Source organism: Eleutherodactylus coqui, chromosome 4, assembly GCF_035609145.1.
Source record: "Eleutherodactylus coqui strain aEleCoq1 chromosome 4, aEleCoq1.hap1, whole genome shotgun sequence".
NCBI classification, from domain to species: Eukaryota; Metazoa; Chordata; class Amphibia; order Anura; family Eleutherodactylidae; genus Eleutherodactylus; species Eleutherodactylus coqui.
Window position 1 is genome coordinate 5,333,342 of NC_089840.1, and position 114,861 is coordinate 5,448,202.

The window sequence follows — 114,861 nt, forward strand, 5'->3', positions numbered from 1 at the left end:
TTTGAAAAGCGGAGGCCGCCTCTCGGCCCCTTTGAAAAGCGGAGGCCGCCTCTCGGCCCCTTTCACGTGCGGAGGCCGCCTCTCGGCCCCTTTCACGTGCGGAGGCCGCCTCTCGGCCCCTTTCACGTGCGGAGGCCGCCTCTCGGCCCCTTTCACGTGCGGAGGCCGCCTCTCGGCCCCTTTCACGTGCGGAGGCCGCCTCTCGGCCCCTTTCACGTGCGGAGGCCGCCTCTCGGCCCCTTTCACGTGCGGAGGCCGCCTCTCGGCCCCTTTCACGTGCGGAGGCCGCCTCTCGGCCCCTTTCACGTGCGGAGGCCGCCTCTCGGCCCCTTTGAAAAGCGGAGGCCGCCTCTCGGCCCCTTTGAAAAGCGGAGGCCGCCTCTCGGCCCCTTTGAAAAGCGGAGGCCGCCTCTCGGCCCCTTTGAAAAGCGGAGGCCGCCTCTCGGCCCCTTTCACGTGCGGAGGCCGCCTCTCGGCCCCTTTCACGTGCGGAGGCCGCCTCTCGGCCCCTTTCACGTGCGGAGGCCGCCTCTCGGCCCCTTTCACGTGCGGAGGCCGCCTCTCGGCCCCTTTCACGTGCGGAGGCCGCCTCTCGGCCCCTTTCACGTGCGGAGGCCGCCTCTCGGCCCCTTTCACGTGCGGAGGCCGCCTCTCGGCCCCTTTCACGTGCGGAGGCCGCCTCTCGGCCCCTTTCACGTGCGGAGGCCGCCTCTCGGCCCCTTTCACGTGCGGAGGCCGCCTCTCGGCCCCTTTCACGTGCGGAGGCCGCCTCTCGGCCCCTTTCACGTGCGGAGGCCGCCTCTCGGCCCCTTTGAAAAGCGGAGGCCGCCTCTCGGCCCCTTTGAAAAGCGGAGGCCGCCTCTCGGCCCCTTTCACGTGCGGAGGCCGCCTCTCGGCCCCTTTCACGTGCGGAGGCCGCCTCTCGGCCCCTTTCACGTGCGGAGGCCGCCTCTCGGCCCCTTTCACGTGCGGAGGCCGCCTCTCGGCCCCTTTCACGTGCGGAGGCCGCCTCTCGGCCCCTTTCACGTGCGGAGGCCGCCTCTCGGCCCCTTTCACGTGCGGAGGCCGCCTCTCGGCCCCTTTCACGTGCGGAGGCCGCCTCTCGGCCCCTTTGGAAAGCGGAGGCCGCCTCTCGGCCCCTTTCACGTGCGGAGGCCGCCTCTCGGCCCCTTTCACGTGCGGAGGCCGCCTCTCGGCCCCTTTCACGTGCGGAGGCCGCCTCTCGGCCCCTTTCACGTGCGGAGGCCGCCTCTCGGCCCCTTTCACGTGCGGAGGCCGCCTCTCGGCCCCTTTCACGTGCGGAGGCCGCCTCTCGGCCCCTTTCACGTGCGGAGGCCGCCTCTCGGCCCCTTTCACGTGCGGAGGCCGCCTCTCGGCCCCTTTCACGTGCGGAGGCCGCCTCTCGGCCCCTTTGAAAAGCGGAGGCCGCCTCTCGGCCCCTTTGAAAGGCGGAGGCCGCCTCTCGGCCCCTTTGAAAGGCGGAGGCCGCCTCTCGGCCCCTTTGAAAAGCGGAGGCCGCCTCTCGGCCCCTTTCACGTGCGGAGGCCGCCTCTCGGCCCCTTTCACGTGCGGAGGCCGCCTCTCGGCCCCTTTCACGTGCGGAGGCCGCCTCTCGGCCCCTTTCACGTGCGGAGGCCGCCTCTCGGCCCCTTTCACGTGCGGATGCCGCCTCTCGGCCCCTTTCACGTGCGGAGGCCGCCTCTCGGCCCCTTTCACGTGCGGAGGCCGCCTCTCGGCCCCTTTGAAAAGCGGAGGCCGCCTCTCGGCCCCTTTGAAAAGCGGAGGCCGCCTCTCGGCCCCTTTGAAAAGCGGAGGCCGCCTCTCGGCCCCTTTCACGTGCGGAGGCCGCCTCTCGGCCCCTTTCACGTGCGGAGGCCGCCTCTCGGCCCCTTTCACGTGCGGAGGCCGCCTCTCGGCCCCTTTCACGTGCGGAGGCCGCCTCTCGGCCCCTTTGAAAAGCGGAGGCCGCCTCTCGGCCCCTTTGAAAAGCGGAGGCCGCCTCTCGGCCCCTTTCACGTGCGGAGGCCGCCTCTCGGCCCCTTTCACGTGCGGAGGCCGCCTCTCGGCCCCTTTCACGTGCGGAGGCCGCCTCTCGGCCCCTTTCACGTGCGGAGGCCGCCTCTCGGCCCCTTTCACGTGCGGAGGCCGCCTCTCGGCCCCTTTGAAAAGCGGAGGCCGCCTCTCGGCCCCTTTGAAAAGCGAAGGCCGCCTCTCGGCCCCTTTGAAAAGCGGAGGCCGCCTCTCGGCCCCTTTCACGTGCGGAGGCCGCCTCTCGGCCCCTTTCACGTGCGGAGGCCGCCTCTCGGCCCCTTTCACGTGCGGAGGCCGCCTCTCGGCCCCTTTCACGTGCGGAGGCCGCCTCTCGGCCCCTTTCACGTGCGGAGGCCGCCTCTCGGCCCCTTTCACGTGCGGAGGCCGCCTCTCGGCCCCTTTCACGTGCGGAGGCCGCCTCTCGGCCCCTTTCACGTGCGGAGGCCGCCTCTCGGCCCCTTTCACGTGCGGAGGCCGCCTCTCGGCCCCTTTCACGTGCGGAGGCCGCCTCTCGGCCCCTTTCACGTGCGGAGGCCGCCTCTCGGCCCCTTTCACGTGCGGAGGCCGCCTCTCGGCCCCTTTCACGTGCGGAGGCCGCCTCTCGGCCCCTTTCACGTGCGGAGGCCGCCTCTCGGCCCCTTTCACGTGCGGAGGCCGCCTCTCGGCCCCTTTGAAAAGCGGAGGCCGCCTCTCGGCCCCTTTGAAAAGCGGAGGCCGCCTCTCGGCCCCTTTGAAAAGCGGAGGCCGCCTCTCGGCCCCTTTCACGTGCGGAGGCCGCCTCTCGGCCCCTTTCACGTGCGGAGGCCGCCTCTCGGCCCCTTTCACGTGCGGAGGCCGCCTCTCGGCCCCTTTCACGTGCGGAGGCCGCCTCTCGGCCCCTTTCACGTGCGGAGGCCGCCTCTCGGCCCCTTTCACGTGCGGAGGCCGCCTCTCGGCCCCTTTCACGTGCGGAGGCCGCCTCTCGGCCCCTTTGGAAAGCGGAGGCCGCCTCTCGGCCCCTTTGGAAAGCGGAGGCCGCCTCTCGGCCCCTTTCACGTGCGGAGGCCGCCTCTCGGCCCCTTTCACGTGCGGAGGCCGCCTCTCGGCCCCTTTCACGTGCGGAGGCCGCCTCTCGGCCCCTTTCACGTGCGGAGGCCGCCTCTCGGCCCCTTTCACGTGCGGAGGCCGCCTCTCGGCCCCTTTCACGTGCGGAGGCCGCCTCTCGGCCCCTTTCACGTGCGGAGGCCGCCTCTCGGCCCCTTTCACGTGCGGAGGCCGCCTCTCGGCCCCTTTCACGTGCGGAGGCCGCCTCTCGGCCCCTTTCACGTGCGGAGGCCGCCTCTCGGCCCCTTTGAAAAGCGGAGGCCGCCTCTCGGCCCCTTTGAAAGGCGGAGGCCGCCTCTCGGCCCCTTTGAAAGGCGGAGGCCGCCTCTCGGCCCCTTTGAAAAGCGGAGGCCGCCTCTCGGCCCCTTTCACGTGCGGAGGCCGCCTCTCGGCCCCTTTCACGTGCGGGAGGCCGCCTCTCGGCCCCTTTCACGTGCGGAGGCCGCCTCTCGGCCCCTTTCACGTGCGGAGGCCGCCTCTCGGCCCCTTTCACGTGCGGATGCCGCCTCTCGGCCCCTTTCACGTGCGGAGGCCGCCTCTCGGCCCCTTTCACGTGCGGAGGCCGCCTCTCGGCCCCTTTGAAAAGCGGAGGCCGCCTCTCGGCCCCTTTGAAAAGCGGAGGCCGCCTCTCGGCCCCTTTGAAAAGCGGAGGCCGCCTCTCGGCCCCTTTCACGTGCGGAGGCCGCCTCTCGGCCCCTTTCACGTGCGGAGGCCGCCTCTCGGCCCCTTTCACGTGCGGAGGCCGCCTCTCGGCCCCTTTCACGTGCGGAGGCCGCCTCTCGGCCCCTTTGAAAAGCGGAGGCCGCCTCTCGGCCCCTTTGAAAAGCGGAGGCCGCCTCTCGGCCCCTTTCACGTGCGGAGGCCGCCTCTCGGCCCCTTTCACGTGCGGAGGCCGCCTCTCGGCCCCTTTCACGTGCGGAGGCCGCCTCTCGGCCCCTTTCACGTGCGGAGGCCGCCTCTCGGCCCCTTTCACGTGCGGAGGCCGCCTCTCGGCCCCTTTCACGTGCGGAGGCCGCCTCTCGGCCCCTTTGAAAAGCGGAGGCCGCCTCTCGGCCCCTTTGAAAAGCGAAGGCCGCCTCTCGGCCCCTTTGAAAAGCGGAGGCCGCCTCTCGGCCCCTTTCACGTGCGGAGGCCGCCTCTCGGCCCCTTTCACGTGCGGAGGCCGCGTCTCGGCCCCTTTCACGTGCGGAGGCCGCCTCTCGGCCCCTTTCACGTGCGGAGGCCGCCTCTCGGCCCCTTTCACGTGCGGAGGCCGCCTCTCGGCCCCTTTGAAAAGCGGAGGCCGCCTCTCGGCCCCCTTTGAAAAGCGGAGGCCGCCTCTCGGCCCCTTTGAAAAGCGGAGGCCGCCTCTCGGCCCCTTTGAAAAGCGGAGGCCGCCTCTCGGCCCCTTTCACGTGCGGAGGCCGCCTCTCGGCCCCTTTCACGTGCGGAGGCCGCCTCTCGGCCCCTTTCACGTGCGGAGGCCGCCTCTCGGCCCCTTTCACGTGCGGAGGCCGCCTCTCGGCCCCTTTCACGTGCGGAGGCCGCCTCTCGGCCCCTTTCACGTGCGGAGGCCGCCTCTCGGCCCCTTTGAAAAGCGGAGGCCGCCTCTCGGCCCCTTTGAAAAGCGGAGGCCGCCTCTCGGCCCCTTTGAAAAGCGGAGGCCGCCTCTCGGCCCCTTTGAAAAGCGGAGGCCGCCTCTCGGCCCCTTTGAAAAGCGGAGGCCGCCTCTCGGCCCCTTTGAAAAGCGGAGGCCGCCTCTCGGCCCCTTTGAAAAGCGGAGGCCGCCTCTCGGCCCCTTTGAAAAGCGGAGGCCGCCTCTCGGCCCCTTTCACGTGCGGAGGCCGCCTCTCGGCCCCTTTCACGTGCGGAGGCCGCCTCTCGGCCCCTTTCACGTGCGGAGGCCGCCTCTCGGCCCCTTTCACGTGCGGAGGCCGCCTCTCGGCCCCTTTCACGTGCGGAGGCCGCCTCTCGGCCCCTTTCACGTGCGGAGGCCGCCTCTCGGCCCCTTTCACGTGCGGAGGCCGCCTCTCGGCCCCTTTCACGTGCGGAGGCCGCCTCTCGGCCCCTTTGAAAAGCGGAGGCCGCCTCTCGGCCCCTTTGAAAAGCGGAGGCCGCCTCTCGGCCCCTTTGAAAAGCGGAGGCCGCCTCTCGGCCCCTTTCACGTGCGGAGGCCGCCTCTCGGCCCCTTTCACGTGCGGAGGCCGCCTCTCGGCCCCTTTCACGTGCGGAGGCCGCCTCTCGGCCCCTTTCACGTGCGGAGGCCGCCTCTCGGCCCCTTTCACGTGCGGAGGCCGCCTCTCGGCCCCTTTCACGTGCGGAGGCCGCCTCTCGGCCCCTTTCACGTGCGGAGGCCGCCTCTCGGCCCCTTTCACGTGCGGAGGCCGCCTCTCGGCCCCTTTCACGTGCGGAGGCCGCCTCTCGGCCCCTTTCACGTGCGGAGGCCGCCTCTCGGCCCCTTTCACGTGCGGAGGCCGCCTCTCGGCCCCTTTCACGTGCGGAGGCCGCCTCTCGGCCCCTTTGAAAAGCGGAGGCCGCCTCTCGGCCCCTTTGAAAAGCGGAGGCCGCCTCTCGGCCCCTTTGAAAAGCGGAGGCCGCCTCTTGGCCCCTTTGAAAAGCGGAGGCCGCCTCTCGGCCCCTTTCACGTGCGGAGGCCGCCTCTCGGCCCCTTTCACGTGCGGAGGCCGCCTCTCGGCCCCTTTCACGTGCGGAGGCCGCCTCTCGGCCCCTTTCACGTGCGGAGGCCGCCTCTCGGCCCCTTTCACGTGCGGAGGCCGCCTCTCGGCCCCTTTCACGTGCGGAGGCCGCCTCTCGGCCCCTTTGGAAAGCGGAGGCCGCCTCTCGGCCCCTTTGGAAAGCGGAGGCCGCCTCTCGGCCCCTTTCACGTGCGGAGGCCGCCTCTCGGCCCCTTTCACGTGCGGAGGCCGCCTCTCGGCCCCTTTCACGTGCGGAGGCCGCCTCTCGGCCCCTTTCACGTGCGGAGGCCGCCTCTCGGCCCCTTTCACGTGCGGAGGCCGCCTCTCGGCCCCTTTCACGTGCGGAGGCCGCCTCTCGGCCCCTTTCACGTGCGGAGGCCGCCTCTCGGCCCCTTTCACGTGCGGAGGCCGCCTCTCGGCCCCTTTCACGTGCGGAGGCCGCCTCTCGGCCCCTTTCACGTGCGGAGGCCGCCTCTCGGCCCCTTTCACGTGCGGAGGCCGCCTCTCGGCCCCTTTGAAAAGCGGAGGCCGCCTCTCGGCCCCTTTGAAAAGCGGAGGCCGCCTCTCGGCCCCTTTGAAAAGCGGAGGCCGCCTCTCGGCCCCTTTGAAAAGCGGAGGCCGCCTCTCGGCCTTTTTCACGTGCGGAGGCCGCCTCTCGGCCTTTTTCACGTGCGGAGGCCGCCTCTCGGCCCCTTTCACGTGCGGAGGCCGCCTCTCGGCCCCTTTCACGTGCGGAGGCCGCCTCTCGGCCCCTTTCACGTGCGGAGGCCGCCTCTCGGCCCCTTTGAAAAGCGGAGGCCGCCTCTCGGCCCCTTTGAAAAGCGGAGGCCGCCTCTCGGCCCCCTTTGAAAAGCGGAGGCCGCCTCTCGGCCCCTTTGAAAAGCGGAGGCCGCCTCTCGGCCCCTTTGAAAAGCGGAGGCCGCCTCTCGGCCCCTTTGAAAAGCGGAGGCCGCCTCTCGGCCCCTTTGAAAAGCGGAGGCCGCCTCTCGGCCCCTTTGAAAAGCGGAGGCCGCCTCTCGGCCCCTTTGAAAAGCGGAGGCCGCCTCTCGGCCCCTTTCACGTGCGGAGGCCGCCTCTCGGCCCCTTTCACGTGCGGAGGCCGCCTCTCGGCCCCTTTCACGTGCGGAGGCCGCCTCTCGGCCCCTTTCACGTGCGGAGGCAGCCTCTCGGCCCCTTTCACGTGCGGAGGCCGCCTCTCGGCCCCTTTCACGTGCGGAGGCCGCCTCTCGGCCCCTTTCACGTGCGGAGGCCGCCTCTCGGCCCCTTTCACGTGCGGAGGCCGCCTCTCGGCCCCTTTCACGTGCGGAGGCCGCCTCTCGGCCCCTTTGAAAAGCGGAGGCCGCCTCTCGGCCCCTTTGAAAAGCGGAGGCCGCCTCTCGGCCCCTTTGAAAAGCGGAGGCCGCCTCTCGGCCCCTTTGAAAAGCGGAGGCCGCCTCTCGGCCCCTTTGAAAAGCGGAGGCCGCCTCTCGGCCCCTTTGAAAAGCGGAGGCCGCCTCTCGGCCCCTTTGAAAAGCGGAGGCCGCCTCTCGGCCCCTTTGAAAAGCGGAGGCCGCCTCTCGGCCCCTTTGAAAAGCGGAGGCCGCCTCTCGGCCCCTTTGAAAAGCGGAGGCCGCCTCTCGGCCCCTTTCACGTGCGGAGGCCGCCTCTCGGCCCCTTTCACGTGCGGAGGCCGCCTCTCGGCCCCTTTCACGTGCGGAGGCCGCCTCTCGGCCCCTTTCACGTGCGGAGGCCGCCTCTCGGCCCCTTTCACGTGCGGAGGCAGCCTCTCGGCCCCTTTCACGTGCGGAGGCCGCCTCTCGGCCCCTTTCACGTGCGGAGGCCGCCTCTCGGCCCCTTTGAAAAGCGGAGGCCGCCTCTCGGCCCCTTTGAAAAGCGGAGGCCGCCTCTCGGCCCCTTTGAAAAGCGGAGGCCGCCTCTCGGCCCCTTTGAAAAGCGGAGGCCGCCTCTCGGCCCCTTTCACGTGCGGAGGCCGCCTCTCGGCCCCTTTCACGTGCGGAGGCCGCCTCTCGGCCCCTTTCACATGCGGAGGCCGCCTCTCGGCCCCTTTGGAAAGCGGAGGCCGCCTCTCGGCCCCTTTGGAAAGCGGAGGCCGCCTCTCGGCCCCTTTGGAAAGCGGAGGCCGCCTCTCGGCCCCTTTGGAAAGCGGAGGCCGCCTCTCGGCCCCTTTCACGTGCGGAGGCCGCCTCTCGGCCCCTTTCACGTGCGGAGGCCGCCTCTCGGCCCCTTTCACGTGCGGAGGCCGCCTCTCGGCCCCTCTCACGTGCGGAGGCCGCCTCTCGGCCCCTCTCACGTGCGGAGGCCGCCTCTCGGCCCCTCTCACGTGCGGAGGCCGCCTCTCGGCCCCTCTCACGTGCGGAGGCCGCCTCTCGGCCCCTCTCACGTGCGGAGGCCGCCTCTCGGCCCCTCTCACGTGCGGAGGCCGCCTCTCGGCCCCTTTGGAAAGCGGAGGCCGCCTCTCGGCCCCTTTGGAAAGCGGAGGCCGCCTCTCGGCCCCTTTGGAAAGCGGAGGCCGCCTCTCGGCCCCTTTGGAAAGCGGAGGCCGCCTCTCGGCCCCTTTGGAAAGCGGAGGCCGCCTCTCGGCCCCTCTCACGTGCGGAGGCCGCCTCTCGGCCCCTCTCACGTGCGGAGGCCGCCTCTCGGCCCCTCTCACGTGCGGAGGCCGCCTCTCGGCCCCTCTCACGTGCGGAGGCCGCCTCTCGGCCCCTCTCACGTGCGGAGGCCGCCTCTCGGCCCCTCTCACGTGCGGAGGCCGCCTCTCGGCCCCTCTCACGTGCGGAGGCCGCCTCTCGGCCCCTCTCACGTGCGGAGGCCGCCTCTCGGCCCCTCTCACGTGCGGAGGCCGCCTCTCGGCCCCTCTCACGTGCGGAGGCCGCCTCTCGGCCCCTCTCACGTGCGGAGGCCGCCTCTCGGCCCCTTTGAAAAGCGGAGGCCGCCTCTCGGCCCCTTTGAAAGGCGGAGGCCGCCTCTCGGCCCCTTTGAAAGGCGGAGGCCGCCTCTCGGCCCCTGTGAAAGGCGGAGGCCGCCTCTCGGCCCCTTTGAAAGGCGGAGGCCGCCTCTCGGCCCCTTTGAAAGGCGGAGGCCGCCTCTCGGCCCCTTTGAAAGGCGGAGGCCGCCTCTCGGCCCCTTTGAAAGGCGGAGGCCGCCTCTCGGCCCCTTTGAAAGGCGGAGGCCGCCTCTCGGCCCCTCTGAAAGGCGGAGGCCGCCTCTCGGCCCCTCTGAAAGGCGGAGGCCGCCTCTCGGCCCCTCTGAAAGGCGGAGGCCGCCTCTCGGCCCCTTTGAAGTGCGGAGGCCGCCTCTCGGCCCCTTTGACGTGCGGAGGCCGCCTCTCGGCCCCTTTGACGTGCGGAGGCCGCCTCTCGGCCCCTTTGACGTGCGGAGGCCGCCTCTCGGCCCCTTTGACGTGCGGAGGCCGCCTCTCGGCCCCTTTGACGTGCGGAGGCCGCCTCTCGGCCCCTTTGACGTGCGGAGGCCGCCTCTCGGCCCCTTTGACGTGCGGAGGCTGCCTCTCGGCCCCTTTGACGTGCGGAGGCCGCCTCTCGGCCCCTTTCACATAAAAATGAAGTAGATAGTGGGTTCTGCTGTCTGACCTCTGAGTTATGCATTCACATGACACACACATGATCGCATAACCCAGATGTCAGTAGGGAACAGCAGCAGGGAGGGCGAGATGTTTTTTATTTTAATAACCCTGTGCAAGAAATTTAAAAAAAATTTCATAAACGAAAGTAATTGATAGGTTGTTGTAAAACTAAATCACGCTGATTACGCTGGTAAAACTGAATAATAGCAGCGCATCTCATGTTTAAATTATTTAACCCCTTAGTGACCAAGCTTTATCTATCGCCGTCACTGTATGAGGGCTTGTTGTTTTTTGCGGGAAGAGTTATATTTTGCAGTGGTGCTATATAATGTACTGAAAAACTGGAGTAAAATTTTAAAAAAATAATAATAATTCGGCCATCTTGTAGTGCGTCTTGTTTCTATGGGCCACAAACTGCAACAAAAATGCCTTGCTAAAGTTATTCTACGGGTCGGTACGATTACCACGATTCCAAATTTTTGTAGTTTTTTTGTTTCTTTTGCTGTACTACTTTTTATTTTTTTTCAAAGGAATTTAATTTTTTTAAATTATTTTCTGCCGTTATCTTCTGCGCACAATAAAGTTTTATTTTTCCTTCTACATAGTTGTCCGAGGGCTCGTTTCTTGGGGGACGTCCTGTAGTTTGCGTTAGTACTATTTAAGAATACATACGACTTTTTGATCACTTTTTATTGCATTTTTTCTTGGAGACAGAATGACCAAAAAAGTGCATTTTGGGCATTTTTTAATTTTGTTTTTCGGACGAGGTTCAGCCTGCGGGGTAAATAATGTTTTCTGATTTTGATTCTTTTACTCAGTCTCACCAAAGACCTGTACACCCAGTTCATTAATTACATCGTACTGCTGGATGATCCGCAGTGTCATCCCCTATATGTGACATAAACCCACCCTTATAGTGTTCAGTCAGCGCGCAGTGTAACAGGGATTGTCAGATAGTCACTTTAGTTCTTTTACTAAGCAGGTTAATGGCGAGCCGACTGGATACATTGTATCGGCAGATTCCCAGAAGATACGATACAACGGGAAGTGGATGACGTAATTCCCCATAACTGGAAAACCTTACGTGGCAGAAAACACGGAGCTCCTATCTGAATTCAGCACTGAGGTTACTATGAGCCGCCGGCTGCTTACCGGTTACAATTATTGTGCTGCGCACTGTAATCAGAATTATTAAAACCAAGGGGTCTGATGGCTGTGCCTGACCCAGGTGCCAGGGCCCCTTTTACTTCTTGGGCACCTGTGCATTATGGGCCCTGGCATCTCCCCTGGTGTGCCAGGTTCTAGCGCCAGCCCTGCTTACATGTGTCCTGCCCTGACTTATCCATGCTGCACTGTGAGAAGATGCAGCTGGGTTCTCGTGTTGATTGGGGACATGCCGGAGTCGGGGATGGGTTTTCCTACTCGCCCGCTCCCATGAACTGATTCTTTCCTGTATGTGGGCTCCCGTAGACTTCTATAGAGACTGCACAGAACTCTGACAAGTGTTGGATTTTTGCGCTGGACAGCACTGGATCGCAAGAATCAGGTTAGTATAAAAAATACCTCCTGCAGTCTCATGAGGACAAAGTTGTTTGATCACAATCTGCGCCACTTCGGGCTGAGGTCGGATTTACACAGACAAGCACAATATCAGAGACTCGGACCGATGTCTCACCTGCCACGTTCCCTGCGATTGCAGCGTGATTTGTGAGAAAAACTCAATGCATAGAAAAACTTCACATCCCATCTACGTGCGAGTGCGATGGCATTGGAAATAATGGATAACATCACCCAAAAAATCAGCCAAACTGCTGATGCGCACAATGAGAGGAGTTGTAGTCCTAGAAAGGACTGTTGGGTTCTTGTAAAAAGGATCCCTGCCTAAACGCAACCTCTACCCTACACTACCACCTTCCCTATAGCAGCAGGTCTGTCCCTCAGCTAATGCAGCCTGCGTGTGAGACGAGCATCAGGTCACCTGAGTTTTTATCCTCGTAGGTCACCTGATCCGACCAGCCAATCACTGCTATGGATGTGCAAAGGGTTGGCACGGCACAGCAGTAGGTGCCAAAGCCTTCCCTGCATGTTTATTGGCTAAAAAATGGCGCTAAACATGCGGGGAGGAGAGGATGAAATTTTAACGAGTACCTTCGAGTATGCTACTGATCGAACGGGCATTAAGCTCGTCTCTAATGATGTTATATGTCAAAAGGGAACAGAGTAGTAGTGATTATAGCTAGAGATGAGCGAACGTGCTCGGCCACGCCCCTTTTTCACCCGAATACCGCGATTTCCGAGTACTTCCGTACTCGGGCGAAAAAATTCGGGGGGCGCCGTGGCGGCACGGGGGGTAGCAGTGGGGAGTGGGGGGGAGAGAGAGAGGGCTCCCCCCTGTTCCCTGCTGCTACCCCCCGCACCGCCATGCCTCTCCCCGCCCCCCGGCGCCCCCCGAATCTTTTCACCCGAGTACTGAAGTACTCGAAAATGGCGGTACTCGGGTGCGTAAGTACTCGAAACGAGTACGTTCGCTCATCTCTAATTATAGCCCATATAATGTAACATGCCCATAAATAGAGCCAGTCACACCGCTACTTCTATATAGATGATCCCTACTGCTCTCCATCCGGGGAAGCGGCGCGGGGATGCATCTTCTTAAGTGATAGATCTGGCAGGAGACTAAGTGCAGAGCATGCAGTGTGATCGCCCCCCACCATGTAGAGCGGTGCGGTGGCCGTGGGTAGTTAAATGGCACTCATAGCGCTGTGTAGAGAGCGCCCTCCTCTATATTGTGAAATAATTGTAGTGATTTTGGTTTTGTGCTCTTTGCGAATATGAGTGTGTGGAAAAAATGGTAGGACTTACCCGGTGCCTGGTGGGGTTCCTGGTTGGGAACACCCTACTAGCACCTCAGAGTCCATGCCGGCTTTGTATTAGTGGAGGTCCTCCAAGCCCGTCTGTATCCTGGGATCAGGAGAGCCGCCGAGAGTTGTATGCCCGCTGGCCTACAGCAAGCTGATGTATGAAGAAACGCTTCCAATGGAAAAAGACCAAATGTGTTGCCGCTCGTTTGGTGTGGGAGTAGAGGCAGCCACGGTGCCGAACAGCAGCATCATCTATTACGAGTATACAGATAGCCCATTCCATATGCAACGCGTTTCAACGTCTACTTGCGTCTTTTTCAAGCGTCTTGAAGTATTGAACCCCCACGTCACACCTTCAAACTGTCACAACTTAATGTCCTTGAATCGCAAAAGAAGGAAATTAAAGCGATTTTCCGATATAAAAGAAATGTCGTAGCAACATGTTAAAAAGCAGCAATTCTGACCTGCTACATCCGCAGCGCTTTGTTTACCTGCAGCAGTGATGAAGTGCCGTATGTACCGGCATCAGTGCCTCGGTGCGGCCATCTGTGATGGAGGGGTGCAGTATTTAACATAGTATAATGAGTTTGGTACCGGGTTAAGGCCCATTTAGACACAATGACTATCGCCCATTTAGATGGCTTTTAAGCGAAATTTGAGCGATAATTGTTGTATCCATTTACAGTGCAAACGTTGAGCGATCACCTTGTACTCCAAACGGGGGATGCAGAAGAGCAAAATGTGATTGTTCCCAGCAAGAGAAACCACATAATACCTTTTAAGGGCTAGCAGAAATACATGATCTTAGTGCGAGCTTCCGAACCAATGCAGGGCTCTTCTCAGGCATAGATGAAATAGATCCGAAGAGGCAGCATATATATATACACTTATGACAAGGCACAGACATGGATGTGAATGATTTGCATTTTAAAGAATACTACCACAGAAGCACAGCCATCTTTAAAAAATCACTGACATCTTTAAAAATGACAAAGTATTGCCCCCCCCCCCCCCCCCCCCAGCAGTCCAGTATGGTCAGGTGATGTGTGAGCGTTAGGTATAAAGGAGAGGATCACACAGGAGATCCCAGTACAGAAACCATCAGATACCACCAGGTGTAGAGCTGACAACAGGGTCTAGTGATGGGATGTCTCCAGGTGTAGAGCAGACAATGGGGTCTGGTGGAGGGGATGTCACCAGGTGTAGAGCTGACAATGGGGTCTGGTGGAGGAATGTCACCAGGTGTAGAGCTGACAACAGGGTCTAGTGGTGGTATGTCACCAGTTCTAGAGCTGACAACGGGGTCTGGTGGTGGAATGTCACCAGGTGTAGAGCTGACAATGGGGTCTGGTGTTGGAATGTCACCAGGTGTAGAGCTGACAGTGGGGTCTGGTGGTGGGATGTCACCAGTTATAGAGCTGACAATGGGGTCTCGTGTTGGGATGTCACCAGTTGTAGAGCTGACAATGGGGTCTGGTGTTGGGATGTCACCAGTTGTAGAGCTGACAACGGGGTCTGGTGTTGGGATGTCACCAGGGGTAGAGCTGACAATGGGGTCTAGAGGAGGGATGTCACCAGGTGTAGAGCTGACAACGGGGTCTGGTGGTGGGATGTCACCAGGTGTAGAGCCGACAACGGGGTCTGGTGGGGGGATGTCACCAGGTTAGAGCTGATAACGGGGTCTGGTGGAGGGATGTCACCAGATGTAGAGCCAACAGCGGGGTCTGGTGGGGGATGTCACCAGGTGTAGAGCTGACACCAGGGTCTGGAGGGGGGATGTCACCAGGTGTAGACCTGACAACGGGGTCTGGTGGTGGGATGTCACCAGGTGTAGAGCCGACAACGGGGTCTGGTGGGGGGATGTCACCAGGTTAGAGCTGATAACGGGGTCTGGTTATGGGATGTCACCAGATGTAGAGCTGACAACGGGGTCTGGTGGGGGGATGTTACCAGGTGTAAAGCCGACAACGGGGTCTGGTGGGGGGATGTCACCAGGTGTAGAGCTGACAACGGGGTCTGGTGGTGGGATATCACCAACTAATCAGTAAAGGACATCGCAGCTTCTGGACCTTCCAGAGTCCACTGTTGGCCATGTTATGGGGAGTTGGAAGCCATCCGGTGTGTGCGGTGCCGCCACATTCAGGAGACCTTGTAAACTGACAGAATGTGGACAATGAAGCCTTGTAGGAGCTATGAAGACATCACACACATCGTCTGCCTTCACTCAGGAGGTCTCACAGGCAATTGGAACATCCATTAGCACAAGAACCCTGCATGTGAAGGGTTACCATGGACAAGCGGCTGCACACAACATCACAGCGGTGCCTGCAATGGGGCTTGGAGCGACAGACTGTAAGTGAGTGGAAGCAAGTATTGTAGATGAATCACAGAACATCATCTTCCAATCCGATGGCCGCACTTGGGTGGGGTGGTTGTCTGGAGAGCTCTTTCTACGTGACTGCATCTTCCCAACAATGAGGTTTAGAGGAGGATCTATTATGGTTTGTGAGCAGGCTCGGACATACCCATAGGGGAACAGGTGAATCTCCTGGGGGGTCCTGAGCAGGAGTGGGGCCCCAGTGTAGAAAGTCTTCCTTGACTCTGTTTATTAGTAGGCGTAAAGCATCTTATACAGCATGATGAGTTAATTGCCCTTTATGGGCTACAGGAAGCAATACGTGGTTGGAAATCAAAGCATAGGATTGGGTGGTCCAAATATGGTCTTTTTACATCCGGTCCTGCGTGAGTTGCTGTCGTCGTGGACGTCCGACATCACATGGTTTCAGGTGCAAATTCAGCGCCGTCTTTCCGTGTTCGATGGAGGGGGCAGAGGCGGGAATGAGCAATGTGTCATCAAATGACGTCTGAGGGTTATGTGCGGGTACAAAATGTGCCCTGAGGTTATGAGCGTGTGTTTCTATCAAGCTGCATATTCTGATAACGGTTAGCAGAACAGGATGTGGTCGGCACATTCCATTCTGCTGGCTCAGATAGTGAAATAGACCTTTTACCTTGGATATATATATATATATATATATATCCTCCACAAACCCCCCTTGAAACTATCTGTCTCACTAACTGTCCCTACACTATCCAGCAGTCCTCACCGGTTGACCCTCCTCGACGTCCCAGATCGAGGCAGGCCCTTCGAGTAAACCAAGGCAAGCTCTCTGGGTCTACCACAGGGTTTTTCACAGCCTTTGCTACTGGACCACAGCTAGCCTGAGTCCCCCATAGCCACTGACTCGTTCCAAGGAGGGTGATCTGGCCCTAAGGCTGGAGTGTGTTGTAGACAGGGGTCAGAGGCTTCAAGGGGGTGTGAGGCTTGTTCACATTCTCTGAGGACATGATCAGCAGGTTCATAGTGGGAGCAGCACTGGTAGCAGCGGTTTCACAGGTCCTCTGGATACAGGGGTTTACACAGCAAGCTACAAGGATAAAGATAATTAATACACACAGGACAGCAATCCCTGCTTGGGCCCCGCTACCATGGGTCCTAGCTGGTCAGCAATTCCCTGTAAGGCATCTCTGGTGTAATTTACAAATCACTGTTGGTTATAAAAAATATAGTTTACCCATTTAGGTTTTTTCTAACAATGATAATGATAAATAACAACTCCCGTCCTGTTTTCTTTTTGTTTTTTGCACGTGGGGGTCAAAGCTACCTCCTGGTGTCTCGAGTGCTCTGTTTGTTCGGTGTGGGGGTTTGTTATCTGCGACATTGTCAGGTAGTATGTGCAGGGGCATTAAGGCCTTCTCAAGGGCACATTCTCCAGTCCAGTCCCCTTCGAGTTTGGTGCGTATCTTCCCATCACCACACACCCAATAGACATCTCCTAGGGACTGGACTTGTCTCCGTGCTGGGGTGCCATCCTTCCGAACAGCACAGTACCCATCTATGAAGTTCCCTAGGAATCTACCATTGCCATAATTGACAAAGCAGGTGTAGTTTCCTGGGTATATCACAATCCCCTCCCCTGGACTCAGTACTTTAGTAATAGTAGGGTAATCATTTTTCCATTTATTTTTCATCTTTCACAGCCTATCCTATTGGTGGTGGTATTAGTGCAGAGGCTGAGAAAACAGAGAAGGACCGTCGTATCTGGGCTCAAAGGGGTGTTTTCTAACAATTTTCTTCACGTAGACCCAATCTCCAGGGAGCTGGTCATGGGTCCCCATGTCAGTCTCTGGATCTGGAAGAAAAGTAAACACTCGAGAATATACATTAGTTAGGTATTTTGTGAGAGCAATAACACAGTTTGTCAAGCTATCATGCTGCATCTGGAGTTATCACGTAAATACAATCCAAACCTTGGGGCCGACCCAAAAAGTACCTCATATGGGCTGAGGCCTATTCTGTCAGGTGTGTACCTTCCGGAAAAGAGTACCAAGGAGAGGCACTCAGTCCATGGTCTACTGAGCTCTGCCATAACCTTCTGGATCGTGGTTTCTAAGGTACCATTTACACTTTCTGCTCTACCACTGCTTTGTGGATGGTATGGAGCATAAAAGGCCAGTTCTACCCCCAACACTTTCATTACTTTCTGCATAACTTCTCCCGTGGAGGGAGTACCTTGGTCACTCTTAGTTGTCTCTGGTATTCTGTACCTGTATACCACCTCAGGTCAGTTTTTGTTGGTGGCGTTTGTGGGCGAGTATGTCAGACTGGCTACCCTGAGAACAGGTCTAGGCAGACCAGACTGACCTCATACCTGCTCACCCTTGGCAGTTGGAAGTAGTCTACTTGAAGACGCTGGAACAGGTAGTCAGGACGAGGGGTGCACTGCATAGGAACCTATACAGACCTACCCATGTTGTTCTGTGCACAGATCAGGCAGCCCTGTGTGTGTGTGGCTGCCGTGACGCTAAATCCTGGTGCAGACTAGTTACTAGCAACCACAGCTGTTTGTGACAAGTGTGTATTTTCATAGGAGGCCGAAGCCATGGCCATGACGGGATAGGGGCCTGTGGAAGACAAGGCTTGTTGGTGTCTCTTTGCCCCTCTTTAGTCGCCTTTTGTAACTGAATCAACAGGTCATAATCCACCGGGGGTGTCATCTGAGGGGCTATCTGTACTGCCCCAACCCCTTAAGGATCAAGTCTGGGCTTCTGTGTGGCTATCTTTACAGCCTGATCAGCCGAAGGATTTACGGTTACCTCAGGTGCCATCCATGGAGTGACTTTTGTTGCATTTTTAGGCCACTCTCTCAGGCAGCAAGAGGGCTTCCGTCGGTGCTGGTACACCTTTTCTAATTGCTTTACATTCAAAAATGACCTCATTCTCCAGATGAGTCCGTAGTCATGAGGAATGCCATAGGCATAGCGGGAGTCTGTGTAGACGTTAGGTTGGAAGAGCTTCAGCTGTGACTACATCATGTAAGGAGAGCATAACATAACTTGTGTAGAACCTGCCTTCTTGACGATACCTCGATCCATCCACAAAGAGTGCAAAATCAGGGTTATCTAATGACTGATCAACATAACTGAATCCCCTGTCCCCTGGGCCATTAGCTAGTGCATAGTCATGTGTATCAAGCGGATAGGAAAAAACTATCAGGTGATTATTCCCACTTCCCTCCTTTTCCAGATGTAGCAAGGTAGCTGGACTGCAGGCGTTGTAACGCTGGCATGGTGAGTGGCATGAGCAGGGTGCACTGTAGGTAAAGGTGAAGCAAAATTTTAGCAAAAACCTATGACAGTGTTCTAAATACACAGTGCTCTAAACTTATTTATTTATTCCTCTGCTACTAGGTATGTACTTAGAAAAAAAGCTAATGGAAGGCACTCAGTCCAAGGTTTGCCCATTTCCTCCATTGCCTTTTGTATCTTAAATTTCAGGGTACCGTTCAACCTTTCTACTTTCCCACTACTCTGTGGATGGTAGGGTATGCGAAAGGCCTGGGATATGCAGAGCAGACATGATGTGTTGCATTATTTCACCTGTGAAGTGTGTACCTTTGTTTGACTCAATCACTTCCGGTACCCCGTATCTGCAGATTACCTCATTCATGAGCTTCTGTGCGGTTACCTGCTCATTCACCTTGGAAACAGGGTAGGCCTCCATCCTGAAAAGACATCAACAACAACAAGCACATATTCATACTTCCCAACAAGTGGGAGCTGAATGTAGTCAATTTGCAATCCCTGAAATGCGTAGAGTGGCCTAGGCAAGTGTTATGTGGCCCCTTTACTTCTGCCCTGGGTTGCCTATGGCACAGATCATGCAAGACTGGACAAATGATGCAGCAGCTACAGAGAACCCAGGAGTTACCCATCCTCGTTCAAGCGCCGACATCATTGCTGCTTTGATAGGTGCTTCTTTCCGTGCATCAGCTGGGCCAGCTGGTAGGCAAGTTCTGTTGACTTCGCCATACGCTGTCCTGTTCTGCTGCTCTCATTTTTAGTCCATTTTTCCTTTTCTTCCTTGCTGGCTTCTAACTGTAAAGTCCTTAGCATATCAATGTGCAAAGTTTTGTCAATGTCCAAAGTTTTGTCTCTGACTTATGCTGTCAGTATCTTCTTTTCTTCCACTGCTTGAGGGCCGCTGCCTTTGCTGTTCTCTCTAATATGGCGTTGCCTCTTGCTTCTCCAGTGTAGGAATTGGTGTGAGGTCTCCACTTTGTCAGGTAGAATTAGGGCCACCATGATACTCTGCACCACTGCACCATTCTTAATTGGCTGTCCTAGTGAGGTAAGAAACTGTCTGGCCTTCCACATTGGGCCGTAATCATGAACTATGCCAAATGCATACTGGGAATCAGTGTAAATGTTTGATGTCTTACTTTCTGCCACTCTACTCACCTCTGTGAGGGCCTTCAGTTCCGCTTCTTGTGCTGTGACACGCGGAGACAGAGCTTCTGCTACTAGGAAATCTTGTTGTGTGACCACTGTATATCCGGTGTGGAGTCGTCAATCCTCACCCTGGTACCATCTACATAAAGCTCAAAATATGCATTGTTAACAAGGGGTCCAGTAACTGTTTTTAAAACCTGAATTTTCTTGTTGCAAAACATTTTTTAAAAATAGCTGATCAGTAATACCTAGATCACCTATGCCTTCCCCTCCCCCATTTGAACCAGGATACTCGATTGGAAGAAGAGTAGCAGAGGTTAAATATTGGTTAACCTGCTATGCAATTGAGCTATTAATAAACTGCCCAGCAACCAATTAATTCTCATTGGTTGCCGACAGATTCAGCTCTGATAGGACAACAGCACAGATGAGCCGAGCAACCTGATAGGCTCTCAAGCCGTGGGGTGACAGGAGCAAGGCCTTCAGTGATTGGTGTGTTGGTTGCTTAGTAGCACCAGAGCCCGCACAGGAGGAGAAATAGGAAGTGTGCGTAGTTTGTTGTCGGAGGAGTCACAGGTCAGTTCAGTTGGGAGTTACAGTGAGAAGCAACTTCATGAGCTCTGATGGAGATAGACAATAAAAAATAACCAAGGCAACGTTCTTACACAGAGCTTTACCGGAGTGAAAGAAAAATTTAATTACGTTTAATCTTAATCCCTGGCTGTGAGATTTCTTCATTTCTTCACACTTCACATCTTGTGCTATTTAGCACTGGCATCACAAATTATTTTAAATTATTAATCAATAATTAATCAAATACATAGCTCTATATAGAGGCTGCTGAGGCCCTGCGGTGGACGTCATGGAGTCACTCAACCACTGCCTCCCCCCCCCCCCCCCCCCGCCCTCTACACTTCAGCCAAGCGCCTGGAAATGCTCCAACAGACACCAGAGTGTAACAGTGGCGCCCCCTGTCTCTGGATGATGGACAACGGAACAGTTGAAGCTGCTGGTGCTTGTCAGACGATCACACGCTCCTCTAAACTGGTGGTCTGTAGGGAGCATCCTGAGCCCGGTCACCTTGTGTGCCCTCACACATCCACTGGTCCCAACACCTCCTAACAGTCTGGTCAAATGCTCCTCTCTACTGGCGGTCTGTAGGGGGCGTCCTGAGCCCAGTCACCTTGTGTGCCCCCATCCACTGGTCGCAACACCTAACAGTCTGATCAGACACTCTTCTCTATTGGTGGTCTGTAGGGGGCGTCCTGAGCCCGGTCACTTTGTGTTCCCCCAACCACCGGTCCCAACATCTCCTAACAGTCTGGTCAGATGCTGCTGTCTACTGGTCGTCTGTAGGGGGCGTCCTGAGCCTGGTCACCTTGTGTGGTCCACTGTTCATAACACCTTCTAAATGTCTGGTCAACCACTACTCTCTACTGGTGGTCTATAGGGGGCGTTCTGAGCCCGGTCTCCTTGTGTGCCCACACATCCAGTTGTCCCAACACCTCCTAACAGTCTGGTCAGACGCTACTCTCTACTGGTGGTCTGCGGGAGGTCCTGAGCCCGGTCACCTTGTGTGCTCCCATGCACCGGTCCCAACACCTCCTAACAGTCTGGTCAGATGCTCCTCTCTACTGGTGGTCTGTAGGGGGCGTCGTGAGCCCGATCACCTTGTGTGCCCCCATCCACTGGTCCCAAAACCTCCTAACAGTCTGGTCAGACACTCCTCTCTACTGGTGGTCTGTAGGGGGCGTCCTGAGCCCGGTCACCTTGTATGCCTGCACACATCCACTGGTCCCAAGACCTCCTAACAGTCTGGTCAGATGCTTTTCTCTACTGGTGGCCTGTAGAGAGCGTCCTGAGCCTGGTCACCTTGTATGCCCTCACACATCCAGTGGTCCCAATACCTCCCAAAAGTCTGATAAGACACTCCTCTCTACTGGTGGTCTGTAGGGGGCGTCCTGAGCCTGGTAGCCTTGTGTGTCCCCATCCACTGGTCCCAACAGCTCCTATCAGTGTGGTCAGATGCTCCTCTCTTCTGGTGGTCTCTAGGGGGCATTCTGAGTCCAGTTGCATTGTGTGCCCCCATCCACTGGTCCCAACAGCTCCTAACAGTTTGGTCAGAAGCCCCTCTCTACTGGTGGTCTGTCGGGGGTCCTGATCCTGGTCACCATGTGTGCCCCCATCCACTGGTCCCAACACCTCCTAACAGTCTGGTCAGATGCTCCTCTCTTCTGGTCGTCTGTAGGGGTCCTGAGCCTGGTCACCATGTGTGCCCCCATCCACTAGTGCCAACACCTCCTAACAGTCTGGTCAGACACTCCTCTCTACTGGTCGACTATAGGAGGCATCCTGAGCCCGTTCACCTTGTATGCCCTCACACATCCAGTGGTCCCAACAACTCCTAACAGTCTGGTCAGACACTCCTCTCTACTGGTGGTCTGTAGGGGGCATCCTAAGCCCAGTCACCTTGTTTGCCCTAACACATCCACTGGTCCCAACACCTCCTATCAGTCTGGTGAGATGCTTTTCTCTACTGGTGGTCTGTAGGGGGCGTCCTGTGCCTGGTCGCTTTGCACGTCCCCATCCACTGATCCAAACAGCTCCTATCAGTCTGGTCAGATGCTCCACTATTCTGGTGGTCTGTAGGGGGCATTCTGAGTCCAGTTGCATTGTGTGCCCCATCCACTGGTCCCAACACGTTCTAACAGTTTGGTCAGAAGCTCCTCTCTACTGGTGGTCTGTCGGGGGATCCTGAGCCTGGTCACCATGTGTGCCCCCATCCACTGGTCCCAACTCCTCCTAACAGTCAGGTCAGATGCTCCTATCTTCTGGTCGTCTGTAGGGGGTCCTGAGCCTGGTCACCATGTGTGCCCCCATCCACTGGTTCCAACACCTCCTAACAGTCTGGTCAGACACTCCTCTCTACTGGTGGACTATAGGAGGCGTCCTGAGCCCGTTCACCTTGTATGCCCTCACACATCCAGTGGTCCCAACAACTCCTAACAGTCTGGTCAGACACTCCTCTCTACTGGTGGTCTGTAGGGGGCATCCTGAGCCCAGTCACCTTGTTTGCCCTCACACATCCACTGGTCCCAACACCTCCTTACAGTCTGGTGAGATACTACTGATGGTCTGTAGGGGGCGTCCTGTGCCTGGTCGCCTTGCATGTCCCCATCCACTGGTCCCAACAGCTCCTATCAGTCTTGTCAGATGCTCCACTGTTCTGGTGGTCTGTAGTCCAGTTGCATTGTATGCCCCATCCACTGGTCCCAACACCTTCTAACAGTTTGGTCAGTAGCTCCTCTCTACTGGTGGTCTGTCAGGGGTCCGGAGCCCGGTCACCTTGTGTGCCCCCATCCACTGGTCCCAACACCTCCTAACAGTCTGGTCAGACGCTCCTCTCTATTGGTGGTCTGTAGGGGGCGTCCTGAGCCCGTTCACCTTGTATGCCCTCATACATCGACTGGTCCCAACACCTCCTAACAGTCTGGTCAGATGCTTTTCTCTACTGGTGGTCTGTAGGGGGCGTCCTGAGCCTTGTCATCTTGTATGCCCTTACACATCCAGTGGTCCCAACACCTCCCAAAAGTCTGATCAGACACTCCTCTCTACTGGTGGTCTGTAAGGGGCGTCCTGAGCCTGGTCGCCTTGCGTGTCCCCATCCACTGTTCAAACAGCTCCGATCAGTTTGGTCAGAAGCTCCTCTCTACTGGTGGTCTGTCGGGGGGTCCTGAGCCTGGTCACCATGTGTGCCCCATCCACTGGTCCCAACTCCTCCTAACAGTCAGGTCAGATGCTCCTCTCTTCTGGTCGTCTGTAGGGGGTCCTGAGCCTGGTCACCATGTGTGCCCCCATCCACTGGTTCCAACACCTCCTAACAGTCTGGTCAGACACTCCTCTCTACTGGTGGACTATAGGAGGCGTCCTGAGCCCGTTCACCTTGTATGCCCTCACACATCCAGTGGTCCCAACAACTCCTAACAGTCTGGTCAGACACTCCTCTCTACTGGTGGTCTGTAGGGGGCATCCTGAGCCCAGTCACCTTGTTTGCCCTCACACATCCACTGGTCCCAACACCTCCTTACAGTCTGGTGAGATGCTACTGATGGTCTGTAGGGGGCGTCCTGTGCCTGGTCGCCTTGCATGTCCCCATCCACTGGTCCCAACAGCTCCTATCAGTCTTGTCAGATGCTCCACTGTTCTGGTGGTCTGTAGTCCAGTTGCATTGTATGCCCCATCCACTGGTCCCAACACCTTCTAACAGTTTGGTCAGTAGCTCCTCTCTACTGGTGGTCTGTCAGGGGTCCGGAGCCCGGTCACCTTGTGTGCCCCCATCCACTGGTCCCAACACCTCCTAACAGTCTGGTCAGACGCTCCTCTCTATTGGTGGTCTGTAGGGGGCGTCCTGAGCCCGTTCACCTTGTATGCCCTCATACATCGACTGGTCCCAACACCTCCTAACAGTCTGGTCAGATGCTTTTCTCTACTGGTGGTCTGTAGGGGGCGTCCTGAGCCTTGTCATCTTGTATGCCCTTACACATCCAGTGGTCCCAACACCTCCCAAAAGTCTGATCAGACACTCCTCTCTACTGGTGGTCTGTAAGGGGCGTCCTGAGCCTGGTCGCCTTGCGTGTCCCCATCCACTGTTCAAACAGCTCCGATCAGTTTGGTCAGAAGCTCCTCTCTACTGGTGGTCTGTCGGGGGGTCCTGAGCCTGGTCACCATGTGTGCCCCCATCCACTGGTCCCAACTCCTCCTAACAGTCAGGTCAGATGCTCCTCTCTTCTGGTCGTCTGTAGGGGGTCCTGAGCCTGGTCACCATGTGTGCCCCCATCCACTGGTTCCAACACCTCCTAACAGTCTGGTCAGACACTCCTCTCTACTGGTGGACTATAGGAGGCGTCCTGAGCCCGTTCACCTTGTATGCCCTCACACATCCAGTGGTCCCAACAACTCCTAACAGTCTGGTCAGACACTCCTCTCTACTGGTGGTCTGTAGGGGGCATCCTGAGCCCAGTCACCTTGTTTGCCCTCACACATCCACTGGTCCCAACACCTCCTTACAGTCTGGTGAGATGCTACTGATGGTCTGTAGGGGGCGTCCTGTGCCTGGTCGCCTTGCATGTCCCCATCCACTGGTCCCAACAGCTCCTATCAGTCTTGTCAGATGCTCCACTGTTCTGGTGGTCTGTAGTCCAGTTGCATTGTATGCCCCATCCACTGGTCCCAACACCTTCTAACAGTTTGGTCAGTAGCTCCTCTCTACTGGTGGTCTGTCAGGGGTCCGGAGCCCGGTCACCTTGTGTGCCCCCATCCACTGGTCCCAACACCTCCTAACAGTCTGGTCAGACGCTCCTCTCTATTGGTGGTCTGTAGGGGGCGTCCTGAGCCCGTTCACCTTGTATGCCCTCATACATCGACTGGTCCCAACACCTCCTAACAGTCTGGTCAGATGCTTTTCTCTACTGGTGGTCTGTAGGGGGCGTCCTGAGCCTTCTCATCTTGTATGCCCTTACACATCCAGTGGTCCCAACACCTCCCAAAAGTCTGATCAGACACTCCTCTCTACTGGTGGTCTGTAAGGGGCGTCCTGAGCCTGGTCGCCTTGCGTGTCCCCATCCACTGGTCAAACAGCTCCTATCAGTTTGGTCAGAAGCTCCTCTCTACTGGTGGTCTGTCGGGGGTCCTGAGCCTGGTCACCTTGTATGCCCTCACACATCCGGTGGTCCCTACACCTCCCAAAAGTCTGATGAGACACTCCTCTCTACTGATGGTCTGCAGGGGTCATCCTGAGCCTGGTGGCCTTGCCTGTCCCCATCCACTGGTCGCAACACATCCTAACTGCCTGGTCAGATGCTCCTCTCTACTGGTCGTCCGTAGGGGGTCCTGAGCCTGGTCACCTAGTGTGCCCGCATCCACTGGTCCCAACACCTCCTAACAGTCTGGTCAGACGCTCCTCTCTACTGGTCGTCCGTAGGGGGTCCTGAGCCTGGTCACCTAGTGTGCCCCCATGCACTGGTCCCAACACCTCCTAACAGCCTGGTCAGACACTCCTCTCTACTGGTGGTCTGTAGGGGGCGTCCTGAGCTCGGTCACCTTGTATGCCCTCACACATCGACTGGTCCTAACACCTCCTAACAGTCTGGTCAGATGCTTTTCTCTACTGGTGGTCTGTAGGGGGCGTCCTGAGCCTGGTCACCTTGTATGCCCTCACACATCCGGTGGTCCCTACACCTCCCAAAAGTCTGATGAGACACTCCTCTCTACTGATGGTCTGCAGGGGTCGTCCTGAGCCTGGTGGCCTTGCCTGTCCCCATCCACTGGTCGCAACACATCCTAACTGCCTGGTCAGATGCTCCTCTCTACTGGTCGTCTGTAGGGGGTCCTGAGCCTGGTCACCTTGTGTGCCTCCATCCACTGGTCCCAACACCTCCTAACAGTCTGGTCAGACGCTCCTCTCTACTGGTAGTCTGTAGGGGGCGTCGTGTGCCCGGTCACCTTGTATGCCCTCACACATCCAGTGGTCCCAACAACTCCTAACAGTCTGGTCAGACACGACTCTCTACTGGTGGTCTGTAGGGGGTCCTGAACCCAGTCACCTTGTATGCCCTCACACATCCACTGGTCCCAACCCCTTCTAACAGTCTGGTGAGATGCTTTTCTCTACTGGTGGTCTGTAGGGGGCGTCTTGAGCCTGGTCGCCTTGCGTGTCCCCATCCACTGGTCCCAACAGCTTCTATCAGTCTGGTCAGATGAGCCTCTCTTCTGGTGGTCTTTAGGGGGCGTCCTGAGTCCAGTTGCATTGTGTGCCCCGATCCACTGGTTCCAACACCTCCAAACATTTTGGTCAGAAGCTCCTCTACTGGTGTTCTGTCGGGGGCGTCCTCAGTCCAGTCGCCTTGTGTGCCCTAACACATCCACTGGTCCCAACACCTCCTAACAGTCTGATCGGACGCTCCTCTTTACTGGTGGTCTGTAGGGGGCGTCCTTAGCCCGGTCACCTTGTGTGTCCACATCCACTGGTCCCAACACCTCCTAACAGTCTGATCTGATGCTCCTCTCTTCTTGTGGTCTGTAGGGGGCGTCCTGAGTCCAGTTGCATTGTGTGCTCCCATCCACTGGTCCCAACACCTCACAACAGTTTGGTCAGAAGCTCCTCTCTACTGGTGGTCTGTAGGGGGAATCCTAAGTCCAGTCACCTTGTGTGCCCTCACACATCTACTGGTCCCAACACCTCCTAACAGTCTGGTCAGATGCTCCTCTCTACTGGTGGTCTGTAGGGGGCGTCCTCAGTCCAGTCGCCTTGTGTGCCCTCACACATCCACTGGTCCCAACACCTCCTAACAGTCTGATCGGACGCTCCTCTTTACTGGTGGTCTGTAGGGGGCGTCCTTAGCCCGGTCACCTTGTGTGTCCACATCCACTGGTCCCAACACCTCCTAACAGTCTGATCAGATGCTCCTCTCTTCTTGTGGTCTGTAGGGGGCGTCCTGAGTCCAGTTGCATTGTGTGCTCCCATCCACTGGTCCCAACACCTCACAACAGTTTGGTCAGAAGCTCCTCTCTACTGGTGGTCTGTAGGGGGAATCCTAAGTCCAGTCACCTTGTGTGCCCTCACACATCTACTGGTCCCAACACCTCCTAACAGTTTGGTCAGAAGCTCCTCTCTACTGGTGGTCTGTAGGGGGCGTCCTGAGTCCAGTCGCCTTGTGTGCCCTCACACATCCACTGGTCCCAACACCTCCTTACAGTCTGGTCAGACGCTCCTCTCTACTGGTGGTGTGTAGGGGGCGTCCTGAGCTCGGTCACCTTGTGTGCCCCTATGCACTGGTCCCAACACCTCCTAACAGTCTGTACAGAACATCCGTTGGGGGACAATTCATCGATACGACCATCCTGCTTCTCACACCCCAGTAATGCGCCCCTCTCAGACTCTGGTAACGGGGTGACATCTCTTCTCTGCATCGTAGAGGCGTCTAGTGGTCAACAAGTTCTACACAAGCAGAAGAAGAGGTCACTACACACAAGGAGCCTCCAAGAGCCTCTTATAGGCCAAGGGGGAACCACTTTTAGGGCCTTATGTGACAAGACCGTCCATCTAATCACCACAACTCTCATCATTTACAGATCTGCCTGAGATGGAACTGCAGGACGGGGTCTGCAACAACACGACAACTTCTGGAGACTTGATGGTTTTTGACAAAGAGTATATATTTAAGAAAACCAATAAAATATTGGTGAAAATGTAATTAATGTTACTTTTGTTAAAGGGGTTGTCCCGCGGCAGCAAGTTGGGTTATACACTTCTGTATGGCCATATTAATGCACTTTGTAATGTACATTGTGCATTAATTATGAGCCATACAGAAGTTATTCACTTACCTGTTCCGTTGCTGGCGTCCCCGTCTCCATGGTGCCGTCTAATTTTCAGCGTCTAATCGCTAGATTAGACGCGCTTGCGCAGTCCGGGTCTTCTTCTTTTCTCAATGGGGCCGCTCGTGCAGGAGAGCGGCTCCGTGTAGCTCCGCCCCGTCACGTGCCGATTCCAGCCAATCAGGAGGCTGGAATCGGCAATGGACCGCACAGAAGCCCTGCGGTCCACCGAGGGAGAAGATCCCGGCGGCCATCTTCAGCCAGTAAGTAAGAAGTCACCGGAGCGCGGGGATTCGGGTAAGCGCTGTGCGGATTTTTTTTTAGGTCCCTGCATCGGGTTTGTCTTGCGCCGAACGGGGGTGCTGTTGAAAAAAAAAAAACCCGTTTCGGCGCGGGACAACCCCTTTAAGTCTCCTACATTTATCCTAAAATGTCTGATAAAATATATCTACTGTATGTATATGATATATTGCAGTTGAAAATCAGAAAGAGTGATAGTTTTATACAATTTTATTCAATTTTTTGCAATTTTAATAAATACAAAAAACTGTATGTGTTTACTTCTACCACCTTAATAAAGTACTACATATGAAGAAAAAACAAGGTCAGAATTACTTCCATGTGCAAAATCTTTACAGTTACTCTCTGATAAAGTAATATATACTAGACTTTCAAAATCTGGTATTGTCATTAAAGGGGTATTCCTGCAATGGGTCATTTTCTTCAGTTTTCACCATCCACTCCATGGCTGAAAACAGCTAGATCATTGGAGGTCCCACCGCTGGGAATCCCACTGTTCCCGAGAATAAGCCCCCCATACTGGAGTACTCCTCCCACTTCTGTAGTGTAGTGGCGAATGGGCTGTTGGTCGCACATACTCAGCAGTGACTCCATTCATCAAACAGATAGCCTAGTGCTGAGCTCAGCTATTTTCGGCAGCCCATTGAATTGAATGAAACGATGCCAGTCCATTAAATCCACAATGGGACTGACAGAAATAGCCCAGTGCTGTGCCCGGCTCTGTCTGCCCTATTGAAATGAATGGAGTCCCCGACGTGCATGCGCCTTGCCTCTCTATTCATTTCAATGGGTCAGACAGATAACCAGGCACAGTGCCTGCTGTCTGCACCACTTAGATGAATGGAGTCGCTGCCACGCAAGTGCGACCAGAGTCCTATTTGCCCCTATACTACAGAAATGGGAGAAGGGATCCTCCCCTTTGCAATAAGGGGAATACAGGTCCCCCATTATCGGGATTGGTGGATGTCTCAGCAGTCAGACCTCCACTCATCTATCAGTTGTCCTAGTGCCGCTAACCCCTTTAAGGCCCAAATAGGTTTGTGATTAGCTGTAGTCAGACAGTTTACAGGGTGTTACAGCTGCTGCAGCCAATCACAGACCTGTTTGGGCTTTAAAGGTTTTTTTTCATGAATATACATTTTTTTTAGCCGCTGGGCCCACCAAAAAAAAAAATAAAATATATAGCAAACTCCCCTCTTCTTGACCCCCTGTCACCAGTGCTCCCATCCTGGGTAAGTGATGCTGTGGATCTGATTTTCCACAGTAGTCACATGACTTCCATCAGGCCGCCTACTTGGAAGCTGGCACCAGGACCGTGGAAGCCACTCGGCCACACTATAGGATGCCAAGGGGAGGTGAGCATGCTCTATTTTTACTAACTGATAGGGAATAACTAGCTAATTGATGGGGGAAGGGGGGTCTGACTGTTATGACCACCACTGATCCCAAGAACAGGAGTCCAGTTGGCCCCCAAATGAACAGAATAGAGGTCACCCAGGCGTGTCGCTGCTCCATTAATTTCAATGAAGACGCCAGAGACTGCTTGAGTGCTTGAGATCAGCAATCTCTAGTGCTTTCGTTGAAATGAATGGAGCGGCGGCATGTCTTTGTGTCCCTTATTCCATTCATTTGTGGATTGACTGGACCTAGGGTTGCCACCAAGCCGGTTATTCACAGACCTGGCTGGTAATTAAGTCCAAAGGCTGGTGCCGTATTTATTTTTTACCAGCCATAAAAAAATGTCAGCTGAGAGGACCTCAGGCCGGGCCGCAACCTAACGCCATCTACTACTTCACTCACTGTCAGGGCTTGAACCCACGACCTCCTGTGCTCTGGTCAGTGGCCCTGTCCCAATACTTTGGTACAGATCTGTGTCTCCACCAACATGACTGAGCACCATGTCATACGGCACGCAGTGTGGAGGGGAAGAACATCTGCAAACTTCATTGGATATTGCAGTCCAGATCTCAATCTCATCGAGCATCTTTGGGACAAACTAGAACGCCGTATCCGTGCGCCCAACACATACATCATCCCCCCCATCACTATCTGAAGCTCCTCCAGGAATGGAGGCAAATCCCTCCACAGATCTATGGGGATCTGGTGGGAAGAAGCTGCGGAGGGGGACTGCAGTCATGGAGGCCGAACGGGCCAACACCGGATGGAAAAATGTGAATAAAACCCAATTTCATCCCCTTCTACGTGCGGCCCAATGCTTCTGTCAGCATAGTGTTTAAGATGACACTGAATGATGAATGCATTATGCCATTCTTGTCTCTTCTGTCCCCATATATAAAGTCAGTTAGATTGGGCATCCTGCACATTCCTGTAATATTAATTGGCGTGAACAGATGTGTTTCTTCCACACGCTATCTCCCTGAAGTCTTGTCTTCTTTGATGACATTTTCCATTGTTTTGGAATTAAATTAAATACGTCGTGGCAGACAGACATGTGGATCCGCCCCGCCACACACCGGTCTGACTTTCGGCTATTTCGGGAGGCAGCATATAGAGAACCCTGGTTTTCACCCTTGACCCCTTCCAGCTGAATATGGTCTTTTCTGCGGGGTCTCCAAGCTGCTATTTGCACAGCTAGTCCTGGTTGTGTGGCTGCTGATGCTGCATAGAGTTGAGGTGTGATACCTGATGGGGGTGAAAGGGAAGGGGGGGACTTTGCTCCATTTTGTGATGGCTTGGTATGCATTGTTATCCATAGTACTGCTATTTGACCCAGAACCAGGTGTATTTCCCAAGCCCGATTACTGGAACTCCATCATCACTCAGACCGGTAACCAGTTACTTCGAAACTGACTTAATACAGTAACTGGACAGTATACGGCCTTCAAGATCTTCTGCAATGTTCTGTTTTGCTATTAAACTATTTATGAGCAGCAACATGAGGCAGAGGCCCTGACCCGAGCATCTGGTGGGCCGCCATGCCAAGAGCCCAATTCTTGGCAGAACGTCACCAGCTAAAGTCAGACCTGACCTGCCCTGAACCTGGTCATGAAAGCCTAATAAGCCTGTTGCCCATTTCCATGGATAAAACCACCATGACACCGATTACAATTCAGGCTCCAGTGCAAACTGAGATTTCCATTCCTGTAGTATTGACAGCCCGTCCTGCATCACTGGCCCAACTCCCCGTGGTGGGAGAAGCTACCCCTAAATCTCCAACTTGGCACTTAGTGGCAGTGTGAACAGATGTGTAACTGGTAAACTATCAGAAGTCAGGCTTGATGGCAGAGTAGCAGTAACAAGGTGCAGGCAGCTAGTCAGGGCAGAGCCGAGGTCAGAGAGCAGAGGTCAGAGAGCACAGAGGTCAGAATAGTCTGGAGTCAAGCAGGAGTCAGAACTGGAAAAAACACAAATGGGGGCTTCATCCAAATGGCTAAATAAGACTGGTGCTTAGGCATCCTCCATGAGGAAAGGATGCCAAACCTAACAAGGGAGGCGGGTGATTGGCATGGGACTGGATTAGGGAGCGCACATGAACATTATGTATAGAGGACTGGGAGCAAGCTGAGGAGGAGGTGTGGCATATGTGTGGCAGACAGTGGCACCCGACTACATCTCCAGGAGCAGGTGTGCGGGACGGGTAGTGACGGCACGCCATGACAAGTTGCGTTAGTGCTGTAGAGCATGTATTGGACATATTCCACCATTTTAGGGTGAACTCATAGACTTCCATTCAATACAAGGAGGAAACTTGTACACTTAATCCACAGGGTATACATTTTATAGCCACGTGATTCCACCAAATCCTGGTTGTGTGATAAAGTACATTTTTCAGCTCACAGTTTTATGTTCAGAATTGTATCCTTCATGGGTCGGATAGTGTCACTCTATAATATGTCAACCTGTGAAAGCCATGCTGTCTATTGTGCCCAAAAGCCCCTCCTGGTGAGTGTTAGTCATCTGCCAAATGTATATATAGATGGGCCTTTCTTTACAAATGGTGACTTTAATGTTCATTGTGTTACCTTCTACATAAAGTCAATTACTCTACACTATGTTGACAAAAGTATTGGAACCCCCCACCAATCCTGTGCTGTCAGGCGAAGAGTATATGCAAATCAGGTGCATGAGCATAAGATATGAAGGACCATAGCACACTGACATATCCCAGTACAGAAACCATCAGAGTCCTCTGTTGGCCATGTTATTGGGAGATGGAAGCCATCCGGTGTGTGCGGTGCCGCGACGTTCAGGGAGACCTCATAAACTGACAGACCGTGGACAATGAAGCCTTGTAGGAGCTGTGAAGACATCACACACATCGTCTGCCCTCACTCAGGGGGTCTCACAGGTCATGGGACATCCATTAGCACCAGAACCATCCGTAGGGAACGGCATGTGAAGGGTTACCATGGACGAGCGGCGGCACACAACATCACAGGAGTGAATGCACAGCAGCGCCTGCGATGGGGCTTTGAGTTACGGTCTGTAAATGAGTGAACGCAAGTCTTGTGGATGAATCACAGGACACCATCTCCCGATCAGATGGCGGCACTTGGGTGTGGCGGTTGTCTGGAGAGCGGTTTCTACGTGACGGCATCGTCCCAACAGCGAAGTTTGGAGGAAGTTCCGTTATGATGCGGGGTGGAGGGTGGGGAGTTCTGCTGGAAAGGACTAGGGCCATTGGTTATAGTGAAGTCCACCCTCAACGCCAATGAATAGAGACATCCCGGACAATGTGGCATCACCTCCCCTGTGGTTATACTCTGGTACAGCTCTGTGTCTCCACCGACATGACCGAGCGCCATGTCATACGGCACACAGTGTGGAGGAGCAGAACGTCTGCAAACTTTATTGGCCGCCCAAAGTCCGGATCTCAAGCAAATAGAGCAGTTTTGGGCCGTAATAGAATGCTGTATTTGTGCACGCCCATCATCCCCCATCACTATCTGAAGCTCCTACAGGAATTGAGGCAAATCCCTCCAGACATCTATGGGGATCTGGTGGGAAGCGGCTGCGGAGGGCGACTGCAGTCACTGAGGCCAAAGGGGCTAACAGCAGATGGAGGAATGTGAATAACATCCAATTTCATCCCCTTCTATGTGCGTCCCAATACTTGTGTCAGCATAGATCACTTCTCACAAACAGCATTTAAAATATACATTACATCACAAAGTTGTGTAAAGAAACTTCTGAAGGGCATCTAAGTTGATGGGGAATTCTTTTCTGTGCCCGTTACTCTGCAGTCACATTGTGCTGCCTCTACTGACTACACCGAGAGGACTGCGCAGGACTCTGCTCAGGACCAGGCCGGGAGGCTCTCAAGGATCAGTACAAGATAAGGAAACCAATATATTTGCACAGATACATTTCTTAAATTACATTTACGTTCAAAAGGTTCATCGGCTCTAGAAACGTAAATCAGCAAAAACTCTAAATTCAAGTGTTGTAAAATAGTGATTTTTTGTGAAGAATTCATAAGAAATTGATGAATGTGAAATGTTCAGCTGACGGCGGATCCGTCTGCGATCCGTCACTAATAGCGATTGCTCAGGTCATTTCATAACAACCAAGTTAGTTACTGCAACCAAATGAGACATACAGAAGCCATGATGTGCAGATCACGCCAAGATGCCGGATCCCGTGTTCAGAATGTCACTAGAAAACACGCAACCGCTCTGCGCTTCAGCAGTAAAATAATTACCGCAGTTATCCAAGTACCGATCATCAACAGCAGAGACCTCAGGCGAACAAGCAATGTACAGGAAACACAAGTCTCAGGGGAAATGGCAAGGTTTGGGATGCTAACTGGAGATGAGCGAGCACGCTCGTTTAAGGTGGTCCGAGCACTATGCGGGGGGGCGGGGGGGGAGAGAGTGAGAGAGACCGCATGGTGCTCAGACGAGTAAGCACTTACTCAAAAAGACCCATGCTCTCTTGAGCATCCACCTTAAACGAGCGTGCTCGCTCATCTCTAATTTTAACCCTTTAGTGACCGACAAAATGATATTACAAGAGCTGCGACTCATTGACAGCCGTATGAGGGCTTGTTATTTGGGGACGAGTTGTATATTTTTTTATGGCCCCGCTCTGGGTTCATTTCATGTGTTGTAGAACTTATTACATTTGTGGGGGAGGGGTTAAGATGGTCCCCTTCCACAAAAAATTCCGTAACTGTTTTTGGGTTTTGTTTTTGCAGCGTTCACCATCCAGTAAGAATGCCCTGATTTCCTATCTGATCGGCACGATTCCCGCGACAACAAGTTTATAGGGATGTGTAATTTTTTTATTACATTTGCACAATAAAATCATGTTTTTAGAGAAAAGTAATAGAATCTTTTTCAGCGCATTCCAAGACGCCGAACGTTGTTATTTCCCGGCAGCGGAGCTCTTTGGGGCTTGGTGTTTGTGGGAGGTGTTGGCGTTTCTCTTGGTACCACGTTGGCGTCCGTGCGACCGCCGGATTGTTTATTATTACGTTTATTTTGAGAGATGAGCAAAAGAAAAATAATTTTACTACTTTTAAGAATCCTTTTTACGGCGTTCACCGTGCGAATTACTAACTAATTATTTTAATTGTTTGGGTCATTACATCACGGTCAGACCCGCTCCGCGCTGCTTTTTTACATTTTATTTGCTATTTTATCCATTTAAAAGGGTGTTTATAGGAAAAAATGTGCATTCTCTAAATTGGATTTTCTTTCCTTTCAATTAAATTTTATTCAACTTTTTGACACCATTTTTCAATTCATGAAGGGGACTTGGAGTTGTGGTTGTTTGATCGCTGGGAAGGTACACCGCATTACTTATGTAGTGCACTCTATGAAGCCTATGATAGCAGCCTATTGGACTACTGGATTGCTGGGGGCAGGGTCTAATAGGCTGATTTACATGCCAGGTATGGAGACCATTGTCAGTCCTCCAAATGTGATGGGAACCTACTGCTAGCTTGCGATTTCGTTACAGGATGCAGGCGGGTGACTAAAAGCCCCCTCCCTGTCATCTACATATATGCTGCAGTTACTATTGATTCTTGCATGTAAGAGGTTAAACTGGCAGGATCTGAGGTCCCCCTCCCCCCCCCATGGCTGTTAGAGCAGGAGCCGGGCTGTCAGTAGTCGCCAAGCACCGCCATAAAAAGATGTCTGTGCAGGTCTAAAGCCCATGAATGAGGTCAGTAGGAGGCGTATTGGTGGTCACTAAGAGGTTAAACATTTTGATCCAACTTAAAGGCAATGCATGTATGTAATAGAGAATGTTTCCAGTGTTGTTTGTACCTTTTACATGGTATTCGGTATGATTTAACATGGAGAGTATATTTGGATTACTAGAAATATAGAATGGAATGTTTATTTGTTTGGCGCGGTTTACAGTCTCGCTAAAAGAAATAACATTTGTGGATGGTTCCAGTTTGTACAGTTACGTCCGGCAGGTCTGAGCAGCGGCTTCCAACACCTGTACAACTGAAGGCATCAATCTTGGGGTGAAGTTTCTTCCAAGCCGAGCAACTCTCGAACAAGTCTGTCGCCAAAGTGAGCGCGGCTGTAACGTTTCACGTGGTAGGCGTCAGACATTTTGTAGAGGATGTAGGCGTTATTTATTGCAATGCTTAAGGAATACCAGAATACTTGCTGCCAAGTCTTGTTTGGTTTGTGTGAAATAAAGCACCTAGAAAGGAATGGAGAATGAATGACATTAGTATATATATATATACTGGTACGACTGCGCCGCGCTTATGTTCTACCTACGCACAGCAGGAACGTGTTGCTCTATATCCGACATTAGATGCTCCAGTCTGGACACACCTCTACATTTGGTCATACAGTAACAGCCTCTAATTCTAATGTTATTCTTCACTTCCATTGGTGTCAAACCGAGGAACAGCTGATAACAGAGACTCCACAACGTGCACAAATCATGTAGCGCATTCAGAGGGACTGCGGCGCCAAACCTGCTCTTGCATTAATTACTCCATTTTCTAATCAGTTATCATTTACTGATTTTGAATTTATATAGAAACATAGTAGCTAAGGCCGAAGAAAGCCGCATGTCCATCCAGTTCAGCCCAATACCAACAATGCTGATCTGTTTAAGGGGAAAAATCCTTCCTGACTCCAATCTGCAATTAGAATAATCCCCAAATCACCGACCCTCCTGAGTAATGAGTGATGTAACGTGTAACATTGTAACACTCAAGAAAGACGTACAGAACATCTTATACTCTTATATCGTATCACCGTCACCACGTCCTCAGGTAGAGTTCGATAGTCTCACTGCTCTTACAGTAAAGACCCCCTTCTATGTTCTATAGAAAACTTTTTTCCTCTAGATGTAGAGAGCGCCCCCTTGTTACAGTCCTGGGTATAATAGATGATGGGAGAGATCTCTCTACTAACCTCTGATATATCTATACATAGTTATTAGAGTGCCCCCTTGTTACAGTCCTGGGTATAATAGATAATGGGAGAGATCTCTGTACTGATCCCTGATATATCTATACATGGTTATTAGAGCGCCCCCTTGTTATAGTCCTGGGTATAGTAGATGATGGGACAGATCTCTGTACTGACCCCCTGATATATCTATACATAGTTCTTAGAGCGCCCCCTTGTTACATTCCTGGGTATAATAGATGATGGGAGAGATCTCTGTACTGACCCCTGATATATTATACATAGTTATTAGAGCGCCGCCTTGTTACAGTCCTGGGTATAATAGATGATGGGAGAGTTCTTTGTACTGACTGCTGATATATCTATACATAGTTACTAGAGCGCCCCCTTGTTACAGTCCTGGGTATAATAGATGATGGGAGAGATGTCTGTACTGACCAATGATATATTATACATAGTAATTAGAGCGCCCCCTTGTTACAGTCCGTGGTATAATAGATGATGGGAGAGATCTCTGTATTGTCCCCTGATATATCTGTACATAGCTATAAGAGCGCCCCCTTGTTACAGTCCTGGGTATAATAGATCATGGGAGAAATCTGTGTACTGACCCATGATATATCTATACATAGATATTAGAGCGCCCCCTTGTTACAGTCCTGGGTATTCTAGATGATGGGAGAGATTTCTGTACTAACCCCTGATATATCTATACATAGTTATTAGAGCGCCCCCTTGTTACCGTCCTGGGTATAATAGATGATGGGAGAGATCTCTGTACTGACCCCTGATATACCATTACATTGTTATTAGAGCGCCTCCTTGTTACAGTACTGGGTGTAATAGATGATAGGAGAGATCTCTGTACTGACCCCCTGATATATTATACATAATTATTAGAGTGCCCCTTGTTACAGTCCTGGGTATAATAGATGATGGGAGAGATCTCTGTACTGACCCCTGATATATCTATACATTGTTATTAGAGCGACCCCTTGTTACAGTCCTGGGTATGCTAGATGATGGGAGAGATTTCTGTACTAACCCCTGATAAATCTATACATAGTAATTAGAGCGCCCCCTTGTGACTGTCCTGGGTATAATAGATGAAAGGAGAGATCTCTGTACTGACCCCTGATATACCAATACATAGTTACTAGAGCGCCTCCTTGTTATAGTCCGGGGTATAATAGATGATGGGAGAGATCTCTGTACTGACCCCTGATATATCTATACATAGTTATTAGAGTGCCCCCTTGTTACAGTCCCGGTATAATAGATGATTGATGGGAGAGATCTCTGTACTGACCCCTGATATATCTATACATAATTATTAGAGTGCCCCCTTTTTACAGTCCTCGGTATAATATATGATGGGAGAGATCTCTGTACTGACCCCTGATATATTATACACAGTTATTAGAGCGCCCCCTTGTTACTGTCCTGGATATAATAGATGATGGGAGGGATTTCTGTACTGACCCCTGATATATCTATACATAGTTATTAGAGTGCCCCCTTGTTACAGTCCCGGTATAATAGATGATTGATGGGAGAGATCTCTGTACTGACCCCTGATATATCTATACATAATTATTAGAGTGCCCCCTTTTTACAGTCCTCGGTATAATATATGATGGGAGAGATCTCTGTACTGACCCCTGATATATTATACACAGTTATTAGAGCGCCCCCTTGTTACTGTCCTGGATATAATAGATGATGGGAGGGATTTCTGTACTGACCCCTGATAAATCTGTACATAGTTATAAGATCGCCCCTTTGTTGCAGTCCTGGGTATAATAGATGATGGGAAAGATCTCTGTACTGACCCCTGATATATCTATACATAGCTATTAGAGCGCCCCCTTGTTACAGTCCTGCGTATAATAGATGGTGGGAGAGATCTCTGTACTGACCCCTGATATATCTGTACATAGTTATTAGGGCACCCCCTTGATACAGTCCTGCGTATAATAGATGGTGGGAAAGATCTCTGTACTGACCCCCGATATATCTATACATAATTTTTAGAGCACCCCTTTGTTACAGTCCTGGGTATAATAGATTGTTGGGGAGATCTCTGTACTGACCCCTGATATATCTATACATAGTTATTAGAGCGCCCCCTTGTTACAGTCCTGGGTACAATAGATGATGGGAGAGATCTCTGTACTGACCCCTGATATATCTATACATAGTTATTAGAGTGCCCCCTTGTTACAGTCCTGCGTATAATAGATGGTGGGAAAGATCTCTGTACTGACCCCTGATATATCTGTACATAGTTATAAGAGCGCCCCCTTATTACAGTCCTGGGTATAATAGATGATGGAAGAGATCTCTGTATTGTCCGCTTATATATCTATACATAGTTATTGGACCGCCCCCTTGTTACAGTCCTGGGTATAGTAGATGATGGGAGGGATCTCTGTACTAACCCCTGATATATTATACATAGTTATTAGAGCGCCCCCTTGTTACTGTCCTGGGTATAATAGATGATGGGAGAGATGTCTGTACTGACCACTGATATATTATACATAGTAATTAGAGTGCCCCCTTGTTACAGTCCTGGGTATTCTAGATGATGGGAGAGATTTCTGTACTAACCCCTGATATATCTATACATAGTTATTAGAGCGCCCCCTTGTTACCGTCCTGGGTATAATAGATGATGGGAGAGATCTCTGCACTGACCCCTGATATACCATTACATTCTTATTAGAGCGCCTCCTTGTTACAGTACTGGGTATAATAGATGATAGGAGAGATCTCTGTACTGACCCCCTGATATATTATACATAGTTATTAGAGTGCCCCTTGTTACAGTCCTGGGTATAATAGATGATGGGAGAGATCTCTGTACTGACCCCTGATATATCTATACATTGTTATTAGAGTGCCCCCTTGTTACAGTCCTGGGTATAATAGATGATGGGAGAGATCTCTGTACTGACCCCTGATATATTATACATAGTTATTAGAGTGCCCCTTGTTACAGTCCTGGGTATGCTAGATGATGGGAGAGATTTCTGTACTAACCCCTGATAAATCTATACATAGTTATTAGAGCGCCCCCTTGTTACTGTCCTGGGTATAATAGATGATGGGTGAGATCTCTGTACTGACCCCTGATATACCAATACATAGTTACTAGAGCGCCTCCTTGTTACAGTCCGGGGTATAATAGATGATGGGAGAGATCTCTATACTAACCTCTGATATAACTATACATAATTATTAGAGTGCCCCCTTTTTACAGTCCTGGGTATAATAGATGATGGGAGAGATCTCTGTACTGACCCCTGATATATTATACACAGTTATTAGAGCGCCCCCTTGTTACTGTCCTGGGTATAATAGATGATGGGAGAGTTCTTTGTACTGACTGCTGATATATCTATACATAGTTACTAGAGCGCCCCCTTGTTACAGTCCTGGGTATAATAGATGATGGGAGAGATGTCTGTACTGACCAATGATATATTATACATAGTAATTAGAGCGCCCCCTTGTTACAGTCCGTGGTATAATAGATGATGGGAGAGATCTCTGTATTGTCCCCTGATATATCTGTACATAGCTATAAGAGCGCCCCCTTGTTACAGTCCTGGGTATAATAGATCATGGGAGAAATCTGTGTACTGACCCATGATATATCTATACATAGATATTAGAGCGCCCCCTTGTTACAGTCCTGGGTATTCTAGATGATGGGAGAGATTTCTGTACTAACCCCTGATATATCTATACATAGCTATTAGAGCGCCCCCTTGTTACCGTCCTGGGTATAATAGATGATGGGAGAGATCTCTGTACTGACCCCTGATATACCATTACATTGTTATTAGAGCGCCTCCTTGTTACAGTACTGGGTGTAATAGATGATAAGAGAGATCTCTGTACTGACCCCTGATAAATCTATACATAGTTATTAGAGCGCCCCCTTGTTACTGTCCTGGGTATAATAGATGAAAGGAGAGATCTCTGTACTGACCCCTGATATACCAATACATAGTTACTAGAGCGCCTCCTTGTTATAGTCCGGGGTATAATAGATGATGGGAGAGATCTCTGTACTGACCCCTGATATATCTATACATAGTTATTAGAGTGCCCCCTTGTTACAGTCCCGGTATAATAGATGATTGATGGGAGAGATCTCTGTACTGACCCCTGATATATCTATACATAATTATTAGAGTGCCCCCTTTTTACAGTCCTCGGTATAATATATGATGGGAGAGATCTCTGTACTGACCCCTGATATATTATACACAGTTATTAGAGCGCCCCCTTGTTACTGTCCTGGATATAATAGATGATGGGAGGGATTTCTGTACTGACCCCTGATAAATCTGTACATAGTTATAAGATCGCCCCTTTGTTGCAGTCCTGGGTATAATAGATGATGGGAAAGATCTCTGTACTGACCCCTGATATATCTATACATAGCTATTAGAGCGCCCCCTTGTTACAGTCCTGCGTATAATAGATGGTGGGAGAGATCTCTGTACTGACCCCTGATATATCTGTACATAGTTATTAGGGCACCCCCTTGTTACAGTCCTGCGTATAATAGATGGTGGGAAAGATCTCTGTACTGACCCCCGATATATCTATACATAATTTTTAGAGCACCCCTTTGTTACAGTCCTGGGTATAATAGATTGTTGGGGAGATCTCTGTACTGACCCCTGATATATCTATACATAGTTATTAGAGCGCCCCCTTGTTACAGTCCTGGGTACAATAGATGATGGGAGAGATCTCTGTACTGACCCCTGATATATCTATACATAGTTATTAGAGTGCCCCCTTGTTACAGTCCTGCGTATAATAGATGGTGGGAAAGATCTCTGTACTGACCCCTGATATATCTGTACATAGTTATAAGAGCGCCCCCTTATTACAGTCCTGGGTATAATAGATGATGGAAGAGATCTCTGTATTGTCCGCTTATATATCTATACATAGTTATTGGACCGCCCCCTTGTTACAGTCCTGGGTATAGTAGATGATGGGAGGGATCTCTGTACTAACCCCTGATATATTATACATAGTTATTAGAGCGCCCCCTTGTTACTGTCCTGGGTATAATAGATGATGGGAGAGATGTCTGTACTGACCACTGATATATTATACATAGTAATTAGAGTGCCCCCTTGTTACAGTCCGTGGTATAATAGATGATGGAAGAGATCTCTGTACTGACCCCTGAAATATCTATACATTGTTATTAGACCGCCCCCTTGTTACAGTCCTGCGTATAATAGATGGTGGGAGAGATCTCTGTACTGACCCCTGATATATCTGTACATAGTTATTAGGGCACCCCCTTGTTACAGTCCTGCGTATAATAGATGGTGGGAAAGATCTCTGTACTGACCCCCGATATATCTATACATAATTTTTAGAGCACCCCTTTGTTACAGTCCTGGGTATAATAGATTGTTGGGGAGATCTCTGTACTGACCCCTGATATATCTATACATAGTTATTAGAGCGCCCCCTTGTTACAGTCCTGGGTACAATAGATGATGGGAGAGATCTCTGTACTGACCCCTGATATATCTATACATAGTTATTAGAGTGCCCCCTTGTTACAGTCCTGCGTATAATAGATGGTGGGAAAGATCTCTGTACTGACCCCTGATATATCTGTACATAGTTATAAGAGCGCCCCCTTATTACAGTCCTGGGTATAATAGATGATGGAAGAGATCTCTGTATTGTCCGCTTATATATCTATACATAGTTATTGGACCGCCCCCTTGTTACAGTCCTGGGTATAGTAGATGATGGGAGGGATCTCTGTACTAACCCCTGATATATTATACATAGTTATTAGAGCGCCCCCTTGTTACTGTCCTGGGTATAATAGATGATGGGAGAGATCTCTGTACTGACCACTGATATATTATACATAGTAATTAGAGTGCCCCCTTGTTACAGTCCGTGGTATAATAGATGATGGAAGAGATCTCTGTACTGACCCCTGAAATATCTATACATTGTTATTAGACCGCCCCCTTGTTACAGTCCTGGGTATAATAGATGATGGGAGAGATCTCTGTACTGACCCATGATATATCTATACATAGATATTAGAGCGCCCCCTTGTTACAGTCCTGGGTATTCTAGATGATGGGAGAGATTTCTGTACTAACCCCTGATATATCTATACATAGTTATTAGAGCGCCCCCTTGTTACCGTCCTGGGTATAATAGATGATGGGAGAGATCTCTGCACTGACCCCTGATATACCATTACATTCTTATTAGAGCGCCTCCTTGTTACAGTACTGGGTATAATAGATGATAGGAGAGATCTCTGTACTGACCCCCTGATATATTATACATAGTTATTAGAGTGCCCCTTGTTACAGTCCTGGGTATAATAGATGATGGGAGAGATCTCTGTACTGACCCCTGATATATCTATACATTGTTATTAGAGTGCCCCCTTGTTACAGTCCTGGGTATAATAGATGATGGGAGAGATCTCTGTACTGACCCCTGATATATTATACATAGTTATTAGAGTGCCCCTTGTTACAGTCCTGGGTATGCTAGATGATGGGAGAGATTTCTGTACTAACCCCTGATAAATCTATACATAGTTATTAGAGCGCCCCCTTGTTACTGTCCTGGGTATAATAGATGATGGGTGAGATCTCTGTACTGACCCCTGATATACCAATACATAGTTACTAGAGCGCCTCCTTGTTACAGTCCGGGGTATAATAGATGATGGGAGAGATCTCTATACTAACCTCTGATATAACTATACATAATTATTAGAGTGCCCCCTTTTTACAGTCCTGGGTATAATAGATGATGGGAGAGATCTCTGTACTGACCCCTGATATATTGTACACAGTTATTAGAGCGCCCCCTTGTTACTGTCCTGGGTATAATAGATGATGGGAGAGTTCTTTGTACTGACTGCTGATATATCTATACATAGTTACTAGAGCGCCCCCTTGTTACAGTCCTGGGTATAATAGATGATGGGAGAGATCTCTGTATTGTCCCCTGATATATCTGTACATAGCTATAAGAGCGCCCCCTTGTTACAGTCCTGGGTATAATAGATCATGGGAGAAATCTGTGTACTGACCCATGATATATCTATACATAGATATTAGAGCGCCCCCTTGTTACAGTCCTGGGTATTCTAGATGATGGGAGAGATTTCTGTACTAACCCCTGATATATCTATACATAGTTATTAGAGCGCCCCCTTGTTACCGTCCTGGGTATAATAGATGATGGGAGAGATCTCTGTACTGACCCCTGATATACCATTACATTGTTATTAGAGCGCCTCCTTGTTACAGTACTGGGTGTAATAGATGATAAGAGAGATCTCTGTACTGACCCCTGATAAATCTATACATAGTTATTAGAGCGCCCCCTTGTTACTGTCCTGGGTATAATAGATGAAAGGAGAGATCTCTGTACTGACCCCTGATATACCAATACATAGTTACTAGAGCGCCTCCTTGTTATAGTCCGGGGTATAATAGATGATGGGAGAGATCTCTGTACTGACCCCTGATATATCTATACATAGTTATTAGAGTGCCCCCTTGTTACAGTCCCGGTATAATAGATGATTGATGGGAGAGATCTCTGTACTGACCCCTGATATATCTATACATAATTATTAGAGTGCCCCCTTTTTACAGTCCTCGGTATAATATATGATGGGAGAGATCTCTGTACTGACCCCTGATATATTATACACAGTTATTAGAGCGCCCCCTTGTTACTGTCCTGGATATAATAGATGATGGGAGGGATTTCTGTACTGACCCCTGATATATCTATACATAGTTATTAGAGTGCTCCCTTGTTACAGTCCCGGTATAATAGATGATTGATGGGAGAGATCTCTGTACTGACCCCTGATATATCTATACATAATTATTAGAGTGCCCCCTTTTTACAGTCCTCGGTATAATATATGATGGGAGAGATCTCTGTACTGACCCCTGATATATTATACACAGTTATTAGAGCGCCCCCTTGTTACTGTCCTGGATATAATAGATGATGGGAGGGATTTCTGTACTGACCCCTGATAAATCTGTACATAGTTATAAGATCGCCCCTTTGTTGCAGTCCTGGGTATAATAGATGATGGGAAAGATCTCTGTACTGACCCCTGATATATCTATACATAGCTATTAGAGCGCCCCCTTGTTACAGTCCTGCGTATAATAGATGGTGGGAGAGATCTCTGTACTGACCCCTGATATATCTGTACATAGTTATTAGGGCACCCCCTTGTTACAGTCCTGCGTATAATAGATGGTGGGAAAGATCTCTGTACTGACCCCCGATATATCTATACATAATTTTTAGAGCACCCCTTTGTTACAGTCCTGGGTATAATAGATTGTTGGGGAGATCTCTGTACTGACCCCTGATATATCTATACATAGTTATTAGAGCGCCCCCTTGTTACAGTCCTGGGTACAATAGATGATGGGAGAGATCTCTGTACTGACCCCTGATATATCTATACATAGTTATTAGAGTGCCCCCTTGTTACAGTCCTGCGTATAATAGATGGTGGGAAAGATCTCTGTACTGACCCCTGATATATCTGTACATAGTTATAAGAGCGCCCCCTTATTACAGTCCTGGGTATAATAGATGATGGAAGAGATCTCTGTATTGTCCGCTTATATATCTATACATAGTTATTGGACCGCCCCCTTGTTACAGTCCTGGGTATAGTAGATGATGGGAGGGATCTCTGTACTAACCCCTGATATATTATACATAGTTATTAGAGCGCCCCCTTGTTACTGTCCTGGGTATAATAGATGATGGGAGAGATGTCTGTACTGACCACTGATATATTATACATAGTAATTAGAGTGCCCCCTTGTTACAGTCCGTGGTATAATAGATGATGGAAGAGATCTCTGTACTGACCCCTGAAATATCTATACATTGTTATTAGACCGCCCCCTTGTTACAGTCCTGGGTATAATAGATGATGGGAGAGATCTCTGTACTGACCCATGATATATCTATACATAGATATTAGAGCGCCCCCTTGTTACAGTCCTGGGTATTCTAGATGATGGGAGAGATTTCTGTACTAACCCCTGATATATCTATACATAGTTATTAGAGCGCCCCCTTGTTACCGTCCTGGGTATAATAGATGATGGGAGAGATCTCTGCACTGACCCCTGATATACCATTACATTCTTATTAGAGCGCCTCCTTGTTACAGTACTGGGTATAATAGATGATAGGAGAGATCTCTGTACTGACCCCCTGATATATTATACATAGTTATTAGAGTGCCCCTTGTTACAGTCCTGGGTATAATAGATGATGGGAGAGATCTCTGTACTGACCCCTGATATATCTATACATTGTTATTAGAGTGCCCCCTTGTTACAGTCCTGGGTATAATAGATGATGGGAGAGATCTCTGTACTGACCCCTGATATATTATACATAGTTATTAGAGTGCCCCTTGTTACAGTCCTGGGTATGCTAGATGATGGGAGAGATTTCTGTACTAACCCCTGATAAATCTATACATAGTTATTAGAGCGCCCCCTTGTTACTGTCCTGGGTATAATAGATGATGGGTGAGATCTCTGTACTGACCCCTGATATACCAATACATAGTTACTAGAGCGCCTCCTTGTTACAGTCCGGGGTATAATAGATGATGGGAGAGATCTCTATACTAACCTCTGATATAACTATACATAATTATTAGAGTGCCCCCTTTTTACAGTCCTGGGTATAATAGATGATGGGAGAGATCTCTGTACTGACCCCTGATATATTATACACAGTTATTAGAGCGCCCCCTTGTTACTGTCCTGGGTATAATAGATGATGGGAGAGTTCTTTGTACTGACTGCTGATATATCTATACATAGTTACTAGAGCGCCCCCTTGTTACAGTCCTGGGTATAATAGATGATGGGAGAGATGTCTGTACTGACCAATGATATATTATACATAGTAATTAGAGCGCCCCCTTGTTACAGTCCGTGGTATAATAGATGATGGGAGAGATCTCTGTATTGTCCCCTGATATATCTGTACATAGCTATAAGAGCGCCCCCTTGTTACAGTCCTGGGTATAATAGATCATGGGAGAAATCTGTGTACTGACCCATGATATATCTATACATAGATATTAGAGCGCCCCCTTGTTACAGTCCTGGGTATTCTAGATGATGGGAGAGATTTCTGTACTAACCCCTGATATATCTATACATAGTTATTAGAGCGCCCCCTTGTTACCGTCCTGGGTATAATAGATGATGGGAGAGATCTCTGTACTGACCCCTGATATACCATTACATTGTTATTAGAGCGCCTCCTTGTTACAGTACTGGGTGTAATAGATGATAAGAGAGATCTCTGTACTGACCCCTGATAAATCTATACATAGTTATTAGAGCGCCCCCTTGTTACTGTCCTGGGTATAATAGATGAAAGGAGAGATCTCTGTACTGACCCCTGATATACCAATACATAGTTACTAGAGCGCCTCCTTGTTATAGTCCGGGGTATAATAGATGATGGGAGAGATCTCTGTACTGACCCCTGATATATCTATACATAGTTATTAGAGTGCCCCCTTGTTACAGTCCCGGTATAATAGATGATTGATGGGAGAGATCTCTGTACTGACCCCTGATATATCTATACATAATTATTAGAGTGCCCCCTTTTTACAGTCCTCGGTATAATATATGATGGGAGAGATCTCTGTACTGACCCCTGATATATTATACACAGTTATTAGAGCGCCCCCTTGTTACTGTCCTGGATATAATAGATGATGGGAGGGATTTCTGTACTGACCCCTGATATATCTATACATAGTTATTAGAGTGCCCCCTTGTTACAGTCCCGGTATAATAGATGATTGATGGGAGAGATCTCTGTACTGACCCCTGATATATCTATACATAATTATTAGAGTGCCCCCTTTTTACAGTCCTCGGTATAATATATGATGGGAGAGATCTCTGTACTGACCCCTTATATATTATACACAGTTATTAGAGCGCCCCCTTGTTACTGTCCTGGATATAATAGATGATGGGAGGGATTTCTGTACTGACCCCTGATAAATCTGTACATAGTTATAAGATCGCCCCTTTGTTGCAGTCCTGGGTATAATAGATGATGGGAAAGATCTCTGTACTGACCCCTGATATATCTATACATAGCTATTAGAGCGCCCCCTTGTTACAGTCCTGCGTATAATAGATGGTGGGAGAGATCTCTGTACTGACCCCTGATATATCTGTACATAGTTATTAGGGCACCCCCTTGTTACAGTCCTGCGTATAATAGATGGTGGGAAAGATCTCTGTACTGACCCCCGATATATCTATACATAATTTTTAGAGCGCCCCTTTGTTACAGTCCTGGGTACAATAGATGATGGGAGAGATCTCTGTACTGACCCCTGATATATCTATACATAGTTATTAGAGTGCCCCCTTGTTACAGTCCTGCGTATAATAGATGGTGGGAAAGATCTCTGTACTGACCCCTGATATATCTGTACATAGTTATAAGAGCTCCCCCTTATTACAGTCCTGGGTATAATAGATGATGGAAGAGATCTCTGTATTGTCCGCTTATATATCTATACATAGTTATTGGACCGCCCCCTTGTTACAGTCCTGGGTATAGTAGATGATGGGAGGGATCTCTGTACTAACCCCTGATATATTATACATAGTTATTAGAGCGCCCCCTTGTTACAGTCCTGGGTATAATAGATGATGGGAGAGATGTCTGTACTGACCACTGATATATTATACATAGTAATTAGAGTGCCCCCTTGTTACAGTCCGTGGTATAATAGATGATGGGGGAGATCTCTGTACTGACCCCTGAAATATCTATACATTGTTATTAGACCGCCCCCTTGTTACAGTCCTGGGTATAATAGATGATAGGAGAGATCTCTGTACTGACCCCCTGATATATTATACATAGTTATTAGAGTGCCCCTTGTTACAGTCCTGGGTATAATAGATGATGGGAGAGATCTCTGTACTGACCCCTGATATATCTATACATTGTTATTAGAGCGCCCCCTTGTTACAGTCCTGGGTATGCTAGATGATGGGAGAGATTTCTGTACTAACCCCTGATAAATCTATACATAGTTATTAGAGCGCCCCCTGGTTACTGTCCTGGGTATAATAGATGATGGGTGAGATCTCTGTACTGACCCCTGATATACCAATACATAGTTACTAGAGCCCCTCCTTGTTACAGTCCGGGGTATAATAGATGATGGGAGAGATCTCTATACTAACCTCTGATATAACTATACATAATTATTAGAGTGCCCCCTTTTTACAGTCCTGGGTATAATAGATGATGGGAGAGATCTCTGTACTGACCCCTGATATATTATACACAGTTATTAGAGCGCCCCCTTGTTACTGTCCTGGATATAATAGATGATGGGAGGGATCGCTGTAATGACCCCTGAAAAATCTGTACATAGTTATAAGATCGCCCCTTTGTTGCAGTCCTGGGTATAATAGATGATGGGAAAGATCTCTGTACTGACCCCTGATATATCTATACATAGCTATTAGAGCGCCCCCTTGTTACAGTCCTGGGTATAATAGATGGTGGGAGAGATCTCTGTACTGACACCTGATATATCTGTACATAGTTATTAGAGCGCCCCCTTGTTACAGTCCTGCGTATAATAGATGGTGGGAGAGATCTCTGTACTGACACCTGATATATCTGTACATAGTTATTAGGGCGCCCCCTTGTTACAGTCCTGCGTATAATAGATGGTGGGAAAGATCTCTGTACTGACCCCCGATATATCTATACATAATTTTTAGAGCGCCCCTTTGTTACAGTCCTGGGTACAATAGATAATGGGAGAGATCTCTGTACTGACCCCTGATATATCTGTACATAGTTATAAGAGCGCCCCCTTATTACAGTCCTGGGTATAATAGATGATGGAAGAGATCTCTGTATTGTCCGCTTATATATCTATACATAGTTATTGGACCGCTCCCTTGTTACAGTCCTGGGTATAATAGATGATGGGAGGGATCTCTGTACTAACCCCTGATATATTATACATAGTAATTAGAGCGCCCCCTTGTTACAGTCCTGGGTATAATAGATAATGGGAGAGATGTCTGTACTGACCACTGATATATTATACATAGTAATTAGAGCGCCCCCTTGTTACAGTCCGTGGTATAATAGATGATGTGAGAGATCTCTGTACTGGCCCCTGAAATATCTATACATTGTTATTAGACCGCCCCCTTGTTACAGTCCTGGGTATAATAGATGATGGGAGAGATCTCTGTACTGACCCATGATATATCTATACATAGATATTAGAGCGCCCCCTTGTTACAGTCCTGGGTATTCTAGATGATGGGAGAGATTTCTGTACTAACCCCTGATATATCTATACATAGTTATTAGAGCGCCCCCTTGTTACCGTCCTGGGTATAATAGATGATGGGAAAGATCTCTGTACTGACCCCTGATATATCTATACATAGTTATTAGAGCGCCCCCTTGTTACAGTCCTGGGTATTCTAGATGATGGGAGAGATTTCTGTACTAACCCCTGATAAATCTTTACATAGTTATTAGAGCGCCCCCTTGTTACCGTCCTGGGTATAATACATGATGGGTGAGATCTCTGTACTGACCCCTGATATACCAATACATAGTTATTAGAGCGCCTCCTTGTTACAGTCCGGGGTATAATAAATGATGGGTGAGATCTCTGTACTGACCCCTGATATATCTATACATAGTTATTAGAGTGCCCCCTTGTTACAGTCCTGGGTATAATAGATGATGGGAGAGAACTCTGTACTGACCCCTGATAAATCTATACATAGTTATTAGAGTGCCCCCTTTTTACAGTCCTGCGTATAATAGATGGTGGGAGAGATCTCTGTACCATCCCCTGATATATCTATACATAATTTTTAGAGCGCCCCTTTGTTACAGTCCTGGGTACAATAGATCATGGGAGAGATCTCTGTACTGACCCCTGATATATGTATACATAGTTATTAGAGCGCCCCCTTGTTACAGTCCTGCGTATAATAGATGATGGGACAGATCTCGTACTGACCCCTGATATATCTATACATAGTTATTAGAGCGCCCCCTTGTTACAGTCCTGGGTATAAAAGATGATGGGAGAGATCTCTGTACTGACCCCTGATATATTATACATAGTTATTAGAGCGCTCCCTTGTTACAGTCCTGGGCATAATAGATGATGGGAGAGATCTCTGTACTGACCCCTGATATATTATACATAGTTATTAGAGCGCTCCCTTGTTACAGTCCTGGGCATAATAGATGATGGGAGAGATCTCTGTACTGACCGCTGATATATCTATACATAGTTATTAGAGCGCCTCCTTGTTACGGTCCTGGGTATAATAGATGATGGGAGAGATCTCTGTACTGACCCCTGATATATCTATGCATAGTTATTAGAGTGCCCCCTTTTTACAGTCCTGGGTATAATAGATGATGGGAGAGATCTCTGTACTGACCCCTGATATATTATACATAGTAATTAGAGCGCCCCCTTGTTACAGTCCGTGGTATAATAGATGATGTGAGAGATCTCTGTACTGGCCCCTGAAATATCTATACATTGTTATTAGACCGCCCCCTTGTTACAGTCCTGGGTATAATAGATGATGGGAGAGATCTCTGTACTGACCCATGATATATCTATACATAGATATTAGAGCGCCCCCTTGTTACAGTCCTGGGTATTCTAGATGATGGGAGAGATTTCTGTACTAACCCCTGATAAATCTATACATAGTTATTAGAGCGCCCCCTTGTTACCGTCCTGGGTATAATACATGATGGGTGAGATCTCTGTACTGACCCCTGATATACCAATACATAGTTATTAGAGCGCCTCCTTGTTACAGTCCGGGGTATAATAAATGATGGGTGAGATCTCTATACTAACCTCTGCTATATCTATACATAGTTATTAGAGTGCCCCCTTGTTACAGTCCTGGGTATAATAGATGATGGGAGAGATCTCTGTACTGACCCCTGATAAATCTATACATAGTTATTAGAGTGCCCCCTTTTTACAGTCCTGCGTATAATAGATGGTGGGAGAGATCTCTGTACCATCCCCTGATATATCTATACATAATTTTTAGAGCGCCCCTTTGTTACAGTCCTGGGTACAATAGATCATGGGAGAGATCTCTGTACTGACCCCTGATATATGTATACATAGTTATTAGAGCGCCCCCTTGTTACAGTCCTGCGTATAATAGATGATGGGACAGATCTCGTACTGACCCCTGATATATCTATACATAGTTATTAGAGCGCCCCCTTGTTACAGTCCTGGGTATAAAAGATGATGGGAGAGATCTCTGTACTGACCCCTGATATATTATACATAGTTATTAGAGCGCTCCCTTGTTACAGTCCTGGGCATAATAGATGATGGGAGAGATCTCTGTACTGACCCCTGATATATTATACATAGTTATTAGAGCGCTCCCTTGTTACAGTCCTGGGCATAATAGATGATGGGAGAGATCTCTGTACTGACCGCTGATATATCTATACATAGTTATTAGAGCGCCTCCTTGTTACGGTCCTGGGTATAATAGATGATGGGAGAGATCTCTGTACTGACCCCTGATATATCTATGCATAGTTATTAGAGTGCCCCCTTTTTACAGTCCTGGGTATAATAGATGATGGGAGAGATCTCTGTACTGACCCCTGATATATCTATTAGGGATGAGCGAGCGTACTCGGAAAAGCACTGCCGGCACGGAGCGGGGAGCTGCAGGGGAGAGCGGGGAGGAACGGAGGTAAGATCTTTCTCTCCCTCTCTCCCCCCCGCTCTCCCCTGCTCCCCGCTGCGAATCACCTGTCAGCCGCAGCGGCACCCGAATCTTCAGGGACGAGCACAGCGATACTCAGATAAAGCAAATTACTCGAGCGAGTAGTGCTTTTCTGACTACGCTCGCTCATCTCTAATATCTATACATAGTTATTAGAGTGCCCCCTTTTTACAGTCCTGGGTATAATAGATGATGGGAGAGATCTCTGTACTAACCTCTGATATATCTATACATAGTTATTAGAGTGCCCCCTTTTTACAGTCCGGGGTATAATAGATGATGGGAGAGATGTCTGTACTGACCAATGATATATTATACATAGTTATTAGAGTGCCCCCTTGTTACAGTCCTGGGTATAATAGATGATGGTAGAGATCTCTGTACTGACCACTGATATATCTATATATAGTTATTAGAGCGCCCCCTTGTTACAGTCCTGGGTATTCTAGATGATGGGAGAGATTTCTGTACTAACCCCTGATAAATCTATACATAGTTAATAGAGCACCCCCTTGTTACCGTCCTGGGTATAGTAGATGATGGGTGAGATCTCTCTACTGACCCCTGATATACCAATACATAGTTATTAGAGCGCCTCCTTGTTACAGTCCGGGGTATAATAGATGATGGGTGAGATCTCTATACTAACCTCTGATATATCTATACATAGTTATTAGAGTGCCCCCTTGTTACAGTCCTGGGTATAATAGATGATGGGAGAGATCTCTGTACTGACCTCTGATATATCTATACATAGTTATTAGAGTGCCCCCTTTTTACAGTCCTGCGTATAATAGATGGTGGGAGAGATCTCTGTACTGACCCCTGATGTATCTATACATAGTTAATAGAGCGCCCCCTTGTTACAGTCCTGGGTATAATAAATGATGGGAGAAATTTCTGTACGGACCCCCGATATATGTATACATAATTTTTAGAGCGCCCCTTTGTTACAGTCCTGGGTACAATAGATGATGGGAGAGATCTCTGTACTGACCCCTGATATATCTATACATAGTTATTAGAGCGCCCCCTTGTTACAGTCCTGCGTATAATAGATGATGGGAAAGATCTCGTACTGACCCCTGATATATCTATACATAGTTATTAGAGCACCACCTTGTTACAGTTCTAGGTTTAATAGATGATGAAAGAGATCTCTGTATTGACCCCTGATATATCTGTACATAGTTATAAGAGCGCCCCCTTATTACAGTCCTGGGTATAATAGATGATGGAAGAGATCTCTGTATTGTCCGCTTATATATCTATACATAGTTATTGGACCGCCCCCTTGTTACAGTCCTGGGTATAATAGATGATGGGAGGGATCTCTGTACTAACCCCTGATATATTATACATAGTTATTAGAGCGCCCCCTTGTTACAGTCCTGGGTATAATAGATGATGGGAGAGATGTCTGTACTGACCACTGATATATTATACATAGTAATTAGAGTGCCCCCTTGTTACAGTCTGTGGTATAATAGATGATGGGAGAGATCTCTCTACTGACCCTTGAAATATCTATACATTGTTATTAGACCGCCCCCTTGTTACAGTCCTGGGTATTCTAGATGATGGGAGAGATTTCTGTACTAACCCCTGATATATCTATACATAGTTATTACAGCACCCCCTTGTTACCGTCCTGGGTATAACAGATGATGGGTGAGATCTCTGTACTGACCCCTGATATATCTATACATAGTTATTAGAGGCCCCTTGTTACAATCCTGGGTATTCTAGATGATGGGAGAGATTTCTGTACTAACCCCTGATATATCTATACATAGTTATTAGAGCGCCCCCTTGTTACCGTCCTGGGTATAATAGATGATGGGAAAGATCTCTGTACTGACCCCTGATATACCATTACATTGTTATTAGAGCGCTTCCTTGTTACAGTACTGGGTATAATAGATGATGGGAGAGATCTCTGTACTGACCCCTGATATATCTATACATTGTTATTAGAGCGCCCCCTTGTTACAGTCCTGGGTATTCTAGATGATGGGAGAGATTTCTGTACTAACCCCTAATAAATCTATACATAGTTATTACAGCACCCCCTTGTTACCGTCCTGGGTATAATAGATGATGGGTGAGATCTCTGTACTGACCCCTGATATATCTATACATAGTTAATCGCGTGCCCCCTTTTTACAGTCCTGGGTATAATAGATGATGGGAGAGATCTCTGTACTGGGCCCTGATATATCTATACATAGTTATTAGAGTGCCCCCTTTTTACAGTCCTGCGTATAATAGATGGTGGGAGAGATCTCTGTACTGACCCCTGATGTATCTATACATAGTTAATAGAGCGCCTTCTTGTTACAGTCCTGGGTATAATAGATGATGGGAGAGATCTCTGTACTGACCCCTGATATATCTATACATAGTTAATAGAGCGCCTCCTTGTTACAGTCCTGGGTATAATAGATGATGGGAGAGATCTCTGTACTGACCCCTGATATATCTATACATAGTTAATAGAGCGCCCCCTTGTTACAGTCCTGGGTATAATAAATGATGGGAGAGATTTCTGTACGGACCCCCGATATTTCTATACATAATTTTTAGAGGGCCCCTTTGTTACAGTCCTGGGTACAATAGATGATGGGAGAGATCTCTGTACTGACCCCTGATATATCTATACATAGTTATTAGAGCGCCCCCTTTTTACAGTCCTGCGTATAATAGATGATGGGAAAGATCTCGTACTGAACCCTGATATATCTATACATAGTTATTAGAGCGCCACCTTGTTACAGTTCTAGGTTTAATAGATGATGAAAGAGATCTCTGTATTGACCCCTGATATATCTGTACATAGTTATAAGAGCGCCCCCTTATTACAGTCCTGGTTATAATAGATGATGGAAGAGATCTCTGTATTGTCTGCTTATATATCTATACATAGTTATTGGACCGCCCCCTTGTTACAGTCCGTGGTATAATAGATGATGGGAGAGATCTCTGTACTGACCCCAGAAATATCTATACATTGTTATTAGAGCGCCCCCTTGTTACAGTCCTGGGTATAATAGATGATGGGAGAGATCTCTGCACTGACCCTTGATATATCTATACATAGTTATTAGAGCGCCCCCTTGTTACAGTCCTGGGTATAATAGATGATGGGAGAGATCTCTGCACTGACCCTTGATATATCTATACATAGTTATTAGAGCGCCCCCTTGTTACAGTCCTGGGTATAATAGATGATGGGAGAGATCTCTGTACTGACCCATGATATATCTATACATAGATATTAGAGCGCCCCCTTGTTACAGTCCTGGGTATTCTAGATGATGGGAGAGATTTCTGTACTAACCCCTGATATATCTATACATAGTTATTAGAGCGCCCCCTTGTTACCGTCCTGGGTATAATAGATGATGGAAAGATCTCTGTACTGACCCCTGATATACCATTACATTGTTATTAGAGCGCTTCCTTGTTACAGTACTGGGTATAATAGATGATGGGAGAGATCTCTGTACTGACCCCTGATATATCTATACATTGTTATTAGAGCGCCCCCTTGTTACAGTCCTGTGTATTCTAGATGATGGGAGAGATTTCTGTACTAAACCCTGATAAATCTATACATAGTTATTAGAGCACCCCCTTGTTACCGTCCTGGGTGTAATAGATGATGGGTGAGATCTCTGTACTGACCCCTGATATACCAATACATAGTTATTAGAGCGCCTCCTTGTTACAGTCCGGGGTATAATAGATGATGGGTGAGATCTCTATACTAACCTCTGATATATCTATACATAGTTATTACAGTGCCCCCTTGTTACAGTTCTGGGTATAATAGATGATGGGAGAGATCTCTGTACTGACCCCTGATATATTATACATAGTTATTAGAGCCCCCCCTTGTTACAGTCCTGGGTATAATAGATGATGGGAGAGATCTCTGTACTGACCCCTGATATATTATACATAGTTATTAGAGCGCTCCCTTGTTACAGTCCTGGGTATAATAGATGATGGGTGAGATCTCTGTACTGACCCCTGATATATTATACATAGGTATTAGAGCGCCCTCTTGTTACAGTCCTGGGTATAATAGATGATGGGAGAGATCTCTGTACTGACCCCTTATATATCTATTAGGGATGAGCGAGTGTACTCGGAAAAGCACTACTCGCTCGAGTAATTTGCTTTATCCGAGCATCGCTGTGCTCGTCCCTGAAGATTCGGGTGCCGGCACGGAGCGGGGAGCTGCAGGGGAGAGCGGGGAGGAACGGAGGTAAGATGTTTCTCTCCCTCTCTCCCCCCCGCTCTCCCCTGCTCCCCGCTGCGACTCACCTGTCAGCCGCAGCGGCACCCGAATCTTCAGGGACCAGGACAGCGATACTCGGATAAAGCAAATTACTCGAGCGAGTAGTGCTTTTCCGAGTACGCTCGCTCATCTCTAATATGTATACATAGTTATTAGAGTGCCCCCTTGTTACCGTCCTGGGTATAATAGATGATGGGAAAGATCTCTGTACTGACCCCTGATATATCTATACATAGTTATTAGAGCGCCCCCTTGTTACAGTCCTGGGTATTCTAGATGATGGGAGAGATTTCTGTACTAACCCCTGATAAATCTATACATAGTTATTAGAGCGCCCCCTTGTTACCGTCCTGGGTATAATACATGATGGGTGAGATCTCTGTACTGACCCCTGATATACCAATACATAGTTATTAGAGCCCCTCCTTGTTACAGTCCGGGGTATAATAAATGATGGGTGAGATCTCTATACTAACCTCTGCTATATCTATACATAGTTATTAGAGTGCCCCCTTGTTACAGTCCTGGGTATAATAGATGATGGGAGAGATCTCTGTACTGACCCCTGATAAATCTATACATAGTTATTAGAGCGCCCCCTTTTTACAGTCCTGCGTATAATAGATGGTGGGAGAGATCTCTGTACCATCCCCTGATATATCTATACATAATTTTTAGAGCGCCCCTTTGTTACAGTCCTGGGTACAATAGATCATGGGAGAGATCTCTGTACTGACCCCTGATATATGTATACATAGTTATTAGAGCGCCCTCTTGTTACAGTCCTGCGTATAATAGATGATGGGACAGATCTCGTACTGACCCCTGATATATCTATACATAGTTATAAGAGCGCCCCCTTGTTACAGTCCTGGGTATAAAAGATGATGGGAGAGATCTCTGTACTGACCCCTGATATATTATACATAGTTATTAGAGCGCTCCCTTGTTACAGTCCTGGGCATAATAGATGATGGGAGAGATCTCTGTACTGACCGCTGATATATCTATACATAGTTATTAGAGCGCCTCCTTGTTACGGTCCTGGGTATAATAGATGATGGGAGAGATCTCTGTACTGACCCCTGATATATCTATGCATAGTTATTAGAGTGCCCCCTTTTTACAGTCCTGGGTATAATAGATGATGGGAGAGATCTCTGTACTGACCCCTGATATATCTATTAGGGATGAGCGAGCGTACTCGGAAAAGCACTGCCGGCACGGAGCGGGGAGCTGCAGGGGAGAGCGGGGAGGAACGGAGGTAAGATCTTTCTCTCCCTCTCTCCCCCCCGCTCTCCCCTGCTCCCCGCTGCGAATCACCTGTCAGCCGCAGCGGCACCCGAATCTTCAGGGACGAGCACAGCGATACTCAGATAAAGCAAATTACTCGAGCGAGTAGTGCTTTTCTGACTACGCTCGCTCATCTCTAATATCTATACATAGTTATTAGAGTGTCCCCTTTTTACAGTCCTGGGTATAATAGATGATGGTAGAGATCTCTGTACTGACCCCTGATATATCTATACATAGTTATTAGAGTGCCCCCTTTTTACAGTCCGGGGTATAATAGATGATGGGAGAGATGTCTGTACTGACCCTTGATATATTATACACAGTTATTAGAGCGCCCCCTTGTTACAGTCCTGGGTATTCTAGATGATGGGAGAGATTTCTGTACTAACCCCTGATATATCTATACATAGTTATTAGAGCACCCCCTTGTTACCATCCTGGGTATAACAGATGGTGGGAGAGATCTCTGTACTGACCCCTGATATATCTATACATAGTTATTAGAGCGCCCCCTGGTTACAGTTCTGGGTATAATAGATGGTGGGAGAGATCTCTCTACTGACCCCTGATATATCTATACATAGTTATTAGAGTGCCTGCTTGTTACAGTCCTGGGTATAATAGATGATGGGAGAGATCTCTGTACTGACCCCTGATATATTATACATAGTTATTAGAGCGCCCCCTTGTTACAGTCCTGGGTATAATAGTTGATGGAAGAGATCTCGGCACTGACCCCTGATATATCTATACATAGGTATTAGAGCGCCCCCTTGTTACAGTCCTGTGTATAGGAGATAGTGTGAGAGATCTCTGTACTGACCCCTGATATATTGTACATAGTTATTAGAGTGCCCCCTTGTTACAGTCCTGGGTATAATAGATGATAAGAGAGATCTCTGCACTGCCCCCTGATATATCTATACATAGTTATTAGAGCGACTCCTTGTTACAGTCCGGGGTATAATAGATGATGGGAGAGATCTCTGTATTGTCCCCTGATATATCTGTACATAGCTATAAGAGCACCCCCTTGTTACAGTCCTGGGTATAATAGATGATGGGAGAGATCTCTGTACTGACCCCTGATATATCTATACATAGTTATTAGAGTGCCCCCTTGTTACAGTCCTGGGTATAATAGATGATGGGGGAGATCTCTGTATTGTCCCCTGATATATCTGTACATAGTTATTAGAGCACCCCCTTGTTACAGCTCTGGGTATAATAGATGATGGGAGAGATCTCTGTACTGATCCCTGATATATCTATACATAGTTATTAGAGCGCCCCCTTGTTACAGTCCTGGGTATAATAGATGGTGGGAGAGATCTCTGTACTGACCCATGATATATCTATACATAGTTATTAGTGCGCCCCCTTGTTACAGTCCTGAGTATAACAGATGATGGGAGAGATCTCTGTACTGACCCCTGATATATTATACATAGTTATTAGAGCGCCCCCTTGTTACAGTCCTGGGTATAATAGATGATGGGAGAGATCTCTGTATTGTCCACTGATATATCTATACATAGTTATTAGAGCGCTTTCTTGTTACAGTCCTGGGTATAATAGATGATGGAGAGATCTCTGTACTGACCCCTGATATATCTATACATAGTTATTAGAGCGCCCCCTTGTTATCGTCCTGGGTATAATAGATGATGGCAGAGATCACTGTACTGACCCCTGATATATATACATAGTTATTAGAGCGCCCCCTTGTTACAGTCCCGGTATAATGGATGATGGGAGAGATCTCTGTACTGACCCTTGATATATCTATACATGGTTATTAGAGCGCCGCCTTGTTACAGTCCTGTGTATAATAGATGATGGGAGAGATCTCGGTACTGACCCCCTGATATATTATACATAGTTATTAGAGCGCCCCCTTGTTACAGTCCTGGGTATAATAGATGATGGGGGAGATCTCTGTACTGCCCCCTGATATATCTACACATAGTTATTAGAGCGCCCCCTTGTTACTGTCCAGGATATAATAGATGATGGGAGAGATCTCTGTACTGACCCATGATATATCTATACATAGTTATTAGAGCGCCCCCTTGTTACAGTCCTAAATATCATAGATGATGGGAGAGATCTCTGTACTGAACCCTGATATATCTATACATAGTTATTAGAGCGACCCCTTGTTACAGTCCTGGGTATAATAGATGATGAGAGAGATCTCTGTAGTAACCCGTAATATATCTGTATTTGGTTATTAGAGTGCCCCCTTGTTACAGTCCTGGGTATAATTGATGATGGGAGAGATCTCTGTACTGACCCCTGATATATCTATACATAGTTATTAGAGCGCCCCCTTGTTACAGTCCTGGGTATAATAGATGATGGGAGAGATCTCTGTACTGACCCCGATATATCTATACATAGTTATTAGAGCGCCCCTTGTTACAGTCCTGGATATAATAGATGATGGAAGAGATCTCTGTATTGTTGCCTGATATATCTGTACATAGTTATTAGAGCGCCCCCTTGTTACAGTCCTGGGTATAATAGATGATAGGAGAGATCTCTGTATTGTTCCCTGATATATCTGTACATAGTTATTAGAGCGCCCCTTTGTTACAGTCCTAGGTATAATAGATGATGGCAGAGATCTCTGTACTGACCCCTGATACATCTATACTTAGTTATTAGGGCGCCTCCTTGTAACAGTCCTTGTAACGCGTGGAAGTCCATACGACTTCCACGCGTGTGAAAAGCACCTGTTCAACGATGCTGTACGACCCGCACAATCATATCACGGAAAGAAACTGTATTCATGTTCAATAGGAACAATTCTAAATGGCTGGGCGTGAAACCTGCATGTAGACGCGGGAGCACGGCCATTTTGTTTATCACCCATTGTAAATAATAGTCGAGATTTCAGCGGGTTCGAAGAAAAAGAGAACATGCTGTAATTTTTCGATCTCGCAACAAGAGGAAAATTGCGTCCAGAGATTCACTCATTGCAAACAGGTTGTATTTCCATGCAATTTATGTGCGGATCGCAATGCACAACATTTGCATGATTTTCCGCTGGTGTGATTACGGCCTGAGTGGTTTATAAGGACTCTATGCTCGTCTTCTGTTTGAGTCCCACTTGTAGCTACTAATATAGTATTGTCTGTGTATTCAGTTCTGAGTGACATTCTGACGATGAGCCACCTGTCTGCGTTCAGAAAATATAAAGGAGCGTTTAGTATAATTCACTTATTACGTAAATTAGCTTATTTGTACTTGTCAAAAGTGTGAAACTAGTCCTGACTACTGGAGGTGGAAGATGGTCAAAACCCCTGGCAGCGAAAGGGTTAATAGAATGCTGATCCATTTCATAAAGAAAATTGATGACATCCGTCAGTAAATAACCTCCCAATCCCAGACTAGCCCTGACCCTAGTCTTGTCAGCACTGCATCTAGCTCCTGCTCACTGTACTCAGACCAATGACAGAGGAAGAAGTCTCCAGACTGCTCTCCTCCGCTCGCCCCACCACCTGCGCTAGCGACCCTCTCCCCTCACACCTCCTCCGATCCCTCCCCCAGTGGTCATCTCCCATCCCACCACTATATTCAACCTCTCTCTGACCTTTGGCATCTTTCCCTCTTCTTTCAAACATGCCATCATATCCCCACTGCTAAAGAAGCCGACTCTGGACGCGACCGATGCTGCCAACTACCGACCCATCTCTAATCTCCTCTTCATCTCCAAACTACTAGAAGGCCTGGTTTACTCCCACCTTGTAAGCTATCTTTTAGAGAACTCTCTCTTAGACCCCCTACAGTCTGGCTTCCGACCTCAACACTCGACAGAAACTGCCCTTACAAGGGTATCAAATGATCTACTGACAGCCAAATCGAGGGGCGATTACTCCCTACTGATCCTCCTCAACCTTTCTGCAGCATTCGACACTGTTGACCACAAACTCCTCCTCAGTATGTTTCGCTCTATTGGCCTTAAGGACACTGCTCTCTCCTGGATCTCCTCCTACCTATCTGACCGCTCTTTCAGCGTCTCCTTTGCTGGCTCTACCTCCCCTCCTCTTCTCCTTGCTGTTGGGGTCCCCCGGGGCTCGGTCCTCGGCCCCCTTCCTTTCTCCAATTACACAGCCCCTGTTGGACAAACCATCAGGAGATTTGGCCTCCAATACCACCTCTATGCTGATGACACCCAGCTATAAACCTCTTCCCGTGACATCTCTGCACCTTTACTCCAAAACATCACTAACTGTCTGTCCGCTGTCTCTAACACCATGTCCTCTCTCTACCTAAAACTAAACCTCTCTAAAACTGACCTACTGGTGTTTCCACCCTCCACTAACCGACCTCATCCTGACATCTCCATCTCAGTGTGTGGCACCACCATAACTCCCAAACAGCATGCACACTGCCTTAGGATCATATTCAACTCCGATCTCTCTTTTACCCCCTACATCCAATCACTCACCTGAACTTGTCAGCTGCACCTCAAGAACATCTCACTATGGACACGTTAAAACGCCCTCATCCACTCCCGGCTTGATTATTGCAACTCATTGCTGATCGGCCTCCCCTGCACCAGACTCTACCCTCTCCAATCCATCCTGAAGGCGGCAGCCAGGCTCATCTTCCTGTCCAGCCGCTACTCGGACGCCTCTGCCCTGTGCCGGTCACTGCACTGGCTGCTTGTTAAATACAGAATTCAATTTAAACTCGCCACCTTCATCCACAAAGCCCTCCACAGTGCAGCGCCCCCTATATCGCCTCCCTCATCTCAATCCATCAACCAGCCCGGGCTCTCCGCTCGACAAACAAAACTAGACTGCAGACTCCTCAAATTCGAACTTCTCACTCCCGCCTCCAAGACTTCTCCAGAGCAGCACCGGTCCTCTGGAACGCACTACCAAAGGCTACCCGGGCAATCCAGGACTCGCAGAACTTCAGGCGTGCTCTAAAAACGCACCTCTTCAGGGAGGCATACCGAATTCCCTAAACAAAGCCCTCTGTACTCCGCCTGATAACATGCTCCCTGACCTACTGACTGCATTCCCTGCTAGCCATCATAAACCGCTCCTGCAGTCATACTGATCCTGCCATCACACGGCTAAATGTCTGACCATTGTCTGTATATATCTAATAAAAATAAAAAAGTTCCTGCGCTCCTTTAGGACCCAATTCCACCAGGGATTGGAATTACCAGTGTATAAGTAAATTAAAAGCCCTTGAAGACGAGAACGTAAACCCAATTGGTCATGGTCCACACACAGATCTAAAACCCAGAAATACAGCAAATCCACCTACCTGTCCATGCCCTGAACTTGATATCTTCGAGGATCTAGTGATCAATGATTTGAAATCGATTAAACCAATCAAAAAATGCTCTAATTTGACACGTCAAGAGAGCAAAGCCCTAGAACAACTGAAAACGAATGATCAGTTGGTGATTAAACCGGCTGATAAAGGCGGTAACGTTGTAATTATGACAAGAGAGCAATACAAAGATATGTGCGAGCAGTTATTAGGTGACACAGCAACGTATAGAACGCTTACATCAGACCCAACTATTCAGTTTCAGCGGGAATTGAGAGAACTCCTCGTTAAAGCACTAGAAGGAGACCTTATTTCTGAGAAAGAATTTGACTTCATATTTCCTTTCCATCCTACAACCGCAACCTTTTATGCACTACCCAAAGTGCATAAAGGTGTTATCCCACTTCGTGGGAGACCTATTGTTTCCGGAGTAAACAATCTGACCCAAAACTTGAGCGTATATGTTGATCACATCCTAAGACCATTCGTTGTATCCCTGAGGTCATATGTACGTGACACTATGGATGTCTTGCGACTTCTGGATGGCACCTCAGTGAGCCCGGATACACTATTGGGCACGTTAGATATCGAATCTCTATATAGTTCGATTCCACATGACGGTGGAATTAAAGCCACAGAATTCTTCCTGAGTCAACGGGGCTCTCACTTCAATTCCCACAACAAGTTTACCCTGGATGCGTTACAATTCATTCTGTCCCATAACTTTTTTCTATTCAACACAAAGTACTTCCACCAGCTCAGGGGCACCGCGATGGGGACATCCTGTGCCCCATCGTATGCCAACCTGTACCTGGGCTGGTGGGAGGAAAAACACATCTACAGCAATGATCAATGGTCTGACAACATCGTCTTATGGTTAAGATACATTGACGATATCCTAATCTTGTGGAAAGGAACGAAAGAAGCGTTCCAAGAATTCGTCAATACCCTCAACATTAATAATCTGAATCTGAGAATTACCTCAGAGATCAATGAAAAGACGGTGGCTTTTCTAGATCTTCTTATCCACAAAAAAGACGATGGATCAATCGTATCAACGCTATACCGAAAAACTACAGCGACAAATAGTCTGCTTAAATGGGACAGTTTTCATCCCCTAGCCCTGAAACAAGGTATCCCGAAAGGGCAATTCCTTAGACTGAAGAGGAATTGCTCTGACACACAGGATTTCCAACTCGAGAGTCGCAAACTTAAACAGCGATTCCTGAGTCGTGACTATCCTGCAGAGGTGATTGATAGAGCATATTTTCATGCAGTGGAACAACAAAGGAATACTCTTCTGGTTCCACGCCAACGAGAAGCATCTAACACTGCTCGAGTCATCGGGACCTATGATACGGGGAGTAAAGACGTAAAAAGCATCCTGGAGCATTATTGGAGTATCTTGACTAATGACCCTGATCTTATAGATGTGATCCCACCAAGACCGGCAATCACTTTTAGACGGGGTCACAACTTACGAGACCACTTGGTGAAAAGCCATTTGGCCCCTGCACCAACGCAACCCAATTGGCTGAATAGCAATAAACCTATGGGAACTTTCAAATGCCATAACTGCGTGGCTTGCCCGTTTATCCTAAAGAGTCACACATTTGTCAGCGCCAGTACCAAAAAATCCTATGTCAACAGATGCTTCATCAACTGTCGATCAAAAAACATTATCTATATGGCTTCGTGTACTTGTCCGAAGAACTATATCGGCAAGACACTACAACAATTTCGCAGACGTATATTAGGTCATGTAGGGAACATCCGTCGAGGGGAATCGACACCACTAGCAGACCACATTAAGACCGTCCATGGAGGAGACGAATATGCCGTGAAATTCCAAGGGATCGAAATGATCCGCACCGACATAGGAAGAGGCCACATCGACAAAAGACTCCTTCAAAAGGAGGCATCATGGATTTTTCGCCTGGACACCTTGGCCCCTAAAGGGCTTAATGCCACCCTAAACTTTAACTGCTTTCTTTAAACAGCTACCTAATGCGTTCAATCTTTCCTACCATTCCTGACGACGGCATTTTACTGTACTTCATATCTCCACCAAACAACCAACTTATTGCTGAGTGCTTGAACATGTATTGATGCTAAAACATAATATCACTTTATCCTCAGTATTTAGCCTGCATCATTTTTGCATCTATATATCTAATACATTGGCAACAAATACTAATGAAACTTCCTCCTTCTAATGATCAAGAAGAGGATTTTAGTATCTATATCATTATAGAAATGAATATATTCCTTCAGCAGTTTTTTGTCTCTCCACAAATACACACGTTGAAATAGGGATGCATATGTCTCCCACAGTAACAAGTATCATCTATTAGGATACTTATTAAACTATCTCCACTGTGGGAACATTAACGGTTTGCACATGTTGAATATATATTCAGATAACACTCGGGTGATGCCAAACTTGGTGTAGAGCTATCTAATTTATGCCAATATGGCAACAACGGGGCCACAACGATCAACCTATTGTACCGCTTGATACATCCTGAAGGCATGCCCCTCCATCACAATGCCCTCATTTATTGTGCAAACGTAGTAGACCTGTAGCTTCGGAGCATTCTACAACAGTGGGCGGGATCTGATAATGTCATCTTCAAGACCGCCCCCTAACTATAGTTGATGTGGTAACCGGGGTTGGGACACGCCCCCAAGTCGCGCCGTCAACATGCCCCTCTGTACTATATGAATATCCCATTATCTCATGCTCATCAGGCAGTAGTAGTGGGCGGGACGTGATGACGCTACTTACAATTATCACGTAGTAACTCCCAGGCCACGTCGCTCTTCTGTTACTGGCAATCGGGATACAGCGCGATGACGTCGTACGCTTGCGTTCCATGCTGGAACGCGGAAGCGTCATGGTGGGGGACGGATGGGACGCCACGTGATGACGCTACAGGCGTGCGTTCCACCGTGGAACGCGGAAGTCCCAATCTCCAGACACTTAGATCGGGTTTAACTAGGAATCGCTATGACCGGCGATCCACTATTTTACCCGATCCATACAGGTTTTGCTCAGGCTCCTTAAGGGGATTTGTTGGCCAGCAATGCTCTGCAGCCCAGCATTATGTTTCCAAACCTGATGGTAATACATGAGAATTGGTTACAACCCCTGTTCCCCGTGATTGGCTACCCAATCAAAACCACACCTAGATGGGAGGAGCTAGCGGGACATTTAAACCTGAGCAATTCAGAGAGACCTCAGATGCCTAAAGCTCACCATCAGAGCCGCAGGCGCTGCTGGAGATTACTCCTAAAATCTCTCTTTGCCTTACTCTACTCTATCTCTCTCGCTCTGCTGACTAGTATAGCTAGCCTAAAATTGCTTTGTGCCATTGTGGCAGTTACTAACAGTAGCTAGGCTAGACTTGGGCATTGTCCCAGATTGAATTAATGAATTTACAATCTGGCAGCCTATTCATGTGAAGCTACTAGTCTTGGCAGACGACTCACTGGTCTAGATTGACCTCTCAGAGACCTTGGGGGCTACCTAAGATAGATTCTACTCTGATAGTGCCTGCATATGTTGTGCGCATATCCCTTTAACCGGCTGGGCCAATAGGTATTTAACCTGGTGGCTGTTCATTTAGTAGCCACCAGCCCTAGCGTATGGTTCATGGTTTTATGCTAAATACCAAAGTAAAACCTGGTTATTCCGTACAGATGCAGGTAGCACTTATACGGATCGTGTGCATTATCCCCACACGATGCACATAGTGCATATTTAAGATTTCTCACTCCAGAGTGACACACCCCCCATGTCTACCTTCAGCTTCTAATTGCGAGCTAACTTAGATCCAGGTGTATTGATCTATAGATGGGTAGAGTACGCTGGTGAACCCGAATATTGTTAGGGTCAAGCAATATATTATAATAAGGCAATTGGGAGCATCTCCCTTTATGAAATATTGACAGACACATTTGAGTTATTCTTCTGTTATACCTTCTCAGTTAGTAAACTCCTCTCTGCTCACTCAAGGGCATATTTTTTTGCCCAGCTCCTGATGAACTATCGGTCATTTCCGATACAGAAACGCGTCGAGCAAAAACAGAAGCTTTCTATACGAGCAAAAACAAACTCTAAAAAAGCTCTTATTGTTGAGCAAAAGCAGAAGTTCTCTAGATGAGCAATAAAATAAAAGCTCTCATCCTTCGAGCAACAACTATATCTACGTAATAACAGAAATTTCTTGTACATGAGCTATACCAATAAAACTCTCACTTTATTGTCTTGGAGAGTTTTCATGTGAGAAATGGTGAAAAAAAGTACAAGAAACGCACCATTTAATAAAGTGTAATACACCAAAAGACATTCATCTAAACTTCTTACACATAAAAGTCTTTTAAATAAAGACTCTTGGTGCTTCTCTGGGAAAGAATATACGGGAGTTGTTGAGATCCTCTCTCCTTCCCCTATATTCCCCGGGACTCCACTGGCGTGGATCTGTCTGTCTTGTGTTATATGTTTTTTGTTTTGTTTTGTTAGTAGGCCCTGACCCTTTTTATATATTAATTCTAAATAAAAGTGAAATTTTAAATTCTATATCTGTGATGGCCTTAGCTTTGGACTAATATAGATATTACATACCACTGTGACTTCGTTACCAGTGTATAAGTAAATTAAAAACTTTCTTTATTCCATATCCAAGTGCAACTCGTTTCATCGCATATAGCGACTTTCTCAAGCACAATCATAAATGAAACGCGTTGCACTTGGATCTGGAATAAAGAAAGTTTTTAATTTACTTATACACTGGTAATTCCAATCCCTGGTGGAATTGGGTCCTAAAGGAGCGCAGGAACTTTTTTATTTTTATTAGATATAGCTTCAGTGGATCACACCTAGAGTGTGATACAGATTCCTGGCAGCTCTCCCGATATAGCCCGTCGGGATTTCGTGGACACACAGGGAGATGACCGGCAGTATGCATTAAAGCGAACCAGGACTTGGAGGTGTAGGTGGGGCTCAGGACCGGGCTCCACTATACACCGGGTGAGTCCCACTTTGTGTGATTTGTTGCCCATATTGAGATTGCTTCCCATTGTTCGTGGTGCGCTGTCCTGATACATACATCATTGTCTGTATATAACATCCCTCACTCTCTACCCCACCATACCGCGAACATCTCCACCCCGCCATACCGTGCCCATCTCCAGCCCCTTTACCTTCTGTATCCCCCCATTACTTGTAGTATGTAAGCTCGTTGGAGCAGGACCCTCACCCCTATTGTCTCCATCAGCTGATTACTATGTAACCGTGGTTCTACAATGTTTGTATTTTGTCTTTCTGTATCCCCCGTCTATGTAAGCGCTGCGGAATATGTTGGCGCTATACAAATAAAGATTATTATTAAGGAGAGAATTCCTGAATGAAATAGGATAGAGGTCATCGGCGCCTCGTACTTACGTGCTATACTTGTCATCATATTTACAGATGTAACTGAGGTGAGCGGCGAACGCCTCCACCGCCAGCGGACACGGGATCTCGCCACTTTTTCTTTTTATAATGACTCCTACATGAAAGAAGAGAAGAAAAATCGGTACGGAAAACAGAATTTCTGTGAAAATGAACTGCATAAAAGGTTGACTATGAAGTATCATGTGACGCGACGCGTCCAGCATCCGCCTTCCACAAGAGCCCCCAACAGTCCCGTTAAAACTGGAAAACCTCCCAAAAAGTCATTTTTTTAACTGTAGATTTTGAATTAATGACTTATGTAAATATATTTGCGCAGAACTCGTCGCCTTTTAACCCCTCAGCGACATAACTAATTTAAGCCTTAAGAGCCAGTAGATATTTTCGTCTTGTGTCGCGGTACGACATCTTGTATTTTGTGGGACGGGTTCTAGTTTTTTCGGGTCCATATAACGTCTTCGCTCTCTTTTTGTGCTTTGGGCAATGGAAGAACGTTATTTCCACCAGTGTTTGGTGTGATGTCTTCTCATGGCGCTGCAGCGTGCTGTAAATGTTGTTACCTTTATTCTATCACCACGTTTATAGAGGTTTTATTATGTTTTGCCCAATATTCCCGGACCGGAGCGTCTTTGTTTTTCCATTGACAGAGCGGTATCAGGCCAGCTTTTCGTTTGGGACAGCGTTTTTTTATGAAGTATTAACAATTTTTAATTCCTGTTTTGGGTAATTTTGCCCTTTTTTTTGTTTTACAGCATTCACTGTGCTGGATAATGATGTAATCTTTTATAGTATGGGTTGTCGTGGATACCAGTTATATTTACGATTTCTTTGATATTTTTATTTTTACAACATTTAAAGCCTTTTATGCGGGGAAAAAAGGTTTTACGTTTTTTATATGTAAAAACATTAATATACTACGTTCAACAATGACTGCGGTGCCTGTTGGGTTAAACAATATAGAGCAGTGATTTCATGAGCAAGTGCTCATCATCATACTCTTTTTCTGAGAAAAACCTCATATGTGACAATCAGAGAGCAAATATACTCTCTGGTTAATGGGCAGTGATAACAAACATTCATAGTAACATAGTATGTAAGGCTGAATGAAGACAATGTCCATCTAGTTCAGCCTGTCTATCCTACTGTGTTGATCCAGAGGAAGGCAAAAAACCCCAAGGCCAGAAGCCAATTAGCCCTTTTGGGGAAAAAATTCCTTCCCGACTCCCTAATGGCAATCAGACTGTTCCCTGGATCAACCCCTAATAGTTCCTACCTGCCTGTATACCCGGATTGACACTTAACCTAAGATTTATATCCTGTAATATCCTTCTTCTCCAGAAAGACATCAAGTCCCCTTTTAAACTCCTCTATGGATTTTGCCATCACCACTTCCTCCGGTAGAGAGTTCCACAGTCTAACTGCTCTTACAGTAAAGAATCCCCTTCTATGTTGGTGATGAAATCTACTTTCCTCTAATCGTAGCGGATGTCCTCTTGTTACCGTCGCAGTCCTGGGTATAAACAGATCCTGGGAGAGATCCTTGTATTGTCCCCTCATGTATTTATACATGGTTATTTGATCACCTCTTAGCCGTCTTTTTTCTAGAGTAAATAGTCCCAGTTTTGGTGCCTCTCTGGGTATTCCAGTCCCTTCATTCCATTTATTAGTTTAGTTGCCCTTCTTTGAACCCCCTCCAGCACTGTGACATCTTTCCTGAGCACCGGTGACCAGAATTGTACGCAGTATTCCATGTGAGGCCTGACAAGTGCCTTATATAATGGAAGGATAATGTTCTCGTCCCTCGCCTCTATGCCTCTTTTAATGCACCCCAAGACTTTATTTGCCTTTGCAGCAGCTGACTGGCATTGGTTACTCCAGTTTAGTCTATTATCCACTAATACCCCCAGATCCTTTTCCATATCACTTTTCCCTAGTGGTACCCCATTAAGTGAATATTGGTGACATCCGTTTCTCCTGCCCATGTGCATAGTCTTACATTTTTCAACATTGAACTTCATTTCCCATTTTCCCCCCGATCCCCCGGCTTATCCAGGTCCGTTTGTAGCCGCACATTGTCCTCCGTTGCATTAATTATATTGTATAATTTTGTGTCATCTGCAAATATTGATATTTTGCTGTGCAGCCCCTCTATCAGGTCATTGATAAATATGTTGAACAGAGTGGGGCCTAATACTGAACCCTGTGGCACCCCGCTAGCGACTGTGGTCCAATCAGAGTACGAACCATTTATTATCACCCTCTGCTTTCTATCATTGAGCCAATTTTTTACCCACTTACACACGTTTTCGCCCAGTCCGAGCTGCCCCATTTTGTATATTAGCCTATTATGCGGCACGGTGTCAAAGGCTTTAGAGAAGTCCAGATATACAAGATCAATAGATTCTCCCTGGTCCAGCTTAGAGCTTACTTCATCGTAGAAACTGATCAGATTTGTCTGACATGAGCGACCCTTCATGAATCCATGCTGGTGAGGAGTTATTCCCTTAATCTCCTTGAGGTACTCATCGATGGCGTCTCTCAGAATCCCCTCGAAAATTTTTCCCGTTACTGAAGTGAGACTTACTGGCCTGTAGTTACCAGGCTCACTTTTGCTGCCTTTTTTGTAAATTGGAACCACGTTGGCAATGCGCCAATCCAATGGTACTACACCGGTCTTGATAGTGTCCAGAAATATTAGATATAGCGGCCTAGCTATCTCGTCACTTAGTTCCTTTAGTATCCTTGGGTGTATTCCATCTGGGCCCGGAGATTTATCAATTTTAGTTTTCTTTAGACACTTCCGCACCTCCTCCTGCGTTAGGTATGAGATATTTAGTGAGGGGTTCGTTTTATTCCCCTGCATCTCGTGTGGCATTTCCTTTTCGTTTGTGAATACACTTGAAAAGAAACTGTTTAGTAGATTTGCTTTCCCTTCGTCATCATCAATGATTTCTCCTGCATTGTTTTTTAAAGGGCCAGCGCTCTCCCTGCAAATCCTTTTGCTGTTGATATAGTTCATGTCACACCTCCTGTGGGACAGGAAGAAGACAGGAGAATCACAAATCTATTTTCCACTGCTGCTTGTCCCCCCCCCCCCTTCCTGTCTGCACATACTAACTGAAATGACAGCTGCAAATTCAATATTCCCGACCCCACTTCAAACTGCTGTAGCTCAGGTTGTGTAAGGGCTACTGAGATATTTTCGATGTAATTTTAAATCCAAGTATTATCTTTAAAATGAGACCAAAAGCATGTCGATAAGGTTTTTATGCGGCTAATAAGCGCCCATGGGAATCAATGCATTACAATCCAACGCTTCACAAGGTCGCAATTTTCGGTCAACATTTTGCTGTGGCACAATACCCACGTACAAACGCTCGCGTGAATAAGGCCTGAGACTGATGTGCCTGCATGATATGCGAACACTGAGTACTTACCCTGTTGTATAGGTGAGTAAGCATTACTCAAAAACCGAAAAAGCCCTTTATTGTACCAGCAAATAAGGGACATCTTTCCCTTCATCTCGATTCTATATTGTCCTCGAGACAGCGCTACTTCTGTGTTACTCATCATCGATAGCGGCAATCCAGTGCAGTCACTCTTCCGGGAGCTCAGCAATCCGCAGCAGTAAATATCTGGAAATGGATGCAAGAAGTTACAATCAATGACGTCCGTCGGTCATTTTGTTTCATTACAACCTTTAACTTGTTACATAGAAGAAAAAGTAACTGAATGATATTTGGCGAAGGGTGCATCAATGAAGAAGATGAGACTGAAAGTGAGAGCTTCACAGGTGCTCTGCCCATCCAGTGAACACATACAAATCATGGTTAGGTCCTGCTCACATCTGTGTCAGGGCTCTGGGTGATTTCTGCTGTTTGGCTCCATCCTTGGAGCTGAATGGACCCCATAGACTATAATTGGGTCCGTTCAGCTTCCAACAGTCCAACATTTCACTGGCCGACATAGCACAGCATGCCGCACCATCTTGTGTGGGATTCTCTGCCAGAGGCTCCGAATGTGTGTGAATGGGCCCTTACTGAAAAATCTCTTCTACTCAAGACAGCCTGGTTAGTATGAACGATGCTTTGCTGCAAACAACTTTCAGCAGAAGTGTTACAGATGCGCACCAAGCAGGAAAGATGCAAAACCAATCTAAAGACCAACATCGATCTTTGGTTGGACAAATTCGAAGACACGGTGAATATTCAGGCCTATTGCTGCTCTCCCTAAGGCTGCCTTCACAATGGTGTGAAATTCGCGCCAGATTTGTGCGTTGCGCAACACACAAATATGAAGCCCATTCTTTTGAATAGGGTCATACACATAAGTGATGTTTCCCTGCATATCACCGCGATGCGATGCTATACAGGAAGCAGATCGCAGCATGATCTACTTAGTTGCGAGATCTTGCAGCACCGGCCCCATTGAAAACAATAGAACTCCGCGATCCTCCGACGCTGCTGCCACATCTCTGCCGGGGGTTCCCCTCGTCCCCGCAGTGATGAGAGGCTATTTTCACATGAAAACATCTCGCATCCACGGGGCTTTTACATGGACGGCGAGGGTGATATGGGGGCGTGATTCACAGCCCGATATCACCAACGCCCATGTGAAGGAGCCCTAAGAGTGTGCATCCAGTTAATACCTTCAGGACCAGAGGTCTGTAATTTTTTTTATTTTTGCTTTTTTGTCCCCGCCTTCCAGGAGCCGTCACTTTTTAATGTTTCCATTGACAGCATTATGAGGGCTTGTAATTTGCAGATGTATTTTTTTTAGAAGTACAAGTTAATGTTCCGGAAGTGGGGAGGAATGAAAAAAATGCAATTGCGCCACATTTCATGGGCTTAGATTGCACAGTGCGATAAAATTGACTTATAAACTTTGTTCTCCGGGTCGGTGCGATGACGATGAGACCAAATCTATATAGTTTAACATTGAATGAATGACAGGCGAGAGCTGCCTGTGATTGGCTGAGTGCCTCAGCCAATCACAAGCAGCTCTTTCAGCAGGCGGGGATTTTAATTCCTCGCCTGCTGAAGGAACTTCAATGCAGAGCTGGGGACAGCGCAAAGAGGACGTAGCTGAGCCCCGGCAGCTGAAGAAATTCAGCTGCGGGTGTGCCGCAGATCCGGACGGCTTCCATAGGCTTCAATAGAAGCCTGCAGGAGCCGTCCCTGCGGGAGACCCGCACTAAAATGGATCATGCTGCAGGTGTTTTCCCGCACACGCAATCCGCACCTCAGGGGAAAATGACATCCGCAGGTATTTAATCGCCTGCGGGTGTCCAATGCCTCCCTATGGGGCGCGGTATTTTAACCGTTGACATGAGGCCTAAGCAGGAATTTAGTCAAAGTTCATTAGCAGAGCGAAGAGCACGGATAGAGCGGTAGATGAGGGAGGAGATAGAGGGTGGTGCAGCGTTGTGGAGAGCCTTATGGCTGAGAGTGAGGAGTATTATTTGCATTCTATATATTTAACAGTTAACCAGTGTAGTGACTGGCACAGGGTGGAGGCATCAGTATAGTGAATGGCACAGTGTGGAGGCATCAGTATTGTAACTGGCAAAGGGTGGACCTCATTGTAGTGACTGGCACAGGGTGGAGGCATTGGTTTAGTGACTGACACAGGGTGGAGGCAGTGGTGTAGTAACTGGCACAAGGGGAAGGTATCAGTGACTGGCACAGGGTGGAGGCATTGGTGTAGTGACTGGTACAGGGTGGAGGCATTGGTTTAGTGAGTGGCACAGGGTGGAGGCATTGGTTTCGTGACTGGCACAAGGTGAAGGTATCGGTGTAGTGACTGGCACAGGGTGGAGGCATCGGTGTAGTGACTGGTACAGGGTGGAAGCATTGTTGTAGTGATTGGTACAGGGTGGAGGCATTGGTTTAGTGACTGGCACAGGGTGGAGGCATTGGATTAGTGACTGGCACAGGGTAGAGGCATTGGTTTAGTGACTGGCACAGGGTGGGGGCATCGGTGTAGTGACTTTAGTGAAAGATGAGCCCGGCTGCTGCATTCATTATGAGAGGACCGATCAGTAGGGAGTGGCAGTAATCAAGCTGAGGTGGATAAGATCGACAATGAGTTTTTGCCGTTTCCGCATTGAGGTACCGGTGACATGAGCAAGCGAGTGACTATGGGGGGGGGGGGGGGGCGAAGGAAAGATCAGAGTCAGATATGACCGTCAGACAGGAGGTACGGTGCTGCCACACACTGAGATGAGGATATCGGGTTTGGGTCGGTCAGTAGACGGTCAAGCAGCTCAGTTTTTGAGGTGACGCAGTGTTAGAGACGGCAGACAGACAATCACCGGCGTCTCGTGGAAGCAGCGGTGTGATGTCACAGGACGCACGTATTTTGAGCTCCATGTGATGACTACGCGGCTACAGTGATACTTACCTTGCTTCTCAAATTCTTCAAACAGGTTCAGGCTGGTGATGCTGGGGCCGGTGAAGATGATGTAGTTTTTCCCATGTGAATTCTGACACAAGTTCTTGGCTACTATGCTGTGCAGTTGTGGCTTGTTCTTCCGAGCGTCGAGGCCGTCCGTTCCGCCTCCTTCCTTCAGATGCACAAAGATCTTTAAAAAAAGAATAAAAATAATCATAAAACATCTAGAAATAAAACGTATTTACTTACGTGTCCAAATCACAAATGATCAAATACTTGTGCAGAGTGTTAAGGCAGCAGAAATGCAGTGCTAAGCTGTCGCTCGCGAAGGTTGCGGGTTCAATCCCTGCCTGGTTCAGGGGGTTGACTCCGCCTTCCATCCTGCCGAGGTCGGTAAAATGATAAATTACCTGAAAGTGCTACGGAATAGATTTAAAGATAAAGGCGTTTTTGGTGTGTGCCACAACTCTGCCTGATCATTAAGGTATATTGACCCAGTAATAGGGTACCAGAAAAGTCACTTCTACACAGTGAACAGCTGACTGACGGGGGCCCCGGCAGCAGAGCCCGCTGATCTACTATTGATTACCTTAAAAAAAAGTCCAGCACAACCCATCACCCCTAATTCACATATTGAAAGCAGCGGGATAGTAGTCAGCTGGGTGAGGGTTACTGCATAGCTTTTATTTAATTCAGTGCGTTTGCCGGATGAAGCCTGTTATCTCAGCAGCTGAGTGAGACTTCGTTTTGGCCGGAGGCGGTTCAGAGAAGTCTCCTGCAAATGGGAAGGTAGGTGATATCCGTGAACTTGCTGTCCGTCTGGCGCCGAACACATAAAACTATATTTTCTCTAAAAGACGGCAGCACTTTGTAGTATAGATCCCAAAGAACCATCACTAGATCTCTTTACAAGTACATTCTGCTCCAATCAGCTGCAAGAGATCCAGCAAGGCCCTTGCCGGCCTTTAGGCCAGTCTCACACAGGCGTTCAACAGCATTTTTAACGCACCCCATCGTTGCAATGGGTGACGAGGTGCGCTACAAACCGCTGCAATGCACTAACATAGACAGACAGCGTTCGATTGGCGCAGTGTTAGAAACGCCACGCTAACAAATACTCGTCTGAGAAGCCCCACGGAAATCAATGGAGGCTCAGGGCAGCATTTTTAGCAGGCGTTTCAAGCAAAGCAAAGTTTGCTCTACAAAAAGAGGATGCTGCAAAGGTCAGAGCGAGTCTGTAAACTAATCATAAAATGCTTAAAGTTACCTGAGTTATCCAGTTTTCTAAAATGCCCCCGGCCCCCGACCCTCATTTACTGCTGTTTGCACCCTGTTTCTTGTCTAAGTTCTGATTTTCAGGTGGTCTTTCCTATTTTTCTGTTGCACTGCAATCCACTATCAGGGAGGGGCATGTAGCAAGCCTAACATTCTGCCAGTAGTTTACTGTCCTGCACTTCCTTACTTCTCATGCTGCATTGCATGATCTAATCAGCATAGAAGCAATATCTTAATACCTGCCTCTCTGCTTTCCCAGGATGATCAAGCATTTAAAGACATTCTAGTCAAATGGTGAATAAACCCAATAAAATGTGTGTGTAATGTGCACTGACAGATACACACCAGCATGCTGTAATAGCAGGAGAGGCAGAAACTGTGGAGATCATTACCACAGTGTCTGCAGATCTGTCAGCCTGCAGCACGGAAGCTCCCTGTTGCTATGGAGTCATCCCTGTGCACTTTTTACTACAGAAGCTCTGTACCTAATGACAGAGAGTGGACTGTAGAGAACTTGGAAGGGAGACCCCTGGTGGCCACCACTTCAAATCTCATTTACAGCAGTAAAGCAACAAAATTATAATGCAAGTATATGACAGCAATGATGGGACAAGTTAGCAGATGAGCAGAAGTTGTTTGTAAACTTACTGCCCTTTTACTCTCCGCTTACCTGAGAAATGAATCCTGTAGAAGAACATTGCCTCACCCATAGAGTGAATTTTCTCTTCTTCCTTTTCCGTAATTCCCGCTCAGTACAAGAAGCAATGAATGCCGGATCCTCATCAATTAAGGGTTCATGAAGGACCTAAACAAACACAATGATGTTGGATATGCTGAGTTAACCATTCATGAAGAGCTTTGTACATAAGTTGGTAAAAAGGGCATCTAATACAAGTTTATCAGCTTTACAAAGGCTTCAAAGTGGATCTGTCATCTATTTACGGGCAGCATCTTAAAGGGATGGGTCACTCCCAGTAATAGCAATGCTGCCGTTCAAGCCAACTCTTAAAGGGAATCTGTCATCTCCTATGAGCCGCATAAACTACAGTGATGAGCTCAGAGGAGGTGATGGGACACTTTCCTTCCGCACCCGTCCCCTACCGCATGCATCCCACGGACTACATAGGTGCAGGCTGCTGACAAGAGGACTAAGAGCATGTAGTCCATGGATGTAGTCATGCCTTTAAGAATGGACAGTGGGAGTATCGCAGGGAGGTATAAGTGTCATAGACTCAACTCCTATTGACCCATAACTGTACTTTAACCCCACCGATGCTCTTTAACCCCTTACTGATGCAGCCTATTTTGTCCAAGGGACGCAACGATTTTGGGGGGATTTTCATTGGTACCGTCTTTGGGTACATATAATGTATTGTAGAACTTTTAGTAATTTTTTGTAGGGCCGGGAGAAAAACACATCAATTGTACCACAGTATTTTTTTACAGTGTAAGGCCCCATTCACACCAGCGTGTGCTGGTGCGTACATAGGTGCGCACAAAACCGGCACACCCACTTACATGCACAAACACGCGTGAATGCAGGTCCGTGCAGCATTGCTTTCAATGGGTGCTTGGTTGCTGCCGGCAACTCCTGTAGGGACTTTGAGGAAAGGGTTTTAAATATAAGCCCTTCCCTGAAAATCATCCCTAGCTGGAGTAAAAAATTTTTTTAAATGGCCGAGCGCTGGCTCTGATTGGCTGAGCGCTGTGACTAATCACAGGCTGCGCTCAGCTGTCATTCAATGAATGGCTGAGCGCTGCCTGTGATTGGCTGAGCGCTCAGCCAATCAGATACAGCCCTTTCAGCAGGTGGGGATTTTAAATCCCCGCCTGCTGAAAGAACTTCATTACACTGCCAGGGACAGAGCGGAGAAGATGCGACAAGCCCCGACAGCGGTGAAGAGGTGAGTATTTTTTTTTTTTTACACCAGTCAGGGATGATTTTCAGGGAAGGGCTTATATTTAAAGCCCTTATCTGAATCCCTGCGGGGGGTGCCGGCATCCTATTGCTTTCAATGGAGCTGACGGTAGCAGCAGCCCCATTGAAAGCAATGGCAGAACATCGCGATCCTCTGCCACAGCTGTGACAGGGGATTCTTTACTCCCCGCAGGAAGTCCCCTTATCACTGAACGCTGTGACAGCTGTGGCAGGGGATTCCTTACAGTGCTGTCACAGTGTTCAGTGACAAGGGGACTCCCAGGGGGAAATATTGACGCGCAGCACGGACCTGCGGTGCACGCATGTCCTATGTTTTGCAGGTGCACGCATTTGCACGCCTGTAAAACATGGACATGTGAACACACCATAGAGAACCAATAATGCTAATATGTACGTGGTTTTGTGCGGACGTATGTACACACACACACGCTCGTCTGACTGAGGCCCAAATGTCGTGACACATTTTTTCTGACCAATCAGGTAACTAATGCTGGAAGTCTTTGCCATAAATGGACTAGTGCTAGAAGTCTGACCAGCAAGGAGATAACTCCAAATGCAGCTGTTAACCTTTTAGATGCCACTGTCCGCTCTAACAGAGGGAGGGAGCTTCATTTGCCAACAACCCCTACCCCTCCTGCTAGGAGATTGTGGGGTGCTGTTTGAGTGTCATGGCAGCCTGGGGTCTTGTGAAGGTTCCCAGGACTATTATGTATTTCTGCCTATTAAGCTATGCCTGTGGCAGGGCTTTATAGAATGCTTGCTGAAATACAATGTACTGTAACGCTAAAGTATTGCAGTATATTGTATAAGTGATTATAGGGCCCCCAAAAAACATAAAAATCTGTGAAATTGTTTTCATTTAATGCGTATAAGAAAAAATAAGAAAAGTGTTTAAATAAAAAAAATTGTCCTGGTTGCAAAAGAAAACAAAGCAAAGCATTGTGGTATCGCCGGATCCGTAACAGTGCGACTTAATAGCGCATTATTCATCCTGCACTGGGAACTCCATGAGAATAAAACACACACAAGGCTTGTATCGGGCTTTTTTGAGCATTATGTCTGTAAGATACAATGTAATAAAAGTCACAGAGATCCCAATATAATCCCAATACAAACTACAGGTCGTCCCTCAACATATGAGCCTCCACACAATCCCACCGACAGAAAGATAAAATGTTCCGGTGGTCATAAGATGGACAGAAATCAATGTTTGTTAGCGGGTTTTTAAAAAAATATTTTTTAGAAGTAGTCCAACCAATAAACCCTAATAGTCTGGTATCGCCTAACTGTACCGAGCCACAGAACAAGTTAGCGTGTCATTGTAACTGCACTGAGTGGCTGTAAAAACGAGACCCCCCCACCAGCCTCAGTTCATTAGATGGTTGTATTGATACATTGTGTCCCACAAGGAGTCCCCGCCCCCTCCCCCCCCCCCTTGCCCCGGTCCGCCAGGTCAGCAGAGAAATAATAAAGAAGTGGGAAGAAGAAAACAAAAATGAAAGGCCAGGTCTTCAAGGGGTTAAAAGATTAAATGACAAATCTCTGAGCTCTAGTTGGATAAATCCCGGTTTCTGAGGGAATTAAACAATGTGACAGACAGACCATTGTTTCTCGTGTTTAACCCCTTAGTGCTGTGGCTTACTCTGAGACGGGACAAGTTTTGGAGGGATTTTCATCTCCACTTTTCTAGAGACAAAACTTTTTATTTTGCCGTCCGCACGGGCGGAGGATGGATTTTTGCATGATGAGTTGTAGTTTTTATTGGAATCGCATAACTTTTATTAATTTTTTTTGTAGGACAGGGAGAAAAAAAACAATTCTGCCATTGTCTTTAGTTTTTTTACAGCATTAATCATACAGCCTAAGGGCTTATTCACACGAGTGTATATTGGCCACCGTTTTCACGGCCAACTGATATACGCTACTATCTGAGCTGTCTCCCTCCCTGCCTCCTCCTCGCCAGCTCTCTGCCTTTCCTCTCCCCTTCGGCTGTTTGCAATGGAAGGGGGCGGAGCTAAGTTCCCACCCGCTGCCCACCCCTTGTCCGTAGGGGGCAGAAAGGGGGTGGCTGTTTAGCAGAGCTAAACTGTCTTCCCCCGCCTGACGTAAATCTGGGCTCAGCGTATATGCACCGGACCCGGGCCATGTGAATGGCGCACAAACGGCCCGAATGGTGAGATTCATGCTTTCAATGATTGCAAGACATTTCCTGAAATACCTGCGTTTGTGAAGGCCTGAAAGACGAATCGAAGCCCTTCTGCAAAGTGGTGAGGAAGGGCTGGATCTTGTAGAGCCCGTGGGCCGTCTGGCTGGAGCGGAATGCCACAATATGGAAGAATTTTAAAATTTTCTCAAACCGCGCCTGCGTCATGACAACGGAGATGCTCTTGTTGCTGTAGAAGCCGCCGCTCCATATGCTGAGCACCGACTCACAATGGTGGGTACTGGTGGAGATCATGTAGCCCAGGAAGGCCTTCATCTCCGCCAGACTCACGTCCGTCCAGGCCTCGTCACACCCGAAGCGTTCTTGGAACTTCTTGGCGTACATGTTGGTCTGAGTGACCATGTTCTTAATCACGTTGTCGGGGACAAACAGCTGGAAAAAATCAATAGCGCTGGAGCTGGCTGGCATCACGCGGGTCGGCCCTGCGGACAAACACAAGGAGGCCGTTACACGGAAGAACACTTCAGATTCCGCGCAGAAAACAAAAGAAAACATTTTGCATATAAAGTCACAGGTGCAAATACCCTCATTGTCCGGGCTGCTATGAGGCGGTTATACCTGCTATCCTCATTGTCCGGGCTGCTATGAGGCGGTTATACCTGCTATCCTCATTGTCCGGGCTGCTATGAGGCGGTTATACCTGCTATCCTCATTGTCCGGGCTGCTATGAGGCGGTTATATCTGCTATCCTCATTGTCCGGGCTGCTATGAGGCGGTTATATCTGCTATCCTCATTGTCCGGGCTGCTATGAGGCGGTTATACCTGCTACCCTCATTGTCCGGGCTGCTATGAGGCGGTTATACCTGCTACCCTCATTGTCCGAGCTGCTATGAGGCGGTTATACCTGCTTTCCTCATTGTCCGGGCTGCTATGAGGCGGTTATACCTGCTACCCTCATTGTCCGGGCTGCTATGAGGCGGTTATATCTGCTACCCTCATTGTCCGGGCTGCTATGAGGCGGTTATATCTGCTATCCTCATTGTCCGGGCTGCTATGAGGCGGTTATACCTGCTATCCTCATTGTCCGGGCTGCTATGAGGCGGTTATACCTGCTATTCTCATTGTCCGGGCTGCTATGAGGCGGTTATACCTGCTACCCTCATTGTTGGGGCTGCTATGAGGCGGTTATACCTGCTACTCTCATTGTCCGGGCTGCTTTGAGGCGGTTATACCTGCTATCTTCATTGTCCGGGCTGCTATGAGGCGGTTATATCTGCTATCCTCATTGTCCAGGCTGCTATGAGGCGGTTATACCTGCTACCCTCATTGTCTTGGCTGCTATGAGGCGGTTATACCTGCTTTCCTCATTGTCCGGGCTGCTATGAGGCGGTTATACCTGCTACCCTCATTGTCCGGGCTGCTATGAGGCGGTTATATCTGCTACCCTCATTGTCCGGGCTGCTATGAGGCGGTTATATCTGCTATTCTCATTGTCCGGGCTGCTATGAGGCGGTTATACCTGCTACCCTCATTGTTGGGGCTGCTATGAGGCGGTTATACCTGCTACTCTCATTGTCCAGGCTGCTTTGAGGCGGTTATACCTGCTATCTTCATTGTCCGGGCTGCTATGAGGCGGTTATATCTGCTATCCTCATTGTCCAGGCTGCTATGAGGCGGTTATACCTGCTACCCTCATTGTCTTGGCTGCTATGAGGCGGTTATACCTGCTTTCCTCATTGTCCGGGCTGCTATGAGGCGGTTATACCTGCTACCCTCATTGTCTGGGCTGCTATGAGGCGGTTAAACCTGCTATCCTCATTGTCCGGGCTGCTATGAGGTGGTTATACCTGCTACCCTCATTGTCCAGGCTGCTATGAGGCGGTTATACCTGCTATCCTCATTGTCCAGGCTTCTATGAGGCGGTTATACCTGCTTTCCTCATTGTCCGGGCTGCTATGAGGCGGTTATACCTGCTATCCTCATTGTCCGGGCTGCTATGAGGCGGTTATACCTGCTATCCTCACTGTCGGGGCTGCTATGAGGCGGTTATACCTGCTACCCTCATTGTCCGGGCTGCTATGAGGCGGTTATACCTGCTATCCTCATTGTCCGGGCTGCTATGAGGCGGTTATACCTGTTTTCCTCATTGTCCGGGCTGCTATGAGGCGGTTATACCTGCTACCCTCATTGTTGGGGCTGCTATGAGGCGGTTATATCTGCTATCCTCATTGTCCGGGCTGCTATGAGGCGGTTATACTTGCTACCCTCATTGTCTGGGCTGCTATGAGGCGGTTAAACCTGCTACCCTCATTGTCCGGGCTGCTATGAGGCGGTTATACCTGCTATCCTCATTTTCCGGGCTGCTATGAGGCGGTTATACCTGCTACCCTCATTGTCCGGGCTGCTATGAGGCGGTTATACCTGCTATCCTCATTGTCCGGGCTGCTATGAGGCGGTTATACCTGCTACCCTCATTGTCCGGGCTGCTATGAGGCGGTTATACCTGCTACCCTCATTGTCCGGACTGCTATGAGGCGGTTATACCTGCTATCCTAATTGTCTGGGCTGCTATGAGGCGGTTATACCTGCTACCCTCATTGTCCGGGCTTCTATGAGGCGGTTATACCTGCTTTCCTCATTGTCCGGGCTGCTATGAGGCGGTTATATCTGCTACCCTCATTGTCCGGGCTGCTATGAGGCGGTTATATCTGCTACCCTCATTGTCCGGGCTGCTATGAGGCGGCTTTACCTGCTACCCTCATTGTCCGGGCTGCTATGAGGCAGTTATACCTGCTATCCTCATTGTCCGGGCTGCTATGAGGCGGTTATATCTGCTACCCTCATTGTCCGGGCTGCTATGAGGCGGTTATATCTGCTACCCTCATTGTCCGGGCTGCTATGAGGCGGTTATACCTGCTACCCTCATTGTCCGGGCTGCTATGAGGCGGTTATACCTGCTATCCACATTGTCTGGGCTGCTATGAGGCGGTTATACCTGCTACCCTCATTGTCTGGGCTGCTATGAGGCGGTTATACCTGCTATCCACATTGTCCGGGCTGCTATGAGGCGGTTATACCTGCTTTCCTCATTGTCCGGGCTGCTATGAGGCGGTTATACCTGCTACCCTCATTGTCTGGGCTGCTATGAGGCGGTTATGCCTGCTATCCTCATTGTCCGGGCTGCTATGAGACGGTTATACCTGCTACCCTCATTGTCCGGGCTGCTATGAGGCGGTTATACCTGCTACCCTCATTGTCTGGGCTGCTATGAGGCGGTTATACCTGCTATCCTCATTGTCCGGGCTGCTATGAGGCGGTTATACCTGCTTTCCTCATTGTCTGGGCTGCTATGAGTCGGTTATACCTGCTACCCTCATTGTCCGGGCTGCTATGAGGCGGTTATACCTGCTATCCTCATTGTCCGGGCTGCTGTGAGGCCGTTATACCTGCTACCATCATTGTCCGGGCTGCTATGAGGCGGTTATACCTGCTATCCTCATTGTCCGGGCTGCTATGAGGCAGTTATACCTCCTACCCTCATTGTCCGGGCTTCTATGAGGCGGTTATACCTGCTATTCTCATTGTCCGGGCTGCTATGAGGCGGTTATACCTGCTACTCTCATTGTCTGGGCTGCTATGAGGCGGTTATACCTGCTATCCTCATTGTCCGGGCTGCTATGAGGCGGTTATACCTGCTACTCTCATTGTCTGGGCTGCTATGAGGCGGTTATATCTGCTATCCTCATTGTCCAGGCTCCTATGAGGTGGTTATACCTGCTACCCTCATTGTTTTGGCTGCTATGAGGCGGTTATACCTGCTATCCTCAATGTCTGGGCTGCTATGAGGCGGTTATACCTGCTACCCTCATTGTCCGGGCTTCAATGAGGCGGTTATACCTGCTACCCTCGTTGTCCGGGCTGCTATGAGGCGGTTATACCTGCTACCCTCATTGTCCGGGCTGCTATGAGGCGGTTATACCTGCTATCCTCATTGTCCGGGCTGCTATGAGGCGGTTATACCTGCTACCCTCATTGTCCGGGCTGCTATGAGGCGGTTATACTTGCTATCCTCATTGTCGGGGCTGCTATGAGGCGGTCATACCTGCTACCCTTATTGTTGGGGCTGCGATAAGGCTTTTATACCTTCTACCCTCATTGTCGGGGCTGCTATGAGGCAGTTATACCTGCTACCCTCATTGTCGGGGCTGCTATGAGGCGGTAATACCTGCTACCCTCATTGTCCGGGCTGCTATGAGGCGGTTATACCTGCTACCCTCATTGTCCGGACTGCTATGAGGCGGTTATACCTGCTACCCTCATTGTACGGGCTGCTGTGAGGCGGTTATACCTGCTATCCTCATTGTCTGGGCTTCTATGAGGTGGTTATACCTGCTACCCTCATTGTCCGGGCTGCTATGAGATGGTTTTACCTGCTACCCTCATTGTCCGGACTGCTATGAGATGGTTATACCTGCTACCCTCATTGTCCGGACTGCTATGAGGCGGTTATATCTGCTATCCTCATTGTCTTGGCTGCTATGAGGCGGTTATACCTGCTATCCTCATTGTCCGGGCTGCTATGAGGCGGTTATACCTGCTACCCTCATTGTCTGGGCTGCTATGAGGCGGTTAAACCTGCTATCCTCATTGTCCGGGCTGCTATGAGGCGGTTATACCTGCTACCCTCATTGTCCGGGCTGCTATGAGGCGGTTATATCTGCTACCCTCATTGTCCAGTCTGCTATGAGGCGGTTATACCTGCTACCCTCATTGTCCGGGCTGCTATGAGGCGGTTATACCTGCTATCCTCATTGTCCGGGCTGCTGTGAGGCCGTTATACCTGCTACCATCATTGTCCGGGCTGCTATGAGGCGGTTATACCTGCTATCCTCATTGTCCGGGCTGCTATGAGGCAGTTATACCTCCTACCCTCATTGTCCGGGCTTCTATGAGGCGGTTATACCTGCTATTCTCATTGTCCGGGCTGCTATGAGGCGGTTATACCTGCTACTCTCATTGTCTGGGCTGCTATGAGGCGGTTATACCTGCTATCCTCATTGTCCGGGCTGCTATGAGGCGGTTATACCTGCTACTCTCATTGTCTGGGCTGCTATGAGGCGGTTATATCTGCTATCCTCATTGTCCAGGCTCCTATGAGGTGGTTATACCTGCTACCCTCATTGTTTTGGCTGCTATGAGGCGGTTATACCTGCTATCCTCAATGTCTGGGCTGCTATGAGGCGGTTATACCTGCTACCCTCATTGTCCGGGCTTCTATGAGGCGGTTATACCTGCTACCCTCGTTGTCCGGGCTGCTATGAGGCGGTTATACCTGCTACCCTCATTGTCCGGGCTGCTATGAGGCGGTTATACCTGCTATCCTCATTGTCCGGGCTGCTATGAGGCGGTTATACCTGCTACCCTCATTGTCCGGGCTGCTATGAGGCGGTTATACTTGCTATCCTCATTGTCGGGGCTGCTATGAGGCGGTCATACCTGCTACCCTTATTGTTGGGGCTGCGATAAGGCTTTTATACCTTCTACCCTCATTGTCGGGGCTGCTATGAGGCAGTTATACCTGCTACCCTCATTGTCGGGGCTGCTATGAGGCGGTAATACCTGCTACCCTCATTGTCCGGGCTGCTATGAGGCGGTTATACCTGCTACCCTCATTGTCCGGACTGCTATGAGGCGGTTATACCTGCTACCCTCATTGTACGGGCTGCTGTGAGGCGGTTATACCTGCTATCCTCATTGTCTGGGCTTCTATGAGGCGGTTATACCTGCTACCCTCATTGTCCGGGCTGCTATGAGATGGTTTTACCTGCTACCCTCATTGTCCGGGCTGCTATGAGGCGGTTATACCTGCTACCCTCATTGTCCGGGCTGCTATGAGGCGGTTATACCTGCTACCCTCATTGTCCGGGCTGCTGTGAGGCGGTTATACCTGCTACCCTCATTGTCTGGGCTGCTATGAGATGGTTATACCTGCTACCCTCATTGTCCGGACTGCTATGAGGCGGTTATATCTGCTATCCTCATTGTCTTGGCTGCTATGAGGCGGTTATATCTGCTATCCTCATTGTCTTGGCTGCTATGAGGCGGTTATACCTGCTATCCTCATTGTCCGGGCTGCTATGAGGCGGTTATACCTGCTACCCTCATTGTCTGGGCTGCTATGAGGCGGTTAAACCTGCTATCCTCATTGTCCGGGCTGCTATGAGGCGGTTATACCTGCTACCCTCATTGTCCGGGCTGCTATGAGGCGGTTATATCTGCTACCCTCATTGTCCAGTCTGCTATGAGGCGGTTATACCTGCTATCCTCATTGTCCGGGCTGCTATGAGGCGGTTATACCTGCTACCCTCATTGTCCGGGCTTCTATGAGGCGGTTATACCTGCTATCCTCATTGTCCGGGCTGCTATAAGGCGGTTATACCTGCTACCCTCATTGTCTGGGCTGCTATGAGGCGGTTATACCTGCTACCCTCATTGTCCGGGCTGCTATGAGGCGGTTATACCTGCTACCCTCTTTGTCCGGACTGCTGTGAGGCGGTTATATCTGCTACCCTCATTGTCTTGGCTGCTATGAGGCGGTTATACCTGCTATCCTCATTGTCCGGGCTGCTATGAGGCGGTTATACCTGCTACCCTCATTGTCTGGGCTGCTATGAGGCGGTTAAACCTGCTATCCTCATTGTCCGGGCTGCTATGAGGCGGTTATACCTGCTACCCTCATTGTCCGGGCTGCTATGAGGCGGTTATATCTGCTACCCTCATTGTCCAGTCTGCTATGAGGCGGTTATACCTGCTATCCTCATTGTCCGGGCTGCTATGAGGCGGTTATATCTGCTATCCTCATTGTCTTGGCTGCTATGAGGCGGTTATACCTGCTATCCTCATTGTCCGGGCTGCTATGAGGCGGTTATACCTGCTACCCTCATTGTCTGGGCTGCTATGAGGCGGTTAAACCTGCTATCCTCATTGTCCGGGCTGCTATGAGGCGGTTATACCTGCTACCCTCATTGTCCGGGCTGCTATGAGGCGGTTATATCTGCTACCCTCATTGTCCAGTCTGCTATGAGGCGGTTATACCTGCTATCCTCATTGTCCGGGCTGCTATGAGGCGGTTATACCTGCTACCCTCATTGTCCGGGCTTCTATGAGGCGGTTATACCTGCTATCCTCATTGTCCGGGCTGCTATAAGGCGGTTATACCTGCTACCCTCATTGTCTGGGCTGCTATGAGGCGGTTATACCTGCTACCCTCATTGTCCGGGCTGCTATGAGGCGGTTATACCTGCTACCCTCTTTGTCCGGACTGCTGTGAGGCGGTTATACCTGCTGCCTGCTGCTTTTTAGAAATGTTTTGGTATTTTATTGGAGGGAAATGTGAATTTTTTAAACTGGATTTTTTTCATTTTAAAATAAAACTTTATTGAGCTTTTTTGACACTATTTTTAATTCCTCAACAGGCCTTGAAGAAGTGATTATTCAATCGCTAGGATACTACACTGCACTACTTATGTAGTGTATTCTACAAAGCATATGATAGCATCCTGTTAGACTCTGTCGGTGGTGGAGTCTGATAGGCTGGATACATGGCAGACATGGAGGCCTTTGTCATGCCTCCGACTGCTATGGGAACTCATCGGTACCTTGTGATTAAATTGCTGGGCGCTGAAGAATGATAGGAGAAGCCCGCTCACCTTATAACCTATATGCCGCAGTTGCTATTGATTGTGTCATGTAAGGGGTTAAACTGCCAGGATCTGAGGGTTCTCCATTCCTGGCAGTTGCAGCAGGAGCCTGGCTGTCAGTAATCAACCAATGTTTTAAAAAGATGGATGTGCAGGTTTAAAGCCCATTAGTGACAGCCATAAAAAGGCATATTGACCGTCACTAAGGGGTTAAAGTCGACATATTATACTAAGGGCTCTTTCACACGGGTGTATTTTTCATCAGTATTTTGTGATCCAAAACCAAAATACGGAAGAAATGCTAATTTTTCCCTTCTACTTCCCCTCCGTACGCTCCACTCCGGGTTTTGGCTCACAAAATACTGAAAAATACGCCCGTGTGAAAGAGCCTAAAAGATTATTCAACAGGAAATCAGACATCACTGTTAATAATCGCTTAGCTGTTTTATTAATGAATGACCTGCCATAGCGGTGACCCAAGGAAGGTCAGCTGTGACCGGCAACCCGCCTCACATGGCAGAAGCCAAGAGCGAAAATAACTGCAAGCTCAGCTGTGTAACTGAGTGACCACAGCATCTACAGACATAAACTCTGAGATCATTCAATAGTTGATACATTGTATCCAGTGGTAACAAATTGGTGGCCTATCTGCAGGATAGTTTACAACTGGACATCTGAGTGATGCAAACAAAGGGAGGGCGGAGCATGTCTCTGCTAATCGCAAAGTGATCACTGGGGATGATTATAAAATATGGCAGCCAGGGGTCAAAGAAAGGGGTCAGAGTGTCCTGTGTAGATGCCTTTGTTAATAAAAGGCAGGTGTTGGGACCAGTGGATGTGTGAGAGCACACAAGGTGACCGGGCTCAGGACCCCCTACAGACCACCAGTAGAGAGGAGCGTCTGACCAAACTGTTAGGAGATGTTGGGACCAGTGGATGGGAACACACAAGGTGACCGGGCTCAGGACGCCCCCTACAGACCACCAGTAGAGAGGAGCGTCTGACCAGACTGTTAGGAGATGTTGGGACCAGTGGATGGGAACACACAAGGTGACCGGGCTCAGGACGCCCCCTACAGACCACCAGTAGAGAGAAGCGTCTGACCAGACTGTTAGGGGGTGTTGGGACCAGTGGATGTGTGAGGGCACACAAGGTGACTGGGCTCAGGACGCCCCCTACAGACCACCACTAGAGAGGAGCGTCTGATCAGACTGTTAGTAGGTGTTGGGACCAGTGGATGGGAGCACACAAAGTGACCAGGCTTAAGATGCCACCGACAGACCACCAGTAGATAGGAGCGTCTAACAAGACTGCTGGGGGGTGTTGGGACCAGTGGATGGGGGCACACATGGGGACCGAGCTCAGGACGCCCCTACCGACCACCAGTAGAGAGGAGCGTCTAACCAGACTGTTAGGACGTGTTGAGACCAGTGGATGTGTGAGGGCACACAAGGTGACTGGGCTTAGGACCCCTACAGACCAGCAGTAGACAGGAGCATCTGACCAGACTGTTAGGAGGTGTTGGGACCAGTGCATGGGGGCACACAAGGTGACCGGGCTCAGGACGCTCCGTACAGACAACCAGTAGAGAGGAGCGTCTGACAAGACTGTTGGGGAGTGCTGGGACCAGTGGATGGGGGCACACAAGGTGACCGGGCTCAGGACGCCCCCTACAGACAACCAGTAGAGAGGAGTGTCTGACCAGACTGTTAGGGAGTGCTGGGACCAGTGCATGGGGGCACACAAGGTGACCGGGCTCAGGACGCTCCGTACAGACAACCAGTAGAGAGGAGCATCTGACAAGACTGTTGGGGAGTGCTGGGACCAGTGGATGGGGGCACACAAGGTGACCGGGCTCAGGACGCCCCCTACAGACCACCAGTAGAGAGGAGTGTCTGACCAGACTGTTAGGGAGTGCTGGGACCAGTGGATGGCGGCACACAAGGTGACCGGGCTCAGAGCCCCCCAACAGACCACCAGTAGAGAGGAACATCTGACCAGACTGTTAGGAAGTGTTTGGACCAGTTAATGGAGGCACACAAGGTGACCGGGCTCAAGACGCCCCCGTTAGACCACTAGTAGAGATGAGCGTCTGACCAGACTGTTAGGAGGTGTTGGAACCAGTGGATGACGGCACACAAGGTGACCGGGCTCAGGGTGCCCCCTACAGACCACCATTAGAGAGGAGCATCTGACAAGACTATTAGGAGGTGTTGGGACCAGAGGATGTTGAGGGCACACAAGGTGACCGGGCTCAGTACCCTCTGACAGACCACCAGAAGAGAGGAGCGTCTGACCAGACTGTTAGTGGGTGTTGGGACCAGTGGATATGTGAGGGCACATAAGGTGACCAGGCTCAGGACCCTCCGACAGACCACCAGTAGAGAGGAGCATCTGACCAGACTGTTAGGGAGTGTTGGGACCAGTGGATGTGGGCACACAAGGTGACTGGGCTCAGGACACCCCCTACAGACCACCAGTAGAGAGGAGCGCCTGACCAGACTGTTAGGTTTAATTTGGGCATCGATGGCCATGTTTGTGTTTACAGACCTTGGGGTGAGCGCCTCCATCCTGCCCCCTGCTGGTGTGCTGGTCTGAGATCAATGGTTTTATTTTGTCCCTTAATGCGGACGTGATTTTCACCTAACATTTATACGTGTTAAACCTCATTTGCCACTTTTCTGCCCCCAACTTATCCAGATCCTCCCGCATTCTGTTCATACTTAGTTTTGTATCATCTGCAATATTAATATTTTACTGCACAATCCTTCTACCAGATCATTAATAAATATATTAAAAAGAAAAGGGCCAAATACCGCCCCCTGTGATACCCCACTAGTAACAGTGACCCCCTCCAATACCGCCCCCTGTGGTACCCCACTAGTAACAGTGACCCCTCCAATACTGCCCCCTGTGGTACCCCACTAGTAACAGTGACTCCTCCAGTACTGCCCCCTGTGGTACCCCACTAGTAACAGTGACTCCTCCAGTACTGCCCCCTGTGGTACCCCACTAGTAACAGTGACCCCTGCAATACTGCCCCCTGTAGTACCCCGCAAGTAACGGTGACCCCTCCAATACTGCCCCCTTGGTACTACACTAGTAACAGTGACCCCTCCAATACTGCCCCCTTGGTACCACACTAGTAACAGCGACCCCTGCAATACTGCCCTTTGGTACCCCACTAGTAACAGTGACCCCTCCAATACTGCCCCCTGTGGTACCCCACTAGTAACAGTGACCCCTCCAATACTGCCCCCTTGGTACCACACTAGTAACAGCGACCCCTGCAATACTGCCCTTTGGTACCCCACTAGTAACAGTGACCCCTCCAATACTGCCCCCTGTGGTACCCCACTAGTAACAGTGACTCCTCCAGTACTACCCCCTGTGGTACCCCACTAGTAACAGTGACCCCTCCAATACTGCCCCCTGTAGTATCCCACTAGTAACAGTGACCCCTCCAGTACTACCCCCTGTGGTACCCCACTAGTAACAGTGACCCCTCCAATACTGCCCCCTGTGGTACCTCACTAGTAACAGTGACCCCTCCAATACTGCCCCCTGTGGTACCCCACTAGTAACAGTGACCCCTCCAGTACTACCCCCTATGGTACCCCACTAGTAACAGTGACCCCTTCAGTACTGCACCCTGTGGTACCCCATTAGTAATGGTGACCTCTCCAATACTACATCTTATGGTACCTCACTAGTAACAGTGACCCATCCAGTACTGCCCCCTGTGGTACCCCACTAGTAACAGTGAACCCTTCAGTACTGCACCCTGTGGTACCCCATTAGTAACAGTGACCCCTGCAATACTGCCCCCTGTCGTACCCCACTAGTAACAGTGACCCCTTCAGTAGTGCCCCCTGTTGTACCCCACTGCTAACGGTGGCCCCTCCAGTACTGCCCCCTGTGGTAGCCCACTTATACCAGTGACCCCTTCAGTACTACCCCCTGTGGTACCCCACTAGTAACAGTGACCCCTCCAGTACTGCCCTCTATGGTACCCCACTAGTAACAGTGTGCCCTTCAGTACTGCACCCTGTAGTATCCCACTAGTAACAGTGACCCCTCCAGTACTACCCCCTGTGGTACCCCACTAGTAACAGTGACCCCTCCAGTACTGCCCCCTATGGTACCCCACTAGTAACAGTGACCCCTTCAGTACTGCACCCTTGGTACCCCATTAGTAATGGTGACCTCTCCAATACTACATCTTATGGTACCCCACTAGTAACAGTGACCCATCCAGTACTGCCCCCTGTGGTACCCCACTAGTAACAGTGAACCCTTCAGTACTGCACCCTGTGGTACCCCATTAGTAACAGTGACCCCCGAATACAGTCCCCTGTGGTACCCCATTAGTACCGATGACCCCCCAATACAGTCCCCTGTGGTACCCCATTAGTAACCTCTCCAATATTGCCCCTTTTCGTACCCTACTAGTAACAGTGACCCCTCTAATACTGCCCCCTTTGATTCTCCTACTGGCAACCCCTTTAATACTGCACGTTTTGGTACCCCACTATTATCGGTGACCCCTCCAATACTGCCCCATGTGGTTCTCCAGTAGTCACACCTCCGCTACTACCCCTTGTGGTACACCACTAGTAATGGTGATCCCGCCAATACTGCCCCCTGCGGTACCCCACTAGTAACCCCTCCAATACTGCCCCCTGTGGTGCTCCATTTGTAACCTCTCTAATATTGCCCCTTGTCATACCCTACTAGTAACAGTGACCCCTCTAATGCTACGCCCTTTGGTACCCGATTGGTAACCCCTCTAATACTGCATGTTTCCGTACCCTGCCATTATCGGTGCCCCCTCCAATACTGCCCCCTGTGGTACTCCAGTAGCAAAACCTCTGATACTACCCCTTGTGGTACCCCACTATTAATGATGATCCCGCCAATACTGCCCCCTGTGTTATCCCATTAGTAACTCTACCACTCCAATACTGCTTCCTGTGGTACCCCTCTAGTAACGGAGACACCTACAATATTGCCCCCTGTGTTATACCATTAGTAACTCTACCACTCCAATACTGCCCCCTGTGGTACCCCACTAGTAACAGTCACCCCTCCAATACTGCCACCTGTGTTACCCCACTAGTAACCACTCCAATACTGCCCCCTGTGGTGCCCCACTAGTAACAGTAACCCCTCCAATACTGCCCCCCGTGGTACCCCACTAGTAACGATGACCCCCCCCCCAATACAGTCCCCTGTGGTACCCCATTAGTAACAATGGCCCCCCAATACAGTCCCCTGTGGTACCCCATTAGTAACCTCTCCAATATTGCCCCTTTTCGTACCCTACTAGTAACAGTGAGCCCTCTAATACTGCCCCCTTTGATTCCCCTACTGGCAACCCCTTTAATACTGCACGTTTTGGTACCCCACTATTATCTGTGACCCCTCCAATACTGCCCCATGTGGTTCTCCAGTAGTCACACCTCCGCTACTACCCCTTGTGGTACACCACTAGTAACAGTGACCACTAATACTGCCCCCTGTGGTACCCCACTAGTAATGGTGACCCCTATAATACTGCCCCCTGTGGTACCCCACTAGTAACAGTGACCACTAATACTGCCGCCTGTGGTACCCCACTAGTAACAGTGACCCAATCAGAGTATGTACCATTTATAACCCCCTCTGCTTTCTAATACGGACCACTTACTTACCCCCTTACACACATTCTCCCCAGACCAGCATTCTCATCTTATATACCAACCTGTTATGTGGCACGGCATCAAACTGTCCAGATACACAAGATCCGGTGACTCCCCGGTCCAGTCTAGAACTTACTTACCTCCTGGTAGAAGCTGATCAGGGTGGTCTGACAGGAGCGATCTCTCATAAACCCGCTGATATGGAGTTATACAGACATTGTCCTTCAGGTCCTCCAGGATGGCATCTCTTAGAAACCCTTCACACATTTTACCCACAATAGAAGTACCGCCCCTTTTACGGTTTTTCATGCGCGTGGCTTACGTACACAAAAAAATAGGACCTGCTCTATTTCGTGTGTATTTGTGCACCAAAGGTCCCCTATGGAAGGTGCGCAAACGTGCGCCAAAGCGCACACAGATATGCGATACACTGCGCAATTCACTGAAAAACGAACATCTAGACCTCATTAGGTCGTATAGGATGTAGATCAGGGTGTGCTCGTCTGCTGCACGCACATGAACGTGGGCGATACCCTTCACATCAACCGCTTTCACCGCGCAAATACACATACGCCCGTGTACACGGACAGAATAGACACCATTGATTCGCATTCTGGTATTCAGACGCGCATTTTTTACGCAGCCCGTCGTATTACGGTTCGTATCAAGAACTAAATGTGCCTATTAGGGCGGCTCCATACAGCCATATGTGCCGACACGCTCGCCTCAGCACCACGTATTTGCGCAGTGAATGAGGTTTGAGGTGGGCTCATTCACACGGGCGTCCATACAGCACATATTGCGCACATAATACGCAGTGAATAAGCCCATTGATTTCAGTGGCGTTATTCACATGTGTGTATGATTCCGCAACTTTCAGTCGTGCGAAAAAGTACGCAGCGTGTCCTATCTTGGTGCGCAGCGTGTCCTATCTTGGTGCGCAGCGGGTCCTATCTTGGTGCACATCACGCACGGTAACAGCTTGCTGAAATAATTGGAAAATGCGCAAATGCACGGTGAATATGTATGATACATGGGTATGTACTGCCTACATCTACATGACATCTATGAGCGCTGTCCGTTTTCTTGTTTTGCACGCGTACTTGTACACAAAAAAAATCGCACAAGCAGCGCTGAAGCGCAGGGAACGAGGGAGCGTTTGTCTGTGAACCCGCCTTGTATTCACAGACCGAATTACGGCTGTGTGAGTGAGCCCTGGATGCAAGCAGTCCGTGAAAACGCTCCATGTTTCACGGACTGGGGGCTACTCACAGGGGCGCGATAATCACGGACGCATAACGGGACGAAGCTAAATTTGAATGGTTTCGTTTTCACTAGCGGTATTCTCCTCCGTTAATATGCCGCTTAGATCTTCCGCTGTTTTTTTGAAGGACCAAATGCCAACCCATTTATGCGCAACTCTGCTTCATCTCGCTGAGCGTACTTGCGCATACGGTTGTGTGTTTTTGCCTTAAAGATGGCGTCACACAAGCATATTTTTGCACGCGGAAAAATCCCACGCGCAAAACTTTTTCTTGCACTCGCGGTTCTCATTGGCGCAAGAAAATAAGACCTGCTCTATACTGTGCACATCAAAGAGGCCCATAGAGGTCTTTGAGAGGTGCGCAAATGTGCACATATGTACGTGCGGGCATGCGCAAAATGCATATTAAGCCAAAGGACACCTCATTTGGGTTAATAGCCATTTAAATCATGTGAACTAGCGGTGCCTGCGCGAATACACACAGCATTACCTACAGAACACTCACGTCTGCGCAAAATACACAATACGTTCATGTGACGGCGCCCTGGTACCGCATACCCCCATTTGAGTAAGCCTTAGGGACCTTTCACGCGGGACGGAATTAGTCCGTGCGGACATCTCTGTGTCACAGTTTTATCTCTAAGGGGCTTGAATTCCGCACTTGTTGAAATCCGCGTCTTTACGGGAAAACCCACAGATTAGATTCGGCAGCGGAGAAGCTTTCTGCAGGAATGAAGGGCGTCTTATCAGACGGGAAGTCTGCATACAGAACACAATACACGTGCAGTAAATCTGCACCAATTCACAAAATCGCCATCTGCGTTGCGTCCCGCGTGAAAGGTCCTTAAGGCACGTTTAGTTTTTACACGGATAGGATACGGCCTCCCTGACCCGAGCGCGGGTGCGTATCATGCGCGTTGTTTTCACGCAGGTGCACTTGTTGCGTACGTTCATATTGCATGCGTGCGTAATATGCGCCAAGATAGGACGTGCCGCTCTTTTTTTTGCGTGCGTATTTCGCGTGCGTGCGACAGTCTATGGAATATTAGTACTGCACAGTTTTATACGCCGTGTGAATACGCTCATGTGGGCGAGCCCCGAGGGCGTGCGGAGATGAGCCCAGACTCATCAGGGGCTGAGATCCTAGTGAGACGGAGGACATTGTGGACGGCTGTGACGGGAGATGCTGCATTCCTTACCAGTAGTCTCGGTAAAGCTAGGGGTGGGCACATGCTGAAGGGCGGAGGACCAACCATCCTCATCACCCAGGTCTTCTGGTCTCCGGCAGGCAGCATTACACACACTCCCCTTCCCACCTTCCTGCACCGGATCACCGGGATGGACCGTGTTTTCGGCTTCGTCTCTCCTCCTCTCCTCCTTTCCGTGGAATGCCATGCGGCTTCTGACTTTGGGCCTGGATTCGGCACAGATGCGACGGTGGACGTCTGCCGGTTGTGCCGGATCCCCGCCATCGCCTCCTTCAGAGCCGGCCAGGTTTTCTGCTGCATCATCCTCGGAGGAGCTGGCTTCGGCAGATAAATCCGGGGATGTGTTGTAGAAAGGATTACCGCTGCTGTCCTCTGATTCCCCCAAAAGGTCATCGGAGATCTGCAGGCTATCGTAGCGGGTGCGGGCCGCTTCCAGCAGAGACGGGGCCACCTTGTTCTCAGAGGTTTCCGAGACCTCAGCAGGCATCATCCTAAGCGAGTCCCTGCTTATCTTGAAGAATATGGAAGTGACTGCTGAAGGATGGGAGATCGCAGCACTTCCTCTCTCCTCCCCAGAAACGCCTCTTCTTCTTTTATCTTTTGGGCGTGACGCTCACCGTGGCTTTGGAGATGTCTAGGCAACGTCCCATTGGGTGGATGGCCTTCCAAGTGCACCTTCTAGGTGCTCTCCTTAAGGAGAACCCTTACCCTTCCTTGTCGCACCTGCTGGGATCGAGCGGAGAAGGCAGAGAATGCGACCGCGTGACAAAACCCATCAGGCGCCGAGTAGGAGGCTTACAGCTCAATTGTAGCAAAGAACAACTGTTGACCCAAAGCCAACCAAATGCCGGAGCTGCTGTGCTGGCGGGACTGAGTCCCTGATGTCACGGCATCTGGGGGATTAGAGTCCTGAGCCGCCCGCCCAGCGCTGCCCAACATGGTTCAGCTTGTGGCTCGTCAACAGATGTTGTATCTTAGTATATATATGTATGTATGTATGTATGTATATATATATATATATATATATATCCTCTCTTGTCTCTCCCTTCTCACGGCACACCGCCATCCTGGTTGGGAGTCACTGGCTTAGACCTTGCCCCAATAGTGGTGACGGGTCCGAACCAGTGAGCGAAGGACCCGTCACGTAAGGTGCCGGCTGTAACCCTTGCACTGCTGGCGGCTGCAGGGAAGCAGGGAGACAATTAGGAGTTTAAGGGTTATTCAGCGTAAGCATCGGAGGACCACTGAGTCCTATGGGGGGGGGGGGCACATTATACACTGACCCCTCTGAGGGATTTCCGACAGACGACCGCTCAGGGCCTTCTGCAGTGACAGGTGGAAGGCAGCACGTTGTCATTCCAATCAGTGGAAAGCCTGCATGTGATTCTTAATTATATTCTCTCCAAATCATAAGCCGTAAAAGAGGATCAAAATCCGGCCGACCCGCGGAAATTCCAGCGAATGAAATTAACCCCTTAGTGACCCGGGGATTTTCATCTCCAATTTTCAAAAGCCATAACTTTTTTATTTTTCCGTCGTCACGGCCGTATGAGGTCTTGATTTTTGCGCGGCGAGATGTAGCTTTTATTGGTAGCACTTTTGAGTACATGTAGTGTATTGTAGAATTTTTATGAATTTTTTTTGGAGGGCAGGGAGGAAAAGGCTTCAATTCCGCCACTTTTTTTTACAATGTTAATCATGCAGCATAAATGACAGGATACATTTTTTCTGCGGATCGGTACAATTACGCCAATGCAAAAATTCAATATTTTTTAGGATTTTTCACTGCTGCACAATAAAAACCTTTTTTGAAAAATATTTTGTTTGGCATCGCTACCGTCATCTCTTTTATTTCTCCGTGGACGGAGCGCTGTCTTGTTTTTTGTGTGATGAGCCGTAGTTTTTATTGGTACCATTTTGGTACGTGGCGTGAATGCCCGACCGATATATGATCCTCTGAATAAGCCCTTATTGTGGTTTTTAGAGACGCAAAATAAATTTAAAGTTTTTAACCTTTTTTCTTTTACAGCCTTCGCTATGCCGGATAAAAAAATGTGTTTTTAATTTATTGTACAAGTCATTACAGATGCGGCAATACCAAACGTGTGGTAAAAGAGGGGGAGGTGCACACAAAAGGTTTTCTATTTTATTTTAATTTTTTATGATCCTGTAGGGGACTTGAACATGTGATGCTGTGATCACTATGATAATACACTGCAGTACTTCTGTACTGCCATGCATTACCACTAATCATAGCAATTACAGGCCATGGCAGACCCAGATGCCATTATCTGGTGTCTGGTTGCCATGGTAACACATTGGCCCTCCACAATTAAATAGCAGAGGGTTGATGACATCACAGAGGGAGCACTGATTGCAGCATGTAAGAAGTTAACCGTGGGGATCAGTGTTCTCACCGATCCTCGCTGTTGTAGCAAGAGGCTGTCAGTCACAGCTGGCTCCTGCTGTGGAAGGTGCAGGCTCAACCTCTGAGCCTACACCATCCATAGTACGCAACTTTACGTCCTGGGGGGAGAAGTGGTTAAGAGAGTTGCCGGTAACAGCTCGTTGACATCAGCATTGGATATTCTATTTGGAACCTTCCTCGCTGAATTCAGTTTGAAAACTTAATGAAATAGCGAAGCATGCGGCACTATTTCATTGGATGGTAGAGTTGGAAGGGACCTCCGGGGTCATCAGGACCTCCAGGGCCGTCGAGTCCAACCCCATGCTAAATCACTCTGTCCAGCCTCTGAAGACTTCCATTGAAGGAGAACTCCCCACCTCCCGTGGCAACCTGTTCCACTCATTGATCCCCCTCACTGTCTAATATCTAATCTGTGTCTCCTCCCTCTCAGCTTCATCCCATTGTTTCTAGTCTTTCCTTGTACAGATGAGAATAGGGCTGATCCCTCTGCACAGTGACAGCCCTTCAGATATTTGTAGACCGCTATTAAGTCTCCTCTCAGCCTCTCTTCTGCTAAACATTCCCAGATAACCGTTCCTCATAGGACATGATTTGCAGACCGCTCACCATCTTGGTAACTCTTCTCTGAACTTGCTCCAGTTTGTCTATGTCTTTTATAAAGTGGGGTGCCCAGAACTGGACACAGTATTCCAGATGAGGTCTGACTAAGGCAGAGTAGAGGGGGATAATGACCTCACATGATCTAGACTCTATGCTTCTCTTAATACATCCCAGAATTGTGTTTGCCTTTTTGGCTGCTGCATCACATTGTTGACTCATGTTCAGTCTGTGGTCTATTAGTATACCCAAGATTTCATCCAGTAAAAAGCCATAAGCCCGGCTGGACACCAAGCGGGCCCAATTGTAGTCAGTGAGGTTTGTTTTGTTCCATCATAAGACAGATCTATTTGGCCAGGGGGTGCTGTTTTTCTTGCTCCACAAATGATGCCCCCGAGTGCTGATGTAAATTAATTCAACACAAAATCTAGTTCACAGAAGAACTATCTTTTGTAACTCGGTGCTCTACTGTCATTAGATGCAGAATAATGTGTTGCCTTCACTAACATGACAGTCCACGGCTCCACCTAAAGTATTTAGTTACAGCGATCTGTGGTGATATCACTGTGCAGTAATGGCCGTGTCTACATGACGGGGGGCAGGATTCCTGCCTGGAGGGTCTCTTTCAGCCCTCAGTAGAGGGGAATGTGCAGCAGAGATGACAGGAGGGCAGAATATCATTTGTATTAGAGTTTTATCGCACAGCATAGAAATTACCATTGATCGTTCCGATGGGCGTGCCGGACCATCCGCGGTGGGTGTGCCTGCCGGACCGTCTTGGGAGGCCCGTGTGCCTCGTCAAACACCACCCCACTCTGTGCTTGTGACGCGGGATGTTCTCACGTCGCAGTGGTCTACATCTTGGGCATGCAGAATGTAATTGGTGCATGCGCACTTCATCCGTCCCCTGTTGAGGGCAGATTCATAAAATCTACTGTGCATGCACTGATCATGTTTGTCGCGGCACTATGCGAGACGTGGACTGCAGTGGCGATGGCGTGAGAATGTCCTGTGTCACCAGCACAGTGGGGCGGTGTTTGGGGAGGCATGCAGGTCTCCTAAGGTGGTCCGACACACCCACTGGACTAATCAAGGATAATTTGCTTGCGGCACGGAGAAACTAAAGCCTTTACTTTAAGAAACGCTCGGCCCGGGATACTCAGCTACTTCACTATGTAAATGCCCATTTTATTACCTTTTATACAATATATGGGGTTTAATAAGTGAAAAATGGGGAGTGGACCCTTTAAATGAAAAGCCGAAAGAGTCGTCTCTTTTTGGTGAGCCGAGCCACACGACTTCCTGGCGGTGTTGGCCGCGCACATTTCCTTCTCCGCTACTTTGCTTTGTACTCCATGTGCAGACTTATTTTTCACTGTTTTGGCGGTTCTGATTGGCTGCCAGAGATGTAGTGCCCTAAATAATATATAGTTTGGCCCAAATACATATAAAAGCTGCGGGGTTAAGCGGTATTCCGGTAATATGAAGTTAAAAGAGTTCTCCGACCAAACAACATTGCCCCAATCAGACCCACTGCGCTAAAATATCGAAAGGAGCTTCTTACCCTCTGCTGCCGCCAACCGGCGCTCCGGTCCTCCCGCTGTTTGTTGTGGCAGATGATGTCACCAGAAGTCACATGATCACTGCAGCCAATCAGAGGCATCGCCATTCCGAACACCTGGTGTCATTGCATCCAGGATGTCAGTGCTGACGCCAGGAGAGCGGGCGGTGGCGTTGCAGTGGTCATGTGACTTCTGGTAACATCATCTGCCACAACAAACACCGTGTCCACGCCGGAGCTGCAGCGCTACATTGTGGCGGCAGCAGAGGAAGGGTGTAATATTAGTACAGTGGGTCCTAGCACAGGGACCCCCAACGATCCCAAGAATGGGGGTCTCATGTACCCCCGAATAGAAAGAGCCATGGCTGCGCAGAGATAGCCGCGCCCCCGATCTCTGCTATTTCCGTCAGCTCTTCCACCGCTCCCTCCAAGGGGTACATGGGACCACGAATCACACGGTGGTCCTCTGTCCTGTGCATAGCGGATAGTTCACATTACTGGAGCGGAAATACTGCGGAATGTCCTCTGCGGATCAACCGCAGCAAATTCCGCAGCATTACCTCAGGCAATAGGGGGTCCTACGAACATCCAGACATGTGGAATGATATACAGATCCCTCTGTACTGATAATCCACTGTGGGGAGTCCGTCAGGGCCGGAGAAGGGCCGCTCAGCTGACAGGAAGTAGGAGAGAGCGCAAGAAAGCTCTTCTGGGATATATCGCGCTCTCCACTAATCCGGTCACCATGGCAATACTGCAGCGTTTCTAAGTAGTTAACCTTTTACTGACTCGGACCTTTTGTTTTTCATTTTTGTTTTCTCTTCTCCACATTCAAAAACATCCAAACTCTTTTACTTTTCCATCCGACGGCGTGTTGTAGTTGTGAGATGAGCTGCATGTGCAAAGGTACTATCTAACGTACCGTAACATCTGCTAAAAACCTCTGGGCACGAGGAGTTTGTACGGCGCCGTTATCTGACCCCCGACCCCTCCGTACAAGGCGGGTGCTGGCTGTCCGTGAAAATGTTAAACATGTCTAAGTGAAGTGAAATGGAAAAAAACGCCATTCCGTTCACAGAGGGACGGCGCTCCTCGCACCCGTAACCGTCTCTACAATATATGGAGTGCACTTTTTATCCTGTACGACAAACTAAAAGAAAAAAAGTTTATAAACCGAGCCAAAATGCTTTTTTTTTTAATCTCCTGTAAATGTACAATCAAAGTGATCCAAAAGGCTGTAATTACCCCGGAGGGTGCCAATAAAAACTGCAGCTCAAAACACAAAAACCGCACCGCCTCGCACACCGCAGCCATGGAAACATAAAGAGCAATGAAACTGAACGCAGCGATGCAAGAAAATGGTTAAGAAAGGTGTTTATTGTATAAAGGTGGGACTACCTTAAAACAAATGATGGCATTGTGGTAATAGTACCCCCCCTTCCCCTCCCCCCCCCCCCCGCCCCGCAGAAAAAATATATATATCCTGCCATTTATGCTGAATGATTAACGCTGTAAAAAAATACATAAAAAACAATGGCGGAATCGAGGTTTTTTTCTCCCGGCCGCCAAAAACAAATAAATGTTCTAGAACACATTATATGCACCCAAAAATCAAATGGTAGCAATAAAAACTACAGATCATCACGCAAAAAACATCCCTCGTACGGCCGCGTTGACGGAGAAATAAAAAAATTATGGTTTTTGAGATGTGGATATCAAAATCCCTAAAAAGTTTGGTCCTTTGGTCCAAAATATGCCGCATCAGTAAGTATTTGGTAAAAGTCCACTTTAAGGGTGGCTTCACACGAGCGTGTGCATACAGAAGAGCGCACCCCTGTACGCGCAAAAACACACGTGTGTGAAGGTCCGTGCATTGCCTCTAATGGAGCCACGGCTGCTGCCGGCAGCTCCATTGAAGGCAATGGTCTGCCACCCCCCCTGAAGTAATTTTCAGGGAAGAGCTTTAAATATAAGCTCTTCCCTGAAAAATCATCACTTTTAGTGTAAAAAAAAATTAAAATATATATATATATATATATATATATATATACTTACCTGTCCGCCGCTGCCATGTCCCCTGCGGGGACGAAAAACACATCTGCCACATAAAGAATTCCCTACGACACCGGTCACAAACGACAGCTGCGCTAAAGGATCCAGCTGCTGGCACCCCGTAATAGTTTTTCAGGGAAGGGCTTTAAATATAAGCCCTTCCCTGAAAAACAAGCCAAATGGTATAAAAATAAACCGCATACTTACTTTCCTTCAGCTGCCGGAGCTCAGCTGTGTCCTCTCTGCACTGTCCCCAGCTCTGCACTAAAGTTCTTTCAGCAGCGGGAAAATAAAATCCCCGCCCGCTGAAAGAGCTGATTCTGATTGGCTGAGGTGCTGAGCCAATCACAGGCAGCTCTCGCTGAATGAATGACAGACGAGAGCTGCCGGTGTGCGGAACGGTGGCGTCACGAATTGTCAACTACAACCCTCATCATTACCTGCCATTCCATGTAACGTTATATATACATGACTGTTATATATATATATATATATATATATATATATATATGTGTGTAGTGGCCCAGTACATGCTATCCTGATCCCTCCATAAATGTCATACATGTCATGTCTTGTGTTGGTGCGCTGTGCAAAAGTGTCTTGTCATTCTGTTATGTGTGTTGCACAACTGCAGTAGATGAAGAGTTAAGTGTTTGCATGAGCCTGGGAGATGCTTGCAATGTATCAGTTTGTCTTGTCATGTGGTGTGAGTGAGGATATAAATAGGAGTGTGTGAGAGCGGGAAAAGGTCTTCTCCATCTTCTGGGTTCCTGACAGAGAGTGCCAGCCACATGGGGGTACCTTCAACTCTCATGTGGTGAAGAATGGAGGAGGAAGAGCGGTTCCTGACTGCCTGTGTGACAGCAACCGTGGCAGAGTGAGTCCCTTGAGAGCAGAGAGAGAGAGAGCGTGAGTAAGAGAAGGTGCCTATGGCCAGGCCTAGTGCAGAGGTACTCAGTGAATATTTTTCCTACACAGCCGTCCTGAAGCCTGAAATCACCGCGTAGAGGTACACCCATTTGTTTTCACATCGGGCCGTCCTGAAGTCTGGGATCACTGGGTGGAGGTACTCTCAAGTCTGCTTCTTTACCTGCACTGCCAATATTGTGTAAACTGTACCGTGATCTGGAACTTGTGTTCAGTGAAGTTTTGTCAGGCCCTGACCGTTCCCAGGGACCTGAGGTACGTTACTTCTGTCTGCGGCTCCATTATTTACCACCGAGGGTCATACCAGTGGGTAACGGAACGGTGGCGTCACCCGTGACATCTGCTATCCCTGTCCTCCAGTTTATTGGGCATCTTTATCCTAGGGGTGTCCGGAAGAGGCCCAGTGCTGCTCTGGCCAAGGCTACATGTGTCCCTCTGGAAGGGAGCCTGGTAAGTGCCACCTTGACAAGTGACCACTCTACCCTTCCAGCTCCTCAAGGTGTGCCCTGTGTCCGGAGTCACCTTACAGGATGCTGCATTAATACTCCTTCAAGGGGAGGGATGTAACTGACAATGACTGTATATATATATATATATATATATATATATATATATATATACTCCTTCTAGGGGGAGGTTACTGGTAATGAGTGTGTGTGTATATATATATATATATATGTAGGGGGTTAATTTAGTTGCTAGGCTATCAAAATACGAATAAATAGTTTAAATACAAAATGTGTTCTGGTTAGGGAAACAGGTGGTTGAGAATGGACTTCTCTGAAGCTTCAAGGTCTCTCTTATCTAGTGAACAAGAACATCCTGTCTTCTAAACTAACAAGATGTACTGTCTCCTTTTGCTTTACAATAGCTCATTAAGAAGGAATGTATCCTTGCCATTATTTGCTGACCACAAGACAAGTCCTTCCTGCCTGGGCAGTGGTCTATGGTCTTTATAATCCAGTGTATTTCCTTCAAAAAACTAGAAGCCATTTTGATCACACTCTGTCAGCGTGTCTTCTCCGAGCGCTCGATTGATTGCTTATACTAATTTGGAGCTAGGCAACATTAGCATCTGGTCTCTTTTGGAAGGACCCCTGACAGTTACTTGGCGCCCAGAACGTGGGGCAGAGTTTATTCATTACCTGCAGCCGATATCTGACGACGCCAACTGCCAACACCACGGGACCAGGATCACGGGACCCCAGACTCCAAAAATCACTGGTGAAAGGTAGGCCCTTGTCTTGCCACTTTGATTCTGGGCTTCCCTGATTTGGGGCTCATCGTTGACAGAAGGTTAGTCGCTGCATGTATTTATAAGAATACTCTGCCATATTTTAACGTATGTGTTCATAAAACTGTAATAGACGGAAGAACTCATACCCTGTTGTTTTATGCCATGTTGCCTGAGGAAATTCTTGAAGTTTCTGTACTGATTGTTTGTATCACGTTGGCAATTATCTGTTTTTGTTGGCTTTGTTATAATATCACCAAAAGTTCCCTGAGAGGCGAAGTGTGGTCTCCCCTTAACCCTCCGAGGTAATCTGTGTGATTACTGGAAGTCGCTGTAAAACTATTCCGGGACAAGGACGACTGTGTGTCCTCCTATAACGTACTGTGTGAAAATAGTGTCCTGTTTACTTTGTGAAGAATAGTGGGCATATTGAGATGGGGGCAGGAATGAGAGAGAGGGAAGGGGAAGATATCAGTAAATGTGGTCTCCCCTCAACCCTCCGAAGTAATCTGTGTGATTGCTGGAAGATTTTACCCCTATTGAGATAATAAGAGAGAGGGAAAGGGGAAGATATCAATAAACAAGCCTATAAGACTTAAAAAGGCAGGAACTTTTAATTATGAATTTTGGTTCTAATTAGAAGATAAAAATGCTACGTGACTTAAAGCCTATAAGATATCAGAGACGCCGGTTTAGAAAATAGAACAGACAAACGTTCAAGGCAAGGCGTATGCCTATATGGGAACAACTAGAGAAATAGCAAAGGTCAGACAAAGCAAGTTAGCCGTGGGGAAAGAATGTAGCGAATTGTTGAGAAAAGCAGGTGTTTTAAAATTCTGGGAATCTTCAACTAGCAAGTTCGGGAAAGATTCAGAGATAGTCAAAGGTAAAATAAAAGTATGTTAGATAGATAGATTAAGGCAAGTGTAGATACGGCAGTTATCAGAGAAAGGGAATCCTTTATAGTTTGTGTTCCTTTGGGACATAAAGCAAGTTCATGCAAAATCTGTGGATAATTATGTGACAAATAACCATTATTGTTTGTCTTGATGTCATGTAATCTAATCTTTGCTATACGTCTTAGTCTTCTTTGTCCTTTTTTTATGTGTTTAACTATTCCCCTGCTGTCTGTGTTTGATAGTCTGTGCAGAGAAATATACCTCTTATAATTACTAGGGGTTAATGTTGTTATAGTCTGAATGTTCTGGCTGCTTTCCAAAAATCTGTTTCATAAGAGGTAAAATTCAAAGTCATAGAAGAAAGACAGACGTTGAATATATTACGTGACTTATATGGTTTTAAAAATAGAAAATATATATATACATAGGAATAAATAGAGGGTTAATGCTTGATTTGTGGAAAGCCAAAGCTGCAAGTCGCCCCCCTTGTCTCCAAAGGGAGGGGGGTACAGTGAGGAGGAATAGAGTTTAGTGAGATTTGCAGAGAAGGAATGTGTGCTTCTCAAGGCCAAAGATTAGAGCGTAGAACCCTGGACAGTAGCCTTGTTTGCTTGAACAGAATTGAATGCATTTGTTTGCAAGATGAGAGTTAATGACGTCCTGTGTGAACTCTTACTAACATTTGAATGAGACTTGACCGCATGAACGGATGAGAGTTAATGACCCGTGCTCACACTGTAATAAATGTAAAATGTGTGATGTAGGCGTTGTGTGCTGATAATTTGGAAGCCTGCCAACAAGCCACAATTATACTGTCTCTGAGAGAATGTTCTGTAGAAGAAACGCGCAAACGGCCATACCTGTACTTACACCTGCTGCCAAACTCCGCACCTTTCTGGGCCTTGTTTCATACTGCCGCCCATGGATCCACTCTGTTTCCGCTCTTATGCAACTACTCTATGACTGCCTTTCAATCATTCTCTCTCTCTCTCTCTCTTTCACCCCTGAAGCTCATTTCTCACCCTTTACACTTTATCCTTTATTCTTTTCTGTACTGAATTTTCTGGCCATATGACGACAGTCTTGACACAAAAGCACGGAGAACACCCACGGCCACCTGGATACTACTCCATGAAGCTGTATCCAGTGGCTCGAGGAGCTCCCTCATGTGTTTGTGCGGTGGCAGCAGTACAGGCAATGGTTGACAAATCTTCGGAGTTGGTATTGAACTACCCCCTAGTGGTCCTCACCCCCCATGACACCCGGAGCATATACACGCAAGTGCAACCCAAGCACTTATTTCTGGCCCGTCAAATCCAGCTACAATGTGCTCTTGACATTCTTTTCAATGTTGCTACTACCTTGAACCCGGTTACTCTTCCAATTAAGTACCCTAGTTCAAAGGGGGGGAGGAGAAGACATAGATGATCTAGGTATTGCAGGTCAGCTATTTTTAAAATGTTTTTTTTTAATAAGGTTCTGATCTATTTTAAATAGAATACTAGCCTGATTGTCTAGCAGTAATCGGTACAAGGGGTTTCAGAAGTGCCAATTCAGCTGGCAGAAACTGAACCACTAGAGGTAATGTTTAAAGGGCCACGATGCCTCACGCGCTTCCTTGTGCTGGAAGGTCCTGAAAGCATATTGGGAACTGACGTGATGGGACCCTTGGGATGTTGTATCAAACTTCACCCGTCCGGTGAGGCTCGTATACACCCCGGGTCTGAAAGTCACCCGACCTTCTGTCGGATGGCAGCAAACCAAGCGACACCTCTCCCTGTCCTCACTCTTACGCACGCAGAGGAACAAGCTCTTAGCCCCCTTGGTCCGTCAGTACCCCCTGGTACATGTCCAGGAAGATGCAATTGCAGACACTGTCTCTTCTTTATGTTAACTTAAAGCCCTTAAGGAATGTGTCTTCCCAGCCAATACCCCTTTTGTTCCCCATTAACAGAAATAGTTTAAAGGGCCAGCCAGACTGTCAGTAATTGTTAGCATTTATTTTCAGAGGAAAGCAGTACTGTTGGACACTGCTGCCATAAGGGGCACGGAATAGCCCAAAACCAGTTCACCAGATGCATGAAGCTGGTATTAGACGCCTGGCCAATTCCCGAGGGCACCACCCTCTTGTAGTATGTTGATGACTTACTTTTTGTGTGTTTCTGACCCAAATAGTTGCCTCAATGCATCACTAAGCCTTTTGTGTTTCCTCCATCAGAGTAGAATGGCTGCAAAGTTAGCAAGACAAATTTCAGTTCTGCAAATCTCACGTAGTGTTCCTGGGCCACTGCCTAGGTCCAGGTACTAAACACCTGACGCCGGAACGCACGAAGGTGGTAAGTGACATGCAGCTTCCCACCTCCCATGCTCAGTTGCGTACCTTTTTGGGACTGGACTCATACTGGCGGTCGTGGACACGCTCTGCCTCCATGACCATGCAGTCTCTGTACGACTGTTTGGGTTCACGGACATTTGCCCTGACCCCGCGGGGGAAAGTACAGACAACCAGTGCACCCGCACTGGAGCTGCCATACTATGACAAACCTTTCCAGATGTACGTCACTGAGATGGTGGGACACGCAACCACTGTACTGACACAAATGCGTGGTGACAAAAAGCGACCTGTAGCATACTACAGTGCCCATCTTGACGCGGTGGCTAGAGGGTCTCTATCATGCGTCCGAGCGGTTCTAGCAGTGGTGATCTACACCCCACATGACATACATGGTATCCTGACTCAGGTAAGCCGTAGACATCTGTCTTTTGCCAGACAGATACAGTGAAACTCGCAGTGCATTCCTCCTCGAACATCTCAAGCCAAAGGTGCACCACCTTGAATCTAGCCACCTTACTTCCATTAGGTGACGTAGATTCAAAATGGGGGAGTAAGTACAGGGGATCAGTTGTTTTACAACTCCCTGACTGACGAACAGGAGGCATTTGACATCGGAAACCAGCATGACTGTGTGGCCCTCATGGCCCAGGAAACGGCTGGGTTTGCGCATGTCACAGACAAGCCCCTGCAGAACCCCCAGTTTGAGCTGTTTGTGGATGGATCTAGATACCTAAATGACGAGGGAAGGTTTGTAACAGGTTTTGCAGTGGTCACACAACAAGATGTCCTAAAAGCAGAATGCCTCCGCATGTCTCAGGACAAGAAGCGGAATTGCAGGCCCTCACTGAAGCGTGTAGAGTGGTAGAAGGTAAGACGGCAAACATTTACACTGATACCTGGTATGCATTTGGCATAGCTCATGATTACGGCCCAACATGGAAGGCCAGACAGCTTGTTACCTCAGTAGGACAACCAATTAAAAATGGTGCAGCGGTGCAGAGTCTCACGGAGGCCCTACTTACTTCTACCTGACAAAGTGTAAAGCTCACACCAATTCCTACACCAGAGAGACAAAAGGCAATGCCATCACAGACCACACAGCAAAGGCAGCGGCCCTCAAGCCGTGGAAGAAAAGAAGAAAAGAAGAATTTAACAATAACTTTGGACTTTGACTAAACTTTGGACTTTGATAAAAACTTTGGACTTTGATATAAACTTGGACTTTGATATAAACTTGGACTTTGATATGCTAAAGACTTTACAGTTACAAGCCAGCAAGGAAGAAAAGGAAAAATGGACTAAATATGGGAGCAGCAGAAATGGGACGACGTATGGCGAACAGTCAACAGCACTTGCCCACCACGGTCCCTGTGCCCCATGATGGCCCAGCTGATGCACGGAAAGACGCACCTCTCAAAGCAGCAATGATGTCGACGCTTGAACGAGGACGGGTGGCTTCTGGGTTTTCTGTAGCTGCTGCATCATCATTTGTCCAATTTTGCATGATCTTTGCCGTAAGCAACAGGGCAGAAGTAAATTTGCCACATAACACTTGCCTAGGCCACTCTACCCATTTCAGGGATTGCAAATTGGCTACACTCAGCTCCCACTTGTTGGGAAGTATGAATATGTGCTTGTTGTTGATTTCTTTTCAGGTTGGAGATCTACCCCGTTACTAAAGTAAATAAGCAGGTAACCGCACAGAAGCTCATGAATGAGGTAATCCGCAGATACGGGGTACTAGAGACAATTGAGAGTGACAGAGGTACACATTTTACAGGTAAAGTGATGCGAGAGGTGATGCCAGCCCTTGGAGTGGAACAAGCGCTTCACACCCCATACCACCCGCAGAGTTTAGACAAAGTTAAAAGACTAAATGGTACGCTTAAGTTAAAAGAAGTGTTGTTTGGCTCTATGCGAAGATTGGAGCTGTATCATCCACAGGCCCTACAGCAGGGCTATGACATAGTAGCCGGATATGTAAAGCACCTGTGTGACCAACTAACAGTAACCCAGAATCCAGTCTTTTTCTCCCATTCCAGACCCAGACAACCTAGGGGGGGGGATCTCACTCCCTACAACCTGGAGATCGGGTGGTCGTAAAGAGACGTGTCCAGAAATCCCTAGGGCCCAGATTCAAGGGGCCCTATCAAGTCCTGCTGACCACACCTACTTCAGTAAAGTTGAAGGAACTGTTGCTTGTCTTGAGACTAATGGGACTTTTCACGCCCTACTTTGCCCCCCCCCCCCCCCCCCCCCCACCATGAGAAGGAAAAATGAAGGACATTTTGTTTATTGATGGACTTTTGGACTCATCACTCCATGCTTCGCCCCTATGAGAGTGTGCAAAAAGACAATGCCCAGAACCACCTTGTTAGACACCACCAAATACTGGTAGATGGACTGAACACCTCACAGGTGAAAGACTGTTGGACTTGTACCCACACCTGATGCCACTAGAAGCCATTTTGATCACACTCTGTCAGCGTGTCTTCTCCGAGCGCTCGATTGATTGCTTATACTAATTTGGACCTAGGCAACATTAGCATCTGGTCTCTTTTGGAAGGACCCCCGACATATATATATATATGTATGCGCTCCTTCTAGGGGAGGGATGTTATGGACAATGAGTGTATGAATACATATATATACACCGTCTAGGGGGGAATGTTATGGACAATAAGTATATATATATATATATATACTTCTTCTAAGGGAGGGATGTTATAGACAATGACTGTATATGTATGTATATATACTCTTTCTAGGGGAGGGATGTTACTGACAATGACTCTCTCTCTCTATATATATATATATATAATATAGGGGGGATGTCACCGATAATGAGTGTGCATGCATATATATATATACTGTATATACATGCATATATTATATATATTATATTGTATAATTTTGTGTCATCTGCAAATATTGATATTTTACTGTGCAGTCCCTCGATCAGGATGTAGAAGAGCTGTGTGTGTGATGTGTGGGGGATCTGGATGGATGTAGTAGAGATGTGTGTGTGATGTGTGGGGGATCTGGATGGATGTAGTAGAGATGTGTGTGTGATGTGTGGGCATCAGGTTGGATGTAGTAGAGCTGTATGTGTGATGCGTGGGGTAAGGATGAATATAGTAGAGCTGTATGTGTGATGCGTGGGGTAAGGATGAATATAGTAGAGCTGTGTGTGTGATGTGTGGAGTAAGAATGAATGTAGTCGAGCTGTGTGTGATGTGTGGGGGGTCAGGATGGATGTAGCAGAGCTGTGTGTGTGATGTGTGGGAATCAGGATAGATGTAGTAGAGTTGTGTGTGTAATGTGTGAGCGTCAGAAAGAATGTAGTAGAGCTGTGTGTGTGATGTGTGGGAATCAGGATGGATGTGGTATTGCTGTGTGGGTAATGTTTGGGCATCAAAAAGGATGTAGAAGAGCTGTGTGTGTGATGTGTGGGATTCAGGATGGATGTAGTAGAGCTGTGTGTGTGATGTCTAGAAATCAGGATGGATGTAGTACGGCCATGTGTGTGATGTCTGGAAATCAGGATGGGTGTACGATGTAGCACAGCTATATATATATATATATATACACTACCGTTCAAAAGTTTGGGGTCACCCAAACAATTTTGTGTTTTCCATGAAAAGTCCCACTTATTCACCACCATGCGTTGTGAAATGAATAGACAATAGAGCCAAGACATTGACAAGGTTAGAAATAATGATTTGTATCTGAAATAACATTGTTTTTACATCAAACTTTGCTTTCGTCAAAGAATCCTCCTTTTGCAGCAATTACAGCATTGCACACCTTTGACATTCTAGCTGTTAATTTGTTGAGGTAAGCTTGTGAAATTGCACCCCACGCTTCTAGAAGCATCTCCCACAAGTTGGATTGGTTGGATGGGCACTTCTGGCGTACCATACGGTCAAGCTGCTCCCACAACAGCTCAATGGGGTTCAGATCTGGTGACTGCGCTGGCCACTCCATTACCGATAGAATACCAGCTGCCTGCTTCTGCTGTAAATAGTTCTTGCACAATTTGGAGGTGTGTTTAGGGTCATTGTTCTGTTGTAGGATGAAATTGGTTCCAATCAAGCGCTGTCCACTGGGTATGGCATGGCGTTGCAAAATGGAGTGATAGCCTTCCTTATTCAGAATCCCTTTTACCCTGTACAAATCTCCCACCTTACCAGCACCAAAGCAACCCCAGACCATCACATTACCTCCACCATGCTTAACAGATGGCGTCAGGCATTCTTCCAGCATCTTTTCATTTGTTCTGCGTCTCACAAACGTTCTTCTTTGTGATCCAAACACCTCAAACTTGGATTCATCCGTCCACAACACTTTTTCCCAGTCTTCCTCTGTCCAATGTCTGTGTTCTTTTGCCCATCTTAATCTTTTTCTTTTATTGGCCAGTCTCAGATATGGCTTTTTCTTTGCCACTCTGCCCTGAAGTCCAAAATCCCGCAGCCGCCTCTTCACTGTAGATGTTGACACTGGTGTTTTGCGGGTACTATTTAATGAAGATGCCAGTTGGGTACCTTTGAGGCGTCTGTTTCTCAAACTAGAGACTCTAATGTGCTTATCTTCTTGCTTAGTTGTGCAACGCGGCCTCCCACTTCTTTTTCTACTCTGGTTAGAGCCTGTTTGTGCTGTCCTCTGAAGGGAGTAGTACACACCGTTGTAGGAAATCTTCAATTTCTTAGCAATTTCTCGCATGGAATAGCCTTCATTTCTAAGAACAAGAATAGACTGTCGAGTTTCAGATGAAAGTTCTCTTTTTCTGGCCATTTTGAGCGTTTAATTGACCCCACAAATGTGATGCTCCAGAAACTCAATCTGCTCACAGGAAGGTCAGTTTTGTAGCTTCTGTAACGAGCTAGACTGTTTTCAGATGTGTGAACATGATTGCACAAGGGTTTTCTAATCATCCATTAGCCTTCTGAGCCAATGAGCAAACACATTGTACCATTAGAACACTGGAGTGATAGTTGCTGGAAATGGGCCTCTATACACCTTTGTAGATATTGCACAAAAAACCAGACATTTGCAGCTAGAATAGTCATTTACCACATTAGCAATGTATAGAGTGCATTTGTTTAAAGTTAGGACTAGTTTAAAGTTATCTTCATTGAAAAGTACAGTGCTTTTCCTTCAAAAATAAGGACATTTCAATGTGACCCCAAACTTTTGAACGGTTGTCAATAACATCCCTCTGCTAGAAGGATATGTATATATATATATATATATATATATATATATATATACTCTCATTGTCAGCAACAGCCCTCCCCTAGAAGGAGTGTTCTGGACCTCCTGAACAACAACACTCCTGAAGGCATGGACTAACTTCCTATCCCGCTCTGATACACTCCCTTTTATAACCTTCTCTCATACCACATGACATGACAGACTTGATACATTTACATGCAGGCTTTAGATTTTTGCAGACATTAAAGGGGTTGTCCCGCGGCAGCAAGTGGGTCTATACACTTCTGTATGGCCATATTAATGCACTTTGTAATATACATCGTGCATTAATTATGAGCCATACAGAAGTTATTCACTTACCTGTTCCATTGCTAGCGTCCTCGTCTCCATGGTGCCGTCTAATTTCAGTGTCTAATCGCCCGATTAGACGCGCTTGCGCAGTCCGGTCTTCTCCCTGGTGAATGGGGCCGCTCGTGCCGGAGAGCTGGTCCTCGTAGCTCCGCCCCATCACGTGTGCCGATTCCAGCCAATCAGGAGGCTGGAATCGGCAATGGACCGCACAGAGCCCACGGTGCACCATGGGAGAAGACCCGCGGTGCATCGTGGGTGAAGATCCCGGCGGCCATCTTGCTAAGGTAAGGAAGAAGTCGCCGCAGCGTAGGGATTCGGGTAAGTACTAAACGGTTTGTTTTTTTTTAACACATGCATTGGGTTTGTCTTGCGCCGAACGGGGGGCCTATTGAAAAAAAAAAAAACCCGTTTCGGCGCGGGACAACCCCTTTAACCTCTCAAGCACTGCAGCAGTGCAACACACATACTGGAGATGACAAGACAGCTTTGCACAGTGCATCTACATAAGACAGACATGTATGACATTTACGGAGGGGACCAGGATGATGTACTGGGTCACTACAGATTCCCCCCTACTTAAGAACAAGCTGATCCCGGCGCCTCCAAAACAGAGTATAAATCCGGAGTCGGGCCATCTTGTGTGTATTACTTCCATTCCCTAGAGAGAACTGGCCACCTATATGTTAGGATAAACCCACCCCCAGTGTACTATGACTAAAAGAAGTGTCATATCTGTATATGTAAAAAGGCATAGAAGAGACGGGACAGCACCTCTTGTGTACCTGGGATATAGAGTACTCAGGAACACATAAGAGAAAAAGACTTGTGGTGGTCACAGGTGGAGGGGGAACCCTGTCCCAGGTGGGGGACATCAAAAGAGAGCATGCATGGAGAAGAGTCTGGGGGGTAGCACCTCCAGAAATAGAGAAAATTGAAAATGAGAAAAAAACTAACTCCTGCGCTCAGGGTGACCCGTAAGGTTCCGGACGTGACTGCCTATGAGGGTGGGTGTAGAGATGTGTGGACCATAGAGGGCCGTGGAGCAAGAGGGAAGCAAAATGAGCTCTCTGTAGTGGAAGATGTTTATTTATAAAGAGCTGCAGACGTTCAATATGGTGCAACGCGTTTCAGAGCTGACACGCTCCTTTCTCAAACACAAAAAAACCTAGCCTGTGTTGCTCTAGTGACACTGAATCATTGGGCCGTGAAGCTGGTTGGAGGGAACATCCTATCTTTAGGACAATTGATAGTGTTCTGGCCTAAGGAGTCTGCAGCCGTAGATAACTCCTCCCC

The 114,861-nt window shown here is 48.7% G+C and overlaps 1 protein-coding gene across 1 annotated transcript; it reads right to left on the reverse strand.

Annotated features, from left to right (window-relative positions):
- Positions 1-33,547: 33,547 nt before the first annotated feature.
- On the reverse strand, positions 33,548-96,593 carry PGBD5 (piggyBac transposable element derived 5). Its single transcript, XM_066598981.1, has 7 exons — positions 95,962-96,593; positions 80,171-80,598; positions 76,684-76,818; positions 74,748-74,928; positions 71,783-71,980; positions 68,337-68,442; positions 33,548-35,324 (listed from the first exon to the last, which is right to left on the reverse strand). The coding sequence occupies exons 1-7, from the start codon at positions 96,458-96,460 to the stop codon at positions 35,129-35,131; spliced, it is 1,743 nt and encodes a 580-aa protein (XP_066455078.1). The 5' UTR covers positions 96,461-96,593; the 3' UTR covers positions 33,548-35,128.
- Between the last annotated feature and the right edge of the window lie 18,268 nt (positions 96,594-114,861).

What these genes read in the sequence shown, in the direction of transcription:
- PGBD5 (XM_066598981.1), bottom strand. Translation starts at nt 96,460, where the DNA reads ATGATGCCTGCTGAGGTCTCGGAAACCTCTGAGAACAAGGTGGCCCCG. An exon ending in CTACAGGATTCATTTCTCAG is followed by an intron (nt 74,929 to 76,683) that starts GTAAGCGGAGAG and finishes CTTTTTTTAAAG; the next exon opens with ATCTTTGTGCATCTGAAGGA. An exon ending in TGAAGAATTTGAGAAGCAAG is followed by an intron (nt 71,981 to 74,747) that starts GTAAGTATCACT and finishes ATCCATTTCCAG; the next exon opens with ATATTTACTGCTGCGGATTG.